We start from the raw sequence: 134,650 nt of genomic DNA on the forward strand, positions 1-134,650 counted from the left end.
AACCCAAACAAGTGTCACGTGGGCAAAGCAGAGGTTCAGTATTTAGGGCATTGGGTGGGAAGTGGGAAACAGCGACCAGAACCAGCCAAGATTGAGGCCATAGCCAAATGGCCCATCCCACGCACTAAAACCCAGGTCATGGCGTTTCTAGGGACAGCGGGGTATTACAGGAAATTCGTTCCCAATTACAGCAGCGTAACCAAGCCCCTCACTGATTTGACCCGTAAAAACCAACCCCGCCAGGTAACCTGGACCTCAGAGTGTGAGGAAGCCTTCCGCCAACTAAAGGACGCCCTCACCAATACCACTGTATTGGCCGCACCCGATCCAACTAAACGTTTCCTTGTTCACACAGACGCTTCTATGCTTGGATTGGGGGCAGTACTGAGCCAAGTCGGGCCAGACGGCCAAGAACACCCGGTAGCTTACCTGAGTCGGAAACTACTGCCCCGTGAAGTAAGCTATGAGGCCATCGAGAAGGAGTGCCTGGCGGTAGCATGGGCACTCAAGAAGTTGCAACCATATTTGTATGGACTTCAGTTTTCCCTCCTAAAGGACCATAATCCCCTAGTCTTCTGGCTTAATCGGGTCTCCGGAGACAACGCCAGATTGCTGCGGTGGAGTTTAGCCCTACAACCTCTGGACTTCACCATCCACCACAGACCCGGCAAACAAAATGGTAACGCCGATAGACTAAGTTGACAAGCGGAACTTGTACCAACCCCATAAACTTCGGTCTATGTGAGATGCATGTCCCTAATACATCAGTTCACAGGCTGCGCCCCTGGGCAGAGGGGACACGATATTTTCCTTTTGTCCGCCCTTCCCCCACCTTTGTAATTCCCACAGTAAACATCGGCAGGCTCCAGCCACCTACGGCTTTTGTAATGCATGTCTGGCCTACCGCTTTTCTATTGGCCTGCCCTCTGTATCTGTGTGATATATTCTGTGTCCTGTGAGTAAAGTGTTGTCAGACTGGAAATACGTGGAGAAGCAGTGATCTTTTATATGCGCCCATGTAACCAAGGAATTCCAGCCAGCGTCATTCATTCAGACTCCAGCCAACGCAGAGCGGACCTCCGAAAACACGGGGTGGTACTGAAAGAGGTACCCCAGCCTGGGTAGACCCCGTTACACCCTAGCCCTAGCCCTAGCCCTGGCCCTAACCCTAATGGGAAAATGGAAATAAAAACATTTTCTTTTAATTTTATAATTTTTCCCTAACTAAGGGGGTGATAACGGGGGGTTTGATTTACTATTTATGGTGGGTTTTTATGTTTGGCAGCTGTCACACGCTAAAAGACGCTTTTTATTGTAAAAATAGTTTTTGCATCACCACATATTGAGAGCTATAATTTTTCCGTATTTTGACCCACCAAGTCATGTGAGGTCTTATTTTTTGCGGGACGAGTTGACGTTTTTATTGTTACCATTTTCGGGCACGTGACTTTTTTGATCGCTTTTTATTCCGATTTTTGGGACGCAGAATTAACAAATACCAGCGTTTCATGAATTTCTTTTGGGGGGGGTGCGTTTACACCGTTCCGCGTGCGATAAAATTGAAAAAGCGGTTTTATTCTTCGGGTCGGTACGGTTACAGCGATACCTCATTTAGGTCGTTTTTTTTATGTTTTGTCGGTTTTATGCAATGAAAACTATTTTATATAAAAAATAATTATTTTTGCATCGCTTTATTCTGCGAGCTATAACTTTTTTATTTTTTCGTTTATGATGCTGTATGGCAGCTCGTTTTTTGTGGGACAAGATGACGTTTTCAGCGGTACCATGGATATTTATATGCGTCTTTTTGATCGCGCGGTATTGCACTTTTTGTTCGGCGGTATGATAAAAAATCATTATTTTTTGCTTCGTTTTTTATTTTTATTTTTTAAGGGGTTCGCTAAAGAGGTTAACTAATGGGACAGTTTTATAGGGCAGGTAGTTATGGACGCGGCGTTACCAAATATGTGTACTTTTATTGTTTGTTTTTTTTATTTAAAAAAAATGAATTTATTGGGGGAATATTTTTTTTTTTTTTCAAATTTATTTGGCGATTTGTAAAAAATTATTTTAATACTTTTTTTTTAACTTTACTACATTGTCCCTCACAGGCAGTGCAGCAGGCTTCCTCGTGCCTGCGCTTTGCAGGCCCCCGAAGGTCCCCGTCGCCATCTTGGATTCGGGGACCTGCAGGAAAGGAGCCCCCCGCAGCAGCGCTGCACATTGCGCTGCCATGGGGGGCTCAGGAAAGCACGGAGGGAGCCCCCTCCCTGCCGATGCTTCCCTTTAACCCCTGGTACACCCCGATCGTGTTTGATCGCGGTGTGCAAGGGGTTAACGTGTCGGGGGCGGTCTTTGACCGCCCCTGACACATTGTGCCAGGTGTCAGATGTGATAATCAGGAGAAGAGAAGAAAAAGAACCACTGCAAATAGCGCACACTGAACCAGTACAAAAACAATGTTTTATTGATGCAGCAATACAATTAAAAACATAATAAAAACATATGAAGCATCCCACAATATATAACAGTGAAGTATGGCATATCACACTTATAGATTATGCTGTAATAACCTGTATATCAACCATGTGGTCCAACCTCACTGCAATTAATCACAACAACCACCCCATAAACCTGCTCATGGAGACCAAGGGCCCTAATATTGCACAATCACTGCATGAAATAATTCCATGCATGTGTGCCTAAATATTCACTGGTTAGGGCACACAGGCCATAATAAGCGAACAGCAATATGGCCAATGCCCACAATCCAATATTCAATTGTACCACACAAAAATTACTCCAGAGCAACCAATAATAAGGTCGCAGTGAAAATACAGCTATAACCAAGTGGGTGCTACACCCAGGATCATACCCCACGCGTATCGCCGCAACCCATGCGGCTTCATCAGGGGAGGTACACTGATCATGATCCAACAGCCTTATATACCTTACTAAGACTCAAATGACTCGCACATGCACCACAGGTGAACTGCCCCCATCCAAAAGTTCCAATCACTACAAAAAGACCGGCGTCCCGGTCACTGAAGGAACATGGCTGCCACGCATGCGCAATGAGCTGTGTGAGGAGTGTTGATAAAACAGGGGAGAAAAAAAAATAAAAAAATCCCTCAAAAAAATTTTCTTTGAAAAAAATTTTCTTTCTTTTTTTCTTTTTCGCACCTGCGTCCAGTGAGACGCATGGAGTTCTCCCCTGGAACGCAAGCCTCACGCCCCCACATGCTGGCCAAAGAAGTCAATCAAGGTCAGCACCGAGCGGTAACCCACACCCGGGCGCGAGGCTGCAGCTCCAACGACACACAGTGCTCACAAGAGCATGCAACATGAAGAACAGACACAACAATGAGACAGACAGAAACACATAGGGAGGGGGTCACAACATGAAAAGGAGCCATAAGCTAATTAGGGTTAATGTGAAGCATGAACACCGGTACATGTCATAAAAGACATTAAAAATATAACAATGGCTACCTATCCCCAGGTCCAACCCAATAGTCCCCATGAGCTCAAACCTAGGGATCCACCATATAATTCCAAGGTCACAATATACAATAGAACTAGATAGAAAATCCATAAAGGGATTAATGTCCCAAGCAATATATAAGGTAAAACCTCACAGCCAAAAATGATAATATGATGATAAAACCCCCCTCACATCAGACTCCTACTATACAGAAAACAGAAGATAATGATAAGGAATATCTCAAAGAGACTACAGAGACATCGTGTAAACCTATTAATTAGAACCATATAAATCAATACAGTACAACTTTATTCAGATTTTAGTTACATATAAGAGAATGAAGACCTAACACAATATATCCAGACTGAGATTCCAATGAGGTAAGGGGTAACCATCTTCCCCATGAGAAGTGATGTCCAATAGGATAACTGCATGAGGGGAGAGAAGAGAACATCATAAATATTCATCCCAGAAATCCAGTAAATAAGAGCTCCTCATTTAGACCCCTTGGGCTCAGTGAGTCCAAATTAAAAATCCATCTGGACTCTGTTTGTAATAATAGCTTTCTGGGTGAACCCCCCCTATTGGATAATGATATTTTCTCCAATGCGACCACCATAGTACCAGCAATCTTACCAGCATGGTGGTTCAAGAAATGGGCTGCCACAGATGTCAACACCTTTCCCTTGGTTTGATCAATACATGCCAGGTTGATTGTTGAGAAATGCTTCTGGATCCTCTGGCGTAATTCCTGGGAAGTTTGACCAACGTAAACCTGATGACATGGACAGATTAATGCATAAACCACACAAGTAGTTTTGCAGTTCATATATGACCTTAACCTATGTCTAGTGCCGTCTCTTGGGTTCACAAAATAATCCCTGATGGAATGCATATGGGGGCATATGGTACAATTGCCACATGCAAATGAGCCCCTAAGCATTATTCCCCTTTCCAACCCAATTACTGGTCTCATATAGTGACTTTTTGTTAAAATATCCTTAAAGTTTGGAGCCCTTCTTGCTGTTATACAGGGCTGTTCCGGCACCAGAGCAGACGTCTGCAAGTCCGTCGTAAGTATACCCCAATGTCTCCCAATCACTTCTCTCACCTGTGACCACTGACTATTATATTGCGTAATGAACTGGGGCATCACACTCCGAATCTTGTCACGAGTAACCAGGAGAGAGTCCTGCGTAGTACCATTCGCTCGCTGATAAGCTCGTGAAATGCTACCCCGAGGATAGTTTCTCTTCCTGAAGCGCTTCGTTAATTGTGCAGCCTCCTCACGAAACACTACCTCCGATGTGCAATTTCTTCGTACTCTCAAAAATTGCCCTATGGGCACCCCATTTCTCGTATGGGCTGGATGAAAACTTGTATAGTCCAAAAGACTATTTGTATCAGTAGGTTTTCTAAACAGTCTTGTAGAGATCCCCCCATTGATATTAGAGACCGTAAGATCCAAGAAGTTAACTGAAACAGAGGACACAGTATAAGTGAGCACAGTGTTGTATGGATTGGAATTCAATAATCCCATATAGATATCACATTCCTCTACCGTACCAGTCCAAATAAAAAAAATATCGTCGATAAAGCGCGACCAAAGTCGCACTTTATCTCTGAACATTTGTGTCACATATACCTGAGTGGCCTCCCACCATCCGAGAAACAAATTAGCCAAAACCGGGGCACATCTGGCCCCCATAGCCACACCGGAGGTCTGGAGAAAATAAGACCTGTCAAAAAGGAAGAAATTATGCTTCATCACAAAACCTAACAGATCCACAATGAATGAATCGTGCATTCTATCCGAATGAACTATCTGATCAAAAAAATACAGTACTGCAGTGATGCCATCAGAATGGTCAATATTAGAGTAAAGCGATTCTACATCGCAAGTGACATGTACCGGTGTTCATGCTTCACATTAACCCTAATTAGCTTATGGCTCCTTTTCATGTTGTGACCCCCTCCCTATGAGTTTCTGTCTGTCTCATTGTTGTGTCTGTTCTTCATGTTGCATGCTCTTGTGAGCACTGTTTGTCGTTGGAGCTGCAGCCTCGCGCCCGGGTGTGGGTTACCGCTCGGTGCTGACCTTGATTGACTTCTTTGGCCAGAATGTGGGGGCGTGAGGCTTGCGTTCCAGGGGAGAACTCCATGCGTCTCACTGGACGCAGGTGCGAAAAAGAAAAAAAGAAAGAAAATTTTTTTCAAAGAAAAATTTTTTGAGGGATTTTTTTTTTTTTTTCTCCCCTGTTTTATTAACACTCCTCACACAGCTCATTGCGCATGCGCGGTGGCCATGTTCCTTCAGTGACCGGGACGCCGGTCTTTTTGTAGTGATTGGAACTTTTGGATTGGGCAGTTCACCTGTGGTGCATGTGCGAGTCATTTGAGTCTTAGTAAGGTATATAAGGCTGTTGGATCATGATCAGTGTACCTCCCCTGATGAAGCCGCATGGGTTGCGGCGATACGCGTGGGGTATGATCCTGGGTGTAGCACCCACTTGGTTATAGCTGTATTTTCACTGCGACCTTATTATTGGTTGCTCTGGAGTAATTTTTGTGTGGTACAATTGAATATTGGATTGTGGGCATTGGCCATATTGCTGTTCGCTTATTATGGCCTGTGTGCCCTAACCAGTGAATATTTAGGGACACATGCATGGAATTATTTCATGCTGTGATTGTGCAATATTAGGGCCCTTGGTCTCCATGAGCAGGTTTATGGGGTGGTTGTTGTGATTAATTGCAGTGAGGTTGGACCACATGGTTGATATACAGGTTATTACAGCTTAATCTATAAGTGTGATATGCCATACTTCACTGTTATATATTGTGGGATGCTTCATATGTTTTTATTATGTTTTTAATTGTATTGCTGCATCAATAAAACATTGTTTTTGTACTGGTTCAGTGTGCGCTATTTGCAGTGGTTCTTTTTCTTCTCTTCTCATGTTTATTATTCCACTGTTGCTGCACCTAAACCTTCATTTATTTATTTGTGATTGGTACAGTTGGTGCGCCCCATTTTTGTTATATATAGCTGTGATAATCAGCTGACACCCAGCTGCGATCAGCGGCGCTCACCACGTGGGTGCCGCTGATCGCTATAACATACTATCCCGTCCCTGGGAGTTGAGTCCCAGGGCACATGGACGGGATAGTACGTCATATGGGATTAAGGGGTTAAGGGTGATCTTATTACAATGTATAAATATATGCGGGGACAATACAAAGACCTTTCTAATGATCTTTTTACTCTTAGACCTGTGACGGGGACAAGAGAGCATCCTCTACGTCTGGAGGAACGAAGGTTTAAGCATACTCACAGACGCGGATTCTTTACTGTAAGAGCAGTGAGACTATGGAACTCTCTGCCATGTGATGTTGTAATGAGTGATTCCCTACTAAAATTTAAGAAGAGACTGGATGCCTTTCTTGAAATGTAAAATATTACAGGGTATACACATTATTTTCTGTCAGGCATCAGGTTCCTGCCACTGCACAGCAGGAATCCAGAGCCTTGCACCCAGCGGTCTCCCATTCTTCTTCGGCCGCAGTGGAGCCTGCTCAGCAAATTAATTGGTCCCAGCCCTCTGCCCAGGTCAACTCTGTGGGTTTGCTTGCTGCTGCCCCCTCTGACACAGCTATGACAATGCATGCTGCTCAACAGCGAGATTCTCCAGGGACTAAGCCCTCATATCTGGCCACTGAGCATGCCCGTGGAGTGATCTCCCATTGTAGATCGAGGGTCACGTGCTCAGGTCCTGCTCGTGTTCGGATTGGCCCATCCGAGAAGCCAGGAAGGTCCCAGACGCCCATGGCTATAAAAGGTTCGCATGGCCGCTCGCCCATGCGCTAGGATAGGCTGTATTTAAGGACTATAAGGTGTGAGAGATGTATGCACGTATGAATGTATCTGGTGACTGACTCATTATGAAACCCCTACCCTTGGTACGCATGTGTTGTGCAGCCTAGCCTGTTAGCGCCCAGGCGGAGGTGTAGGTAGGTCAGGGTTTGAGTCAGACATTGGTTCTCACCAGTGTTCCAGCATGCCTCAGTGCACGTGCTCCACACTCCACTAACAGCGTCCTTAGCGGCGCTCGTGTCAGCAACGCCGCGCGCTCAGTGGGCCTAGAGGGACTTTAACCCCGTGTCCTTGGGATAGCGTTCTGTGGCCGTACACTGTTCACTCTTTTAGCCGAGCTCTGTGAGCACAAACAGGCTCCGTCATTTATGTTTAGCGGTAGTGCGGCTCTGTGAAGCAACAGAGTCTGCCCCCCGTACACACCGGGTGACGATAACCTGCGTGTGTTTTTATAGTATACCGCCATATAGCATCCGCCATTACTGAGCAGCAGGTTACCACCCCTGCACGGTGGACCCCGGGCTGCGAACGCACCTTATTACCATCTTTATTATTTGGTGCGTTCCGCCAGCCCTAACAGTTTCCTTAATATTGCGTTGATCCAGGGAGCTAATCTGATTGCAGTATGTGGAGTCGGGAAGGAATTTTTTTCCCCAATTTGAAGCTTACTGTTTGCCACATGGGTTTTTTTTTTGCCTTCCTCTGGATCAACATGTTAGGGCAAGTTAGGATAGGATATGGGTTGAACTAGATGGACTTAAAGTCTTCCTTCAACCTTAATAACTATGTTACTATGTAAAAAGAAATGATGATTTTTTTACAAAAATTAAAACATTAGTACTTTACATTTTTTTTAATTGCTTAAATATTTTTTATGGCATCTTTCCTTTAACATTGTACTTGAATATTATGAAATCCACAGTGGAACACAGTAGCAGCAAAGTGGTGAGATTTGAATAAATGTACGGTAATTTTTTTTGTGCAGAACCTGACCTATGGTGCAGAATTTTCCGTTGAGAATCTCTGGTCTGGAAAGATCATCATTTTTTATTTCATTTTACTCTATTGAGTTTAATTGGAAAATCAGAATCAGCAACATACCCAGACTACCTGCAGATCCACAACAAAATCCAACAGCTCTAAAAAGCTTTTTTGCTTGAAACAAATATTTTTTTTTACTAGTTTTCCCTGGTGCTTCTTTGTCCTATGTCGATCTAGATAAAATAGGGCCTCTACCCAACCAAAGATTGAAATAATTACCGTATATACTTGTGTATAAGCTGACCCCCCTAATTTTGCCACAAAAAAACTGGGAAAACTTATTCACTCGCGTATAAGCCTAGGGTGGGAAATGCAACAGCTACTGGTAAATTTCAAAAATAAAAATAGATACCAATAAAAGTAAAATTAATTGAGACATCAGTAGGTTAAATGTTTTTGAATATTCATATTGAATCAGGAGCCCCATATAATGCTCCATACAGTTCATGATGGGCCCCATAAGATGCTCCATACAAAATACACCCCATATAATGCTGCACAAAGGTTAATAATGTCCCCATAAGATACTCCATAGAATAATATGCCCCACATAGTGTTCCGTAAAGGTTATGGCCCCATAAGATGCTCCATAGATTATGCCCCAATAAGATGCTCCATAGATTATGCCCCCATAAAATGCTCCATAGATTATGCCCCATATGATGCTCCATAGATTATGCCCTCATATGCTGCCCCCAAGAATATGCCTCCATATGCTGCTCCATAGAATATGCCTCCATATGCTGCCCCCATATGCTGCTCCATAGAATATGTCCTCATATGCTGCCCCATAGAATATGCCCCCATATGCTGCTCCATAAAATATGCCCCCATATGCTGCCCCCATATTTTCTGCTCCATAGAGTATGCCCCCATATGCTGCTCCATAGACTATGCCCCCATATGCTGCCCCATAGACTATGCCCCCATATGCTGCCCCATAGACTATGCCCCCATATGCTGCCCCATAGACTATGCCCCCATATGCTGCTCCATAAAATATGCCCCCATATGCTGCCCCATAGAATATGCCCCATATGTTGCTCCATAGAGTATGCCCCCATATGCTGCCCCATATACTATGCCCCCATATGTTGCTCCATAGAATATGCCCCCATATGTTGCCCCATAAACTATGCCCCCATATGTTGCTCCATAAACTATGCCCCCATATGTTGCTCCATAGACTATGCCCCCATATGCTGCTCCATAGACTATGTCCCCATATGCTGCTCCATAGAATATGCCCCCATTTGCTGCTCCATAGAATAGGCCCCCATATGCTGCCCCCATAAGATGCTCCATATATTATGCCCCCATATGCTGCAAAAAAATGCCATACTCACATCTCCTGCTCAGAACCCGGCACCTGAGATATTCACCTGTCCAGGGTCCATCGCTGCTCACCACTGTCTGCCACGTCGTCTGTCAGTGACGTTCAGGCAGCAGTGGACATGGCGCGCACTAACCACATCACCGCGCCCTCTGCTGGCTAAACATCACTGATACAGGACGCAGAAGACATCGGTGAGCAGCAATGGACCCCGGACAGGTGAATATTGGATATACTTACCCCCTCCTGGCGCGGTCTCTGCAGCCCTGCTTCTCCACGGTCTCCCTTCCTGCCTTCAGCGGTCACATGGTACCACTCATTACACTCATGAATATGCGCATATTCATGAGTTTAATGAGCGGTACCATGTGGCCGCTGAAGGCGGGAAGGGAGACCGTGGAGAGCGGGGGGTTGCAAAGACCGTGCCAGGGGGGTAAGTATGATCTCTGACACCCCCGCTCCCCCTCCCCCGCCGACCCCCCAGGTATATGACTCATGTATAAGCCAAGAGGGGGACTCTCAGTCCAAAAAAAAAGGGCTGAAAATCTCAGCTTGTTGATAACAAATGTGCAATCATATTGTAGCTATATTCCAATATTATAGTTATGTCCCAATATCCAGGTCCCCATATTGTAGTTATGTACCCATCCATGTCCTCATGTTGTAGTTATGTCTCCATTCAGGTCCCCACATTGTAGATATGCCTACATACAGGTCCCCATATTGTAGTTATATCCTCATTCAGGTTCTCATATTGTAGTCATTTCCCCTTATCCAGGTCCCCATATTGTGGTTATGTCCCCATCCAGGTCGCCATACTGTAGCTAGGTCCCCATCCAGTTTCTCATATCATAGTCATGTCCCCATATCCTGGTCCACATATTGTAGTTATGTCCCCATCCAGGTCCTAATATTGTAGTCATCTCCCCATATTGTAGTTATGACCCCATCCAGATCCCCATATTGTAGATATGTCCCCATCCAGGTCCTAATATTGTAGTCATGTCCCTAAGTTTTAGAGGAGGAAAAAGAAAAAAGTAGCAAAAAATGTGGTCAATTCTGTATTTATAGCCCCCATGCTGGTATATATGTGTCCCCAATCCTTGTATATATGGCCCCCTCATCCCTATCCTCATATGCATGGTCTCCTCATCCCTATCCTGATATGTATGGCACCCATACCCATCCCTATCCTGGTATACATTGCACACATCCCAATTCTGGTATGAATGGTCCCCTCATACTCATTCTGGTATGCATGGCCCCCTCATCCCTATCCTGGTATGCATGGCCCCCATCAGAAAATCATAAAAAAATAAAATTATTCTACTTACCTTCCCTGCGCTCCCTTGCAGCGTCCAGTTCTGATGCCAGCAGCTGATTTATAGTTGTAAGCAGCGCATGGCAGTGATATCATGCACTGCTTACAAGCAGAGGATAGTTGCCAGAATACTCACTGCTCCCCAAGCCCGGAATTTTAGTACTGGATCATTTATTGATCTTTAATAGCGGACACAGTAGCCAGTTTACTGCAGCTGAGCTCTGAATTGTGCCCACTATTTAAGGGAATGTATATGCTCTCCACTCCCATGGGATTTTTTTCTATTATCTATTTACAGCGCAGTAGCGACTGATGAATACTCCCATCCGTCGCTCCTGCTCTCACTGTAATTAGCGTCAGCAGGTGTCCGAAGATGGGATCAGTAGTCCCATCAGCTGACATCAGTGACCGGAGGTAAACTTTATATCTCCGATCACAGCTGAGCGTTCTCGCTGTCTTTTGACAGCGGCTCTCTGAACGACAGGGATGATTTCACCGCCGCTGGACATGTCAGCATGACAAACAGCAGAACCCGAACAGTAACATGGACTTCCTGGTGAAGTCCGTGTTTGGTGTCCGTGCCTGAACAGTAGGTGTTCGGTACGGACACAAAACTTTACTGTTCGGGTTTGCCCTCTCTAGTGGAGAGCAGTGAATATTCATTCCCTTAAGTAGCAGGCACACTACAGAGCCCAGCAGCTGCAGGAAGCTGGCTGCTGTGGCTAACAGCGTGTCCACTATTAAAGAGAAATGAATGTTTATTGCTCTCCACTCCCATGGGCATAGAGAGCAGTGAGTATTCATTTCTCTTTAGCAGCAGTCATGATGTTAGCTGTGGCAGCCGGCTCCCGCCTCCTGCAATCTGCAGCTCTACCGCTCATCCACCACACCATCCACAGCCACAGCAGTTACATCATTTCAATTGATGACACACATTCAGCTGAAATAAAATGCTGCCATCAGTGGCTCCCTAAATCGGGCAGAGATCACCTAGGGGTCTACAATGCATGTGGGCTGCATGAAGCAGTCTCAGGGGCTGCATGCAGCCTGCGTGTTTGAGACCCCTGGTCTATAGGGTCCATGCATATGCACAATGCTGTATTCTGGATATGTACAATTGAGAAATATTCTTTGAGAGACCCCTTTTATGTAATGCTTATGTCACTCACTGTGATTATACTGTGGCTCCAATTACAGACAGAAATACTCCATATTCACCAGACTGTAGTCAGTGTAAATAAAAACGATAATAAGATTTTTAATAAATTTACAAGCTGTAGCTTCATAACAGTTTGTAAATGAACTTCTAAATTTCTCAAATTTACACAAATTATATATTTTTAAGAACAATTATTTAGTATTTTCTTCATTGCACCAACAGAAGGGAAATATTCCACAGCATGGCTGCAGCCGGGGATCCCACAGGTTGTTGAATCTATACAGCTGCTGGGGCACCGCCTGTAGCGTGGCATTATGGTGGGCTACAGCCTTCTGTATGGTTTGCAGCACTTCATTGTATAGATCTGAATCAGTAGGCAGAGGATTCTTCTCTGAAGGATCATTTGAGAGATCATAAAGGAGTGGTGGAACATGGTAGATCGCCTTCTCACCACTACAGCCGCATAACTTGGAACCGTAGCATGCCCCAGCTCCTTCTGTACTGAACTTCGGAGACATATAATGAACCTTCCAAACAGTGTCACCTGAAAAAATTATATTTGATTAAAATAACTATTTGTAGCATTCTATTAATTATTGTTCATAAATAAGCCAGCATCAATAATAAAAAAAATTCTACAATATTCCATTGTACTTGCTTCATCAACTCTTCATGGTTTTCAAGATCAGTGCTTGCTATTATTCAATAGGAATGAGAGTTGCGTGGAATGATTTATGGGACTCCAGTCCAGGAGCCAGATCACTGCTCTATGACAACTGGATGGATGCTCTCTGAATCTCCCATCCAGTGATGACAGAGCACTGATCTGGTTTAATGGACAGGAGTCCTGTGAATAGATCTACCCAACCCTATTAGTAATCCTAATTGTTTACTTACAGTGAATATAAGTCTGTCTTAGTCCTGTAGGCTTGTTTTTTTTATAAAAACAGTTATGTATTGTCAAAGATAACAGCTGGGGGGGTCATGCAGAAACCACTGCTGTCACCAGTTTGCCAGGGGACTCCGGTTGTCAGGACAATTATGCATGGCAGGGGTACGGTTTACAGAGCTAAAGAAACAGAGCTATTACATTTTATATATTTATTCCAGAAAGGTGTAGGCAGTGTTCATAAAAAATATACTAAGGTGATAACAAATGGGAACAAAACTATATGGTATAGACAATTACATAGAATAAAAAGGAATAATGAAAGAAAATTACTAAACCTGATGACACGGAAATGGCTTAGAGATTAGCGAAGGAGTGTAATCCTTAGAAAAACAGACAGAACCCACAGCAAGCTGTACCTTCCAGGACTGACAAAGGACCAATCCCAATTCCTGCTTTTTGTTAGATCAAGGTAATGCCCTTATAACTTCCCTTGAGCAGCACATGTGGGGGCTGGTTGTGGCATGTGTTGCTCCTTTACAATTTTATGAGATCCCCTACTTTCAGGATATCTCTGCCCCTGGAGGTCCAAGATAATTGATATTGTTGCCATGTTTCTTTTACCTGTTATAGTAATGAAACATAACATGGATAGCACCATCCATTGGACTGATATTAAGTTAGAGTAGTTCTGCCAGCCTTAACATGATGTGAGTGAATGCGCTTTGTGCGTCCCTTCACTACGATGCCAAAAATATATCTCCCATAAATATTCGTTCACGCCAAACCCCAATATTCGTCACTGACTACTGGCAAAACATCTCAGAGCTGTGCTCTGATCAAAGGAAACTTATGCCTGAGAAGTGTACTTCCTCACCTCAGATTAAACAAATCCCAGTCTTGCTGTCTTTTCCTCAAAGCATTTATCTGCTGTAATTACCTGGTCACTGCAAGGGGCCACATTCCAATGAAAATGAAAGTTTCAGCTCTCTCTGTCACTTCCTCTGTTGTAATTAGTTTCTTTCTCCCTTAGTTATAAATAGTTTCTCTCTTCTCAGCTATAATTAATCCTATATGTTCAATGTAAGGATGATATGTCTTCTCTCAGGAGATGTTTTATGCATTTTGGTTTTTCTCTATGACATATAGAGTATGTATTGATACCATTTAGAGGTACATAGTGGGAGAGATTTACTATGCTAAATAGATCAATCAAAAATGGACTGTTGTTCACTCATATTTTTTTCTCCATTACATCTATTTTTTTCTCATCCTTATTTAAAAACTGAAGCAGGTTGACCAAACTTTTTTGTCCATGGACATTAAAAATGGATTCAACATTAATGGAAAACTGAAAAAAAATTCTGTCTTTCATGTTTCATCCATGTTTGATGACAAATGTAGGATACAAGTTATATTATGGCCATGTGTCATGATCCAGACCGGGGTTTGAGTCCTGTTTTTCCTTTTTCCTGGTCTGGTCATGTAGGGGTTAACCTTTCTCAGCCTTGGCCTGGGTTCAGGCTTGCTATTTATCGCCGCTGCTTCCTGCAGGCGAAGTCAGTTATAGTTTTTGCCTAGGGCTGCTGTAGCTGACTCTGATTGCTCTGATTGGTCCTGCTACGCTTTCTATCTGATCCCGTGTCTCTATTTTCCTCTGTTCCCATCCTGACTCAGTGTTTCCCTTTGGTGTGCTGACTCCCTGGTTTTGACTTGGCTTGCATCCTGACCTGCTTCTCTCTTTTGTCTTATCCACTTTCTACCATTGCTTGTCTTTGACCACAGTCTAGGATTTGACCCGGATTGTTTGACTATTCTACTGCCACCTGTGGTAGTCTTGCTGCTGCACTGCAGGCCAGCTCTGTTTAGGTGCAGTCCTGCTTTCACTCTACTGCCATCTTGTGGAGCCTGCACTTACGGCATGAAACCATGAATACTGTTATTCTTCACCAAAAGTTATGCTTTAACAATTTAGGGAATTTAAATAATTTGTAGTTATATGAGGAATGAAATGTAGAGATTTACCTGACCATACTCATATCAATTCCCCATTTGTTTCTTTGAATGACTATTAGTACAGAGACAGTCCAAAAGTTGGAATTAAGTGTCCCACTATGTGCCTTGACAATGTAAGCAGAAGGACTGGGTTAGGGATACCTTTCTTGCGCCGGGTCTGGAACTGTCAGGGCTGTCTCCTCTGTTGTCCAGGGGAAAGCTTAAAGAACCGGACCAACCTTTGCACTTGGCAGCAGGGAGCGTGTCTGAGGCTAAAAAGAAAAGGCGGGCGCAGAAACACTCAGACTTGGTGGGAACTGACAGCGGGCAGCAGAGGGAGGTGAGTGCTCCATCCCTCGAGCACCATAGCAGCGCAGACCTGCACTCCAGCATCCCCTCTGCCACCCATAGAGACTGTGAACAGAGATGCACGCTGCGAAATGCTCCAGGCTCGTGAGTACCGCGCTTGTGCCGCCTACGAAAGACTGGGTGCGTGACCATGAATTGAACTCTGACTCCCCGGTGCTTATATTTCAGGCCACATTGGGCTCCGACATCGCTGTGGCCTGTGCCTTACCCTCCACAGCACCCGCTGGACTCAGGATCCCACAGGAGGCATGAGAGGCTCATCGCTGCTGGGAGGAGTCAACTCAGCGCTGTCTTCAGGACTACACCGGATTAACTCCGTACTGACCGTTGTTAGCACCAACGTCTGTTTCTTGGACTCTGCAGTCTGGAAGTCGTCGGATTGGATAAGTTACACCTTAAGAACTGCTACGGTTATTGTTCCCTGTCTTTTCCCATACTGCATACCCTCATTACATATGCATTATCCCTGTATAACCCTCTATCTCCTTGCATGGAGTACATTGTTATGATTGGGTCACCATGGAGGAGGGCAAGCCCAAGCTAAGCCACAGAAAACCAGAGAGGTTGGTAACTAAGCGGATTGCAGACCCCTGATCCTATCCACACAACTAGCAGTAGCCGTAGAGCACACCTACGATGATCCTAGATGCCTCGGCACGGCCAGAGAGCTAACTAAGCCTAAAGCAAGAAAGGGGAAATCTAAACTGCCCCAGAGCATACCCCAAAGGAATAGATAGCCCCCAAACATATATTGTCAGTGAGACAAGATGAAAACACAAACGCAGGTAGAAAAATAGACTGAGCAAACGATGGGGCCCACACTGACTAGACAGGACAGGAAAGGAAAGACACTGTCTGCAATCACGCAAAAAACCCTGCAAAAAAGCCCAACACGTCTGATGCAAAAAATACTGAAGTCGCGCGACTTCGCCCACTATATCAGCACTCTGGTGTATTCTGAAAGCAGAGCAAAAAGAAGCCAATCTAATAAGGGACAAAAATAAACTGGCACAAGCAGTAACAAATGGATGGTGATTCAGAACAGCCCCAGCCGGAGCCGGCTGAACCACAAAAAATAAAATAGACAAAACCAGATAAAATGTGAACAGAATAGCAAAAGAACACTTAGCTGAGCATGCAGGGACTGAGCTGGAACCTAAGACCTCAGGAGGCAGGAAAAATCACAAGCAGGGATAAAGGGAGTCGGTTGTCTTAAATCCAGTCTGAAACTCCATATCTCCAATCGTCCTCCTCATTATCAGGTGGCAAGCCTCTGTTAATCAGATCAGCTCCATTACCTCCAGTAACCACCAGAGGGAGCCCAGAAAGAGAACTCGCAACCCCTTCTGTCAATGTCAAATGGCAAATGAGGTTTAACACAGATAAGTGTAAGGTTATGCACATAGGAAGGAGAAACAGATGCTACAATTACTTACTAAATGGGAAACTGCTGGGGAAATCAGACATGGAAGAAGACTTAGGCATCTTAGTCAATAAGAAGCTAAATTGGAGTGCCCAGTGTCAGGCAGCTGCCACCAAAGCAAATAGGGTCATGGGATGCATTAGAAGAGTTCTGGGGACACAAGATGAAAACATAATTCTCCCTCTGTACAAATCACTCGTCAGACCACACTTGGAGTTTTGTGTGCAATTTTGGACGCCGGTGCTCAAGAAAGACATTACTGAACTTGAAAGGGTTCAAAGGCGGGCTACTAAAATGATAAATGGAGTTGGTTCACTACAATACCCAGAAATGTTATCAAAATTAGGTCTATTTACTCTAGAAAAGAGAAGACTTAGGGGAGACCTAATATATATGTACAAGTATATCAGAGGGCAATACAGATATCTCTCCAATGAACTGTTTGTACCAAGGACTGTGACAAGAACAAGGGGGCATTCTCTTTGTTTGGAGGAAAGACAATTTCTGCGCCAGCATAGAAGAGGGTTCTTCATGGTAAGAGCAGTGAGGCTCTGGAATTCTCTTCCTGAGGAAGTGGTGATGGCCAACTCACTGAATGAATTAAAGAAAGGAATGGATGCTTTTCTTGTGAGTAACAGTATAGAAGGTTACGAATAACAATATTATAGCTAGATGGTTGACCCAGCTTAGGGGAAGGAATTTTTTTCCCTATGGACAAAATTGGCTTCTACTCTGTGGGTTTTTTGCCTTCCCCAGGATCAACAATGCAGAACAGCTGCACTAAAATAGGCTGAACTAGATGGACATAAGGTCTTCCTGAAGCCTTCAAAACTATGTTACTATGTTACTAATTTGACCAGCACCACTACCTTCAGTAGTAACCAGAGGTAGGCCAGAAAGCAAATTCACAACAGTACATACTTGCTTTGTCTTCTGTCTGTCACTGCATCCCGCAACCTACTCACACTTGGCGTAGTTGGCAGGATGCAGTCCACTGATGCAGAAGGGACAGTTAAAGCGGTTGGGGTGCCCCGAGGACCAGCATATCCCTGGGGGAGATGTTGAGCAACCTCCCCAAATTTACAGGGAACAACACCCTGCTGTGGGACTGGACTGATTGGATCAGGAGAATGTTGAGGATGCACTCCATGACTCAATGGAGGCAGAGGATGCCCTGGTGGCACTGGATGGGGAGGCGAGGATTTTCATCATGCTCCTGACCCCTCGTGAACAAGACACATTTGACCAGGTGCTGCAAATTCTGGAGGAAGAGCATGGAGACCCTACAGACAGAGATTTGCGCATGCGGTTGTTTGGCTGTGTTCAAAGGGAGGGGGAGACTGTGACCCACATGAACGCGCTGCAGAAGATCCACGCTGCGATTGCTAAGGGAGATGATGTAGGTGTAGGCCCTCCTGATATAGTGCTGCGAGACCAGTTAGTGGCAGGCCTTAGAGATGCAATGCTGAAACAGGCCTTGCACGAGAGCTTGCAGGTAAATCCATGCATGACTTTTCTAGAAGTTGGAGCCGAAGCACATACATGCGAGCAAGAACAGGGGTGAAAGTCCTGATGGGGAAGGTCCAGAGCGGGGAGGTATCTATGCCACTGAACATTGAACTACGTTGAGTGAGAGAGCTGTGGAAAGAGATCCAGGACATGCGAGAGGAATGGTCTGACTTGAGGAAGAAATCTTCAGCCCCACCGAACCCCTCTGGGGGGCAGAACTGGTCCTGAAACTCGTCGGAAGATGAAGATTAGAACGCCTCCCATGGAAGAAAAACTCACCTGCTACAACTGTGGGGAAATTTGACATTTTGCTAGGGAATGTGCCCAGCGGGGAAAATCCCTTCAACACTGTCTGTTAAACTAGGAGGCTCCGTGGCTGGGGGACACCACCCGGAGCCTGAGCAGTCAAGAAGGAGAGCAAGAAGTCCCACAAGTTTAGCTTCTCTGAGTCCTCTTGTTTGGGCCAAAATGGATGGTCGGGCCATTCACTGTTTAGTTGACACTGGCTCTCAAGTAACCACGATGCATGAGACATACTTCAGGCGTCACTTCCCCGAGACAATGCGGCCTGAATGGGGCCCGGTGATCAGGCTGACTGCTGCTAGTCAGTTAGCCAGCCTGGTTGTAGAGGTTTTCTGGATGCAAGTCACCGTATGTGGCAAAAATGTAGGTCGGAAGGGAGTGGTGCTGACCGCTGGTGACCCTGGCAAAGGCCCTGCTTTGACTCTGGGGATGAACGTATTGAAGGAACTCGGAGGTTTCCTGATCAATGAGTTGACAGATGTGTTTCTGAACCGGTGGAGCCCTCGCACCCCTCAAAAGAAAGCATTCCAACAGCTGATCTGGGTGGCTCAGGCCAAAGAGACCTCAAGCAAAGTCAAAACATTGGGAAAGTGATTGTCCCAGTTGTAACCAAACTTATTTTACCACCAGGGCAAAATATGCTTACCCTGCCCATCTGTACCTCGCTGGAAGGAGTTGAAATTCAGAAAGAACCGGCCTTTATGGAGCAGCTACCTCTAGGGCTCCTCATTGCGTGGATGTTAGCCACCATTCACGATGGTAATGTGCCAGTGCAAAGTGTCAATCTCGGGGAAGGCGATCTCACGCTTCTGCCAAAGAGTGAAGTAATGCAAATCCAGGGCATGCTGGAAGAGCTGAAACAAACGAAGGCTGTCCAGCTGACAGTGAAACAGGGAGATTCTTGAACAGTGGCCTTAAACGTGTCCTCTGAACTGGTGCTCCATCACCTGCAGTAGGGATGACAAATCCTGGAACAAATGCGGGCTGAACTAACAGAGCTCTTACCACAGCAAGTACAATAGGTGGAAGCCCTGATCGGGCGGTACCAAATCAGTTTTTGCCCGCCATGATGATGATTTCGGGTGTACCACAGCAATCACCCAGGAGATACCAACAGGAAATGCCGAACCCATTAGAGAATGATATTGACAGATCCCACCACAACTATACCAGGAGGTGAAGGGAATGCTGACACATTTGCTGCAGAATGGAGTTATTCGAGACAGTCAGAGCCTGTGGGCTGCCCCGATTGTACTTATGCGAAAGAAAGACGGGACTCTGCGTTTCTGCATAGATATCGGAAACTGAACGCCTGCACCATGCGAGACTCGTATCCATTGCCAAGGATTGAAGAATCATTGCTCTCGGGAATGCAAAATACTTCTCATCATTGGATTTGGCTAGTGGGTATTGGCAAGTGCCCATGTCCAAACATGACCGGGCAAAGACAGCATTCATACTGCCTATGGGGCTGTTCAAATTCAACCGGATGCCCTTCGGCCTTGCTAACGCCTCCGGGACCTTTCAGTGGCTGATGGAGAAGTGTGTGGGAGACCTAAACTTTGAAGCCACCCTCATGTACTTGGACGACATCATCGTCTACACAGCCACTTTTGAGGATCATCTGCAAGGGCTGAAACAAGTGATGAGTCACTTAGGCTACTTTCACACTTGCGTTTTTTTGCTGCGCGTTTTTTGTGCACACAAACGCATGAAAAAACGCATCATGCATTTTTTAAAAAGCGCATTTTTTTGTGCATACTTGCGCATTACAATGCGCACGTATGCGCACCAATAGACTTTAATGGGTGTTTTGCTGTAAAAAAACGCATTGCGTGCGCATGCGTTTTTTTGGGGCAAGTCGGACGCACAAAAAATGCAACCGGATGCATTTTGTGCGCCCGAGCGCAAACTACAAAAAAATGCATGCACATATAAACGCGTAAAAACGCATGTGTATGCGCACATGTGCGCACTCATGTTAAAGTATAGGGAAAAAAACGCATGCTTTTTTTGCGCTAAAACACAGTGCAAAAAAACACAAGTGTGAAACCAGCCTTACAAAGGCACGGTCTGAAAGTGAAGCCACAGAAGTGTCACCTTTTTCATACACAGATTGAGTACCTGTGACATGTCGTCTCCACTGAAGGAGCGAGACCATCACATGAGAAGGTAGCGGCAGTGCAAAACTGGCCCACCTCGAAGACGGTGAAAGATGTTTGGACCTTCCAGGGACTCACTGGGTACCTCCGACGGTTTGTTAAGAACTTCACCCACATTGTCAACCCATTGCTAGAACTACTGTAAAGGGAACCATCAGGCGCAAAGAATAGGACTATACAGTGGGGGGGGGACAGCCAAGAAGAATCATTCCACACCTCGAAAATGACTCTAACCAAAGCACCCATACTGGCTTATGTGGACTTCTCCCAACCATTCTTCCTTCACACCGATAGGAGTCTACATGCTGTGCTGTCGCAAATATAGGGTGGAAAAGAGGAGGACTACCCATGGACGGGGGTGTTCACTTGGGTTTGAGAACATCGTCATCATTTGCAGACACTACATCGGCTCGTGCAGACCAAGTTTCGGGAAATAGAAGGTCCTGAAGTGACTTCCCTACGAGGGACAGCTCTATTATTGTTTTGTTTTTAATGGATACAGTTTTGTTGTTTTTTTTTTTTTTTAAATACTGGATCTGTTACAATGGATGACAACTGTACATGTGAAGAAAGCCTTAGAAATATAGTTCAAGAATTGTGGACTATATTGTATTACTACGAGAGGAGCTGACTTGATCCTAAAGAATTTGACCCATTGGAGTTACATGATCCTGCTGATGGTTTCCGCTGATGGATGTCATATTCAGTTTGATACTTTTATATGTGCCCAATACCTTACTGTCTGTAGTAACAATAAGTAGCCCTCAACTGGCCGGCTGTTCTGTGGGCAGTGTAGCACGGCAGGCACTTGAGTGACCAGTGTGACATGGCATGCAATACAATATTAGAACATTTTTCGCATACTCATTGTTTTGTACTATGTATACATTATGCAAGTAATTTTTCTGTACTTACTACTGTTGTGCTGCCATCGAACCGCGTGCAAGTACATGTCACAGTAGTGAAACATAAATTCATGATCAGAGTGGGGTACCATTCCTTGCAGAAGAGGCATCAAATCTTTACCATCAATTATTCTGAAAGCAAAGAAATACATTTGTTATTTCATGATTCCTTGTAATATAAACTCACAGCAGACACTCAATACCTATAAGAGGCCAAAAAATAAATTGCGATACTTCCAATAATGCATAAAAACCCAAGAAAGAGAAAGTAATTACAACCCATAAATTAAAATAAGTGACATTTTATTAAGTACATTAGTAAAAATAATAAAACTATTAATATCAACAAAGGTAAATTGAATAGAGTAATGGCTGAACAACAACAAACACAATGAATACAAAAATGTAAACCACAGGAAAATCCTTTTTGGTGGCTGTGAGCCCTCAAGTTCTGAGTTCATCTGCATGTGATAGAATGGTGCAAATGTGGTGCTTTTGGCTACTACATGGTCAATACTGAGGGTAGGACAATATTTGGACAAGGCATTTTTCAACTAATTCCATTTCTCGTTGTAGGTTGAAATGAACCCTACTTCCAGTGATGGTGATGATGGAGCTTTTGGTTTGAGCAAATCTGTCCTGCTTAATTTTCATGCTCTGGACCAGCCTCGACGGATAGTGCAGTTAGAATATCCTGTCTGAGAGCATCATTCTGCCAGTTCTTGGGCCTGCATTTGGAAAGAAGATTCATCAGAACAAATGCTCCTTGTTCTGAGAAATAGGCCACATGGAATACTGTTTTTTACCCCTTTCTGACATCAGACATACTAATCTGTTCCTCTGCCCTGGGCCTATTTGACCAGGGATGGATTGTTACTTTTATGCGATCGCTCGCGCACACGGGGTGTGTGCGAGCGATCACCGCCGTGTGTCAGCTGATTCTGACAGCTGACACCAGGCACTAAGTGCCAGGATCGGTCACTTTAACCCCCAAAATGCTGCGATCAAACACGATTGCAGCATTTCGGAAGCCAGAAGAGGGCTAACAACCCCTCTGCCATTGGATCGGAGACCCAGCGGCATGACATGGGGTCCCAATCGTTGCCATGGAGACCCATTGTCGCCATGATGACATCCGGGTCACCAGACCTAGCAAACTTGCTGATCATGCCCAGTGCATGATGAGCAAGTTTTTCTGTTAGTGCAGAGCTGACAGTTTCTGCAGCATGGTGGTGCAGCTGCGTCTCCATTTTACAGAATTGATCAGCATATAAAAAATGATTGTCCCATAGTGGGACAAAGTAAAAAAGTTAGAAAAAAAAAATTCAAAAAATGTTTTAAATAATTGTAAAAATATTTAAAAAAATAAAAAGGTATTGCATCTCTAAATAACTTTTTCAATGAAAAAAGTATAAACAATAAAAGTACACATATTTGGTATTACTGCGTCCGCAACGACCCGACCTATAAAACTGTCCCACTAGTTAACTCCTTTAGTCAACACCATAAAAAAATAGATAAAGCATTGTTTTTGTCTTGATTTTCATCATCATACCGCCGAACAAAAAGTGGAATAAAACGCAATCAAAAAGACGAATATAAATAATCATGGTACCACTGAAAATGTCATCTTGTCAAGCTGCCATGCAGCGTCATCAGCGAAAAAATAAAAAAGTTATAGCTCTCAGAATAAAGTGATGCAAAAATAGTTATTTTTTCTATAAAATAGTTTTTATTGTATAAAAGCGCCAAAACATAAAAATATAAATGAGGTATCGCTGTAATCGTAGTGACCCGAAGAATAAAGCTGCATTATCAATTTTACCACACTCGGAATGGCATAAATTCCCCCCAAAAAATTCATGAATTGCTGGTTTTTGTTCATTCTGTGTCCCAAAAATCGGAATAAATGCGATCAATAAATGTCATGTGCCCAAAAATGGTACCAATAAAAATGTCAACTAGTCACGCAAAAAATAAGATCTCACATGACTCTGAGTCAAAATATGAAAAAATTATAGCTCTCAAAATGTGATGATGCAAAAACTATTTTTTGCAGTAAAAATTGTCTTTTAGCGTGTGACAACTGCCAAACATAAAAACCCGCCATAAATAGTAAATCAAACCCCCCTTTATCATCCCCTTAGTTAGGGAAAAATAATAAAATTAAGAAAAATGTATTTATTTCCATTTTCACATTAGGGTTAGGGTTAGGGCTAAGGTTAGGGTTGGGATTAGGGTTAGGGGTGTGTTGGGGTTAGGGTTGGAGTTAGAATTGGGGGGTTTCCACTGTTCAGGCACATCAGGGGCTCTCCAAACGTGACATGGCATCTGATCTCAATTCCAGCCAATTCTGCGCTGAAAAAGTAAAACGGTGCTCCTTCCCTTCCAAGCTCTGCCATGCACCCAAACAATGGTTTACCCCCACATATCAGGTATCAGCGTACTCAGGACAAGTTGCACAACAACTGTTAGGGTTCAATTTCTCCTGTTACCATTGGAAAAATAAAAAATTGGGGGCAAAATTGTCATTTTTATGAAAATAATATGATTTTTTTTAATTTTTATGGCTCTATGTTATAAACTTGATCACCATACAGAAGTTCATTGGAAGGGTCTAGTTTCCAAAATGGGGTCACTTGTGGGGTGTTTCCACTGTTTAGGCACATCAGGGGATCTCCAAACGTGACATGACACCCGCAGACCATTCCATCAAAGTCTACATTCCAAAACGTCACTACTTCCCTTCCAAGCCCTGTGTGCCCATACAGTAGTTTTCTCCCACATATGGGGTATCAGCGTACTCAGGACAAAACGGACAACAATTTTTGAGGGTCCAATTTCTCTTGTTACCCTTGGGAAAATAAAAAAATTGGGGAATAAAAGATCATGTTTGTGGAAAAATATGATTTTTTTTATTTTCTCTCCCGGGCGTTATAAACTTCTGTGAAGCACTTGGGGGTTCAAAGTGCTCACCACACATTTAGATAAGTTCCTTGGGGGGTCTAGTTTACAAAATGGGGTCACTTGTGGGGGGTTTCCATTGTTTAGGCACATCAGGGGCTCTCCAAACGCCACATGGCGTCCGACCTCAATTCCAGCCAATTTTGCATTGAAAAAGTCAAACAGCGCTCCTTCCCCTCCAAGCTCTGCCATGCGCCCAAACAGTGGTTTACCCCCACATATGGGGTATCAGAGTACTGAGAACAAATTGCACAATAACTTTTGGGGTCCTGTTTCCCTTGGGAAAATAAAAATTGGGGTGAAAAGGTCATTTTCTGGAAAAAATGATTTTTTAATTGTACAGTTGTACATTATAAACTTCTGTGAAGCCCTTGGGGGTTCAAAGTTCTCACCACACATCTAGATATGTTCCTTGGAGGGTCTAGTTTCCAAAATGGGGTCACTTGTGGGGGGTTTCCTCTGTTTAGGCACATCAAGGGCTCTTCAAACGCGACATGGCATCTATTCTCAATTCCAGCCAATTTTGTGTTGAAAAAGTCAAATGACGCGCCTTCCCTTCCGAGCTCTGCCATGCGCTGAAAAAGTGGTTCACCCCACATATCAGTTATCAACGTACTCAGTACAAACTGTATAATAACTTTTGGGGTCCAATTTCTCCTGTTACCCTTGGTAATATAAAAAAATTGGACCTGAAATTCTTTTTTTGTAAAAAAAAAAGTTAAATGTTCATTTTTTTTAAACATTCCAAAAATTCCTGTGTAGCACCTGAAGGGTTAATAAACTTCTTGGATGTGGTTTTGAGCACCTTGGGGGGTGAAGTTTTTAGAATGGTGTCACTTTTGAGTATTTTCTATCATATAGACCCCTCAAAGTGACTTCAAATGTGATGTGGTCCCTTAAAAAAAATGGTGTTGTAAAAATGAGAAATCGCTGATCAACTTTTAACCCTTATAACTTCCTAACAAAAAAATTTGGTTCCAAAATTGTGCTGATGTAAAGTAAACATGTGGGAAATGTTACTTTTTAAGTATTTTGTGTGACAGATCTGTGATTTAAGGGCATGAAAATAAAAAGTGGGAAAATTGCAAAATTTTCAAAATTTTCACCAAATTTGCTTTTTTTTCACAAATAAACACAAGTCATATCAAAGAAATGTTACCCCTATTATGAAGTACAATATGTGACAATTAAGTTGTAGATCCCACTTGATGTGAATCAGAGGCACACAGCTGAGTAGCTCAGCAAGGTTATGGAGGATGAGGAAGACAAGGAGGTTATGTTTTGTATTCCCGCACAGACGCAGAGTGATGCAAGCGCAACAAGCACTGCAAATTCAGCCACAACTCTGGCTGTGGCCAGCAGCAGTCGCGAGTCTGCAGTTTGCAGTTGTGGCAAGGGTTGCCTAGCCTGGGCATTTTTTGAGACCGCAAAGGATGACCTAACATTTTCTGCCAACTTAGCCAAAAAAATTCTCCATAAAGGCAAAAATTGCAATAATTTGACTACTAAATGCATGAACCGGCACATGTGCTCTCAACATGCGTTAGTCTGGGAATCTCACTGCGCAACATAGGGACGTTCACTGCACCAAACTGAACCTTAAAAGGTTTGCTCATCTCTAGTTTGAATCACTTGTAGAGCTTTGTAAACATGTCATACCGTAAACTCAATGACAGCATAATACAGACACTGTACCCTTATCCTAGTGATATGCAAGATGTGTAAAAATAATAGTTACTATTTTTCTACCTGTCTTGTGGTGGCTTGCCTCCTCCAAGCTTAACTACTGTACTGTAAATATCCATGAGACTTGTTGGTTTATCAATTACAGTATTTGCAGGAAGAACACCGGGCCAACGTAGGATTCCTGGCACTCGTATCCCACCTTCCAGTCCTCCCATAGCTTTACCACCTATGCCGTGCAGACCAGGGAACAATGCATGGTTAGATAGCAAATGGATATGTGGTGTATAAGCAAAAATTGCTTCATAGTGATTAAAAAAAATATACAAGGGGGTGCCCACTATTTTGGAAAAAGGACTATACAGTATATACAGTATTATCAGACAGGTAATAGATAAATTCTAAGATATTTATATATAATCATTACTATTTATAGAGAAAAGAAAGTGCCATATCAGAGATCAAAAGAACGTCCCATTTACAGTTCCCGGTTAGAAGGACATATTTGTTTCCTCTTCCATGCTATTTCCATGTCTCTTCAGTCAATTTCCAAGTCACTTTTTGCTTGCAATATAGTTCATCTAGAGTGTGGAGTCCAGGACAAGTACTCCAACCCAGTAGTAGAATGGGTAATGAATAAGGAATAAGAATAAGGAATGGGTAATGATCCCAAGAATAGATGTGGCTTCTTGTACATGCTTATAATCACACACACTGTTACTAATGCATGTATTGGGCATTAACAATAGGTTGGAATATTGCCAAGACTATCTGCTTCTCACAAAAAGTACACATTGCAAGACTCCAGTACACTTTGACACACATTATTTGTATGTACAGTAAGTAAGTAAAACAAGGCGCAAGAACAATTAAATCCTTCATTTTTATTATTGTAAAGGTTATTTCTATAAAAAATATATTACAGAGATAGAAATGATTTACTTTATCTGACGTGACACTAGTCACTACCCACAGACAAGCTGCAAGGCTAGGTAATTAAGAGGTCTTAGATCAAAAACTAGCAGGGGGGTAAGACAAAGGTGTAGTCAGGTCACTGTCCAGGAACATAATTCTGAGAAGGTAGAGGTTTACAACAAAAGGGGTAGGCAAATGTAAGATCCCAAGGTTGAGCAACAAATATCAGAATTCAAGACTAGGAGCACATAGCACACACACATACATCTTGAGTAAAGTTACTATTGGACAGCTAAACTGTCACTCAATGCATTGACAGCTCAGCTTGCCTCAGCATCCAATTGGATAGCTGAGCTGTCAATTACCATACTTGTCATTCCTTCACAGAAATGCATGTAACCAGTTTTACTTAAGCCTTTGTAACAATATTGAATTTAGTGTCCTGTGATAACTTAACCAACAACACCTTCTGTTGATGTTTTCTCATTGCGACCTGTTTATTTCTGCTTCATTTGTTATCAATGCAGTTTAACTGTTGCTCCTTAGGCTTCCGTAGTTTCCCATCAGTCTCTTCATTAGCCTCATCCCTTCCATTTCTGCAGCATCCATCTTGGCCCCATGGAAGCTGACATGCTGATTGTCTCTCTCTATATTTCAGTCCTTCTGGTTGCTTACCTCCACATAGCACAGTCGGTGAGTTATTATGTTCCCTTTTTAGTTTTCACTGTATTGTATGACACAGCTGCTCTGTTGTTCATGATGTTTTATTCTCTTCAGCTTTTATAGCGATCTCCGCCATTCGCCATGTTATATAATTTTGTTGTGTGTATCTTGTACCATATGTAGTGTTGAGCAATACCTTCCGATATCGGGAAATATCGGATCGGATTGGATCTGACCAATACCCCAAAAATATCGGGTATCGCCGATTCCGATAACGGAAACCCATGCAAGTCAATGGGGCACAAATATCGGAATGAAAATAAACCCTTTCTTTCCTTGCACATCCAGTTCGGGAGGGGAATAGTGTGGGCAGTGCGTGGGCGTAGACTATGCGGGGTCTGTGCGGGCCTGCCGGGGGTCTGTGCGGGCCTGCCGGGGGTCTGTTTTTTTTTTTTTACATTCAACACATTAGCCGGATGATGGGACTTCTACTGTCCCGTCATTGGCTAATGTGTCAATCACTGTCATTGTAGCAGGCATAGCCCGATGGGACTTGTAGTCCCATTGGACGATGGCTGCACACACACACAACCCCCGGTAGGCCAGCACAGACCCCCGGCAGGCCCGTACAGACCCCTGGCAGGCCCGCACAGACCCCTGGCAGCCCACACAGACCTCCGGCAGGCCTGCACAAACCCCCGGCAGCCCGCACAGACCCCCGGCAAGCCCGTACAGACCCCGGCAGCCCGCACAGACCCCCCGGCAGCCCGCACAGACCCCCGGCAGGCCCGCACAGACCCCCGGCAGGCCCGTACAGACCCCCAGCAGCCCGCACAGACCCCCAACAGGCCCGCACAGACCCCCGGCAGCCCGCACAGATCCCCGGCAGGCCCGCACAGACCCCCGGCAGGCCCGCACAGACCGCGCATCATGATGCCATCATTTCAGCAGCTAATCACAGCCAAGCCATTAGTTATCATGGCTAACACAACTGGCTCATTGCATTATGGGAACTTCCGATTCCGGTATTCGATATTCAAAAAATATCAGAACTCCGATACAGCGTATATCGGCCGATACCCGATATTTGCAGTATCGGAATGCTCAACACTAACCATATGTAATGCTATGTACCTCAGATATGCTGCATACTTTGCACTGAGTACTTTCATTTTTCTTGTAGTTGTACACTGATCAGATCAATAAACTTTGTAATGGACCCCCTGCGTCTATCTCAATACATGGATAAGAAAGAGTTTAGCTGTGTGTCAACTCATTCTCCCTGATCAGAGTAAGAGTGCCAGAACAGTACTAACTAGAGATCGGCGAACCCTAACAGTAAAGTTCGGCATCCGTGCCGAACACCAACAGTTCAGGCATGGACACTGAACATAGACTTCACCAGGAAGTCTGTGCTATTGTTTGGGTTCGGCCCCCCGAACACCATGCACATAACAGCACAACAACCACTGCTTCTGATCAGCGGTAAAATCATCACCGCTGGTCAGAGACCCATGCTTCCCACGCTGTCAAATGACAGAGAGAACCTGCAGCTGTGATCGGAGATATGAAGTTTGCTTTCGGTCATTGGTGTCGGATGATGGGACCACTGCTCCCATCAGCCTACGCCTGCTGTCGCTAATAGCTGTGAGAGCAGGAGCGACTGATGGGAGCGCTCATCAGCCGGTCACTGCGCTGTAAATAGATAATTTAAAATAAAACGACATGGGTTCCCATGTATTTTTGGTAGCCAGGCAAAACTCACAGCTGGGGGCTGCAACCCTCAGCTGTCAGCTTCAGAAAGGCTGGTTATCAAGAATAGAGGGGACACCATGCTGTTTTTTTTAAATTGTTTAAATAAATAATTTTAAAAAATGGCATGGGGTTCCTCCCCGTTTTTGAATACCAGCTCTGCTAAAGCAGACAGCTGGGGGCTGGTATTCTCAGGCTGTTAAGGGGCCTTGGATATTGGCTCCCCAGCATCAAAATAGCAGCCCGCAGCCAGCGAGAAAAGGCACATCTATTAGATGCGCCAATTCTGTTGCTTTGCCTGGCTCTTTCCACTTGCCCCGTAGCGGTGGCAAGTGGAGTTCATATTTGTGAGGTTTGTGTCACCTGTAAGACACCTATCCATTACTAATCCTATAGTTGTATTGTTACTAAAGACACAGGCAGAATAAAGTCCTTTATTTGAAATTAAACAAAACACACTTTTACTTTTTTATTTCAAAATAAAAACCACAGTTATACTCACCTAATGCCCATTCCATTGAATCCCTCGTCCCCTATAATAAAACAAAAATAAAAAAACAACAATATCCTTCACTTGTCTGTCGTTCTGTACTACGCTGTAATCCACGTCTGGGAAATGAACAGTTTTCAACCTGGACGGAGCCAAGATGGGATTGTCCATGTTGGAAGATGGACCAGGCTAGTGGCATCTCTCGTGTGTCTGGGCCATAACTGTCTGGGCTGTCACCATTGTTGCCAAGGGAAGGACTTTCTGACCGGAGTAGACCTTTGCACCTGACTGAAGGGGGCTGTCTGAGATAAAGGAGACTGTGCGCGGGAAAATGGGGCTTTTGGCGGGGATCCAGTGTGTGCTTCAGGAGAAGGTTGACTCCCTCTCTGCTGACCGACGCCAATCTGCAGACCTGTGACGCACCTTGCCATCCCCTGAGCAGTCAACCAGGGTACGTCCAGAGACTGTTTCATCATTGACCTCTATCTCAAACAGCACCAACCTGTCCATACGGCTGACAACTGCTGATCTGCTGCACAGTGTTATTCCTCCGGTGCGCATTGTCTATAACAGTGAGACTGTGGTCTGCTCTCTGGGATTTTGTACACCTATTGCGGAGCTTCAGCCCTCCTCTCGACCAGCAGCTTGTTCCAGGACCCCAAGACCACGCGTGCAGGAGTCAGGAAATTTTGTCGTTCCTCAGAAACTGTGTAACACTTTCCTCCTGGATTGATTCAAAGACTCCTCACGCCACCTACGGTGCCATTGTGGGATCTGGGATCTTCCAGCCTCTGCCGACCAGGAACCAGAGACTGATAAGTTAACTCGATATTTGACCCTCTGTTGTTTCATTGTCCCAGATTACCCTATGGGTTGCTAGATTCCTTCCACCCCTCACTCCCTGCTTGGATTATTCATTGCTGTTATCTTTCTGCATAAAATACCTGTTAACTCTTGCGCTGCCTCCTGCTAGTCACTGCATCCTGTGTTCCTCCTAGTACCTTACATTTGGCGTAATTGGCAGGATGCAGTCCAACAGCATGGAGGCAGCAGACCAAGCAGTTGGGGGTGGCCCTAAATCCAGCATTTCGCTGGGGGCAATGTTGAATAATTTGCTGAAGTTTACGGGAAATATTGCTATGTTGTGGAGCTGGACTGAGCATATCAGGGGCATGATGAGAATGCACCCTATGACCCCTGCATTAGAAGCTGAGGTGGCTATTATGGCATTAGATGGAGAAGCCAGAGACTCAGTTATGCTACAGACACCCCGAGAGTGAGACACCTTTAACAAGGTGCTTCAAATTTGGAAGAGACTCACGGAGATCCCACAGACGTAGGGGAACTGAGGACGCATATCTTTAGCCACATGCAGAAGGAGGGGGGAGACCATTACTCAGTATATGAATGCATTGAAGGAGTTGCATACTGCGATTGTTAGGAAAGTTGGCATTGGCATAGGCCCTACAGACATAATGCTGCGAGACCTTTTAGTGACAGGCTTGTAGGACGCACTGATGAAGCAGGCCCTACGGGAGCGCATGCAGGTGAACGCTCGCATGACCTTTTCTGAGATAGGAAGTGAAGCGTGCATGCGTGAATAGGAGCAGGGGGTGACAGTCCCGGTGGGGAAGGTTCGGAGCGGGGAGGTGTCTGTGAATGCAATCATCGTACCTCAATGGGTGGAAGAATTGAGTAGAGAGCTTTTGAATATTAAGGGAGAATTGGCAGATGTTAAAAACAAAACTAGGCTGCCATAGATTCGCCTGGGGGCAGGGAAGGCCCAGAACCTCGTCATGATAATAGAATGCTCCGTCGACAGAGACTCCTCACTTGCTTTAATTGTGACGAGACATATAGCGTGGGAGTCTACACGTAGGTGCAGAATACAACTCCGACGTCCATTAAACTAGTGGGCTCCGAGTCAGAGGGACGCTGCTCGGAGCCAGTACAGACGCAGAGGAGAAGCGGAAGTCCCACAAACCTAGTGTCAACATGCCTTCTAGTCTGGGCTGAATTTGATGGTCATAAAGTGCAGTGTCTGGTGGACACGGGCTCACAAGTGACAACAATGCCCCGGAGGACCATTTCCAACAAAATTTTCCGGAAGCAAGACAGCCTGAGTGGGGCCCAGTGATAAAGTTTATGGCTGCCAACCAACTGCCCATTCCGGTAGCAGGAGTGGCGTGGATGCAGATTTCCATCTGTGGAAAGGATTTGGGATGAAAGGGGGTGGTGCTAACCCAGGGAGAAGTTAGTAGCAGGCATGCAGTCACCCTGGGAATGAACATCTTAAAGGAATTCGGAAGCCTCCTTATCAACGAACCCTCTAAAGAGACTTTGAAGCAGTGGAGTTCACATACCCCCCCAGAGGAGAGTATTTCAGCAGTTAGTACGTGTAGCTCATGCTCAGGAGGCTTATCGTGATGGAGGAGTATTAGGAAAAGTGATCATTCCCACCTCTTCCAGACTCATTCTGCCACCCGGGCAAACAGTACTCCTTCTAGCCATCCATGCTCGTATCCCACTGGAGGGAGTTGAGATTCAAATTGAGCCTTCTTCTTCAGAACAACTTCCTTCAGGGTTCCTAGTAGCACGTACGCTAGCCATTGTGAGGGATGGGACAGTACTAGTACACTGTCAATCTAGAGGACCAGGACAACACAATCTCCCCCAGAAGCAAAGTGGCCCGGATTGTGGGCATGACTGAAGAGATAATACTGCCTCAGGCTGTGCAGCTGAAAGTACAACAAGGAGACCCCTAGACTGTAACAGTGAATTCCTCTTGGATGCCGGAACCTCAGCATATTCAAGAGGGGCGACTTATATTGGAACAAATGTGGGCTGATTTGAATGAACTCACCGAGGCACAGGTGCAGCAGATGGAGACTCTACTGGGACAATACAGGGATGTATTTGCTCATCATGACAACAATTTTGGCTGCACTATGGCCATAATCCACAAGATACCCACAGAAAATATCGCATTCATAAGAGAGCACTATCTGCAAATTCCACCACAGCTGTATCAAGAGGTGAAGAGTATGTTAGGACAGATGCTACAGAATGGTGCTATCAGAGAGAGTCAGAATCCTGTGCTGCTCCAATAGTTCTAGTGCAGAAGACAGTACTCTGGGTTTTTGTGTGGACTATCGAAAACTCAATGCTTGCACCGTGAGAGATTCATACCCGCTACCCAGAATTGAGGAGCCCCTGTCCGCGCTAGGAAAATCAAAATTTTTTCCTACATTGGATATCGCCAGCGGCTATTGGCAAGTGCCGATGTCAGAGCAGAATCGAGCCAAGACCGCCTTTATTCTACCCATGGGCCTATTTGAATTTAACCGAATGCTGATCCACTTGGCCAATGCCCCTGGAACTTTTCAGCATCTCATGGAGAAGTGTTTAGGTGATTTAAACTTTGAAGCCACCCTCATCTATTTAGATGACATCATAGTCTACGCGGCATCATTTGAGGAACATCTGCAATGACTGGAGCAAGTGTTGAGCTATCTTCAGAAACACGGACTAAAGGTGAAGCCTCAAAAATGTCATCTGCTCCACACTCAGACTGAGTACATGGGCCACATTGTTTCAGCTGAAGGAGTGAAGCCATCCTGAGAGAAAATCGCTGTGATCCTGGACTGGCCCACTCCAGAGACAGTGAAGGATGTCCGAGCATTGCTGGGACTGACCGAGTATTACCGCCGTTTTGTGATGAATTTTGCCTGCCGAGCCAGGCCACTACTGGAGCTGCTGAAAGAGGTGCTCTCAGGCACAAAGAGCTGGGCTATTCATTGGAAGGAACACCAAGAAGAAGCCTTTCAAGACCTGAAGTGGGTATTGACAGAAGCCCCTGTGTTGGCTTATGCGGACTTTTCTCAACCATTCATTCTCCACACCAACGGGAGTTTGCATGGACTTGGGGCTGTGTTGTCACAGATACAGGGTGGGAGAAAGAAGGTGATCGCTTATGCAAGTCGATCCCTTCACTTTTCCGAACGTAAACCAAACAATTACAGTTCCTTCAAGTTGGAGCTGCTGGCGTTGGTGTGGGCTATGACAGAGAGGTTCACAGAATACTTGTCCAGTTTGGAAGTACTAGTACGCATCGATTACAACCCATTGGCACATCTGGAGAATGCGAAGCTGAGAGCCTTGGAACAACGGTGGGTGGCCAGAATGGCGATGTTTCAGTACAAAATTGCCTAGAAAAGGGGAGCAGAGAACACTCATGCTGATGCTCTATCAAGGGTAAAACATACTGAACCTGGGCGAAATAGAGATGAAGAATTAGAAAATGAGGAGATTCCTGGGTTCCGCCAGGACGGCGGTGGCGACGTGGGACCAGGTACTAGTTCAGATCCAGGGGGCGCCTTGGGGCGGTCCTGAGTTGAGTGGGTCCGGTTACAACAAGAAGATGGAGAACTTGCCCAGTTGAGGCAGTGTGTGACATCAAAGAGACTTCCTAGTTCGAGAGAAAGAGTTACTCTGTCCTTGGAAACCCTGTGGATTCTTCGACATTGGGAACGTCTACAGATGAAGAATGGTTTGCTATATTGGAAAGCGCAGCTTCAGAGAAAGCTAGGTACTACCTGGCAGGTCTTATCTCTGGAAACAATGATGCTAGAGCTAGCCACCAAGGCACACAAAGAAGAAACTCACTTCGGTCAGGAAAAGAAGTTTCAGTGGTTACAGCAGTTTGTTTTTCATCCCCGCCTAAAGGCTGTAGTGGAGGAAAGTTGTAGGCTTTGCTGAACGTGTGAATTGACTAAACCAGCAGAGCAGAGATCCTCCACACAAACTATTGTGACATCTGCCCCCCTAGAACTGCTAATGATAGACTATCTGTCCATCGGGCCGGCCCATCAGGGGTATGAATATTGTTTAGTAATGGTGGATCACTTCACGAAGTTTGCCATCATGACTCCAACCCGAGATCAGACCGCGGAGTCGGCTGCACATGCCATCTGTAGCTATTTCCTTCAAGTCTGTGGCTGTCCGAAATGAATTCATTCTGACCAGGAAGCCTGTTTTTTTTAGGAAAGGTGACGGAAGAGTTTCATCGTATGTACAAAATTGAGAAGTCCTGCTCCACGCCGTATCATCCTCAGGGTAATGGTGAATGTGAACGATTCAATCGGACACTAATTTAAATCCTGAGAACCCTGGAGGAGGACTGGAAAGCCTGATGGCCTGAATATGTACCAGAAATAGTGTGGGTATACAGCAACCGAGTGCACCGAACCACTGGTTATACTCCCTATACCCTCTTATTTGGCCGTGCAGGGAAAGTGATCACTGAGCTGGAATTGGATCCAGAAGAGGACTACCCACGAACTGGGGTATCCTCCTGGGTTCGAGAACATCGCCATCGTCTGCAGGCAAGGCATCGCCTGGCACAGACCAGACTTCGGGAGTTGGAACATGCTGAGAAAACTCCACCATGGGGGGACAGCTCTCTAGGCTGGAAAACATGTTTTAGTGTGAGAAAGACATCCTCGGGATAAACTAGAAAAACGATGTGAAAAGGACCCGTATCGGGTAAAGTGTCGAGTCAGCTCCGAAGGACCTGTGTATGAGATTCAACTATTCAGATAGTTCACCGGAATATGCTTCGACCTTGTTTATCAAAAGATCCTGTCCAAGTGAGCGAGGAATGGGAAACTCTCGAAAAAGCTCCCACAGTAGTGGAAGAGGAGGAAGAGGAAGAAAGTTCTTAACGACTCCCCGAGGATGGACAAGTGGAACAAGGACTTGGGGTCCCTGAAGAATCTGCCTCAAAAGGAACTGATACACCATCGCTCTCCCCTATGCAAACTGACTTGACCACCCAGGGGGACTCCACTGCTCCTTCCAACTTACGGCGCTCCGAATGAGCAACAGCTGGCAAACCCCCCCAATCGTTACGATCAAGAGCAATTCATTTGGCAGCAAAAGGTACGAAAGGAAAAAAGAAGGCCACACAGTTTCCAAGAATCCTCGCCCGGAGAATGGCGAGCTAAAGGAGTGGAGGAATGTAGGAAGATGGACCGGGTTAGTGGCGTCTCTCTCGTGTCTGGGCCAGAACTGTCTGGGCTGTCACCATTGTTGCCAGGGGAAGAACTTTCTGACCAGAGCAGACTTTTGCACCTGACTGAAGGGGGTGGGTATGAGATAGTGCGCAGTGTTAATCCTCCGGTGCGCGTTGTCTGTAACAGTGAGACTGCGACCTGCACTCTGGGATGTTGTACACCTATTGAGGAGCTTCAGCCCTCCTCTCGACCAGCAGCTTGTTCTAGGACCCCAAGACTACGCATGCGGGAGCCAAGACACTTCGTCATTCCTCAAACTGTGCAACACTTTCCTCTGGGATCGTTTCAAAGACTCCTAGCGCCACCTACGGCACCATCGTGGGATCTTTCAGCCTCCGCCGACCAGGAACCAGAGACTGTTAAGTTAACTCGTTATTTGACCCTCTGTTGTTTCTCTGTCCCCGATTACCCTGTCGGTTGCTAGATTCCTTTCCCCCCTCACTCCCTGAATGGAGTTTTCACTGCTGTTATCTTTCTGCATAAAATACCTGTTAACGCTTGCTCTGCCTCCTGCTCGTCACTGCATCCCGCATTCCTGTTAGTACCTTACATCGAGGCTGAGAACCACTGGTGAATCTGGATTACGACATGGGACAGAACAATGGATAGGTGAGGGATATTGTTGTCTTTCTATTTTTGTTTTATCTCTATCCCAGTAGATGGATTCAATGGAATGGGCGTTAGGTGAGTATAACTGTGTTTGTAATTTTTAAATAAAAATGGAAAAGTGTGTTTTGTTTTTTTCCAATAAAAGACTTTATTCTGGCTGTGTCTTTATTTACCATACAACTGTAGATTACTAATGAAGAAGCATCTATAAGATACCAATCCATTACTAATCTGAGGGCTTGATTTCACCAGATAATCCAAAGGTAACATTAACCCCACAAATATAAACCCCACTTGCCACTTCTACATGGCAAATGGGAAGAGCTGGGCAAAATGCCAGAATTGGTACATCTAATAGATGAGCCTTTTCTGGCTGGCTATGGGCTGCTGTTTTAAAGCTGGGGGGACAATATCCATGGGCCCTTAACAGCCTTAGAATACCAGCCTCCACCTGTCTGCTTTAGCTTGATTGGTTGCCAATAATAGGGGGGACTGCCACGCTGTTTTTCAAATTACCGTATTTTTTGCATTGGCGGTGCTGCGCTGTGTCCCGGTGACGGTGCTGCACTGTGTTCCAGTGGTAGTGCTGCAGGGGGGCTCTGCCAACATTTTGTGAAAGGCAAGAGCCCCCAGCAGCTCCATGGTTTCCTGTGCGGACTCCAGGAACATGGCTGCTATAGGGCAGTGCATGCGCAGAGGAAATCTCAGCACCAAGATCTTGAGAGATTATATTTAAGTGCTGAGATCTCATTGTGGGGAGGTTGAGCTGAGTACGGCTCTGTCTGTAGTAGAAGACAGAGAGATAGGAAAAGAAAGTGTCATGTGGCAGTCTGTCCATTAGAGGTCACTGGAGAGCACCGATGACAGTGGTTATGTAACTGCCATGCGAGCGTTTCATAATTGTTAGAGGTCAAGGTGACTCTGATTGGGTAAAGGTGACTGTCAGGTGACAGTGGGTGGGGCTACCTGGACTGACTGAATAAATACTAAGGTAAGCTTCTAGAAGCTTCAGACAGCAAGGGGAGCTCACAAGGAAGGAGGGTCTGTTATACAGAGGAGACCCCGCAGAGAGTTTGGACAGCAGATACGGTTACGGGGGGTGACCCTTGAGGATGTTGGTTACAGGCAGAGACGGTCTGTGAGGACCTGTAATTTGGTGGACTTTGCAGGGTGAAACGCCGTGGTGGATTGGCCTAGGGCAGCCACGGTGGAAGAGCCACAAAGTACGCTTTGACGGTGAAAGTCAATAAGCGAAGGTACTCGGTCCTTTCTGCAAGAGAGAACAGTGTAAAATTCCTGTCATGCATTGTGCTGGTCGTCGTGAGAGCGGCCAATAAAAGCAGAACCTGTTGAATACATCTCCTGTCTCTGTCTCGTGCCTTTCGACGCCAAGAAGCAGGTCACCCCCTGGCGCCGCTGGAGTGGCAGCCTGTTACAGTAGCTCTTTATTCCTGTGAGTACAGCACACCTCCACCGCCTATCTGCACTAACGCCTGCAGCACCACCACCCAATTGTTATCCCTGCCTCGCCGCCACCCTTACATTTGGTGTAGTCAGCAGGATCCATTGCCGCCAATACAACATCTTCAGTGGCAGGCCTGCCACCAAGTAGTAAAGGCCCCAAGCTGTGTGGTTGAAGAATTGCTTGGCTTTTGTTCCCTGTGGATTACAATTTGAAAACTGGACTGTGGATTGCTGGCTGCTAAAAATGGCTGTGGTGATTTGGTGCCCAAAGGGAAAGGCACAGACACTGCTGATTATGCTGGATGACCCGGGGCTTTATTGCATCCACCCCTGGGGGTGGACCCTGGAAAATGGGTGGAGAGGCCCACCGCCGCACCCCCCAAGAATGGGAGTGGCCCGGGTGGAGAGACCTGCTGTGGCTGTTTGGTGCCATTCAGCTACTGGACCTTGGACGGCATGAGACGCTGTAGCTGTCGGGGTATCGGACGCCAGGAATGGCGGTGGCGCCAAGACTTGGAGACCTGCCCAGGGAGTTTCCCTGCGGAGCTGTTGGGCCTGGAGGCCGGCCCTGCCGGACGGCGGGGTGAAGACCAATGGCTAAGAATGGAGCGGTGGGAAAGTCTGCAGGGAGCAGCGGCGGCTGTGAAGGTGAGCGTGTCCACGGTCCCGTCAGCAGCACTCCAGCCAAACCTGATTTCTACGCTCCGAGCGTCGGACAGACCACGGGGTCCCGACACTAGTCCTCAGCATCCTCGCCCGACCCCTTGCACTGTGACGCATACAGGTCTGGATGACGGTGTGGCCCCTGCCAAGCCGACGGCCGCTGTATCGGCCACGCTCCCGGCCACTACTGAAATCGGGCCATTGGCTTCAGTGTCTGACTTACCGGAAAGTGCGGCTGCTGCTTCATCTGTGGCCCCACCTGTGGTTGTTTTGCCGGAGCCCGTGGAGGCCTTGGTCCCAGCTGCGGCCTCCCCTGTGGCCGCGCCAACGTCACTGACAAAGCAGGCTGCGGCCTATATCACATCGGAGCCTGTGGCCGCTTCTGCCTCGCCCCCGCTCTCGACCGCTACCCGCCCACTGGACTCTGCGGTCTATACCGGACCCTCTGCCTGTATCGCGGAGGTTATTGAAGAAAAGAAAGCCAGAGAGCGGGAGATCTGGGGACTCCTGCACGGGAAAGGAGAGGCTGGCATATCTGCACCCCGATCATACAGGCGGGTAGTTTATATGGACACTGGCAATGGCTACGGTTTCATAAGGGATAACACCGGTTACAAAGTGTATGTAAATGTGGCCTCCATCAGGCACGGCCAGGTCCTTCAACCGGGAGATCTGGTCTCGTACTATAAAGAGTACTACCCCCGCGGCAACTATGCAGTATCCGTCATCGCATACCCTGAGGGGTATGAGTCACCGTAAAAGGACAGGGACTCCTGGGTCTCGAACATCGGGAACGCTCGAGGCCCAGAGGTAATCTTGGCATCCCAGAAGACTCCACGGCTGTGGAGTCCTCCTTTGTTATGGTGAAACATCGGCCGCCAGGAGGTGGCCCGGAGTACCAGCTGTTTTGTACTGCCGGGACTGCAGTGCACTATTGCACTAATAGGGGGAGTGTTTTGCGTCCCCATGGGAAGTATTTCCTCCTGGTGTAGTAGGGATGCCTTTGGAAAAAATGTTTTAGGTGGTTTATTTAAAGGAGGGGGGAGCACCCCTGTCCTCCTTCGATTTAATGTTTTTGTGTGTTTAAAAAAAAAAAAAGTATTGCAACAAATGTGGAGAAGTGTGTGGTGCCTTTGAAATGTTAAAATGTTATTGCTATTTTTTAAAAAAAAAAAGTGTATTCAGCAGGTCCCGGGTACGTGGAGTATGCCGACTCTGACTTAGCTAAGTTGAAAGGACGACGGGACAAAGAGAAGACAGATGACCGGGTACCTACGCAGGGAGGTCTGTGTGACCAAGAGTTTGTGTGACACAGGGGTCTGAGTGACCAAAGGTCTGTGTGACCAGAAGGCTGTGTGACGCAGGGAGGTCTGTGTGACCAAGAGTTTGTGTGACACAGGGGTCTGAGTGACCAAAGGTCTGTGTGACAAGAAGGCTGTGTGACGCAGGGAGGTCTGTGTGACTAGGAGACTGTGTGACGCAGGGAGGTCTGTGTGACCAAGAGTTTGTGTGACACAGGGGTCTGTGTGACCGAGGGTCTGTGTGACCAGGAAAGTTTGTGTGACCAAGGGAACTGTGTGTCTCAGATGCCGGCCATGTCAGTGCCAGGTATTGACACCACTTTCTTCCCCGGGACACGATTGTCGAGGATGACAATGTTTAAAGGAAAGGAGAATGTGGGGAGGTTGAGCTGAGTACGGCTCTGTCTGTAGTACAAGACAGAGAGGTAGAAAAAGAAGGTGTCATGTGGCAGTCTGTCCATTAGAGGTCACTGGAGAGCACCGACGACAGTGGTTATGTAACTGCCATGCGAGCGTTACATAACTGTCAGAGGTCAAGGTGACTCTGATTGGGCAAAGGTAACTGTCAGGTGACAGTGGGCGGGGCTACCTGGACTGACTGAATAAATACTGAGGTAAGCTTCTAGAAGCTTCAATCAGCCAGGGGAGCTCACAAGGAAGGAGGGTCTTTTATACAGAGGAGACCCCGCAGAAAGTTTGGACAGCAGATAGGGTTACGGGGGGGGTGACCCTTGAGGACATTGGTTACAGGCAGAGACGGTCTATGAGGACCTGTAATTTGGTGGACTTTGCAGGGTGAAACGCCGTGGTGGACTGGCCTAGGGCAGCCATGGTGGAAGAGCCACAAAGTATGCTTCGACGGTGAAAGTCAATAAGCCAAGGTACTCGGCCCTTTCTGCAAGAGAGAACAGTGTAAAATTCCTGTCATGCATTGTGCTGGTCGTCGTGAGAGCGATCAATAAAAACAAAACCTGTTGAATACATCTCCTGTCTCTGTCTCGTGCCTGTTGACGCCAAGAAGTGGGTCACCCCCCCATTCCTGTGAGTACAGCACACCTCCACCACCTATCTGAACTAACACCAGCAGCACCACCACCCAATTGTTATCCCTGCCTCGCCGCCACCCCTACATCATCTCCCGAGATCTTGGTACCGAGATCTCCATCTGCCACATGCGCCACCCCCCGGCGACCATTTTCCCAGAATCCACCGCACAGGAAACCATGGAACTGCCGGGGACTCTGGCCGTTCACAAAATGTCGGCTGAGTCCCCCATGCACCGCCACCGGGACACAGCGCAGCACTACCACCAGGACACAGTGCAGCACCACCAAAAGTGCGTCTTGTAATCCAAAAAATATGGTATTAATTTAAATTGAGAAAAGAGCATGGGGACCCTTCTATTCTTGATAACCAGACTTGCAGAAGCTGACAGCTGAGGGTTGCAGCCCCCAGCTCTGATCTTTGCCTGGTTGGTTATCAAAAATACAGGGGTGTTTTTTTTAAATTATTTATTTACAGCGCAGGCGCCTGTTGATTAATACTCCATCTTGCTAATTAGCAGCAGAAGGCGTCAGCTCATGAGAGCAGTAGTCTCATCCCATCAACTGACACTGGGGACCCAAGGTAAATTTATATCTCTGAAAACAGCTGTGCACTAATGCTGTCTTTTGACAGCATGGGAACCGTGGCTGTCTGATTGGCGGGGTTGATCTTATCGATAATTAGAAGCGGCATTTGCTGCACTATTATGCACTGGATGTTCCGGCCCCTCATTTAAGTGAATAGGGTCTAGGTTCAAGTTCTGGTCCGGAGATTGTTCTGGAGGCCGAACAAGAACTTTTTGTAACTGTTCAGCTAAAGCCACCTGTGGAGACACGGGGAAGGCACGCTCTCCAGTTCGCTAGCCAAAACCACATGGATTAGGGATCATCCCACTGAATGCCAAATCTCTCTTTAACATGGGCATACTGCTACTCAGACAACACAGGGTGAGGGTAAAACAATGTGGCAATACTTTATTGAACTACAAAACAGGCAGATAAAATGTAGAACAGACCCAGCAAAATACCCCGAGATTGTGCACATTACAGAGTCTCAACCTTCTGATGACTCGCAGGGATAATAGCAGCCATTACTTCAGAGCTTCCAGGGTCGACCACCCCACCTGTGGCATGCACACAGAGAGGAGGTGTAGACAAGCGTAGGAAGATGACAGTCCATTCAGATACAAGGCCAATTGACCTGAGGATCGCAACCTGGCTTCATCTTCCAGGGTTGACTACCCCACCTGTGGTATGTACACAGAGAGGAGGTAATGACAAGCATCATAGGTGCCAGGTGATCGGATGGTCCCAACCTGGGTTTCCCAAATCTATCCATAGTTCAGCGATGGTCAACGGTGCAGATCTGTATTCTTCCAGCCGGGCCGAAGTCCCCTAAACTGGCCTCCTGTAGAATAATAAATCTGTGTCCTTCATGATGGACCCATCATGTCTTGGCTGTTGTGCTGTCTCTGGTCCTTTTGATGTCTGGATGTCTCTCTGGCTCTCTATCTCTCCGAGAGGCATATCACCTCTTTTTATATTTAACAAGTGTCCTTCAATCCAGCATCACAAATAAGGTATAGAATGGTGACAACCTAGATGCATTGTTTGATTATGTAATGTATCTGCATAAATTTTCCTCCTCTGTTTGGAATGCCAACAAACTATCTGGCCTACACAATGCATTATCAGCATATCAGCAAACATCACTAGTCATCAAGGATAAGAGCACAATGTTACATCAAATGTCAACTTACAAGTCAATATTACAGGCTTACACAAGCAAAAGTGTGTTTTCTTGGCCAACCAGAAATAAACACGAACATTCAAAAGTCAACATGTAGATAACCGTCTATTCTTTCTGGCTTGCTAAAAATAGTTGTCTGCTTAATTAAGATACAGTGCTGTGCCTCCACACCGCCAGACCCGAACATCCAGGTGTCTGTCCATCTCTAGTACTGACTGCTCAGCATGCCCCCATACTAGATTGGAACTGTCATTCACTGCATCCAGACACACTAAGGCTAGTTTCACACTAGCGCTTTGGAGCGCAGCGACGGCCTGCGCACGGCCGCCGCTAAGCCCCGCCCCCTGCTGCGCCTCCGCCGGTAGCTCCGCCTACCGGCGCATGACGCTGCATGCGTCCTGCGTCCCCTATCTTTATCACTGGGGGCGCAGGCCATGCGCAGTATGCGTTTGGCGGCGCATGCGCCTTTTTGACGGTGCGCCGACCTGCGCCAAACGCAACCTGCTGCAGTTTGGTTGCGCTGGCGCACCGTCAAAAAGGCACATGCGCCGCCAAACGCATACTACGCACGGCCTGCGCCCCCAGTGATAAAGATAGGGGACGCAGGACGCATGCAGCGTCATGCGCCGATAGGCGGAGCTACCGGTGGAGGCGCGGCAGGGGGCGGGGCTTAGCTGCGGCCGTGCGCAGGCCGTCGCTGCGCTCCAAAGCGCTAGTGTGAAACTAGCCTAATATGAGGAATCGTGACATCTGATTGCAACAATATTACCAAAAGATACCATCTGTCAGTTTGCATCATGTAATAAAACACAATAAAACAATACAAGACTAAATATGAATTTTTCGTTTTCACTCATACAAAGTATAAAAAAGATATTCATTTGGGTTGCATTTCTTACCTCTATAAATGCCATTACTGCCTGTAAGGTGAGGACTTCCCTCCATTCCTTCCAAGTAGGCACCATGATCAGAAGAAAAGTAAGTTAATGTGTTGTTTATTAATCCTCCTTGATCAATGGACTCAAGGATTTGCCCTATGTGGATGAATTAATGAAATATTAAGTTTTTTTCCTTGTCATATTTTACCCATTTACTGTATACTTTATGGCATAAAACACAAGAAAAATGAAAATCAAATACATACATTTACAATCAAAATAAAATCGCTCCAAAAGACCACCTCTTAAAAAAAGAAAAACCTCCTATACACATCAGAGTTCTTGTGTCATTTTCCAGTTTCACTAAATATTATGCATACAAGCCTCCTTCTTTGAAAAGACCAAACCACCAGGTTTTATTATACTGTATATATAATAATACACATGACTCAGGGCTGTCCTATTTTCAACATCATAGCTTTTTTTTACCAGCTATATATTTACACAGTGAAATGCAAGCAAATTCTGTGGTGTCTAATATAACTGTTACAAGTTAGCCTGGGTTCATTGCGTTTCTCCTCCCATATTCATGACTTTGTCAGAGACTACTGAATGAATACCTGAAAAATGGGATTCAGATCTGCACCTGGATCCATTGACTTCATTGAGTCAAATGGAGTCCAAAATATGAAACTTTGGACTCATTCTGACCTCCTTTCTCTTAGTAAGGCTACTTTCACACATCCGTCTTTTTGAACCCGGCACGATGCAGCGAAAAGTGTGAAAATCGGATCCGGAATCGGATCCAGTTTTGTCACATTGAACGTAATGATCGCCTCATCGTGCCGGATGGACATGCAGCGCTTCGTTTTTTTGCCGGATACGGCAAACATGAGCCGTCCGGCGTCAGCAAAAAACGTTCCATGCAACTTTTTTTGCAGCGCTGGAACGGCTTTTTACACAGCGCATGCCCGGACACTGTGAGTGTTAACCCCACAAGTGCCCAACGAGAGAGAGAGAGATCTCTCTCTCGCCCGGACACTGTGAGTGTTAACCCCACAAGTGTCTCTCTCCCCCCCCAAACCGGCCCGGCTTTTTGCCGCACGCCGCCGGACCCCACACACCGGATGTGTGAAAGTAGCATAAGGCAGTAAGAAATAAGGTATCATTTTCTTAAAAATAGATTGAGCAATGTCAGTAATACAAAAAAATCACAAAAGAAAAATTGCCATAAAGTAGAAAAATAAAAAACAGCGTCCATTCCTGTTTGAGTTTTTAATCGGGTCAAGTCATAGTATTATGCATGCCAGGAAATAAAGTATTTTATATACTTTTTTTTGCCACCCAGATGGACGAGGTCTCATTTTTTCCTTCATTTCGGTAGTGTCGGTCTTTTAAGTTGGGTAAAATAGCGTAGTTAAAATCAATATTGTGTTTTCCCAAAAAATTTACAAAATGCAGTTTAACCCTTTAAATTACTGTCATCTCCTATATGTGTTCACTGTCTATGTGGGCTCAGTAGTTGAAATCTACCTGTAACAGCAGCAAACATAGCAGTTAATACCTGAAATGCCCTTGTCAGTCTTTGACAGGAGCATTTAAAGTGTACAGTCCAGGGATTACACCATTTAATATGCCCATCTGTCTATTTTTTAATTGATTTGGGGGTGCCAATGGGTTACCAAGGCAATAACCCCATATCTGCCAAGACGGTCATCAGTCACCTACATGTTATTATGTACTTTTACATAATCCATGTGTTATAATTTAGTCATTTTTAAAAAAAATTATTCTTTAATTTTCAGGTAAATACAAGACTTCATCAACAGAATACAGAATTTTACAGCAACAAAGCTGTAAACACGATGAGAAATTCAATGTGCGCTGCCTTGGTCTGGCACTTAGTATAGCCTTATGTGGAGACTGATCTTCACAGGTGCACCCGGCATCCTGAGCCCTTCATCCTTTGCGCCTCTTGCATTAACTAAGCCCTGCAACATCATGACATCATGTGAGACCTAATCATTAGGCATTACATTAAGTCATGATGTGTGTTGTGCGTGATATGAGGACATTGCAGTGCCTAATAAGCACCAGTGGTGCTTAGGATGCCAAGCTGAGGATGCTAAATGCAGACATGAAGATTATCTATCACAGAGGACAAAATTTTAGACTAGAACAAGGCACGACAAATTGGATTGTTCATCTCTTTGGGATAACCATGAGGGAAAAGTATTGCCCTAAATTACAAATTTACAACAGTAACTTAGAGAGAAAAAGACCCAACAAAAGGAAGATTGGAACTGTAAAACAATATAGTTGTATGTCCTTTTGAGTCAAATGGCAGGAAAAAACATTTAAAGGAAAAACATTTTCATTAATAAAAAAAGCAAAGCAAAAATACAAACAAACCAAAAAAATGGAATGTGATCTAGTAGGACATTTGGTCTACATAATCATGCAATTTTAGCTGCTACACAGAGCTTATCCTTTCATTAAGCCTGAAAACAAAATAATATGCAAAATGTACAGTATACATAGAACTTACCAACCATCCAGTCCATTTCCTCTATGTTGTCTCCATACAAGTGGTGTTGGCTTCTCCCTCTGAACTCTTTTGTGGTGTAATAAGGAGTGTGGATATGAAGGAAAGATACAAAGAGAAGAAACGGCCTGTCTTTGTTCCTGAGACATAATAGAAACCAATGATTGGTGGTATGGTAGGTAAAAACATATTTCTATCAAATTATGTTGACACATTCCTACCCATGATGGGGTTTCCCCCCACTATTTCAGTTTCTGTCATTGAGCGATAGCACTGTAGCTTTGTATATTCCTTGGGTTCAAAAAAGTGAAAAAGAAGAAAAAAGCAAAGCAAGAAAGACTTAAATCTAATCCCGCCCCTCCAAAAAAGATAGAAATATATGTTTTCAATATTCAAAGAGAGCAGTTAACAGACCAGAAAGATTATGTAATGTTCTACCAGTTTTAGTTGTTAACCATTATACTGTGTTGCTAAATTGCAAAGTATGTTTTACCTGTTAATGAATGCCTTGGCCTCCTGTACTATTTTCCCAGCATTTTTTTCTAGGTTCATCGGTTGTTCAACCACTTCAAAATTTCTCATAACTATACAGTTCCAATATTGTAGGAATGCATAGGCTGTATACCAATACACAAAGTACAATGTGCCAGGCAGGGCAAAGATCACAATAATTTTCCAGGGAATGTTGATTAGTTTCCATTTCTTGCAGGCTATTAGTGTAAGCACTGTGATAATGAATACCTGGGCCAGCAACCATAACTTTTTTTTATAGTCGCTATGATATTCACTTGGCCTTGAGACGTCACAGTCATTAACAGCTGTCAAAGGATTACCATAAAAATAATCAAAGCCGTGGTTTAGTGGATGGTGGCAAAAATCATCCCTAGAGTTACAGTTTAGCCCAAGATGCCATTTACCTGCATGAGAAAAAGAGAAAAATTAATTGTACATTGAAATTTGATCCACAAATTAAATTATATGTGTAAAATTAAATGGAGGCTTTTAATAAATTATGGACAGGATCAAAATGGAACTGTGGTCGCTTTCTTCTGCATGAAAAATTGGAAATTAACCCAAAAATTCACATCTGGACAATTTATCCAGTGTTGCTTCGCTGGATTGGTGACTCTATAACATACAATCCCTTTAACGATATCAACTCTTTTATATCTAGAAGCTAATGCTCACCAATGATTCCTGTAGAATAACCTTGCTCCTGTAGGAGTTTGGCAAATGTAGTTTCATTTGTGGGAAGTCCTCCTGAAGCAGCATTCCAAGATAGCACCCTATAACCATTTTCATGGCCCCTCATACCTAAATAGATGAATAATTTAGCATTATCATTCAGTGCTACGGATCATAGGTTCGAAACATGTTGTAAAATTCCTAAAATGTAACTGTTAAAAAAAAAGCATATGAAGTGATTTATATTTACCCTTTCACCCCCAGCCTTTTTTCACCTTACTAAACTTGCCATTTTTTTCAATTCTGACCCCTGTCACCTTATGAGGTTATAACTCTGGAATGCTTCAACATATCCCAGTGATTCAAAGACTGTTTTTTTCTAGACATATTGTACATCATGCTAGTGGTATATTTTTGTTTACATGATTTGTAATGATTTATTTATGAAAATTTGGAAAATTTGATACAAAATATCAGAATTAAGCAATTTTAAACACTTAATTTTTGTGTCCTTTAACCAGATATGTATACCGCACAAAACAGTTAATAAATAACATTTACCACATGTCCACTTCACATCAGAATCATTTTTTAAACATTTTTTTTTTGTTAAGAATTTAGAAGGGTTGAAATTTTATCAGCAACTAGCTGAAGAGCCCGGCGTTGCCAGTGCATAGTAACCAACTGTCGTTAGTTATAACAAATTATAATGATTATATTGCACATAAAAACATTTCACATCATATAGTCAACCCTACAGATTTGCAACACAAATTAACTAAATGATTACCCAAGTACTGATAGTATTTTATTTTCAACTCATTCAAGAGCCTTTTGATAAACAACATTTTTGGTTGAACAGATGAACAGATTTTTGGCAGTTCCAACTCTTGAACAAACCACGTAAAGTTGACCATGAGAAAAGCATGGAGATTGCAAATCGATCCCTACTACTTTCAAGGACTGTCCCTGAGCATTGTTAATGGACATTGCAAATAGCAGTTGAACTGGAAACTGGAGGCATTTAAAATCAAAAAACAAATCAGATGGAATGAGTGGATTTCTTGGAATGAAAATGTTCGCTCCTTTGGCACATCCTGTTTCTGAGCTGTGTATCTAACCCTATCCTATGTGATAATGTCTGCTGAGCTGTGTACCTAATCCTCTCTTGTGTGATACTTTCTGCTGAGCTGTGTATCTAATCCTATCATGTGTTACTGACTGCTCAGCCGTGTATCTAATCCTATCCTGTGTGATACTGACTGCTGAGCAGTGCATCTAATCCTATCCTGTGTGATACCGTCTGCTGAGCCGTGTATCTAACCCTATCCTGTGTGATACTGACTGCTGAGCCATGTACCTAATCCTATCATGTGTGTTACTGACTGCTCAGCCGTGTATCTAATCCTATGCTGTGTGATACTGACTGCTGAGCCGTGTATCTAATCATATCCTGTGTGATACGGACTGCAGAGCCGTGTATCTAATCCTATTCTGTGTGATACTGTCTGCTGAGCCGTGTATCTAATACTATTCTGTGTGATACTGTGTGCTGAGTTGTGTATCAAATCCTATCCTGTGTGATACTGTCTGCTGAGCTGTGTATCTATTCCTATCCTGTGTGATACTGACTGCTGAGCTGTGTATCTAATCCTATCCTGTGTAATACTGACTGCTGAGCTGTGTATCTAATCCTATCCTGTGTGATACTGCCTGCTGAGCCATGTGTCTAATCCTCTCCTGTGTGATGCTGACTGCTGAGCTCTGTATCTAATCCTATCCTGTGTGATACTGACTGCTGAGCTGTGTATCTAATGCTATCCTGTGTGATACTGACTTCTGAGCCGTGTATCTAATCCTATTCTGTGTGATACTGTCTTCTGAGCCGTGTATCTAATACTATTCTGTGTGATACTGACTGCTGAGCTGTGTATCTAATCCTATCCTGTGTGATACTGACTGCTGAGCTGTGTATCTAATCCTCTCCTGTGTGATTTTGCCTGCTGAGCCGTGTATCTAATCCAGTCCTGTATGATTTTGCCTGCTGAGCCATGTGTCTAATCCTCTCCTGTGTGATACTGACTGCTGAGCTGTGTATCTAATCCTATCCTGTGTGATACTGACTGCTGAGCCGTGTATCTAATCCTATCCTGTGTGATACTGGGCTCCCCCTGCAGTCTGTGTCAGAGGGTGGTCTGAGTTGGCACAGTAATAAATTGTGTTATTTCCAGCTTTACAGAAAGACTATAACACCATAGAAATGATGAGAATAATAGGCCTCAGTTACCACAACTGTCTACAAAGAAAACTGTTGCTGATAGCAACCAATCACAGCTCATTTTTCATCTTTTAAACAGATCTGGGACAGCGTGGTGAGTTTTGAGTGGCAACTTTTGTGTTTCGACTTTTATGTGGCGAGGTTGGTGTATGTGTGGTGAAATGTGTGCTGAGGGTGGTATATGTGTTGAAGCACGTGGTAGTGTGTGGTGCATTTTGTGTGTGTGTTCATATCCCCGTGTGAGATGAGTATCCCATGTCAGGGCCACACCATAGCAACTGTATGGTATATACTCTTTGGCGCCATCGCTGTCATTCTTTAAGTCCCCCTTGTTCACATCTGGCAGCTGTCAATTTGCCTCCAACACTTTTCCTTTCACTTTTTCCCCATTATGTAGATAGGAGCAAAATAGTTCGGTGAATTGGAACGCATGGGGTTAAAATTTTGCCTCACAACATTGCCTATGACGCTCTCGGGGTCGAGACGTGTGACTGTGCAAAATTTTGAGGCTGTAGCTATGACGGTGCAGATGCCAATACATACATACACTTTTTCCCCATTATGTAGATAGGGGTAAAATTGTTTGGTGAATTGGAACGCGCGGGGTTAAAATTTCGCCTCACAACATAGCCTATGACGCTCTCGGGGTCTAGACGTGTGACTGGGCAAAATTTTGTGGATGCAGCTGCGACGGTGCGGATGCCAATCCCGGACATACACACATACATACACACACACTTTGAGCTTTAAATATTAGATTTGTAATTTTTTCAACAAAATTTACAAAACCAATTTCTTTTTAGAGGCCACATCAAATTTGAAGTGACTTTGAAGGGTCTATGTCACAGAAAATACCCCCAAAAGACACAATTTTATAAACTATACCACTCTAGGTACTTAAAACCATATTCAGGAAGTTTATTAACACTTTAGGGGCTTCACTGGAATCAAAGCAATGTGGAAGGTTAAAATAAATATTTTACATTTTCTAACAAAAATATTGCCCCAAACTTTGAATTTTCAAGAGAATAACAGGGGAAAATGGATCTTAAAATTTGTTGTGCAGCTTTACACCGATACTCCATATGTGATGGAAAATTTTTGTCGCATTTGCAAAGCCCCTGATGTACCTAAACTGTAGAAGCCCCCAACATGTGACACCATTTTGGAAACTACACCCCTGAAGGAACTTATCTAGAGTACTGGTGAGTAGTGATGAGCAAGCACTAAAATGCTCGTTGCTCGGGGTGAGCATATTGGAATACTCAGGTGCTCGACTTGAGCAACGAGCCCAGGGACGGACTGGGGTGTCTGGGGCCCACCAGGGGAATGGACTCTAGGGGCCCACCCTACAGCTATATACAAATATCTGTCAGTCGTTATCCCCATTATAGTGGAGCATCGGCTGTAAAATACAGGCGACTCCTGTACATCTACTGTGCACCACCACAAATGGGATGTATAATTACAGTAGTTTACATTAATGGGGTTCTTTGGTTAGAACAAGTTATCACCGATCCATGGGCTCCACAGGATAGGTGATCGCTTTAGTCCGACCATTAGAAACTGCATCGATTGGAAGAATGAAAAAGTTTTATAGTTGATAGGACACTTATCCTCATTTTAAAATGGAGCGGCAGGTGGGATATCTGACCGCAGCTCATTCATTCTCTTTGGAGCATCTACAAAAAAACAAGTGGAGCCACAGAGGGAAAGAATGGATCAGTGGTCAAGTCGGACATGCCAATCCAGTCTAATGGGGATAAAAAGTTCCACATTTTGCTGAATGGGTCCAAGTAGTCAGACCCCCACCAATCAATACGTTATCATTTATCCTGTGGAGAGATGATTACTTTTTTCCACAGGAAACCCCCTGTAAGTGCATCTCTGCCGCTGTGTACACAGTATTTAATCTAGTTGAAATAAAGAATCTTCTCCTAAATAATATCAGCGAGAACAAATGACCGCCATACACAACACAATCCACTATACCAAGACCAATACCACCACATACAGGAAGAAATACCAAAACACCATGATCACAGCACATGGAGACCGAATAATACTTCATACAAGGGACAAATACCGCCACACCATGACCAGACCACATATTACCACCACATAGTGACTGAATAATATGACATATTACCAGCATATAGGGACCAAATAATACCACATACAAGGAGAAATACTGCCACACCGTGACCAGACCACAAATTACCACCAAATAGTGACCGAATACAACAATACTGATTATGAATACAAACCACAATACTAGCAACACTTATTACCACCAGTGACATTATACACAGTACCTCTGTATAAAGTGTCAGCGTACAGGTAATGCAGTAATCACTGCTGACATTATACACAGGAACTCTCTATATAGTGTCAGTGTACAGGTAATACCAGTGACGTTATACACAGGATATCTGTATATAGTGTCAGTGTACAGGTAATACAGTGATCACCAGTGACATTATACACAGGACCTCTGTATATAGCATATAGTGTACAGATAATACAGTGATCACCAGTGACATTATACACAGGAGCTCTCTATATAGTGTCAGTGAACAGGTGATGCAGTAATCACTGCTGACATTATACACAGGAACTCTCTATATAGTGTCAGTGTACAGGTAATACCAGTCACATTACACACAGGAGCTCTGTATATAGAGTCAGTGTACAGGTAATACAGTGATCACCAGTGACATTATACACAGGACCTCTGTATATAGCATATAGTGTACAGGTAATACAGTGATCAGCAGTGACATTATACACAGAAGCTCTGTATATAGTGTCAGTGTACAGGTAATACAGTAATCACTGGTGACATTATACACAGGAACTCTCTATATATAGTGTCAGTGTACAGGTAATACAGGGATCGCCAGTGACATTATACACAGGACCTCTGTATATAGCATATAGTGTGCAGGTAATACAGTGATCACCAGTAACATTATACAAAGGAGCTCTGTACACAGTATATAGTGTATAGTGTGTGTGTGGGCATGTAATACACTGACTCACCAGTGACGTCTGTAGTTGAAGTCCTTCATCTTTGCTTTTCTTCAACCAGCACAGACTGCCGTCACTTCTTCCAGCCAGGACTCGTCTCTGCAAAAAATAACACAGTCATTAATAGCTGATCGCTTCCAGAGCATTTTCCTTACTTTTTCCCTGACTTCTACACTATGTCAGATGAAGAAGAAAAGTAACGTAGTACCGCCCTGCACAGTAAAAAGATCCCCTTTTGTTCCCTCCATGGAAAACCATTTCCTAAAAAGTAAATTATATTACAGTAGTAATAATGTCCCTAATTGGACCCTAAAGAAATTATGTTCCCCACTTGTCACCATAAACTAATATAGCATGTTCCTCATTCTGGTTCCCAAACAGTAATAAAGTCCCTCATCCTGGCCCCCTTTAATTAATAATCTCACCCAGCCTGAACCTCTATGTCCCTTGTCCAGACTGGCCTCCAGATATCCATCCCGCTTCCCCAGAAATACATACTGGCCCTCATATGTCTCTTGTCCTGCCTCACCATATATCTCTCCTGGACCAGCATATATCCTTCCTGGTCCCTTGTCCTGCCCCCCCATATAGCCATCCTGGCCCCACATAAATGCAAACCTGCCCCCCCCATATATATGCATCTTGGTCCCTTGCCCTGCCCCCCTCACCCATAAATCTATCTTGGGCCCCCATATATCTGCATCCTGGTCCCTTCCCCCCATATATGAATTCTTGCCCACTCATATATATCCATCCTGCCCCCCTCCATATATTCATCCTGGCCACCACCTCCCCCCATATATCCATCCTGGCTGCCCTATAAATGAATCCTGGCCTGCCATTTATATGCATCCGGGCACCCGTGTGTATATATATACTAGCTGAAGAGCCCGGCGCTGCCCGGGCATAGTAACTAACTGTGCTGTGGTTAGTTATAGCAAATTATAATTATCCTCCATCCCATAGTCCTGTGCCCATATACCCATCATACATATCCACGATCCAATAGGCCTGTGCCCATATACCCATCATACATATCCTCCATCCCATAGTCCAGTGCCCATATACCCATCACACATCCTTCATCCCATAGTCCCATGCCCATATACCCATCACATCCTCCATCCCATAGTCCCATGCCCATATACCCATCATACATATTCGCCATCCCATAGTCGAGTGCCCATTTACCCATCATACATATTCGCCATCCCATAGTCCCGTGCTCATATACCCGTCATATATATCCTCCATCCCATAGTCCAGTGCCCATATACCCATCACACATCCTCCACCCCATTGTCCCGTGCCCATATACCCGTCATACATATCCTCCATCCCATAGTCCAGTGCCCATATACCCATCACACATCCTCCATCCCATAGTCCCGTGCCCATATACCCATCATACATATCCACCATCCCATAGGCCCGTGCCCATATACCCATCATACATATCCTCCATCCAATAGTGGAGTGTCCATATACCCATCACACATCCTCCATCCCATGGTCCCATGCCCATATACCCATCACACATCCTCCATCCCATAGTCCCATGACAATATACCCATCATACATATTCCCCATCCCATAGTCGAGTGCCCATATACCCATCATACATATTCGCCATCCCATAGTCCCGTGCTCATATACCCGTCATACATATCCTCCATCCCATAGTCCAGTGCCCATATACCCATCACACATCCTCCACCCCATTGTCCCGTGCCCATATACCCATCATACATATCCTCCATCCCATAGTCCAGTGCCCATATACCCATCACACATCCTCCATCCCATAGTCCCGTGCCCATATACTCATCATACATATCCTCCATCCCATAGTCGAATGTCCATATACCCATCACACATCCTCTATCCCATGGTCCCATGCCCATATACCCATCACACATCCTCCATCCCATAGTCCCATGACAATATACCCATCATACATATTCCCCATCCCATAGTCGAGTGCCCATATACCCATCACAATCCTTCATCTCATAGTCCCATGCCCATATACCCATCAGAAAGTTAATTGGCTCTTGAGGAAGCAGCTGCTATTCTCATATGTGTCAGCCTTGTTTCCCGGTCTTCACATTTTTCATTGGCCCGTAATGCACCTTTTCTTTTTGCATCAGCTGACCTTCGTGCCACGGACTTCCTTTTCTGATGAGGCATTATTGTTTTAAAAATAATCTATTATACCCACAGCCCATATACCCTTCACACATCCTCCATTCCATAGTCAACAATTATGACATCATAATGAGCGGCGGGGCTTGCAACCTATGATGACATCAGCGTCGCCATGGCAACCATTGTGACATCATAATGAGGGGAGGGGCTTGATACGCACACACTGTTTCCCCAGTATGCAAATAGGGGCATTATGACATCATAATGAGGGGCGGGGCTTGACGCACACACACTTTTTCCCCAGTATGTAGATGGAGCAAAATTGTTTGGTGAATTGGAACGCGCGGGGTTAAAATTTCGCCTCACAACATAGCTTAGGACGCTCTCGGGGTCCAGACGTGTGACTGTACCAAATTTTGTGGCTGTAGCTGCGACGGTGCGGATGCCTTTCCCGGACATACACACATACACACATACATACATACACACTTTGAGCTTTATATATTAGATATTGTGGTGTAATGACCACTGTGTCCACTAGGGGGCGCTGTGTGGATGTCCCAAGAGAGAGGATGAGTGGCCGAATACGGAGTGGCCGTGGTGTGTCTCAAAGTGGGTGGCTTTGAGATGAAGGCTTGGTTATGTGCTGATCATCACAGCTGATCTGTCATGCCTATGTGTTAGGGAGAAGCCTTCAGGCAGCTGGAGAGATGGGTGGGTTCTAGCTGCCCACAAACCCACCCAGGGGTGTGTGTGATAACACCTATAGTAAAAGGCTATGTGAGTAGGTGAAGGACCTGTGATGAGGTCATAGCCATGTGACCCAGTGGGCGTGGCTACGGACCATATAACGTAGCCAGGATAGGTCACAAGGGGTGAATGCTGGGACCTGATTGGTCCAGTTTGGAAGGTCCCGTGAGGAGAAGGTTCTCCTCACTAACAGCCTGTGGAGCGGCTGTGTGGGTAATGGCGGCCAGTGTCTGAGAGTCCCTGAGGAGTGAGTGGATGTCTGCAGCCTGGAGAAACAGCCATATGGGAACCCTGACGTGGGTGAGATAACCCTGGGGCTAAATAGCCTGTATAATGGACGCTATGCTGTCATGTGAAGCTATACAATGGAAGCTGCGCTGTTGTATATTGCTGCTGTGGTTTATGATGGCAAATAAACCTCATGGACTGTTATGGCTTATGAAAACCCGAGCTGGATCTGATTGTGTGGCTGCCAAGCGAGTGTCCCCCAACCTTGAATAACAGCGCTACCTCACAATTGGTGGAGAAGCTATGGGCAATAGTGTAGCCTTGTTGCTGGGAGCAACGGATAAGGACTGCAAAATTCGGTGGCAAAGAGCAACGCTGAGCCAGGAGGGCTGACGGTTCTGGATGCCGTGTGATGTGCTGCTGACTGGCCACTATCCGTCTGTGGTTTTGGAAACCGTGGGGCGGCCTAGTGAGTAAGGCACTGTCCGAATCGGTGAGCTCAGTGCGGCCGCTTCCCTAGGAGAAAGAAACTGGTAATTGCTAGTGTGCCTCTGCGGAGAAGAGGTACCCGAGGACCTGTGTAGGCAACATAGGAGAAACGGACTGGTGTTCGTGCGGTACTGACCTGGGTCCATGAGTAAATCGGTGACACGTGTGGCCGACACAGGTATCGGACTGGTGTTCATGTGGTACTGACCTGGGTCAGTGAGGAAGACAGTGTACCTGGAGGGTTCAGTGAGGAAAGGTCCTGGAGGGTCAGCCCTGGGAGCAGAGTCGGATCCCAGGAGCACGTGGTGTGACCTTGGACCTGGTGAGGCGCGAGTGTTGGGCAGTCTCAGGTGGAGACAGATGTCCTGAAGAGCACCCGCCGAGCCCCTGGACCTGGTGAGGCCGGTGTGTGGGGAGACCCTGGGAGGAGGGTCGCTCCCTGAATCGCACCCGGTGCGCCCTGTGTGTTGGACGGTCTCAGGTGGAGACAGGAGCGTCCTGAATAGCACACAGTCAGGACACGTGAGTTTTGAGTTTTTTGTGGTGTGTTTTTTCTTCTTTTTTCTCGATTCAGCCTGCGGTGGCTCAGTGGGAGTCAAGAAGGTGACAAGCGGCTTGATGTGGCTCAGTGGGGCCACGAAGGTGACAAGCGGCTTCCGGTGGATCGGCGGGTCCACGAAGACGGTGCAGCAGGAGCTGCAGTGACTCCAGCCGCTGTGTGTGTGAACAGTAGCCGGTGGTGACGGTGATCGGTGACAGCAGGAGCTGTGGTGGTGCCAACAAAGACTTGTGTGGTATCGTAAGAGACATAAACTGTGTGGTGTGAACTGTGGTCTGAGAAGACCGGTACAACAGACATGGGGAGATCCCGAAAGGGGGTGGAGTCCCAAAAGGGGGCGGTACCCAAATCGGGGTGGTAGCCCAAAAGGGGGTGGAGTCCCAAATTGGGGTGGTAACCAAAAAAGAAATGGAGTCCCAAAAGGGGGTTGAGTCCCAAATTGGGGTGGTAACCCAAAAAGGGGTGGAGTCTCAGAGGGAGGCGGTAACCCAAATTGGGGTGGTGGTCCAGAAAGGGGCCGAGTTTGATGATATGGCAGCACTGGTTGGCTCAGTGGGTATGTCTGGGAAACTGCAGTGTTCATGTATGTCATTTCCAGAATGTGGGATATTCTTTCCGAGTGATGACTGGCCGCAAGTGTGTTCCGTGATGCTACACCGGGAAGGGATCTCGGGACAGTTGGACTCAAAGAGTCAGGTGACGCTGGTAGGAACTCCTCTCACTTTCTGTCTGACCGAGAAAATGGTCCAGGTTCGCTGTGCACATGGGGTCACAGTGAACTATGCGGTAGACAGAATAATGTTTGAGGGTCTCGAAGGCAGTGAGTGCCAAGGGGGCAGTATACCATCAGACTTAGTGTATGCCTTGGAGTGGGGCCGGGACTTTGTCAGGTTTGATGATATATGCCAGGAGGGTGGAGACGTTCCTACTGTTGGGCTAACCAATACGAAGACGGTGACGGCTCCTGACGTGGAAAGGTCAGAGGTGGAAGTGACCGGGAAAAGGGGTATGTCAGCCCAACGGACGGACCAGACATCTCGTGACAAAACTGTCGCTGACCTGGTGGATAAGACGGCTGAAGTAGTCACACGGTTAGTGAGTAACTGGAGGGATGACTCAGACTCTGGGGGTGACTGTGGCTCTGAGAGAGACAGGGAGCACAGACTAAAGGAGCTAGAGAAAGAAGTCTCTGAGCTCAAAGGTCACATGATAACGTGGCAAGGACTGAATAAGGCCCTCAGAGAAGAGGTGGATGAACATGGTAAGCGAGAAAGAATCCTGAGACAAACGGCCGAGCACAGGGTCGAGGAGCTCAAGGAAGAGATCTTGGAGCTCAGAGGTCACCTGTCCACCTGGCAAAGTGTGAACAAGAACCTCAAGGAAGAGATGGAGGACCTCAGAGGAGTAGTAAAAAGTCTTCTGCGGGAGAAATTGGACGAAGACTTACCGCGGGTGAGCGTGAGTGATAAGACAGAACTGCCAGTGGACATAGTCGCCAAGGGTCATGAAGTGATCCAATCATGTGAAGTTGATGAGTTAAGAACTGAAGAAGACAGTCACCCGGTCGGGTCAACTGTAGTGAGGGAAGTGTCCGTGGTAAGGCCAGAGCCTCCTGGCCTGGAAGAGAGCAAGACCACGTCCTTCAAGACTGTTATTGACATTCCAGAAGACATGCAAGATGCCTGTGCGGAGGAAGGAGTACATGAGGCTTTCAAAGAGGCGGTCAAGGCGTGTGAGGTGCACTGGGAACCTGAGACTCAGCAGTTAGTGATAATATCCACCAGAGAAGATACAGCAAACCGGGTATCTGTCCTGAAAGAGATGCATTTGCAGTGTCTCCACGTCACACAGTTGGTCAGGCAGAGTAATGTGAAAGCTGCTCGACGCCTGGAGTTAGCCAGGGAGGCTATGGATCGGAGCGGTTTGCGGAAAGATGTGGTTCCGGTACCCAAAGCTCTGATTGGGAGAATCATTGGAAGATCCGGGAAGGTAATGCAAGACCTTGTGAATATCTCCGGAGTGGTGAGAGTGAGGATCCCTCATGATGATGAAGACCAGATATCCAGTGAAGTGGGTAGGATTCCCATCATGGTGGTTGGCTCCATGGAGAGCCTGAGAGACTTTCGGATGCTCATAGAGTATCGAGTGGGGTACCTGCAAGAGATTGAGCAGTTGAGGCAGGACCGCTGGCGAATTAATAAAGAAGTACGGAATACCAGGTGGCAGCCGCCTGCAACTCAACAAGATGTAAGGACCCGAAGAGTTCCGACAAGAAGTGACAGGGCAGATGGCCGAAGAATGTCAGCAAGTGGTAGTTCGACTGGCAGGATGACGGTGAGAGACCGTAGTTCCTGTGAGATGCTGAATGAGTCAGACTCAGGCCAGACAGTAGGGCCGATTATGACTGGTGACAGTACCAACCGGGAGAGCCGGTCAGCGGGAGAATGGTCAGGTGACGAAGCGCACTCTAGGAGGGTGGTGACTAAACAGTGTCTGACGCAGACAGACTGCAAATGGAGGGTCAAAGACAATGACCGATATTCTGACCGCTTGGGGCGGGGGAGGCCTAATGTAGAGATGAGGCCATATGACAGATGGAGACAGTTCTCTCGACCTGTGGGGCAAGGTGTAATGTGTGCCCGGTCTCGAGATCCTGGTGTAAGATTGTGTGTTCAACCCCACAAGTTTGAACAGAGGGGTGGGGTATGTGGTGTAATGACCACTGTGTCCACTAGGGGGCGCTGTGTGGATGTCCCAAGAGAGAGGATGAGTGGCCGAATACGGAGTGGCCGTGGTGTGTCTCAAAGTGGGTGGCTTTGAGATGAAGGCTTGGTTATGTGCTGATCATCACAGCTGATCTGTCATGCCTATGTGTTAGGGAGAAGCCTTCAGGCAGCTGGAGAGATGGGTGGGTTCTAGCTGCCCACAAACCCACCCAGGGGTGTGTGTGATAACACCTATAGTAAAAGGCTATGTGAGTAGGTGAAGGACCTGTGATGAGGTCATAGCCATGTGACCCAGTGGGCGTGGCTACGGACCATATAACGTAGCCAGGATAGGTCACAAGGGGTGAATGCTGGGACCTGATTGGTCCAGTTTGGAAGGTCCCGTGAGGAGAAGGATCTCCTCACTAACAGCCTGTGGAGCGGCTGTGTGGGTAATGGCGGCCAGTGTCTGAGAGTCCCTGAGGAGTGAGTGGATGTCTGCAGCCTGGAGAAACAGCCATATGGGAACCCTGTCGTGGGTGAGATAACCCTGGGGCTAAATAGCCTGTATAATGGACGCTATGCTGTCATGTGAAGCTATATAATGGAAGCTGCGCTGTTGTATATTGCTGCTGTGGTTTATGATGGCAAATAAACCTCATGGACTGTTATGGCTTATGAAAACCCGAGCTGGATCTGATTGTGTGGCTGCCAAGCGAGTGTCCCCCAACCTTGAATAACAGCGCTAACTCACAATATATACTGGTCCCTTGTCCTGCCCCTCCCCCATATATCCATCCTGGCTCCCTCCCCCATAAATGCATCCTGGCCACCCCCCCATATATATGCATCCTGGTCCCTTGTCCCGCCCCTCCCCTCCATATATCCATCAGGGCCCCCTCCCCATATTTGAATCCTAGCTGCTCCATACAGTATATGCATCCTGACCCACCATATATATGCATCCTGGTTCCTTGTCCTGTCCCCCATAAATCCATCCTGGCCCCCCACATATATGCATCCTGGCTCCCTCATATATTCATCCTCGTCTCTTATCCTGCCCCCCATATACTGATTCTATCCTGGCCCCCCATATGTATCCATCTGGGCCCCCCACATGTATCCATCCTGCCCCCCCGAATGGGTATCCATCCAGGCCCCTTGTCCTGCCCCTCCCCCCTGTGTGTGTATTCATCCTGGCCCCTTGTCCTACCCCTGGCCCCCATGTGTATCCATCCTAGCTCCCTCCCGTACGTGTGTCCATCCTGGCCTCCCCTGTACATTCAAACATTCTGGCCCCCCTGTATGTGCATCCATCTAGGGCTCCCCCCTTCCCTGTATGTGCCTGCATCCAGGCCTCCCTCCCCTGTATGAGCATCCATCCAGACCCCCCTCCCATGTATGTGCATCCTTCCAGCCCCCCTCCATCCCCTGTATGTGCATCCTTCCAGCCCCCCTCCCCTGTATGTGCATCCTTCAAGCCCCCCTCCATCCTCTGTAAGTGCATCCTTCCAGACGCCCCTCCACTGTATGTGTATCCTTCCAGACCCCCCTCCCCTGTATGTGCATCCTTCCAGCCCCCCTCCATCCCCTGTATGTGCATCCTTCCAGCCGCTCTCCATTCCCTGTATGTGCATCCTTCCAGCCGCTCTCCATTCCCTGTATGTGCATCCTTCCAGCCGCTCTCCATTCCCTGTATGTGCATCCTTCCAGCCGCTCTCCATTCCCTGTATGTGCATCCTTCCGGCTGCCCCCCATTCCCTGTATGTGCATCCTTCCAGGGCCCTCCATCCCCTGTATGTGCATCCTTTCAGGGCCTCTCCATCCCCTGTATGTGCATCTTTCCAGCCACCCCCATCCCCTGTATGTGCATCCTTCCAGGGCCCCCCATCCCCTGTATGTGCATCCTTCCAGACGCTCTCCATCCCCTGTATGTGTATCCTTCCAGCCGCTCTCCATCCCCTGTATGTGTATCCTTCCAGCCGCTCTCCATCCCCTGTATGTGCATCCTTCCAGCCGCTCTCCATCCCCTGTATGTGCATCCTTCCAGGGCCCCCCATTCCCTGTATGTACATCCTTCCAGGGCCTCTCCATCCCCTGTATGTGCATCCTTCCAGCCGCCCCCCATCCCCTGTATGTGCATCCCTCCAGGGCCCCCCATCCCCTGTATGTGCATCCCTCCAGGGCCCCCATCCCCTGTATGTGCATCTGTAACGGGGTCTACCCAAGCTGGGGTACCTCTTTCAGTACCACCCCGTGTTTTCGGAGGTCCACTCTGCGTTGGCTGGAGTCTGAATGAATGACGCTGGCTAGAATTCCTTGGTTACATGGGCGCATATAAAAGATCACTGCTTCTCCACGTATTTCCAGTCTGACAACACTTTACTCACAGGACACAGAATATATCACACAGATACAGAGGGCAGGCCAATAGAAAAGCGACAGGCCAGACATGCATTACAAAAGCCGCAGGTGGCCGGAGCCTGCCGATGTTTACTGTGGGAATTACAAAGGTGGGGGGAGGGCGCACAAAAGGAGAATATCGTGTCCCCTCTGCCCAGGGGCGCAGCCTGTGGGCTGATGCATTAGGGACATGCATCTCACATAGAACCTATTATACATACATATAACTGCACAACATATTCTGGGTGCTGAGTGGTTCTGTAACACGTAACATGGCTCCCCTTTTCAGCGACGCGATCGGCATACACAGTCTGATCCTCAACGGATCGGTTTGGGGATGACCGAAGTTTATGGGGTTGGTAAAAGTTCCGTTTGTCGACTTAGTCCATTGACGTTACCATTTTGTTTGCCGGGTCTGTGGTTGATGGTGAAGTCCAGAGGTTGTAGGGCTAAACTCAACCGCAGCAATCTGGCGTTGTCTCCGGAGACCCGATTAAGCCAGACTAGGGGATTATGGTCCGTTAGGAGGGAAAACTGTCATCCATACAAATATGGTTGCAACTTCTTGAGTGCCCATACTATCGCCAGGCACTCCTTCTCGATGGCCGCATAGCTTACTTCACGGGGCAGTAGTTTCCGACTCAGGTAAGCTACCGGGTGTTCTTGGCCGTCCGGCCCGACTTGGCTCAGTACTGCCCCAATCCAAACATAGAAGCGTCTGTGTGAACAAGGAAATGTTTAGTTGGATCGGGTGCGGCCAATACAGGGGTATTGGTGAGGGCGTCCTTTAGTTGGCGGAAGGTTTCCTCACACTCTGAGGTCCAGGTTACCTGGCGGGGTTGGTTCTTACGGGTCAAATCAGTGAGGGGCTTGGCTACGCTGCTGTAATTGGGAACGAATTTCCTGTAATACCCCGCTGTCCATAGAATCACCATGACCTGGGTTTTAGTGCGTAGGATGGGCCATTTGGCTATGGCCTCAATCTTGGCTGGTTCTGGTCGCTGTTTCCCACTTCCCACCCAATGCCCTAAATACTGAACCTCTGCTTTGCCCACGTGACACTTGTTTGGGTTCAGGGTGATTCCGGCCTGGTGGATCCTGTCCAATACTGTCTCTAGGTGATTTAGATGCTCTTCCCATGTCACACTGTAGATGGTGATGTCGTCTAGGTAGGCACAAGCATAGTCCTGGAGACCATCCAGAAGCCGGTCAGCCAGCCTTTGGAAGGTCGCCGGGGCATTCTTCATCCCGAATGGCATAACTCGAAACTGGAATAAGCCGAACGGGGTGACAAATGCCGACTTAGGAATAGTGTCAGGACTAAGGGGAATCTGCCAGTAGCCTTTGCATAGATCGATGGTGGTCAAATACTTTGCCCCCACCAGCCAGTCTAACAACTCATCCACACGCAGCAAGGGGTATGCATCCGTCACTGTTTTCTCATTGAGCTTACGATAGTCTACACAAAACCGTGTAGTCCCATCCTTCTTGGGCACTATCACTACGGGGGATGCCCAGGGACTATCTGACTCTTCAATGACCCCTAAACGCAACATCTCTTGTATCTCTTGTCGCATCCCCTCTCGTACAGACTCAGGGATGCGGAAGGGGTTTTGTTGCAGGGGGGTCTGATCCTGGGTCTCAACCTTGTGTTGTGCCAGGCGAGTGTACCCCGGTCTCTCTGAAAACATTCTCTGTCACAGCCTCAACAATGCCTCCGCCTGCTGTCTCTCCCGGGGGCCTAGGTCTTCACCCAAGTGTACGTGGTCCAAGATGATCTCCCGGGGAAATCCAACCCATGAGAAAACCTGGAGCAGGGCGGCCGCCACCGTCTCTGCCAGTATGTTAGGTAATGCAACCGCCTCTGGATACCATGTGGCATAATCTACCACTGTCAATATATACTTTTTCCCGGACGGACTGGGTTTGGCTAACGGCCCTATCAGATCAACCGCTACTCAGCTAAATGGTTCCTCCACAATTGGGAGGGGGAGTAATTTGGCCTTGCATCGATCCCCCTCTTGCCAATGCGCTGACAACTGTCACAGGTCTGGCAGTACTGACGAACATCATAGGTTACCCCGGCCAAAAGAAGTTTTGTGTCAGACGATGCCTGGTGCGACTGACGCTGATGTGCCCGGCCAAGGGTATATCATGAGAGATTCGCAGTAACTCCTGCCTATACTTCTTTGGCACTACCAGCTGTTGTTTTATAGTGGGGCTCGTCCCTGTGTGGTGCTGCTCTGTGATCCGGTAGAGGAGTCCCTGCTTCCATACAAACTGTTCCCCTTCCAGTACTCCTCTCCCCTCCTGTGCCTTCCCATGATATCCCTCTAATGAAGGATCCTCAAGTAACTCCCTCTTAAATTCATCTGGGGTGGCCCAAGAAATGTGTCTGGCTATGGGAATACGTGCAGGGCTGGGATGTCTTACCTGGGCCTCCTCTGAGTGTGATTCCACCTCCGCAGCTCGAGCTTGTCTCCGGGTGGTCACAGGATAGGTCTCAGCCAGAGGGGCAACCGAGAATGCAGACAACATGGGCCCCAAGTCATTTCCCAGCAAGACGTCTGCAGGCAAATCCTCCATCAAGCCGACCTCAACAAGGCCATCCCCGACTCTCCAGTTCAGGTGAATCCTGGCAGTGGGTAGTCGATGTATAGCTCCCCCTGCTACACGGACTGCCACTGTCCGGTCCGTCTTCTCTTGATCCCGGATGAGATGAGGCTTCACAAGGGTCAAAGTTGCCCCGGAATCTCTTAGTCCCTGCATACGTTTCCCATTAACCCACATAACCTGTCGATGCTGTTGTCGATTATCTACCCGGGCTGCCTGCACGGGGTCTACTTCATGCAGCACTTCCTCCATCTCTTCCACCCCTTGGTTAATCGTAGCCCCCAATGCCGGGTCTGCTTCGCCTTGGTAGCAGTGTACAGCAGCCCGGCTGAAGGTAGCTGTTCCCGCCGTTGGCCACTGGGTATGCTGAGTCCGGTTGGGGCATTGTCTTTGCAGGTGACCCAGCTGACAACAGGTGTGGCATCGTGCCCCATGGGGACTGTGGTAGGCCGGGTTTCTAGCTGGTCCCCCTACAATCTTCGGTGGTTTGGGGCCCTCCAGGTCCATGGGCGTGCCCCTAGTGACCACCTTTGATCCGGACAACTGCGGCCTCCTGGCATCATGATGTTCTTCGGCCAGACGAGCAGCTTCCTCAAGAGTCGTTGGCCGCCTGTCCCGAAGCCATTCCTGTGTCTCGGGGTTTAGTCCATTAAAGAATCGTTCTAACAGGAAGAGCTGGAGGACGTCCTCCTTAATGGTTGCTTGGCTCCCTTGTACGCACTGTAGCAGTGACCGCCGTAATTTACAGGCCCATTCAGCGTGGGTATCGTTTACGCGTTTTATAAGTCCGCGGAACTTTTGGTCGGTAGGCCTCTGGTGTCAGCGCATACCGGGCGACGATCACTTCTTTGATCCGCTCATAGTCCATACAGTCCTCATCAGGTACCGGGCGATAGGCATCCGCTGCCCGGCCTGTCAGCTTGCTGGTCAGAATCTGAACCCGTTCCTCTGGCTTCACTTGATGAAGGGCACACTGCCACTCAAAGTCCTGCAGAAAGCCATCAATGTCTTCCTCTGCCTCCCCCAACTGTCGGAAGGCATTATACTGGATCTTTTTGTGGCTTACTGTTGAAGGTACCTGGTCGAAGGCCAGAGCTCCCCCTGCTCGCTGACTCTCCTCTCTCCGCTCTGCCATCTCCATCTTGGCCAGCTCCACTTTGGTCCGCTCTGCCATCTCCATCTTGGCTAACTCTATCCTGGTCCACTCGGCCATCTTTTCCTTCAGATCAGTATGCACATCAGCCATCACCTCTCGTATGATCTCTACTGCAGGGTTTAGGCCATAGAATGCCAGTCTGTTCTTTACCTCCCTCTGGAATTCGGTCTCCTCTACATTCACATTGGGGGGCGCTGCACTGTCGTGTTCCATGATGGCTGCTATCAAATCCGCTTTTGTTTTGTTGCTGGCGATCAACCCTCGGGCTTCCACCAGATCTTTTAATGTAGTCCACTTTAACTTCTGGTAGTTATTTTCCATTCATTCCTTTCCTCCTGTAGAAGGGGTATCAAATCCCACTGTTGTCACCAGTGTAACGGGGTCTACCCAAGCTGGGGTACCTCTTTCAGTACCACCCCGTGTTTTCGGAGGTCCGCTCTGCGTTGGCTGGAGTCTGAATGAATGACGCTGGCTGGAATTCCTTGGTTACATGGGCGCATATAAAAGATCACTGCTTCTCCACGCATTTCCAGTCTGACAACACTTTACTCACAGGACATAGAACATATCACGCAGATACAGAGGGCAGGCCAATAGAAAAGCGGCAGGCCAGACATGCATTACAAAAGCCGCAGGTGGCCGGAGCCTGCCGATGTTTACTGTGGGAATTACAAAGGTGGAGGGAGGGCGGACAAAAGGAGAATATCGTGTCCCCTCTGCCCAGGGGCGCAGCCTGTGGGCTGATGCATTAGGGACATGCATCTCACATAGAACCTATTATACATACATATAACTGCACAACATATTCTGGGTGCTGAGTGGTTCTGTAACACGTAACAGCATCCTTCCAGCCCCCCTCCATCCCCTGTATGTGCATCCTTCCAGCCGCCCCCCATCCCCTGTATGTGCATCCCTCCAGGGCCCCCCATCCCCTGTATGTGCATCCTTCCGGGGCCCCCCATCCCCTGTATGTGCATCTATCCAGGCCCCCCATCCTCTGTATGTGCATCCCTCCAGGGCCCCCCATCCCCTGTATGTGCATCCTTCCAGGTTCCCCCCGGTATGGGCATCCATCCAGCCCCCCCATCCCCTGTATGGGCATCCAACCAGGCCCCCCCTGTATGTGCATCCATCACCTCCCCATCCCCTGTATGGGCATCCATCCAGGCCCTCCCGTTATGTGCATCCATCCAGGCCCTCCCGTTATGTGCACCCATCCAGGCCCCCCATTATGTGCATCCTTCCAGGCCCCCCCCATTATGTGCATCCTTCCAGGCCCCCCCGTTATTTGCATCCTTCCAGGGCCCCCCCTTATGTGCATCCTTCCAGCCCCCCTGTTATGTGCATCCTTCCAGGCCCCCGCTGTTATGTGCATCCTTCCAGGCCCCCCCCCCGTTATTTGCATCCATGCAGGCCTCCCCCTTATGTGCATCCTTCCAGGCCCCCCTGCCATTATGTGCATCCTTCCAGGGCCCCCTCGTTATTTGCATTCATGCAGGACCCCCCCTGTTATGTGCATCCTTCCAGGGCCCCCCCTTATGTGCATCCTTCCAGGGCCCCCTCCCCCCGTTATGTGCATCCTTCCAGCTCCCCCCTGTTATGTGCATCCTTCCAGGGCCCCTCCCCGTTATTAGCATCCATGAGAGAGAGAGAAGAAAAAAAAAAATCTTTCACTCTTACCTGCCTGCGCTCCCAGCGGTGGCAATGCCGTCCTCCTCCTCCTCTGCAGGTCGGCGGCTGACGTGCTCATTGCAAATAGGCCGCCGACATAGCAGAGGCCAGCGGTGGATGTGTGCGCCCCTCGTATGAAACTGACGTCATACGCCGGGTGCACACATGCCATTATGAATCGGGACGCGCGCCGCAGTGGTTCAGGTAATGAACGCTGTGCATGCGCCTCCCTGCTCTTTTAAAGGGCCCACGCCCGTTTTTTTTTTTTCTCCTCCTCCTCTGGCTGGCTCTTTCCCACAGCCAAGGGGAGGGCCTATCGGGGGATTTCCCGGTACCCTGCCAGGCCAGACCGAGCCTGAACGAGCCCAATGTACATCTATGGGAGACCCGAGCATTTTTACCACGACCCCCCCGGGGGTCCTTTTAAGGCCTAAAAACATCAGAAAAAGATGGAAACACTGCTCAAATGACATGGATTTTGCGGGGCTGTGCGGGGGTATGCGGGTCTGTGCAGGGCTGTGCAGGAGTCTATGCGGGGGTATGCGGGGTTGTGCTGGTGTATGTGGGGCTATGCGGGAGTCTGTGTGAGGCTGTGCGGGGTTGTGCGGGAGTCTGTGCAGGGGTATGCGGGGCTGTGCGGTAGTCTGTGCGGGTGCATGTAGGGCTGTGCAGGGGTATATAGGTCTGTGCGAGAGTCTGTGCGGAAGTCTGTGCGGGGTATGCAGGGGTCTGTGCGGGGGTATGTGGTGCTGTGTGGGAGTCTGTGCGGGGGTATGCGAGACTGTGGGAGTCTGTGCGGGGCTGTGCGGGAGACTGAGCAGGGCTGGGCAGGAGTCTGTGCGGGGGTATGCGGGGCTGTGCAGGAGTCTGTGTAGGGCTGTGCATGGGTATGTGGGGCTGTGCAGGGATATGTGGGGATGTGTGGGGGTATGCAGAGCTGTGCGGAGGTCTGTGCGGGGGTGTGCGGGAGTCTGTGCCGGGGTATGCGGGGATGTGCGGGGGTCTGTGCGGGGCTGTGCAGGGGTAAGCGGGGCTGTGTGGGGGTCTGTGTGGGGGTATGCGGGGCTGTGCCTGAGTCTGTGCGGGGCTTTGTGAGAGTCTTTGCGGTGCTGTGCGGTAGTCTGTGCGGGGGTATACAGGACTGTGTGTGGGTCTATGCGGGGGTATGCAGGGCTGTGCAGGGGTATGCGAGACTGTGGGAGTCTGTGCGGGGGTATGCGGGGCTGTGCGGGGCTGTGCAGGGTTCTGTGCAGGAGTGTGCGGGGGTCTATGCGGGCATCGTCCGATGGGAATGCTTGTCTCATCCGGCTATGCCCGCTACAGTGACAGCATTAGCGGATGGTAGGAAAGTAGTATTCCCATCATCCAGCTAATGTGGTGAATGTAAAAAAGAAAAGACATACAGAACATGCAGCATATAAAATACACATAACATACAACACATAATATAGAGTACATACTCACCGCACACACCTAATTCCCCGAAGCCATCGATCACCTGCAAATAATATTAAAATAATAAACCAACCTATACTCACCTTTCCTCCGTATTCCATTAATAACGAGGGTCCCATGACGATTTCCCATGAAGAGCTGCCACATCAGCTGATGCAACCGCTCTCCAGGGGCTCCAGTGATACAATGAGGGAGACAATCCTCCGCATTGTATCACTCCGCCGCCGACAAGTCACCTGAGTTCACCTGTCACTTTGCGGCACTACAGCATGAGAATTTTCTCACACTGTAGTGCTGTAAAGCGAGAGGCTTATCTCCAATGACACACTGCTGGAGGGTTATCTTCAGTCACTGTGTCATTGGAGGCTTATAGAGCGGTCACATCTGGTGATGTGACCGCTCTATAGGGCAGATCGTCGTGGAACAATCGTTATTAATGGGATTACGTCAGACAGGGAGTATATTGTTGGTTTGTTTTTTTATTTTTTTTGCAGGTGATTGATGGCTTCGCTAGGATCTGGGCTTAATGCAACATTCCAATAGCAAGGTGATATTAACCCCTAATTACCCCATATGCCACCGCTAATCGGCAGTGGGAATAGAGGAGATAAGTGCCAGAATTGACGCATCTTAGAGATGCGCCATTTCTGGGGCGGCTGCGGGCTGGTAATTGTAGCCAGGGGTGCCAATATCCATGGCCCCTTCCCAGGCTATGAATATTAGCGAGCAGCTGTCTGTGTAACCTTTCTGGCTAAAACATATAGGGGGACCCCACGTCATTTTTTGGGGGGGTCCCCCTATTTTAATAGCCAGTAAAGGCTATGCAGACAGCTGCAGGATGATATTCATAGCCTGGGAAGGGGCTATGGGTCTTACCCCCTTACCAGGCTACAAATATTGAACCCTGGCAGTCGGCTTTCCCCCTCTGGCGCAGAAAATTGCCCGTGAGCCCACGCCATTTTTTTTCCGTTTTTTTAAATATATATGGCTATATATCTATACAATGGGCCCCATATATGATGCTTCAGTTTATAATAGACTCCATATATAATGCTCCATATATGGTGGACCCATATATGATGCTCCAATGTATGATGGTTTGCATATATATTGCTAAAAACCTAAAAAAAGAAATACCTCTCGTCACTGGCCGCTGCTCTGCTCCGTACTTCTCAGTGCCGCCGTCTTCCAGCTCTCTGCACTGTGACTGTTCAGGCAGAGGGCACATAGATGTAATGTCATCGCAGAAGACGTTGCAGCGATGGAGTGGGGAGAGGTAAATATCGCAATTGCCGGGGCGTGGAGCAAGCAGGGAGGCCCACTCATGGGTACCGGCACTGGCACAGACACGAGACCCCCATAGCCTGACGGTGTCCTCAACGGCGAGAGGGCCTCATGCCTGCTCAGTCACAACATTTTTGAAATCCGATTTTTGTGAGGCAGAATAAATCAAAAACCAGCAATTCAGAAATTGTTATATAAATTTTTTTATGTCTTTCACAAGTATAAAAGTGATAAGACAGTTTCTCTGGGTCAGTATGATTACAGAGATACCACATTTTTATATTTTTTTTATGTTTTGTCTTTTTTACTCTATAACAACTATTTTATCGAAAAAAGAACTGCTTGTGAGAACCCTATAGTTTTTATTTTTCCACTAACGGAGCTGTAAATGGCTTATTTTGCAGGACAAGATGATGTTTTTATTTTATTTTTATTTCCATTCAACTTATTGATCATGTTTTATTCCACTTTTGTTCAGCAGTATGAAGAAAAAGCATAGTTTTTTGCCACTTACTTTTTTTTGGTGTTCACTGAATTGGTTAACTACTGCAACAGTGTTTTTTAGGCCTGGTCAGTCTGGACGTGGTGATACTAAATATGTAAAGATTTTTGCTTATTTTTATTTTTTGATAAATATACCTTTTTCTTAATAAAATATTTTTTCATTTTTTAATTTAATTTTTTGATGTTTTTAAAAGTATTTTTACAATTTTTTTAAACTTTTTTTTTTTTATTTTTACTTAGTAACTCTATGGAACGTTAATGGGGTTTTCCGCTACTAGAACAACACCTTCTCAATCTAACTGTTTGGCCACTATAAAATAAAAGAGCTTATACTCACCTTCCTTGCCCATGCTGGCCCAGCGGTGTCGACACTCGTGGTTCTGGGGCTCTCATGTGGTTGCATTACGTGGTGCCTGGGTCCAATCAGTTTTTGCGTCACTGTCCCCACCTTCATACGAATTGAATATGAAGAAGAAGTCAAAGATCAGCTGCATCCCAGATTTCCTTTTCAGGTTGAATTTGTACAAAAGTGGAGACATTGACGCCAGCGCTGATTGGGTGCTGTGCACCATGTGTCAAGTAACCACACGAGAGCCCCAGAACTGTGAGTGCTGACATTGCTGAAAAGGAGCCAACAGAAGACGTGAGTATAAGCTTTTTTATTTTATAAGGCCGGTTTCACATTGCGTGGCCTTGCGTTCAACGGGATCCGTTACATAGCGTCACTAACGCTATGTAACGGATGCGTTTACGCACCCATTGGCCGCAATGATACTAACGCATCCAAATGCATGCCAAAATCGGCATGATGCGTTACCTCATGACAGACCCTTAAACGCGGTCTGCATGATTTTTGAACACAAAAATGTCTAGGATAGAGGCGTGAGCTATGTCATCCAATTTTGGAATCTATTCCCTTCAATGATTTTATCCAGGGGTATAGTGAGCATTTTGAACCCACAGGTACTACACACAGTTTGATAACATTAGATCGTCATATTGAACATTTTCATTTTTTTCCACAAAGTTGTTTTAGCCCCAAATTTGTAATTTCTACAATGCATAATAGCAGAAAAACTGATCACATAATCTGTATACGTAGCCTTTATTGGCTATTACAGGGGAGATGACATACAAGTATATACTATACACAGGGAGAGATTACATACAAGTATATACAGGGGGAGATGAAATACAGGTATATACTACATACAGGTGAGATTATATACAGGTATACATTATATACAGGAGGAGATGACATAAAGGTATATACTATATACAGGGGAGATGACATAAAGGTATATACTATATACAGGAGGAGATGACATATAGGTATATACTATATACAGGAGGAGATGACATACAAGTATATACTATTACAGGAGGAGATGACATACAGGTATATACTACAGTATATACAGGAGGAGATGACACACAGGTATACACTATATACAGGGGAGATGACACAGAGGTATACACTATATACAGGAGGAGATGACATGCAAGTATATACTATATAGAGGATGAGATGACATACAGGTATATACTGTATACAGGGAGATGACATACAGGTATATACTACATACAGGAGGAGATGACATACAGATATACTGTGTACTATATGCAGGAGGAGATGACATACAGGGATAAGCTATATACAGCGGAGATGACACTCAGGTATATACTGTATACAGGAGAAATGATATACAGGTATATACTGTATACATGGAGATGACATACAAGTATATACTATATACAGGGGAGATGACATAGAGGTATATACTATATACAGGGGAGATGACATGCAGGTATATACTATACAAAGGAGATGACATACAGGTATATACTATATACAGGAGGAGATGGCATACAGGTATATACTATATACAGGGGAGATGACATACACAAGTATATACTATATGCAGGAGGAGATGATATACAGGTATATGCTTTACACAAGGGAGATGACTAACAGGTATATGCTACATCGGGGGTTAATGTCAGTTTTTGCCCCCGGTGGCCGCTGGTGTTGCTGCATGTTTTCATAGTCTGTGGATGCAGGTAATGACCACTCCCACCTTCCTATATAAAGTCACCTGGTACACCAGCTGACTGTTGGTAATAGCAGGTCCTTTGTAAATCAACCTTTGAGAAGAGAGGAGTTATCTGGAGCAGTGCTTTTGGCAGCTTATCTGGAACAGTGGTGTATCTGCTGAAAGCGGAGTTCGGGTGCCTTACTCTGCTGCCTCGTAGCGTTGGCAGCAGAGAAAGCTAAGTTGTTTGTTTTTCCCTGTCCGTTATTTTCCCTTGTGTTGTATTAGTGCAGCGGTGGGACCAGTGTCCGCACTTACCAATTCCCTACTGAGGGATAGGTGCAGGATAAGTGAGGGACCCAGGTATCCTGGTCGGCGACAGGTTGAAAGAACCTGTATAGGGAACGTGAGGAGAGTTCAGGGCTCTTCCTTAGGAGAGTACAGGAGGTGTCCACTTCCCCATTCCCTATTGAAGGGTCCACCATTATAATTGTGTCCCCGGTGTCCCCTTGTTTTATGTTGTTGTTTGGTGACCGACCGATCGTCGGATCGTGTCACACAGGGCCAAGTCACATCGTGACATTATTACCAACCAACATTTTTTTTTTTCTGGTGAGCCATGGCCCAAATGCAGGCCTTTGCCACACTGCTTCAGTCCCTCACTGATGAGCTTAAGGTACTGTGGGGTAAGGTGGTGCAGCAGCTGCAGCAGTTAGTGGGGTTCTGGGCCTCGGCTCAGGTGCAGGCTCAACCAGAACCCAAGATATCTCTCCCTGACAGGTTTGCTGGAGGGAGAGAAAAATTTCTTGTGTTTCAGAAGGCCTTTAAATTATATTTCAGGCTCCACCCCATTCATCAGGGAGTGAGGAACAGTGTGTGGGGATTATTGTCTCCCTTCTTAAGGGTGATCCCCAATCCTGGGCCTTCTCCCTGTCGACCGATTCACCATTGTTACGGTTGGTGGATGGGTTTTTTGTGGCTCTGGCGCTGGTGTATGGAGATCCTGATGGCGTCTCTCTGGCGGAATCCCAACTCCATAAAATCAAGCAGGGGGGCCGGCTAGCTGAGGAGTACTGCTCAGAGTTCAGAAGGTGGGCCACTGACACACAGTGGAACGACCCTGCCCTTAGGAGTCATTTTGTGCAGGGTCTATCCCCAAAGTTGCAAGATATTCTGGTGCAGTACGCCGCCCCCAGGTCGTTGGAGGCCATCATGTCCCTTGCCATCTGGGTGTATAGACGCCTCAGGGAGAGACATACACCAAATGTGCCCCCTGTAATCCTTGCTAGGGAGGAGGACACACCAGAGTTGATGGATGAACCTATGCAAGTGGGAGGAGATGGTTCCCAAACGGTGTCGCCTGCAGTTCGTCGTGGTGTGGGGGCATGTTTTCACTATGGGCAGACTGGTCTTTTCATCGGGGTCTGCCCAGCGCGTGCCAAATCATCTGTACCAGCTAAGAAGCCGCGTCCCCGTGGTTGTGTGGAGGGAGGCAACCAGGGAGTGTATATTTCCTCCATTTTGTCCCTTCAGTGTACCTGGTCAGCAAAGGTGGTGGTTAGTGGGGTAGCTGAGGGCATATCGGTGATTGCAGACTGTGGAGCAGGAGTCAATTTGGTGGATGCCCACTTTGTCCAGACTCATATCCTGAGGTGTAGGATGCTAGCCAATCCCCTAAGCATCCAGGCCATTGACTCTGTCCCACTGAGCCAGGGGATGTTGACCCAAGTCGTGGATAACATACATCTGCGTATAGGGGCTCATCATGAAGAGTCCCTGTCATGCTACATCTTGGGGGGGAATACCATCACGTATCATTTTAGGCCTCCCTTGGTTGAAAAGACATAATCTGGTAATAGATTGACGGTCTAGGGAAGTAGTCGGCTGGGGTCAGTCATGTGAGGGCTGCTGCCTGAGGGCTACTGTCTCTTCTGTCATTCTACAACCGTCCCCTTCTTCTCCAGTGGGGGCAGCAGAGGTGCTGCCAGGGAGTAGGGGCAAGTCTCAATCCCTTGCCATTAGCCAACCCTGAGAGACAGAGTCCTCGTAGGAGAAGGGGTCGGAGGAGGGTGGTGGTTCCCTCTGTGAATGGTGGGGGTGTGAGTGTGTGGACACAGGGGGACGTCTCTGTTGTCAGTTCCTTGAAGAGTTCACCGTCTTGTGGCAAACGAGTGTGTGGCAATAAACGTTCAGGTCCGGACCTGTGTGTGAATGAGTACGTATGGGTGTCCACCAAAAACATCCAGTGGAAGTGTGCTGCTGGGATCTGGAGTTCCCGAGTTATCGGTCCGTATCGGGTGTTGGCCATTCTCAGCCCGGGGACTTACCAGCTGGAGTTACCCCCAGTAATGCCCATGCTCAACTCGTTCCCCAGGTCGATACTCTGGAGATTTGTGGTGCCTCCGCAGCCTACATTGTAATCTCCATCTACCCATGTTTGCCATAAACCTGAGAGTCAGGTGGTTGCTGAGGTGAACCCTGGTGGATCTAGGCATCCTCACTGTAGGTGGTTTTCCGGTGAGGTGCGGTGTTGAGGGTCCAGAGGCCCCTCATTGTAAGGGGGGTACGGTCACGATCCATTTCTGGATCTGTGTCAGTTTGGGCTGCTCCAATTTAAACTTTTTTCCTTTCGGGCCATCAGGGGTTAATGTCAGTTTTTGCCCCCGGTGGCCGCTGGTGTTGCTGCATGTTTTCATAGTCTGTGGATGCAGGTAATGACCACTCCCACCTTCCTATATAAAGTCACCTGGTACACCAGCTGACTGTTGGTAATAGCAGGTCCTTTGTAAACCAACCTTTGAGAAGAGAGGAGTTATCTGGAGCAGTGCTTTTGGCAGCTTATCTGGAACAGTGGTGTATCTGCTGAAAGCGGAGTTTGGGTGCCTTACTCTGCTGCCTCGTAGCGTTGGCAGCAGAGAAAGCTAAGTTGTTTGTTTTTCCCTGTCCGTTATTTTCCATTGTGTTGTATTAGTGCAGCGGTGGGACCAGTGTCCGCACTTACCAAATCCCTACTGAGGGATAGGTGCAGGATAAGTGATGGACCTAGGTATCCTGGTCGGCGACAGGTTGAAAGAACCTGTTTAGGGAACGTGAGGAGAGTTCAGGGCTCTTCCTTAGGAGAGTGCAAGAGGTGTCTACTTCCCCATTCCCTATTGAAGGGCACACCATTGTAATTGTGTCCCCCGATGTCCCCTTGTTTTGTCTTGTTGTTTGGTGACCGTCCGATCGTCGGGTCGCATCACACAGGGCCAAGTCACATCGTGACATTTGACATATGACATTTATCTCTTATTTTCCCTGAGGAAGCCTCGCTTTTTTGGTGATACGCTAGGGGTTCCTAAAGCCACACATCATGTTGTGACCGGGTGATCTTTACTTACCTTATCCACCAACAGGTTGTCACGATCCATTTTTGGATCTGTGGCACATCTGGATTCTCACATATTAACTTTTTTCCTTTCAGGCCATCGGGGGTTAATCACCATCGGTAGATGAGTTTTTTTTGCGGCTTTGGTGCTGGTTTATGGGGATCCTGATGGCATCTCCCTGGCGGAATCCCGACTCCGTAACATCAAGCAGGGGGGCTAGCCGGCAGAGAAGTACTGCTCAGAGTTCAGGAGGTGAGCCACTGACATGCAGTGGAATGGCCCTGCCTTTAGGAATCATTTTGAGCAGTGTCAGTCTCCAAGGTTGCAGGATACTCTGGTGCAGTACGCCACCCCCCAGGTCGTTGGAGGCTGCCATGTCCCCTGCCATCCGGGTGGATTGTGGCTTGAGGGAGGGACATACACCAAATGTGCCCCCTGTGGTCCTTGCTAAGGAGAAGGACACACCGATGCTGACGGACGAACCAATGCAGGTGGCAGAAGGTAGTTCCCAAATGGTGTTGCCTGCGGTTCATCGTGGTGTGGGGGCATGTTTTTACTGTGGGCAGACTGATCATTTCATCGGTGTATGCCCAGCTCATGCCAAAATATCTGTAACATCTAAGAAGCCGTGTCCCCCTGGTCATGTGGAGGGAGGCAACCAGGGAGTATATATTTCCTCCATTTTTTCCCCTCAGTGTACCTTACCTTCTGAAGTGGTGGTTGGCAGGGTAACAGAGTATACCGGTGCTTGTGGACAGTGGAGCAGGTGTCAATCTGGTGGATCCTCACTTTGTCCAGACCCATGGCCTGAGGTGTAGGATGCTAGCAAAGCCCTTAAGCATCCAGGCCATTGACTCTGTCCCACTTAGCCAGGGGAGGTTGACCGAAGTCATGGATAATATACATCTGCATTTAGGGACTCATCAAGAGGAGTCCCTGTCGTGCTACGTCTTGGGGGGAATGCCATCACCCATCATTTTAGGCCTCCCTTGGTTGAAAAGTCACAAACCGGTCATAGATTGGCGGTCCAGGGAAGTAGTCATGTGAGGGCTGCTGCCCGAGGGCTACTGTCTCTTCCATCATTCTACAACCGTCCCCTTCTTCTCCAGTGGGGCAAGTCTCAATCCCTTGCCATTAGCCAACCCTGAGAGACAGAGTCTCAACAATCATCACAAGCTAACCCTGAGTGTCGGAGTCCTCTTAGGAGGAGAGGTCAGAGGAAGGTGGTGGTTCCTTCTGAGCATTTTGGGGGTGTGAGTGTGACGACAAGGGGAACACCTCTGTTGTCGGTTCTGTGAAGAGTTCACCATCTTGTGGCAAACGTGTGCATGGCAATAAACGTTCACGTCCTGTGTGTGAATGAGTACGTATGGGTGTCCACCAAAAACATCCGGTGGAAGTGTGCTGCTGGGGGCCTGGAGATCTCGGGTGATCGGGCCGTATCGGGTGTCAGCCATTCTCGGCCCTGGGACTTACCAGCTGGAGTTACCCCCAGTAATGCCCGTACACAACTCAATCCCCAGGTCGGCACTCTGGAGATTTGTGGCACCTCCAGAGCATATGTTATTGTCACTTCCATCATTCCGTGTTTGCCAGAAACCTGAGGGTCAGGTGATTGCTGAGGTGAACTCTGGTGGATCGAGGCATCCTCACCGTAGGTTGCTTTCAGGTGAGGTCTAGTGTTGAGGGTCCAGAGGCCCCTCATTGAGGGAGGGGTATTGTCACAATCCGTTTTGGGATCTGTGGCAGATCTGGATTCTCACATATAAACTTTCAGGCTATCGGGGGTTAATATAAGTTTTTTCCCCCGGTGGCCGCTGGTGTAATTACATTGCTGGTGAGTTTGCTGATGCAGGTGGTGACCAATCACACCATCCTTTAAAAGGTCACCTTATGCATTAGCTGACTGTTGGTTATGCAGGTTCTTTTCGATACCAACCGTGCTGAAGACAGGAGGTTGCTGATGCAGTAGTCCTTCAGCTGAATCCTGTTATCTGGTGCCTTACTCTGCTGTGCGGTGCATTGCAGCAGAGAAAGCTGTGTGGTTTTTGTTACCCTGTTCCTTTTGCTGTCTGTCTATCCTTACCTTGTGTTGTATTAGTGCAGTGGTGAGACCAGTGTCTTCCCTTGTCAGTTGCCTACTTAGGGATAGGTGCAGGGCAAGTGAGGGCTAAGGTATCCTGCTCGGCTACAGGTTGAAAGAACCTGTAGAAGGATGCTAGTAAGAGCAGGGCACATCCTCAGGAGAGTGCAGGTGGTGTTCATTTCCCCGTTCTCTATCGCATGGCCCATCATTTTATTTGTGTCCCCGGTGTTCCCTTGTTTTACCGTTTCGTGACTGACCAATTGTTGGGTCGTGCCACACAGGGCCAGTCACTTCGTGACACAGGTCTTATCTATAGCCTTTTCCTGGGATTCCTTTTTTGACCTTCCTTAGCAAGTGTTATTTCCTTTATTTTTAGGATACCACTTTATTTGCCTCTTTTCCCATTTAATTATTCTTTGGTTTCATCTTTTTGATCTGTTTAAGGGGCTCATTTACTTAGGACTACTCTCTACTTGCTTAAGTTCATTTATATACAGTATCTATATACTGTAGCTCATCACTATGTATTGGATTGACTGCTATGCTACTTGAACATTTCTTTTCCCAGTAGTCTCTTGGTGTGTAATATTTATAGTACAGTATATCTCAGGTGCACACAGCGGAGGAGTCTGGTTTGTCTTTATTTGGTCCTCCAGCTTTTTCTCACATTCGCTTTAATAGCTTTTTAATTGTTTTTAAACATGTGATTTTTGTCGTGTACATATTTGTTTTACAATAAAATTACTGATTTCATTTATAACGGTGATCCTAGCCTTGTATAAACACCTCATTTTTTCTTATTTCTTCTTCACACCCAGAATAGTTATGCTCCTAAATAAGTGTATATGAAATTATGACTTGTGGGGTCAGGAGAATTTTCTATCATTAGGCATGGAAAATTTTTATTTCATATGTTAACTAAAAATTATCAAGTAGGTATTCATTACCTGTTCTGATGGGATATCGGCCAGTCAAAAATGCTGATCTACTTGGGGTACATAGAGCAGCTGCAGCAATGTGTTGAGTAAGTTTTACGCCTTCACTGGTCAGTCTATCAATATTAGGAGTCCTGAAGTTATATGAAAACTATAATTAACACAAGAAAATTAATAATAATGATCTTTATTTTTATATAGCGCTAACATATTCCGCAGCGCTTTACAGTTTGCACACATTATCATCACTGTCCCCGATGGGGCTCACAATCTAAATTCCCTATTAGTAAGTCTTTGGAAAGTGGGAGGAAATCGGAGTACCCGGAGGAAACGCCCTTAAAAACACATTTTATTCCGATAATCACTAAAAAACACATTCCCAGTGAAAAAAATGCCAAAAAAATAGAGACCTGGTCTAAAGTGCTGCACAGCCCTATACTAAGACCTAGCTGATACCTTCCTGGCCGTGGAGGTTGGCACCCTAATAGTACGATATTGGCGCCCCCACTCAACCGTGGCGGTTCATCAAGAGGTATAACCGATGCTCTGAATGATATTATTGCTGCTTCATGCCTGATACCACGATCATGATGGCCATCATCATCGTGGTATCAGGCATGAAGCAGCAATAATATCATTCAGAGCATCGGTATACCTCCTGATGAACCGCCACGGCGGGGAAACGCGTTGAGGGTTCTCCCTAGACATGATAAGTGACCATCTATTATCTATTCAATGTATCTGACCATCTCTATTACCCCAAGTGGGGTTAGCTGTTTATTATGCCTCTTGAGGGCATGTTAGGTCACATGACATCATGATATGGTAATATGCATTTTTATCGCTATAGCTTGATATTTGTGTCTGGTCTGCACTAGTCCTAGGGCACTTTGATTTTTTTCATTTCTGCACTATCTAAGAATTGTTTTCCCCTCTGTGATACTAGAGATCACTAGGGAAGCGAGGGATAGTCCTCGTTGAGTGGGGGCACTAATATCGTACTATTAGGGTGCCAACCTCCACGGCCAGGAAGGTATCCAGCTAGGCCTTACTATAGGGCTGAGCAGCACTTTAGACCAGGTCTCTATTTTTTGGCATTCTTGCCATTTTTCACTGGGATGGTGTTTTTTTTTTTTTAGTGATTATCGGAATAAAATGTGTTTTTAAGGGAATTTGCATGTTTACATATATATTTTTTCAAATTTACTTGAATTAGTTGATATTCTCTTTTACCCGGAGGAAACCCACGCAAACACTGGGAGAACATACAAACTCCTTGCAGATGTTGTCCTTGGTGGGATTCAAAACCAGGACTCCAGTGCTGCAAGGCTGCAATGCTATCCACTGAGCCACCATGCTGCCCATAAAATTAACCTAACATTTAAATAAATCCAAAATAATGGACCTGGTTGTTATCTTTTTCATTTTACTGTCTGATTTGGTTGGTTCTTATCATGTTTATTTGAGACCATACTATTCGATTAACACATAGTACTGCGATTTTAAAACTCAGATTGTCCAATTACCCTCTTGCTCTTTGGATACCACAGTGAAACTTTTAATTTTACTCTCAATTCTCAATTAGTGACCCTGCTTAGCAGAGACTACACTTATGCGTTGTCCTCTGGAATTAATTGCTGAGATGTTCTTACCAGGCAACTCCTAATCACTATTTCTTGAACTTCCACTTCATAATTTTCTTCTGATGATCTTTGAGCTGTACCTGATCCCCACATAAGTTTAATCTGCTTGGCCATTGCCAGTTGATGACTATTCTGGTGATCATGACCTGGGAGTTCCTCAGTAGAAAAGTCCAACCTTCCGTTAGGTGCTGGGTGAAGACCAAGTCCCTTAAACTCCTTATCCCAGTCTACCCAGTACCAAGTCATCTAGCATCCATAATACAGATAAACATTGTTACAGTTACCTTATAGTGGTGTTCCCATAGCAACCAATATCCCCAATTCCAAGGTCATCAGCCAAAAACAATAATATGTTTGGCTTTTGGACAGCTGCTTCATTTTCTAGATATAAGCTGAGAACCAAAAGTAGAAATGATAAAATGGCCATCTAACACCTGAAAATAGAAAAAAAAAAGCAATATCTGTTAAATCAATATCCCATCCTGCTGATGCCAGGTTAAAGAAATGCAAGTGTGTGTATTTTTTAGAGCAACTAGCACTAGATGAAAGATGAATGTTTGTGGAGTAGTGTTGAGCATTCCGATACTGCAAATATCGAATATCGGCCGATATCTGCTGTATCGGAATTTCGATACCGACTACCGATAATTTTACAATGTCAAATACCGGAATCGGAAGTTCCCATAATGCAATGAGCCAGTGTTGTGGCTGTGATTGGCTGCTGAAATGATGTCATCATGATGCACGGTCTGTGCGCATCATGATGCGCGGTCTGTGTGGGCCTGCCGGGGGTCTGTGCGGGCTGCCGGGGGTCTGTTTGGGCCTGCCGGGGGTCTGTATGGGCCTGCCGGGGGTCTGTATGGGCCTGCCGGGGGTCTGTGCGGGCCTGCCGGTGGTTGTGTGTGAGTGCAGGCATCGTCCGATGGGACTAAAAGTCCCATCGGGCGATGCCTGCTACAATGACAGTGATAGACACATTAGCCAATGATGGGACCGTAGTAGTCCCATCATCCGGCTATTGTGTTGAATTTAAAAAAAACAACAAAAAACATACATACTACATATATACAACATTCATACAACATACATACTACATATATACCACATTCATACAACATACATACATATATATACTACATTCATACAACATACATACTACATACATACTGCATATATACCACATTCATACAACATACATACATACATACTACATATATACTACATTCATATAACATACATACACACTACATACTACATACATACTACATTCATACAACATACATACTACATACATACTACATTCATACAACATACATACTACATACATACTACATATATACTATATTCATACATACACATATACTACATTCATACATACATACTACATACATACTACATATATACTACATTCATACAACATACATGCATACTACATTCATATAGACATACAGTACATATAGCATAGAGTACATACTCACCATCACTTGTCACTTTGATCCCCGAAGCCAGTGTCATCTCACTGTAAAAAATATTAAAATAACAAGCAACCGATATTCTCCCTGATCCGCAGAAATCCATGAGTGTCCCATGACGATCTCTTGCAGTGCATCACTGAGAGGTTACTATAATTCACTGGTCTAACTTTATGGCAAAGCTGCGTGGGAACTTTCTCACACAGCAATGCCAAAAGTGAGACTAGGGACTATTTTTTTTACAGTGGCGGAGGAATACAGTGCGGAAGGATACCTACCTCCCGTCATTGTATTCCTGGGGCCCCTAGAGAGCGGTGGCATCAGCTGATGCTGCTGTTCTCCACAGGAGATCGTCATGGGACACTCATGGATTTCTGCAGATCAGGGAGTATATCGGTTGTTTGTTAGTTTAATATTTTTTACAGATGACACTGGCTTCGGGGATCAAAGTGACAAGTGATGGTGAGTATGTACTCTATGTTATATGTACTGTATGTCTATATGTATGTATTGTATGAATGTATGAATGTATTGTATGTAGTATGTATGTTGTATGTCTGTAGCATGTTTTATGTATGTAGTATGTATGTAGTATGTACTATGTATGTATGTTGTATGAATGTAGTATACAGTATATGTAGTATGTATGTAGTTTGTATGTAGCATGTTTTATGCATGTTGTATGTATGTAGTATATACTATGTATGTATGTTGTATGTATGTAGTATATACAGTCATATGTTAAAGTTTAGGCACCCCTATTAATGTTAACCTTTTTTCTTTATAACAATTTTGGTTTTTGCAACAGCTATTTCAGTTTCATATATCTAATAACTGATGGACTCAGTTATATTTCTGGATTCAAATGAGGTTTATTGTACTAACAGAAAATGTGCAATCTGCATTTAAACAAAATTTGACCGGTGCAAAAGTATGGGCACCTCAACATAAAAGTGACATTAATATTTCATAGATCCTCCTTTTGCAAAAATAACAGCCTCTAGTCGCTTCCTGTAGCTATTAATGAGTTCCTGGATCCTGGATGAAGGTATTTGTGACCATTCCTGTTTACAAAACAATTCCAGTTCAGTTAAGTTTGATGGTCGCCGAGCATGGACAGCCCGCTTCAAATCATCCCACAGATGTTCAATGATATTCAGGTCTGGGGACTGGGAAGGCCATTCCAGAACATTGTAATTGTTCCTCTGCATGAATGCCTGAGTAGATTTGGAGCGGTGTTTTGGATAATTGTCTTGCTGAAATATTCATCTCCTGCGTAACTTCAACTTCGTCACTGATTCTTGCACATTATTGTCAAGAATTTGCTGATACTGAGTTGAATCCATGTGACCCTCAACTTTAACAAGATTCCCGGTGCCAGCATTGGCCACACAGCCCCAAAGCATGATGGAACCTCCACCAATTTTTACTGTGGGTAGCAAGTGTTTTTCTTGGAATGTTGTGTTTTTTAGCCTCCATGCATAACGCTTTTTTGTATGACCAAACAACTCAATCTTTGTTTCATCAGTCCACAGGACCTTCTTCCAAAATGTAACTGGCTTGTCCAAATGTGCTTTTGCATACCTCAGGCGACTCTGTTCGTGGCGTGCTTGCAGAAATGGCTTCTTTCGCATCACTCTCCCATACAGCTTCTCCTTGTGCTAAGTGCGCTGTATTGTTGACCGATGCACAGTGACACCATCTGCAGCAAGATGATGCTGCAGGTCTTTGGAGGTGGTCTGTGGATTGTCCTTGACTGTTCTCACCATTCTTCTTCTCTGCCTTTCTGATATTTTTCTTGGCCTGCCACTTCTGGGCTTAACAAGAACTGTACCTGTGTTCTTCCATTTCCTTACTATGTTCCTCACAGTGGAAACTGACAGGTTAAATCTCTGAGACAACTTTTTGTTTCCTTCCCCTGAAAAGCTATGTTGAATAATCTTTGTTTTCAGATCATTTGAGAGTTGTTTTGAGGAGCCCATGATGCCACTCTTCATAGGAGAATCAAATAGGAGAACTACTTGCAAGTGGCCACCTTAAATACCTTTTCTCATGATTTGATACACCTGGCTATGAAGTTCAAAGCTCAATGAGGTTACAAAACCAATTTAGTGCTTCAGGAAGTCAGTAAAAAGTAGTTAGGAGTGTTCAAGTCAAGAAAATGATAAGGGTGCCCATAGTTTTGCACCTGTCAAATTTTGTTTAAATGCAGATTACACATTTTCTGTTAGTACAATAAACCTCATTTGAATCCAGAAATATAACTGAGTCCATCAGTTATTAGATATGTGAAACTGAAATAGCTGTTGCAAAAACCAAAATTGTTATAAAGAAAAAAGGTTAACATTAATAGGGGTGCCCAAACTTTAACATATGACTGTATGTAGTATGTATAAATGTAGTATATATGTAGTATGTATGTATGTTGTATGAATGTAGTATATATGTAGTATGTATGTAGTATGTACAGTTGTGGCCAAAAGTATTGACACCCCTGCAATTCTTTCAGATAATACTCAGTTTCTTCCTGAAAATGATTGCAAACACAAATTCTTTGGTATTATTATTTTCATTTAATTTGTCTCAAATGAAAAAACACAAAAGAGAATGAAGCAAAAAGCAAAACATTGATCATTTCACACAAAACTCCAAAAATGGGCCAGACAAAAGTATTGGCACCCTCAGCCTAATACTTGGTTGCACAACCTTTAGCCAAAATAACTGCGACCAACCGCTTCCGGTAACCATCAATGCGTTTCTTACAATGCTCTGCTGGAATTTTAGACCAATCTTCTTTGGCAAACTGCTCCAGGTCCCTGATATTTAAAGGGTGCCTTCTCCAAACTGCCATTTTTAGATCTCTCCACAGGTGTTCTATGGGATTCAGGTCTGGACTCATTGCTGGCCACCTTAGAAGTCTCCAGTGCTCTCTCTCAAACCATTTTCTAGTGCTTTTTGAAGTGTGTTTTGGGTCATTGTCCTGATGGAAGACCCATGACCTCTGAGGGAGATGGATGTTAGTCGAGGTTCTTTATCCAACGTCCGCACAATCTAGCGTTGAAATCTCTTGTCAATTTTTCTTTTACGTCCACATCTAGGGAGGTTAGCCACAGTGCAATGGGCTTTAAACTTCTTGATGACACTGAGCACGGTAGACACAGGAACAATCTGGTCTTTGGAGATGGACTTGTAGCCTTGAGATTGCTCATGCTTCATCACAATTTGGTTTCTCAAGTCCTCAGACAGTTCTTTGATCTTCTTTCTTTTCTCCATGCTCAATGTGGTACACACAAGGACACAGGACAGAGGTTGAGTCAACTTTAATCCATGTCAACTGGCTGCAAGTGTGATTTAGTTATTGCCAACACCTGTTAGGTGCCACAGGTAAGTTACAGGTGCTGTTAATTACACAAATTAGAGAAGCATCACATGATTTTTCGAACAGTGCCAATACTTTTGGCCACCCTCTTTGTTATGTTTGGTGTGGAATTATATCCAATTTGGCTTTAGGACAATTCTTTTTGTGTTTTTTCATTTATGACAAATTTAATGAAGATAATAATACCAAAGAATTTGTGTTTGCAATCATTTTCAGGAAGAAACTGAGTATTATCTGACAGAATTGCAGGGGTGTCAATACTTTTGGCCACAACTGTATGTATGTTGTATAAATGTAGTGTATATGAAGTATGTATTTATGTTGTATGAATGTAGTAAATATGAAGTATGTATGTAGTATGTAGTATGTATGTATGTTGTATGAATGTAGCATATATGAAGTATGTATGTAGTATATATGTAGTATATATGAAGTATGTATGTAGTATGTATGTTGTATGTATGTAGTATGTATGTTGTATGAATGTAGTATATATGAAGTATGTATGTAGTATGTATGTTGTATGAATGTAGTATATATATAAAGTATGTATGTATGTTGTATGAATGTAGTATGTATGTTGTATGAATGTAGTATATATGAAGTATGTATGTAGTATGTAGTATGTATGTTGTATGAATGTAGTATGTATGTATGTTGTATGAATGTAGTATGTATGTAGTATGTATGTTTTTTTTTTTTTGCTTTTTTTACATTCAACACATTAACTGGATGATGGGACTACTACTGTCCCATCATTGGCTAATGTGTTAATCACTGTCACTGTAGCAGGCATAGCCCAGGGAAACAGGGAAATAACAAAGAAGACAAAAATGCTGTACACAGTACACATACATTTGCTGGGAGCTGCCCACTGCAGCACCACCTGTTCAGTCTTTCCTCCTCAGGACACAAACCACTGGAGAATCCTCTCTCCAATCCTACTGAACCAAGACTGAGGTGGAGATAATGTGGATGTCCTCCCACCCACTCTATGGATGTCCAAATAAAAGCTAGCCTATTGTATAAATTAGCTTAACCCCTCATGGTATTTAGTGTGCTGGAGGATAAAACTCTGCTTTTTTTTATAATTGACGCCATTAAGTATAGTGAAACATATCTCCCATCCAGCACTTTACCACAACAAGCATACATGTGTCTTTGTATGTATAATATATATATATATATGCAGTTTGGAAAATAAGTATTCAATACACTGCCAATTTTGCGAGTTTTCCCACCTCCAAAGAATGGAGAGGTCTGTAATTTTTCTTGTAGGTACACTTGAACTGTGAGAGACAGAATCTAAAAATAAAAAAACAGAAAATCACATTGTATGATTTTCAAATAATTAAATTGCATTTTATTGCATGAAATAAGTATTTACCATATTTTTTGGACTATAAGAGGCACTTTTTTCCAACAAAAATGTTGAGGAAAAAAGGGTGTGCGTCTTATAGTCCGGGTGTACCGGCTCTGGCTGTGGTGGGGAGGCGGGGGAATGGCATTGGCGGAGCAGCAGGTCATCATCATACGTACCTGGAGCCGGTGGATGTGGCTAAATGAATATTCATTTCTCTTGATTAGCGGCACACATGACCACTGGCAGCAGCAGGAAGCGGGTGGCTGACACTGCGTGCTACTGAAGAGGCATGAATACTCACTGCTCTCTCAGCACACAGTCCCGGCAAATATTCTGGCAGCTGTGCTCTGCTTGTGAGCAGCGCATGACATCTCTGCCATGCACTGCTCACATGCATAAAGCAGTTGCTGGCACCGGAGCAGGACGCATCGAGGGAGCGCCGGATAGGTAAGTGTAATGGTTTGTTTTTTTAATATTTTCTGATGGGGCCATGCATACCAGGATGGGGATGGGGGTGGGGGCCAATTATAAAGATGGGGCCATGAATACCAGGACCGGGATAGGGGCCAATCATACCAGAATAGGGATGGGGCCATGCATACTAGGACAAGATGGGGGCCCTGCATACCAGGATAAGGATGGGGCCATGCATATTAGGATGAGATGGGGGCCCTGCATACCAGGATAGGGATGGGACCATGTATACTAGTATAGGGATGAAGGCGATCATTTCTGCCATGATAGTGATGAGGAATCCTTGCATACCAGAAGAAGGATGAGGGATCCATGCATACCAGGATAGGGATGAGTGGGCGAACATACCAGGGTAGGGATGAGGGGGCCATGTGTATCAGGATAGGGATGAGTGGACCATATATACCAGGATAGAGGATATTAAGTACAGAATTGACCACCTTTTTTGTTTAAATTTTTTCCCCTAATTTCCTATTCTAAAACCTAGGTGCAGCTTATGGTCCGGTGCGTCTTACAGCCCAAAAAATACGGTAATCACCTACCAACCAGCAAGGATTCTGGCTCTCAGACCTGTTAGTTTTTCTTTAAGAAGCCCTCCATCTCTACAATCATTACATGTATTAATTGCACCTGTTTGAACTCATTACCTGTAGAAAAGACTCCTTTCCACATACTCAATCACACTTCAACTTTTCGACCATGGCCAAGATCAAAGAGCTGTCTAAGGAGACCAGGAACAAAATTGTAGACATGCACAAGTCTGGGATGGGCTACAGTACTATAGGCAAACAGCTTGGTGAGAAGGCAACAACTGCTGGCACAATTATTAGAAAATGGAAGAAACACAAGATGAATGTCAATCTTCCTCAGCCTGGGGCAAGATCCAGCCTCGTGGGGTAAGGATGATTCTGAGAAAGGTCAGGAATCAACCCAGAATTACATGGGAGGACCTGATAAATGAGCTGAAGAGAACTTGGACCACAGTTTGAAATATTACTGTAAGTAACACACTAGGCCATCATGTGCTAAAATCCTGCAGGGCTCGTAAGGTCCCCTGCTCGTGCTAACACATGTTCAGGCCCATTTGAAATTTGCCAATTACCAGCTGGATGATCCAGAGGAGGCATGGGAGAAGGTCAGGTGGTCAGATGAGAATAAAATAGACCTTTTTTGTTAACAACTCCACTTGCCATGTTTGGAGGTAGAATTAGGATGTACAACCCCGATAACACCGTCTCAATGGTGAAACATGGTGGGGGTGCTTCTCTGCAAAGGGGACAGTGTGACTCCACTGTATTGAAGAGAGGAGGGATGGGGTCATGTATTGCGAGATATTGGACAAAATCCTCCTTCTCTCAGTAAGAACATTGAAAATGGGTCGTGGCTGAGTCTTCCAGCATGACAATGACCAGAAACACACAGCCAGGGTAACTAAGGAGACGCTCAATAAGAAGCATTTCAAGGTCCGGGAGTGGCCTAGCTAGTCTCCAGACCTGAACGCAATAGAAAATCTTAAGAGGGAGCTGAAACTCAATGTTGCCCAGCAACGAAACTTGAAAAATCTGTATGGCAGAGTGGGCTAAAATCCTTACTGCGGTTTGTGCAAACTTGGTCAAGATCTACAGGAAACGTCTGACCTCTGCAACTGCAAGCAAAGGTTTCTGTACGAATATTAAGTTCTGTTTTTCCATTGTATTGAATACTTATTTCATTCAATAAAACACCAATTAATTATGTAAAAATCTTACTAAGTGATTTTTCTGATTTTTGCTAAGATTATGTCTCTCACAGTTGAAGTGTACCTGTGATAAAAATTACAGACCTCTCCATTCTTTGTAGGTGGGAAAACTTGTGTGTGTGTGTGTGTGTATATATATATATATATATATATATATATATATACACTCACTGGCCACTTTATTAGGTACACCTGTCCAACTGTGTGTTAAGACTTAATTTCTAATCAGCCAATCACATGGCGGCAACTCAGAGCATTTAGGCATGTAGACATGGTCAAGACAATCTCCTGCAGTTCAAACCGAGCATCAGTATGGGGAAGAAAGGTGATTTGAGTGCCTTTGAACGTGGCATGATTGTTGGTGCCAGAAGGGCTGGTCTGAGTATTTCAGAAACTGCTGATCTACTGGGATTTTCACGCACAACCATCTCTAGGGTTTACAGAGAATGGTCCGAAAAAGAAAAAAAATCCAGTGAGCGGCAGTTCTGTGGCCGGAAATGCCTTGTTGATGCCAGAGGTCAGAGGAGAATGGGCAGACTGGTTCGAGCTGATAGAAAGGCAACAGTGACTCAAATTGCCACCCGTTACAACCAAGGTAGGCAGAAGAGCATCTCTGAACGCAGCACAGTGCGTCGAACTTTGAGGCAGATGGGCTACAGCAGCAGAAGACCACACTGGGTACCACTCCTCTCAGCTAAGAACAGGAAACTGAGGCTACAATTTGCACAAGCTCATCGAAATTGGACAGTAGAAGATTGGAAAAACGTTGCCTGGTCTGATGAGTCTCGATTTCTGCTGCGACATTCGGATGGTAGGGTCAGAATTTGGCGTAAACAACATGAAAGCATGGATCCATCCTGCCTTGTATCAACGGTTCAGGCTGGTGGTGGTGGTGTCATGGTGTGGGGAATTTTTTCTTGGCACTCTTTGGGCCCCTTGGTACCAATTGAGCATCGTTGCAACGCCACAGCCTACCTGAGTATTGTTGCTGACCATGTCCATCCCTTTATGACCACAATGTACCCAACATCTGATGGCTACTTTCAGCAGGATAATGCGCCATGTCATAAAGCTCGAATCATCTCAGATTGGTTTCTTGAACATGACAATGAGTTCACTGTACTCAAATGGCCTCCTCAGTCACCAGATCTCAATCCAATAGAGCATCTTTGGGATGTGGTGGAACGGGAGATTCGCATCAGGGATGTGCAGCCGACAAATCTGCGCCAACTGTGTGATGCCATCATGTCAATATGGTCCAAAATCTCTGAGGAATGCTTCCAGCACCTTGTTGAATCTCTGCCACGAAGAATTGAGGCAGTTCTGAAGGCAAAAGGGGGTCCAACCCCTTACTAGCATGGTGTACCTAATAAAGTGGCCAGTGAGTGTATATATATGGGTCGCCCTCCCAGGGCTTTGGGGTACTCGGTACCGGGCTGGTATCAGTGGGATGTGTCACAGCAGCTGTGACCCGGACCGTGGCCCTGGGCGCCCAAGCAATAGGGAGATGTGAATGGTGGAATGTAGTTAAATGGATAGTTTGTGACGCCACCTGTGGTGTTCGGCAAGGGAGGTGTTAAGCCGACGCTGCAGACAGATCCTCCGGGACAGATGGTGTGGTGCAGCAATGATGGTATAGCCCTCCACAGGCAGGGCTGTTGTCCTAGAGCAAAAAATGACTAAGTATGGAATGGACAAGGCAACTGTTAGGTGGATTCATAACTGGCTTAGTGATCGGACTCAAAGAGTGGTCGTAAATGGCTGCACATCCAGTTGGAAGAATGTCTCAAGTGGGGTACCACAGGGCTCTGTCCTGGGCCCTGTATTGTTCAACATCTTTATCAACGATTTAGATGAAGGAATTGAGGGTAAACTGATTAAATTTGCTGATGACACAAAGCTAGGAGGGATAGCTAATACTAGAGAAGAGAGAGGGAGGATTCAAAAAGATTTAAATAAACTGGAGAAGTGGGCTGCAACTAACAGAATGGTTTTTAACAGGGAGAAATGCAAAGTACTACATCTGGGCAATAAAAATGAAAAAAGCATACATAGAATGGGAGGAATAGGGCTAAGTGACAGCACATGTGAAAAAGACTTGGGTATACTAATAGATCACAGAGTGAATATGAGTCAACAGTGTGATGCAGCAGCAAAAAAGGCAAATGCAATTCTAGGATGTATTAACAGAAGCATACAGTCTAGATCACGTGAAGTCATTATTTCCCTCTACTCCTCTTTGGTCAGACCTCATCTGGAATATTGTGTCCAGTTTTGGGCACCACATTTTAAAAAAGACATCAACAAACTGGAGCAAGTTCAGAAAAGAGCGACCAGAATGGTGACTGGTCTGCAAACCCTGTCTTATGAGGAAAGGTTGCAGGATTTGGGAATGTTTAGTTTGCAAAAGAGAAGACTGAGAGGAGACTTAATAGCTGTCTACAAATATCTAAAGGGCTGTCACATTGTAGAAGGATCAACTTTATTCTCATTTGCACAAGGAAAGACTAGAAGCAATGGGATGAAACTGAATGGGAGGAGACACAGATTAGATATTAGAAAAAACTTTTTGACAGTTAGAGTGATCAATGAGTGGAACAGGCTGCCACGAGAAGTGGTGAGTTCTCCTTCAATGGAAGTCTTCAAACAGAGGCTGGACAGACATCTGACTGGGATGATTTAGCGAATCCTGCTTTGAGCAGGGGGTTGGACCAGATGGCCCAGGAGGTCCCTTCCAACTCTACGATTCTATGATTCTATGTGTAGATGCACAGGGGATGTAGCAGTGCTAGGCAGACGGGCGCAGGAAGGAATGGAGGACACCAGAGCATGTAGTTCCAAAGCTTTACTCACAGCCTGTAGTGCCTGCTTCTGTGCCGTGTCCTCCGGGTCAGGGACTCAGTCAACCTCCAGGCAAGATGGAATGCTCCCTTCCACACTTCGCCAACTCATGTGCCTTTTCTGAACGTCTCCTCTCTAGCGCCTTTAAGTGTGAAGATCTCCTAGATCCTAGTACTAAGTTACACTGGAGTTCCTCCTGACAAATGTCCCCAAGAGCTCTACTTGCACGGCAGACAGCTGTAGCCTGCTTCGGGGACTCTCTACTCCTAAGTCCCGGCTCTCTATCTGTGTTGCTGCTGTGCCCTCAAGTCTTAGATGGGAGTAGTGCATTTACAGCCCACTACTCCACTGGTGTCTGCTGCAGAACCATTAGTGTTCGTACAACCTCAGGGACCGGGCCCCGGCCTTGCGCTTAGAACTTTAAGGAAGGGGTCTTCCGCTAACCCACGTCCTCTATGTTCCCTTTACTCCTACGTTCCATACTTGTCCTTTCCCTTCTATGGAAGCTCAGGCTTCAGTTCAATGTCCTTCTCCTTCTTTCCTTTCCCATGCCAGCTGGCTCAGATCACAGAGGCAGCTTCAGCACTCCTTCCTCCATCCCTCTTCCAGGGATCCCCACTCCTCCCGAGTGGCTTCCTCTCTCACTGACCTCCTGTCAGACTGAACCCACTGAACCTCAATCCTGGAACCGCCCCACTCTTTTATATGTATCCTAAACTCCACCCACCTTCCAGCACGTCTAGTGTTCCAAGCAGTGAACCACCAAAGCAATGATGGTATAGCCCTCCACAGGCAGGGCTGTTGTCCCAGAGCAGTGAAGATGTGGAGACACTTAGGTGGTGTAGCGTCTGGCGCAGGGGATGTAGCAGTGCTAGGCGGATGGGCGCAGGAAGGAATGGAGGACACCAGGGCATGTAGTTCCAAAGCTTTACTCAGAGTCTGTAGTGCCCGCTTCTGTGCCGTGTCCTCCGGGTCAGGGACTCAGTCAACCTCCAGGCAAGATGGAAAGCTCCCTTCCACACTCCGCCAACTTATGTGCCTTTTCTGAACATCTCCTCTCTAGCGCCTTTAAGTGTGAAGATCTCCTAGTAGTAAGTTACACTGGAGTTCCTCCTGACAGATGTTCCCAAGAACTCTACTTGCGCGGCAGACAGCTGTAGCCTGCTTCGGGGACTCTCTACTCCTAAGTCCCGGCTCTCTAACCGTGTTGCTGTTGTGCCCTCAAGTCTTAGATGGGAGTAGTGCATTTACAGCCCACTACTCCACCGGTGTCTGCTGCAGAACCATTTTTGTTCATACATCCTCAGGGACCGGGCCCCGGCCTTGCGCTTAGAACTTCGAGGCAGGGTTCTTCCGCTAACCCACATCCTCTATGTTCCCTTTACTCCTGCGTTCTGTACTTGTCCTTTCCCTTCTATGGAAGCTCAGGCTTCAGTTCAATGTCCTTCTCCTACTTTCCTTTCCCGTGCCAGCTGGGTCAGATCACTGAGGCAGCTGCAGCACTCCTTCCTCCATCCCTCTTCCAGGGATCCCCACTCCTCCTGAGTTGCTTCCTCTCTCACTGACCTCCTGTCAGACTGAACCCACTGAACCTCAATCCTGGAACCGTCCCACTCTTTTATATGTATCCTAAACTCCACCCACCTCCCAGCACGTCTAGTGTTCCAAGCAGGGAACCACCAAAGGTGCTCTGCTTCTCTCTAAGCAAGGAGCCGCAATGTGGCTACGCTGAACTACCCTATTGTGTGGGGTGCGAGTGTTGGAGCGTGGTCAGGAGCCCCCAACTTACCTGGATGGTGGGCACCACACCTTAGGAGAAGGTGCAGTACCTCTGTGGCGACTGAGCCTCAGGGGTGCCATATATATATATATCTATCTTGTGGTACAGTAAAGGGTGTTTTACTGGATGGGAGATATGTTTCTCCCAGCAGATTAATGTTTGGCCGGGTTTTTCCCTAAAGAAAGGACCTGCGATGATGTCAGGGTCACGTGATCAGCCCATGTGATGTCTATCTCACTGGTGGGAGGGGTTGGGCCCTATGTAATGGAGGGTGGTAATTGCCACAAGGAGACTGTGTTTCTGGAAGCTACAGGAACTTGGCTGACTCAGCCTGAAACTTGTACACAGGATCCCCATGCTGCAGGACTATGGCAGCAAGACTCGGAAGAACCCCAAGAATGGCACCTGGTGGATGCCGCAGGACCTGGCAGCCGCTTAGTTAAGCCCGTCCCGTGCAAGGGATGAGTCTGGGACCAGTGGTTCTCCAAGCTGGAGTATGTGTATGGTTTTTTCCTTATGTTCTGTTAACCGGCTGGTTACTAAGTGACATTAAAACCACTGAAACTGGACTTTATGCCTGTGTGTTGCCTCGTTACTGCTGCCCTGCCATTGCCTACCAGAGCGAATCCCTACAATATATATATATATATATATATAGTCATATGTTAAAGTTTGGGCACCCCTATTAATGTCAACCTTTTTTTCTTTCTAACAATTTTGGTTTTTGCAACAGCTATTTCAGTTTCATATATCTAATAACTGATGGACTCAGTTATATTTCTGGATTCAAATGAGGTTTATTGTACTAACAGAAAATGTGCAATCTGCATTTTAACAAAATTTGACCGGTGCAAAAGTATGGGCACCTCAACATAAAAGTGACATTAATATTTCATAGATCCTCCTTTTGCAAAAATAACAGCCTCTAGTCGCTTCCTGTAACTATTAATGAGTTCCTGGATCCTGGATGAAGGTATTTGTGACCATTCCTGTTTACAAAACAATTCCAGTTCAGTTAAGTATGATGGTCGCCGAGCATGGACAGCCCGCTTCAAATCATCCCACAGTTGTTCAATGATATTCAGGTCTGGGGACTGGGATGGCCATTCCAGAACATTGTAATTGTTCCTCTGCATGAATGCCTGAGTAGATTTGGAGCGGTGTTTTGGATCATTGTCTTGCTGAAATATCCATCCCCTGCTTAACTTCAACTTCATCACTGATTCTTGCACATTATTGTCAAGAATCTGCTGATACTGAGTTGAATCCATGCGACCCTCAACTTTAACAAGATTCCCGGTGCCGGCATTGGCCACACAGCCCCAAAGTATGATGGAACCTCCACCAAATTTTACTGTGGGTAGCAAGTGTTTTTCTTGGAATGCTGTGTTTTTTAGCCTACATGCATAACGCCTTTTTGTATGACCAAACAACTCAATCTTTGTTTCATCAGTCCACAGGACCTTCTTCCAAAATGTAACTGGCTTGTCCAAATGTGCTTTTGCATACCTCAGGCGACTCTGTTTGTGGCGTGCTTGCAGAAACGGATTCTTTCGCATCACTCTCCCATACAGCTTCTCCTTGTGCAAACTGCACTGTATTGTTGACCGATGTACAGTGACACCATCTGCAGCAAGATGATGCTGCAGGTCTTTGGAGGTGGTCTGTGGATTGTCCTTGACTGTTCTCACCATTCTTCTTCTCTGCCTTTCTGATATTTTTCTTGGCCTGCCACTTTTGGGCTTAACAAGAACTGTACCTGCGTTCTTCCATTTCCTTACTATGTTCCTCACAGTAGAAACTGAGAGGTTAAATCTCTGAGACAACTTTTGTATCCTTCCACTGAAAAGCTATGTTGAATAATCTTTGTTTTCAGATCATTTGAGAGTAGTTTTGAGGAGCCCATGATGCCACTCTTCATAGGAGAATCAAATAGGAGAACTACTTGCAAGTGGCCACCTTAAATACCTTTTCTCATGATTTGATACACCTGGCTATGAAGTTCAAAGCTCAATGAGGTTGCAAAACCAATTTAGTGCTTCAGGAAGTCAGTAAAAAGTAGTTAGGAGTGTTCAAATCAAGAAAATGATAAGGGTGCCCATACTTTTGCATTGGTCAAATTTTGTTTAAATGCAGATTGCACATTTTCTGCTAGTACAATAAACCTCATTTGAATCCAGAAATATAACTGAGTCCATCAGTTATTAGATATATGAAACTGAAATAGCTGTTGCAAAAACCAAAATTGTTATAAAGAAAAAAGGTTAACATTAATAGGGGCGCCCAAACTTTAACATATGACTATATATATAAATATATATATATATATATATATATATATACAGGGTGGTCCAAAAGTAGGTGGACAGAAAGTAGTAACATTTATTTTGATTTATATATGAAATTATATTTACTAACACAAGCCTAACATTAACACTTAAATTTTATTCTGAACAATAATACAAAAGCCCTTAAATTTTATCAACGCTGGTGCCAAAACTGTTATCCATCACAATTTGCACAGCTTTAAAGTCTGCCTCTTACGCTTCGACAAACATTTTTGCACAAGTCTCTTTGGGTATTAACCCCTTTCCTACATTGAACGTAATATTCCATCCATGTGACCTGGGACCTAAGTCCCAAGGAAGGAATATTACGTCACAGGCGATCAGCAGCGCTCACTGGGGGTGCGCAGCTGATCACGGCAGGCTGTCAGCTGATTATCACAGCTGACACCTGGCCCTATGTGTCAGGGGCGGTCACGGACCGCCCCCGACACATTAACCCCTGGCACACTGCGATCAAACATGATCGCAGTGTACCGGGAGCATAAAAGAGTAGCGCGCAGGGAGGGAACTCCCTCCGTGCTTCCCTGCGACCCCCGGAGCAGCGCGATGTGCTGCATTGCTCCGAGAGTCCTCCCTGCAGGCCCCCCGGATTCAATATGGCTGCGGAGGCCTTTGGGGTCCGGCAGGGAGGCATCTTCCTCACTGCCTGCTGAGAGCAGGCAGGAGGAAGCCTGCAGCAGCGCCTGTCAGATCGCTGATCTGACACAGCGCTGTTCTAAGTGTCAGATCGTCGATCTGACAAAAGACAGTGATGTCCCCCCCGGACAAAATCACAAAATAAATAAAAAAAAAAATTACCTAATAAATTCTTTTTTTCTAAATAAAGAAAACAATAAAAGTACACATATTTAGTATCGCCGCGTCCATAACGACCCGCCCTATAAAACTATCCCACTAGTTAACCCCTTTAGTGAACCCCTTAAAAAAAAAACAAAGCAAAAAACAATGCTTTAGTATCATACTGCCAAACAAAAAGTGCAATAACGCGCAATCAAAAAGACAGATATGAATAAACATGGTACCGCTGAAAACATCATATTGTCCCGCAAAAAACAAGCCACCATACAGCATCATCAGCGAAAAAATCTAAAAGTTATAGCTCGCAGAATAAAGCGATGCAAAAATAATTATTTTTTTATATAAAATAGTTTTTATTGCATAAAAGCAACAAAACGCAAAAAAAGACATAAATGAGGTATCGCTGTAATCGTACTGACCCAAAGAATAAAACTGCTTTATCAATTTTACTGCACGCGGAACAGTGTACAGGCACCCCCCAAAAGAAATTCATGAAATGCTGGTTTTTGCTCATTCTGTGTCCCAAAAGTCGGAATAAAAAGTGATCAAAAAATGTCACATGCCCGAAAATAGTACCAATAAAAACGTCAACTCGTCCTGCAAAAAATAAGACCTCATATGACTCTGTGGTTCAAAATATAGAAAAATTATTGCTCTCAAAATGTGGTCACGCAAAAGCTATTTTTACAATAGAAAGCGTCTTTTAGCGTGTGACAGCTACCAAACATAAAAACCCGCCATAAATAGTAAATCAAACCCCCCTTTATCACCCCCCTAGTTAGGGAAAAATAATAAAATTAAAAAAATGTATTTATTCCCATTTTCCCTTTAGGGTTAGGGCTAGGACTAGGGTTAGGGTTAGGGCTAGGGTTAGGTCTAGGGCTGAGATTATGGTTAGGGGTGTGTTGGGGTTAGGGTTGGAGTTAGAATTGGGGGTTTCCACTGTTTGGGAACATCAGGGGCTCTCCAAACGCAACATGGCGTTTGATCTCAATTCCAGCCAAAAAAGTCAAATGGCGCTGCTTCCCTTCCAAGCTCTACCATGCACCCAAATAGTGGTTTACCCCCACATATGGGATATCAGCGTACTTAAGACAAATTGGACAATAATTTTTGGGGTCCTGTTTCCCTTGGGAAAATAAAAATTGGGAGTGAAAAAATCATTTTTATGGAAAAAATATGATTTTTTAATTGTACGGCTGTACGTTATAAACTTCTGTGAAGCCCCTGGGAGTTCAAAGTTCTCACCATACATCTAGATAAGTTCCTTGGGGGGTCTAGTTTCCAAAATGGGGCCATTTGTGTGGGGTTTCCACTGTTTAGGCACATCAGGGGCTCTCCAAACGTGACATGGCACCCGATCTCAATTCCAGTCAATTTTGTGTTGAAAAAGTCAAATGGTGCTCCTTCCCTTCTGAGCTCTGCCATGCGCTTAAACAGTGGTTCCCCCCCATATATCAGGTATCAGCATACTCAGGACAAATTGCACAATAACTTTTGCAGTCCAATTTCTCCTGTTACCCTTGGTAAAATAAAAAAAAATAGGACCTGAAGTAAATTTTTTTGTGGAAAAAAAGTTAAATGTTCATTTTTTTAAACATTAAAAAAATTCCTGTGAAGCACCTGAAGGGTTAATAAACTTCTTGAATGTAGTTTTGAGCCCCTTGAGGGGTGCAGTTTTTAAAATGGTGTCACTATTTTCTATCATATAGACCCCTCAAATTGACTTCAAATGTGATGTGGTCCCTAAAAATAAAATGGTGTTGTGAAAAGGAGAAATCGCTGGTCAACTTTTAACCTTTATAACTTCCTAACAAAAAAAATTTGGGTTCCAAAATTGTGCTGATGTAAAGTAAACATGTGGAAAATTTGTGTGCCATATCTCTGTGATTTTATGGCATAAAAATTCAAAGTTGGAAAATTGCAAAATTTTCAACATTTTCGCCAAATTTCCGTTTTTTTTAAAAATAAACGCAAGTTATATGAATGAAATTTTACCACTGACATGAAGTACAATATGTCATGAGAAAACAATGGCAGAATCACCGGGATCCATGGAAGCATTCCAGAGTTATTACCTCATAAAGGGACAGTCGTCAGAATTGGCCTGGGCATTAACGTGCAAACCACCCTTGGGAGTAAAGGGGTTAATTTCTTGAAATGCATCTCTTATGTAATTTTTCAAATCACTGACACTTTTTGGTTTTCGACTATAAACTTTGTCCTTGAGCACTCCCCAAAAGAAAAAATCCATTGGGGTCATGTCTGGTGAATGTGCCGGCCAATCAAGTGGGCCCCTTCGGCCAATCCATTTATTAGGAAATGTTTCATCAAGATACTCGCAGACTACTCTTGAATAATGTGGAGGGGCCCCATCTTGTTGGAAATACAGGACATTTGAATTAGGCTGTTGCTGTAACTGGGGAACAACTTGATTCATTAGAATTTCGAGATACTTACTGTATCTCCTGTGACTGTTCCATCCACGAAAAAATGGTCCAAAAACACCAAAACTTGAAATACCACCCCAAAACATTGACACTAGGCTCATTTAGTTGTTGCTCTAATGCTAAATGCATGTTCTCATTATACCAGTAAATACAATTATGTCTGTTAATATGGCCAGATAATTTGAAAGAAGCTTCATCACTCCACATTTTCTTCAATCTCGCTAAATTGCAGCCACCTGTCTGGATCATCCTCCAATAAACCATGAAATAGACTTGGACGATAAGCTTTCCACCCAATAGATTTCAGGATTATCATGTTGCATGCTCGTGAAATTCCCATATCTAAAGAGACTCTTCTGGTGGACTTTTTTGGACTATGAACAAATGTTTCAGCAACAAGTTGTTTATTATTTTCTGTACAGGCTGTTTTGGGTCGACCAGTTTTAGTAGCATTAAGGATTGAGCAAGTGGCATCGAATTTGTCACGAATGCGGTAAATGGTTTGACTCTTTGGGGCTTAGGTACCAAATGTTTCAACCCAATTTGCTCTAACTGTTTTAGCATTTTGAGATTTCCAATACTCTTTTAAAATCCATTTTCTTTGATCTATATTTAAATTATTTGCCATTATGGGTTATCTGAATTATCTGAAAAGAAAACAGATTTGGGGGAGATATATCTGTGAAAACTGGATCTGCAAAACTGACTCAGTTGCCCTTATCAGCCAATCAGATTCCACCTTTCATTTTCCAAAGAGTCTGTGAATAATGAAAAGTTGAATCTGATTGGCTGCTAAGGGCAACTGAGTCAGTTTCACTTTACACCATGTTTGATAAATCTCCCCCTTCATAACTCTATTACACATACTGTCCACTTACTTTTGGACCACCCTGTATATATGCCATACTATGCTATAAATATATCTTACTATATATATATATATATATATATATATATATACACTCACTGGCCACTTTATTAGGTACACCATGCTAGTAACGGGTTGGACCCCCTTTTGCCTTCAGAACTGCCTCAATTCTTCATGGCAGAGATTCAACAAGGTGCTGGAAGCATTCCTCAGAGATTTTGGACCATATTGACATGATGGCATCACACAGTTGGCGCAGATTTGTCGGCTGCACATCCCTGATGCGAATCTCCCGTTCCACCACATCCCAAAGATGCTCTATTGGATTGAGATCTGGTGACTGAGGAGGCCATTTGAGTACAGTGAACTCATTGTCATGTTCAAGAAACCAATCTGAGATGATTCGAGCTTTATGACATGGCGCATTATCCTGCTGAAAGTAGCCATCAGATGTTGGGTACATTGTGGTCATAAAGGGATGGACATGGTCAGCAACAATACTCAGGTAGGCTGTGGCGTTGCAACGATGCTCAATTGGTACCAAGGGGCCCAAAGAGTGCCAAGAAAAAATTCCCCACACCATGACACCACCACCACCAGCCTGAACCGTTGATACAAGGCAGGATGGATCCATGCTTTCATGTTGTTTACGCCAAATTCTGACCCTACCATCCGAATGTCGCAGCAGAAATCGAGACTCATCAGACCAGGCAACGTTTTTCCAATCTTCTACTGTCCAATTTCGATGAGCTTGTGCAAATTGTAGCCTCAGTTTCCTGTTCTTAGCTGAGAGGAGTGGTACCCAGTGTGGTCTTCTGCTGCTGTAGCCCATCTGCCTCAAAGTTCGACGCACTGTGCGTTCAGAGATGCTCTTCTGCCTACCTTGGTTGTAACGGGTGGCAATTTGAGTCACTGTTGCCTTTCTATCAGCTCGAACCAGTCTGCCCATTCTCCTCTGACCTCTGGCATCAACAAGGCATTTCCGGCCACAGAACTGCCGCTCACTGGATTTTTTTTCTTTTTCGGACCATTCTCTGTAAACCCTAGAGATGGTTGTGCGTGAAAATCCCAGTAGATCAGCAGTTTCTGAAATACTCAGACCAGCCCTTCTGGCACCAACAATCATGCCACGTTCAAAGGCACTCAAATCACCTTTCTTCCCCATACTGATGCTCGGTTTGAACTGCAGGAGATTGTCTTGACCATGTCTACATGCCTAAATGCACTGAGTTGCCGCCATGTGATTGGCTGATTAGAAATTAAGTCTTAACACACAGTTGGACAGGTGTACCTAATAAAGTGGCCAGTGAGTGTATATATATATATATATATATATATACTATGCTTACTATATATAAATATATCTTACTATATATAGATATATCTTACTTACTGTGATAGACTTCTCATCTGCTATTCTTGGTTGCCTGACTGGCCTGTGATGATTTGCAGATTTAGCTTTGTGATTCTGTTTGTTCACTCTGAACATCCATTCGGGAAATCTTTAACAAAGGACAAAGTAAAGCAGAGCTCAAAGGGCAAGTATTACACACTTGGCCCAAAAACAAATGACCTGAGTGGAAAAGCACAGTTTTCCTTTTTTAAGACAGCAAATTCAATGTGGGTCGCCCTCCCAGGGCTGTGGGGTACTTGGTACCGGGCCGGTCTCTCAGAGGGGATTGTCACTGCAGCGGTGACCCGGTCCGTGGCCCTGGGCGCCCATGTAAAAGGTGTTGAGTTGGGAATAAAGTTTATAAGTGATTCGTGACGCCTCCTGTGGTGTTCGGCAATGAAGATGTAAGCCGACGCTGCAGACAGATCCTCTGGGACAGATGGTACAAAAGGACCACATAACGACCATAAGTCCCTGATGATTACAATATTTATTAATACAACAAGATCATATATTAAAATCACATATCAATAGGAGGTCAAAACAAGTTTATAAAGCATATGCTGACAGATGTAATATTTAAGGGCAAACTACCCAGACATAGAATATACCGTTTACATATAATAGTGCAAAAATTGTGATAAATACACACCAATATTAAATTGCAAAATTATGTTGGTTATAATTCTATATATAATTTACAAATTGTTTCATAGAAATAAAGTGCTGTGCAATAAAATAAATAATAAACATAACTATGTCTGTGCAAGTTACATAAATAAAGTGCAATTGCAATTCAACAATACACCAGTAGGTGTCAGTGTGCCTATGTAGATCATACATGTAATACTAAGAGACACACATGGTGTCACAAATCAATCAGTATGTCTGCAGACCAATGAAACAGTCAAAGTGAAGAAAACAATAAAAAATTATTTACAATAGTGACTTACAAGGCAATTATGTGTTACTGCTCCAGGTCATCTGGGATAGCCGCCCAGCCCCAACGCGCGTTTCGGCGCTATGCCTTCATCAGGGGCTTGGTGGCATGACGCGCCCCCTCCCTGTGCGTCCGCCTTCTTCTGTTATATGTGCGTCGCTTTTCTGCTCAGATTTGATGTGTGCATGGCTTGTCATTTAGTAATCTTACAATGTGGTTTCCGAGTGTACATATAAGTACTTTTGACCCACCCATTGTGTGATGTCACTCAGTAACACAGACGCTGTTGGTATATATTGGCGGCCATCTTCATCCGGTCATGTGCCGGATGTTTCTTAGAAACTATGATACTTAGTAACACAGACGCTGTTGGTATATATTGGCGGCCATCTTCTTCCAGTCATGTGCCGGCTGTTTCTTAGCAACTATGATGCTTTTTTTACTGGCGGCCATTTTCTTCCGGTTATATACTGGTTTACTTCCGGTCTCTATGGACGCCGGGCCTGCCTTGGCAACGGCGCTGCTGTGGAACAATACAAATAGTTTCATTGACCTCCAGTCATGCGCAATAAACTATGACGTCTGGACACAACTTTGGATACGCCCCTTTTTGTTCATTGGTCACTTTACACACACCCTCTTTTATCATTGTAAAAAAAAAAAAAAAGAAAAAATAATCCAGCTCACCGTACTGCCTTGCTGGTACAATCCAAATCCTGCGCACGGATTTGACTAGGCAGTCAATCAATAGTGGAAAGGAAAAAAAGAAAAGAAATTCCAGCGCCAGAAATGGAAAATTAAAAATCCATTTTATTGTGCCAATGCATACTAAAATTCCAGCAAGTACAGCATATCAGTCGGATGACTGCAGAACAACGCGTTTCGACACCTCAGGTCTTAATCATGTTCTCATGAATTTCTCTTCTTTTTTTCCTCTTTTATCATTGGTCTTTCTTTATATAAATACTCCCCTGTCTCTGATAGGCGCCACCCCCTGATGAAGGCATAGCGCCGAAACGCGCGTTGGGGCTGGGCGGCTATCCCAGATGACCTGGAGCAGTAACACATAATTGCCTTGTAAGTCACTATTATAACCAACATAATTTTGCACATTTAATATTGGTGTGTATTTATCACAATTTTTGCACTATTATATGTAAACGGTATATTCTATGTCTGGGTAGTTTGCCCTTAAATATTACATCTGTCAGCATATGCTTTATAAACTTGTTTTGACCTCCTATTGATATTTGATTTTAATATATGATCTTGTTGCATTAATAAATATTGTAATCATCAGGGACTTATGGTCGTTATGTGGTCCTTTTGTGTTGTCTTTGGTAAATCACGACTGTCCTGATTATTTTAAGTCCATTTATTAGCTAGCAAACAATTACAAAAAATTATATATAATTACCAATAACACATATTAATTTTTGATTGCTTGCTTTCCTTACCTCCTTCTTTGTGTTGGACAGATGGTGTAGTGCAGCTATGATGTTGTAGCCCTCCACAGGCAGGGCTGTAGTCCCAGGGCAGTGTAGATAAAGGGTTAGGAAGAAGGTGCAGTGTTTGGCACAGAGATGTAGTATTGCTGAGGATGTTGCAGGAAGGAGGCAAGGACACAACAGGGAGCAGTTTCTTTACCTTTACTTGGCAAACGCAGTCCAGGGTCCTGATTACAGATGACACAGCAGCAGGCTAGCCTGGAAGCAACCCAGGGATCTCTCTATCAGATGGGTTGTGTAGTCACCTTCCTAGCGCTGGCTTGAGGTACATGCAGTACAGTGTTACACTGAAGTTCCTCCTTCTTATCGTTTCTTAGAACTACCTCGTATGGCAGACAGCTATATCCCTCTATCTCTCTTGGCTCACCCGTCGCTGTTGTGCCTCCGAGTCTTAGTTGGGAATAGAGCATTTTCAGCTTCCTATTCCTCTGGTTTCTGTTGCAGGACCTTCAGTATCCATACAACCGTGGAGACCAGGCTCCAGATCGTGCGCTCTCACTGGGAGGGAGCTCTCTATCCTCAGCTCAACCTCCAGCTTCTCTCCACACGTCTACACTCGTTGTCCTCCTCACACTAACTCCCCATTTCCCTTCCTGGCCCTCAGAGAGCACTCCTCCCCCAATTCTGGTTCAGAGCTCCTTCTGCTGGCCTGGAGTGGGAACTGTGTTGCATGACATGGTTAACTGTTAGAGAGACCCTTCATTGCCTCCAAGCCTGATTTCACCCTCCCTGGAGGAAGGCAATGCCACTGTGGTGACCATACTCCTGGGGGTGCCACATTCCCCCCTAGTGCAAGTCAGCACTCCTGGGCTGATGAAAGAAAACATGAATAACATATAACAAATGACAAACAATTATGGAGGTTACAAGATTTTGAAAAATGAAAAATGTACAAAAACCAAAAGCTCCAAAAATAGTACTATGATGATAAGTCCAAGCATCAATGTCCATGGTCCATTCCTGGACAAATTGTGAACTATTTACAAGGGTAGTGACCACACACAGTCCTGTGGCCACAATGTCCATAAAACAAAACGAGAAAAATTCAAAGGAAACTCTAACAGATTACCTGTAGGCACAAACTTGAAAACAGTTACATATATACATGTACAGGTTAACATTACTTTAACTTATTTATATGCGGAATCTGATGGGTGGTATACCTTGTGTAGTACGGGTAGACCTGCGTAACACTGGTGTGATTGGGAATCTTACTGGTTGTCTGGTGCTAATTACTGGTGGAGTGTGTGATGTACTGGATACGCTACTGGTGGTTCTGCATAGCACAGGGATACTAGATTTCCTAGGACCTGTTCTACTCACTGTGGGCATGACAGATTCACCACTGGCAGGGCGAGGGTTCTCTGGCTCCACTGCTGGTGTGGCATCTGCTGCCTGATTTTCCTGATTTTCAGGATTTTCTTGAGTCACTTCTTGTACTACCAGTTGGGGAAATGTCAACACTGGCACCACTATAGCATCTTTTACTTTAGTCCAATTTGCAGGGAATTCTCCAAGTATGGTGCTGACCTTTTCTTCTTCTATGGGTTGGACGTTACTTTGTTCTTCCATTCTTTCCTTTAGCTGGTTAGGGCAAAATTTCAAATGATCCCTTGATACTGCTGCTGAGGTTTCTCCTCCATCTTTACTAATAAGGCACACCTTGGTATTGTCAAAGTTTGAGGGTAGAATGGTGTAGGGTTTAGCTTCCCATTCGTCATCCAACTTATGCATCCTTCTTTTCCTCTTGAGGACAAGGGAACTGCAGGTGCATGCCGATTGTAGTTCCTCTCTTGTTTTTGTCTTGCCTGAGCTAGACTCTTTTCCACACACTCTTGTACTCTTCTGTACTGTTGCTGCCTCTCTGTATCCCAGTCAGCATCTGGTGACGTCACTTCAGGTGTAAGGACTCCCATATCCAAATCAATAGGCAGTTTACCAGGCCTCGCTCTCATTAGGTAGGCTGGAGTGTAGTTGGTGGAAATCACAGGAATGTGGTTGTAGAGGTCTACCAGATCTGGCAACTTTTCTGGCCACAGATTCCTCTCCTCCAAAGGCAAGGTCTTCAGTAGGTCAATCACTACCTGGTTCTTCTTTTCACACATGCCATTGGTCTGTGGATGGTATGGTGTTGTCCGGATCTTCTTACAACCATACAAGTTACAGAATTCCTGCAACACTTCTGCCTCAAAGGCGGGACCTTGATCTGTAAGCACTTGCTCAGGATATCCATATGGTCTACAGAAGTGCTGTTGGAATGCTCTGGCTGCTGTCCTGGTTGTTTGATCTTTGACAGGCACAACTACCAGGAATCTTGAGTAGTGGTCCACGATGGTAAGAGCATAGATGTAGCCTGAGCGGCTTGGGACCAGCTTCACATGGTCTAGGGCGACCAACTCATGTGGCTGTTTGGTTATTATTGGCTGTAGAGGAGCTCTCTGACTGTTTCGTTCCTTTCTGCGCAGGTTACATTGTCCACACTCCCGGCACCACTTTTCAATGGCTTTCCTCATACCCGCCCAGTAGAATCTCTCCCGGAGCAAGGCTTCCAACTTCTTCCATCCGAAATGTCCAGCTCCATTGTGGTATGCTTCCAAGACCATTGATGCCTCTCTCTTTGGGACTACTACCTGCCAGACCAGCTCATGAGTACGGGCATTGATACTCCTCTGACACAGCTTTCCTTCATAAATGAACAGCCGACCTCTTTCCTTCCACAACTGCTGGGTCTCTTCAGGAGCATTCGACTCTGGGCGTGAGTCAGCTTGTGACAGTAGCTCCTTCACCAAGTGGACTGCGGGGTCACTATCCTGCGTTTCTGCCCAATCATGATGAGGTGATGGATTTAAGGTGGTCTCTCTCAAGCCAGACCGCCTGTTTCTCACTCCTTGGGCACGTTGGGCTGCAATTGGCCGGTGGAAGGGAGGTAACTCTATTTCTTCAAGAGCCTCAGGGTGTTCTCCTGCATCTGGCAGATTAGGCATTCTGGACAGCGCATCAGCATTGGCATTCTTGTGCCCTACTCGGTACATGATGGTAAACTCATAGTTAGACAGCCGAGCCATCCATCGCTGCTCCAGTTCACCTAGTTTTGCAGTTTCCAAGTGAGTCAACGGGTTGTTGTCTGTGAAGATGGTAAATTTAGCTGAAGCTAGGTAATGCTTGAATCTTTCAGTCACAGCCCAGACTATGGCGAGGAACTCCAGCTTGAAGGAACTGTAGTTGTCAGGGTTCCTTTCAGTGGGACGAAGCTTCCTGCTGGCGTAGGAGATCACTCTTTCTTTGCCATTCTGTACCTGTGACAGTACTGCTCCCAGTCCCACGTTGCTGGCATCAGTATACAACACAAAGGGCTGGTCATAATCTGGGTAGGCCAGAACTTCATCTCCTGTGAGAGTCATCTTCAGTCGGGTGAAGGACCTCTCCAACTGCTCAGTCCATTCAAATGTGGAATTCTTCTGTTTGGCTTTCTTGGACTGCCCCACCAGAAGATTTTGCATAGGAGTGGCTATTTCAGTGAAGCCTTTGATGAACCTTCGGTAGTAGCCTACCAACCCAAGGAATTGGCGTACTTCATGGAGGTTGCTGGGCTTCGGCCAGTCCCGGATGACTGTGACTTTGTCAGGATCTGGTGCCACACCTTCTGCACTCACTACATGACCGAGGTACTGTACCTTGGGCTTCAGGAGGTGACATTTGGAAGGCTTCACCTTCAGGCCAAAGTTGGACAAGACTTCAAACACATCAGCCAGGTGCTCCAGATGGTCTTCATAAGTCTTGGAGAAAACAATGACATCATCAAGGTACAACAGGACTGTCTCAAAGTTCATGTGTCCCAGGCAGCACTCCATCAGCCGTTGAAATGTTCCTGGGGCGGTGCAGAGCCCGAATGGCATATAGTTGAACTCACAGAGACCCATTGTGGTGGTAAATGCTGTTTTCTCCTTGTCTGCCTCTGCCACGGGAACCTGCCAATACCCACTAGTGAGATCCAAGGTGGAAAAGTAGTTAGCAGTTTTAAGTGCAGCTAATGACTCTTCAATTCTGGGTAATGGGTAGGCATCTTTATGTGTAATGCTGTTAATTTTCCTGTAATCAACACACATTCTCATGGTACCATCCTTTTTCTTTACAAAAACGATTGGAGCTGCCCAGGGGCTACAACTGTCTCTGATGACCCCAGCTTCCTTCATCTCTCTCAACATACCTTTAGCACATTGGTATTGTGTGGGGGGTATAGGCCGGTACCTTTCTTTAATGGGTGGATGATCTCCAGTGGGGATATGGTGCTGAACCCCTTTTGCCTTCCCAAAATCTAGATGGTCTTTACTAAATACTCGCTGGTATTACTGGGTCACCCTGTAAACGCCATTTTTCTGGTATGAAGGTGTAGAGTCAGTTCCCACCTGCAGTTGCTGGCACCACTCCTCCAGCTGCTTTACAGAGCCATTGTCCTCCACCTGGTCGGATGAGACCAAGGGCTCTGCTGCCTGCATTGCATTATTACTGACAGTGAGCAGCTTGGCAACTGTGGCATACCGAGGTATTGTGGCCTCCTCCCCACAATTCAAAAGGCGTACAGGTACGCTCCCCTTTTGTACATCAACTACCCCTCTGTCTGTCAGGACAGTGGGCCTGCTATCAGAGTATACTGACTCTACCAATGCCTGGTAATCCTTTCCTCTGAGACCTATAGCTGCCTGACACCAAATCAACATTTCACATCTGGGGGGGTATTGCAATGGGGAAAGCATCACTCACTCTGACGCTGCCAATTTCTCCGGCAAAGAGTTCTACCTGCTGTCTTTGCATCAGGGCCTTGATCTCCTTCTGCAGGACTCGTTGTTCACTGGAACCAGCAGTCTCAGCCACCTGTTGCAACAAGACAATAACCTTGGAAAGACAATTTTCAATTACATTTGTACCAAGAGTCATCATGGGATTATATTCTCGTCGTTCAATATCCACAACTCCACCCTCCCCACTTTAACAGTAATTTCTTTACATCCCACTTGTGGTAAAGACTGACCATTACTGGCAACTACTGTTAGTTCATCACTTGGGCCACAGGTGAGTTCAGAGTCAGCCCAATACCGCTTATAGAGGATATAGGGCATAGTGGTCACCTGGGAGCCAGTGTCCAGCAAAGAGTTCATGGGGATGCCGTCAATCACCACAGGAAGGATCGGTCTCCCTCCAACATACTTGGCTCGCCAGTTCCTTGGGCCTTGTGGTCCTACTCCTGGGGGTTGGCCCTCTTCCCCAGGGGTTACTCGTTTAAAGGACAGAATCTTGCAAGATGGCCTGCCTTGTGGCAGCGACGACAGATGGGACATCCGTTCTGGTGATTCCGGTCGTTGTTCCTCCCTCGGAGTGGCGGGGTTCTCCTCTTCCGGAGCCACGGAACATCCTCTGGACTGGAAGCAAGCTGGATCTTCTCCTTGGAGGACACCTGCAGGGATTGCACCGTTTTAGTAAGTGCAGCCATACCTTTGGTCAACTCCTGGACTTGAAGACGCAACTCTTCTGTTGGATCTTTATCCAGAGTCTGTGCATCAGCCTCCACAGGGATGGAAGGGAAAGATGTGCTTCCTGGTGGTAGGTGATCGCTGGGTGCCTAGGGGGCGCTGGACGGCTGACAGTTGGTTCCTGCAGTGCCCGAATAGCCCTGTCCTTGAAATCAGCAAAGTCCAGGTCAGGGTTTTGTAGGGTTATGGTGCGCAGCTGCGCTCTGTGGGTACTGGATAGGAGTCCTTCAATGAACTGCTCTTTTAACAGTTTGTCTTCCTCTTTCACACTGTCAGGATCAATTTGTTTGACGACTCGCAGCGCCTCCTGCAGGTTAAGAGCATAGTCCCTGGTACTGTCCTGTACTTTCTGTTTACATCCAAAGAACCTCATCTTGATTTCAGCGGCAGTGCGGGTGTCAAAGGTGCTCCTTAGCTTAGCCAGGATCTTTTTAACAGTTTCTTTATCTGTGTCCTGCCAGGCTTTTACTTCTCTCTGTGCTGCACCTATTAGCTGCCCAATCAGGATGTTCACCTTCTGACTTTCAGATAGAGGATATACCTCAAACAAACTGCACAGACTCTCTTTAAATTCACTCAGGGTATGGGACTCACCTGAGTATTGCGGTATCGAGGCCGCTCCCGGTATGTAGGGCATAGACAGCGGCATTATGGGGACCGCTGTGGTGGGTGCTACCGGAGCCGCAGCCGCGTTGGGCACTGCATCTTGCGACATTGAGGGGCTGGTGGGGGCGTCCGCCGCTACATCGACTCTTGCCTCAGACATTCTCCCTCCCCCTAGTTAACGGGTGCCAGGCCCCGGGGTTGAGCGGCTTACCAGCTGTAGGCCTCAGCTCCTCCCCTTCTCACGCGGTGTCCTCTCTTCCCGCGTGGCACTTCACTTCTTCGCACTCTGCGGCAGGCTCCGCCCACGAAGGCCTGCCCCTTTTTCTTCCCGCGCGCGCCAATCAGCGGGATAATGGCGGCAATGGCGCCAATTTCGCACACAGTCTATAGCACACAACAGTCTCTGGCACACAGGACCCGGGGATACCAGGCTCCGTAATCCTGTTTGTGATGCAAAATGTATCGCCCTCCCAGGGCTGTGGGGTATTCAGTACCGGGCCGGTCTCTCAGAGGGGATTGTCACTGCAGTGGTGACCCGGTCCGTGGCCCTGGGCGCCCATGTAAAAGGTGTTGAGTTGGGAATAAAGTTTATAAGTGATTCGTGACTCCACAGTGGTTACACTGAAGTTCCTCCTTCTTATCGTCTCTTAGAACTACCTCGCATGGCAGACAGCTGTAGCCCTCTATCTCTCTTGGCTCACCCGTCGCTGTTGTGCCTCCGAATCTTAGTTGGGAATAGAGCATTTACAGCTTCCTATTCCTCTGGTTTCTGTTGCAGGACCTTCAGTATCCATACAACCGTGGAGACCAGGCTCCAGATCATGTGTTCTCACTGGGAGGGAGCTCTCTATTCTCAGCTCAACCTCCAGCTTCTCTTCACACGTCTACACTCGTTGCCCTCCTCACACTAACTCCCCATTTCCCTTCCTGGCCCTCAGAGAGCACTCCTCCCCCAATTCTGGTTCAGAGCTCCTTCTGCTGGCCTGGAGTGGGAACTGTGTTGCATGACATGGTTAACTGTTAGAGAGACCCTTCATTGCCTCCAAGCCTGACATCACCCTCCCTGGAGGAAGGCAATGCCACTGTGGCGACCATACTCCTGGGGGCGCCACAAGTGCATAAAAGGAAAAATAGATACCAAGGGATATCATTTTCATATCAACATTTGAGATGAGCGAACTTGTTTGGAAAACGTTAGCCAATCTCAAATTCAGCATGAATATAGCACATTCGGATTCGTATTCAGTTTCACGAGTATTTTTACTCAAAGTCGGCAAAATGTGGTCACAGTTCGATAAATCATCGTCAGTTCCGGATTGCTAATCTGCCCTTCCGGGCATTTGCCTGGTGGGCCGCGATGTGCCATCTCTTGGGGGGCCGCCAACCCATTTCCCGGCTGCCGGCCCCTTTAATTTTTCAGGCACCTTGTGGTGCAGCAAGCACAGTGTGCACATGTAGCTGGAGCCATCTTCAGTAATGTGCACACAGCGGTGAGAGAGGGCAGCTCTTGGCACACAACTAAGAAGAGGAGGGTGTGTTTCTTACATAGTGATCACATGCAGCATCCTCCTCTTCCCTGTGTGCAGATCTGTCTCTGATGTCCGATCAGCCAAGAGGAGGAGGAGCAGCACCGTGCAGAGCAGCAGCCCAGGACATGGTGAGATAACTGCCCTGCACACTCTAGGTAACCTCTCCAGCAGCCCATCTCAGCTTCCCCTGTGCTGAGATAAGTAGTGGGGGATTGGGGGGGGAATTTTACAAATGATAAATTTAACATGGCAGGTTTCCTGGGTATATATACACTCACTGGCCACTTTATTAGGTACACCTGTCCAACTGTGTGTTAAGACTTAATTTCTAATCAGCCAATCACATGGCGGCAACTCAGTGCATTTAGGCATGTAGACATGGTCAAGACAATCTCCTGCAGTTCAAACCGAGCATCAGTATGGGGAAGAAAGGTGATTTGAGTGCCTTTGAACGTGGCATGATTGTTGGTGCCAGAAGGGCTGGTCTGAGTATTTCAGAAACTGCTGATCTACTGGGATTTTCACGCACAACCATCTCTAGGGTTTACAGAGAATGGTCCGAAAAAGAAAAAAAATCCAGTGAGCGGCAGTTCTGTGGCCGGAAATGCCTTGTTGATGCCAGAGGTCAGAGGAGAATGGGCAGACTGGTTCGAGCTGATAGAAAGGCAACAGTGACTCAAATTGCCACCCGTTACAACCAAGGTAGGCAGAAGAGCATCTCTGAACGCACAGTGCGTCGAACTTTGAGGCAGATGGGCTACAGCAGCAGAAGACCACACCGGGTACCACTCCTCTCAGCTAAGAACAGGAAACTGAGGCTACAATTTGCACAAGCTCATCGAAATTGGACAGTAGAAGATTGGAAAAACGTTGCCTGGTCTGATGAGTCTCGATTTCTGCTGCGACATTCGGATGGTAGGGTCAGAATTTGGCGTAAACAACATGAAAGCATGGATCCATCCTGCCTTGTATCAACGGTTCAGGCTGGTGGTGGTGGTGTCATGGTGTGGGGAATTTTTTCTTGGCACTCTTTGGGCCCCTTGGTACCAATTGAGCATCGTTGCAACGCCACAGCCTACCTGAGTATTGTTGCTGACCATGTCCATCCCTTTATGACCACAATGTACCCAACATCTGATGGCTACTTTCAGCAGGATAATGCGCCATGTCATAAAGCTCGAATCATCTCAGATTGGTTTCTTGAACATGACAATGAGTTCACTGTACTCAAATGGCCTCCTCAGTCACCAGATCTCAATCCAATAGAGCATCTTTGGGATGTGGTGGAACGGGAGATTCGCATCAGGGATGTGCAGCCGACAAATCTGCGCCAACTGTGTGATGCCATCATGTCAATATGGTCCAAAATCTCTGAGGAATGCTTCCAGCACCTTGTTGAATCTCTGCCACGAAGAATTGAGGCAGTTCTGAAGGCAAAAGGGGGTCCAACCCGTTACTAGCATGGTGTACCTAATAAAGTGGCCAGTGAGTGTATATCACTGTGTATATAGATATGTGTGTGTGTGGGCAGCCCATAATTTCACTTTCAAATATCACATATGTAAAGTATTTATTTCAGTCCCAGCATACCACATGTGGTGGATTCTGGTCAGCCCTGTGCGGTGGCTACACATTGGCTCCGACACGTCCGGTGTGGTGGCTACTCGTCAGCCCTGGCGCATCCCGTGCGGTGGTTACACATTGACCCTGGCATAATTAAAGGGAACCTGTCAGCAGGATGGTGCACAGTAACTACAGCCAGTGTCAGGTTGGTGCCGTTATACTGAATAAAATGATGCCTTCGTTTATGAAATCCATCGTGTGATTGTGTAATCTGTATTTTCAGTTTTGAATTAATGATATGCTAGTGCCCCTGGGCAGCCTGTGGGGGGTCTTCATGTGGTGCTTAGGTATTAATCAGTATGGCTTCAGTATGGGCTTCTGACAGGTCACTGATCCCTCACTGACCCATCTCCTATTTTACATGCAATATATATGAGGGCGGCATGTGGTTGAGTAGATAGCACTGCGCAGTTTTGACCCAGAGTGACGCATCCCCCCCAGGAGATCGCGATATGCATAAGCACTAAACGCACACCGCGAGCTCCGCAACACCTTCCCGAACCCGGTGTTGCTGTTGCCAGCAGGGTCTTGCATCTTCAGGTGATGTCTGGAGTGGGCGTGTTGTAGCAGTGTGTCTTCAAGAACATGGCGGCGGAAAGCGAGGACTGCGCAGGCACCGAGTCCTGCACCACAACACGCCCACTCCAGACATGAATCGGCGCCTGTGCAGTCCGTGCTTACCGCCACCATTTTCTTGAAGATACACTGCAGTGTGTCTTCAAGAACATGGCGGTGGAAAGCGAGGACTGCGCAGGCGTCGAGTCCGGCACCACAACACGCCCAGAACAGGACAGCGCTGGACACAGGGAAGAAAGGTGAGTATAATTTTTTTTTTTTTTAATGTGTGCAGTTTAATAGGGGTGAGGGGGACCATTCATATCAGGATTGGGGGGTGATGGGACCATGCATACCACAAAAGGGGGGTGAGAGGACCATGCATATTTGGATAGAGGAGAGAGAGGACCATGCATACCAGGATTGGGGGGTGAGGGGACCATGCATACCAGGATTGGGGGGTGATGGGACTATGCATACCAGGATTGGGGGGTGATGGGACTATGCATACCAGGATTGGGGGGTGAGGGGACAATGCATACCAGGATTGGGCGGTGATGGGACCATGCATACCAGGATTGGGGGGTGAGGGGGCCATGCATACCAGGATAGGGGGTGAGAGGGCCATACATACCAGGATGGGGAGTGAGAGAACCATGCATATCAGGATTGGGGGGGTGAGAGGACCATGCATACCAGGACTGGGGGTGAGGGGACCATGCATACCAGGATTGGGGGGTGAGAGGACCATGCATACCAGGATAGGGGGGTGAGGGGACCATGCATACCAGGATTGGGGGGTGAGGGGACCATGCATACCAGGGTTGGGGGGTGAGGTGACCATGCATACCAGGATAGGTGGGTGAGGGCACCATGCATACCAGGATTGGGGGGTGAGAGGACCATGCATACCAGGATAGGGGGGTGAGGGGACCAGGCATACCAGGATTGGGGGTGAAGGAACCATGAATACCAGTATATGGATAAGGGGATACCATGCATACCAGGATTTGGGGGTGAGGGTACCATACATACCAGGATAGGGATGAGGGGTTCAGCACATACCAGGATGGGAGACCATATACCAATAAAAATGCCCGCCACCCGGGCGTAGAATGGGTTCATAGCTAGTGTGTATATAATTCATTTGTTTAAGGTTATCCTGAAATTCATAAAAAAAAATTAAAAATCAGTTTGAAAATGGCGCCCTCCGCTTCTGAGCAGTAGCAGCTATTGGTGTATATAACTGTGATTCGACAGCTGCTACTGTGCAGGTGGTGCCATCTTTGCAGAGAAAAAAAAATCCTCCTCCTAGATGGTGTCGCCTGCGCATTAGCAGCCATCGGATCACCTTTAGAATATGTGCACACGCTGCGGATTCTGCTGTGGATTTTTCCAAATGAACTGCGTTTTACCAGCGGATTTAGTGCAGATTTACTACGGATTTTCTGCAGTTTTTATGCGGATTTCACCTGCATTTTTACATCTGTGGATTCCTATAATGGAAGAGGTGTAAAAACGCTGCGGAATCCGCACAAAGAATTGACATGCTGTGGATTCAAAACCGCAGCAAATCTGCGCAGAAAAATCCGCAGCATGTGCACAGCGTTTTTTATTTTGCATTTAATATAATGGTACTGTACACCGCAGGAGAATCTGCTGCGGATCCACAGGGCCAAATCTACTGCGGATCCGCAGCAGAATCTGCAACGTGTGCACATACCCTTATATACACTGATAGTTGCTGCTGCTCATCCGCCGCCATTTTCAAACTGATTTTTTATTTTTGTTTATGAATTTCAGGATAACCTTAAATGAATTATATACACATTACACATGCGGTCATGCTGCAGCGCAAGGGCCACCGCTGACGTCTGCCAGCAGAAGGGGATTTTTTTCCCCCAAAAGAGACATATATACAGCTCTGACAAAAATTAAGAGACTACGCCACAGTTTTATAAAAATCAACTTCTCTACATGTCGGACAGCCATTCCATTCCAGTGTCAGTTGAATTTGAACCAGATTACACCTCATTCTACTTAATGTGTTTGTGATTTAGGTGATCACCTGAACCAAATCTTATTTAACAAAGGAAAGCATAAAAAAACTCTGCTGTGGTGTTCACAATCCTCTTGCAATAGGACAAGCTGGATGGCAAAACAAGTGCTAGTAATATCACAAAAGTAATAGGAATCAAAAAATAAGTTTTAACCATGCCAAAGACTTGAAAAGTCTTGAGTGAGGAAAGGAAGGGCTCAATTCTGGCTTTACTAGCAGAGAGATACAGTGAGCATCATGTTGCCTCCATCCTTAAAATTTTTAAGACGGTACTCCATTACAACAGGGTCAAGCAGCAGGCATTGGGGACAACAAAGCTACAGACCGGCAGAGGGAGAAAACGACTCTCCACTTTTCGCGATGACTGTCATTTTATTCGAATGTCACTCAGCAACCGCAGGATGACATCAAGTGACCTACAAAAGAAATGGAAAATGGCATCTGGGTTGAAGTGCATGGCAAGAACAGTTCATAACAGGCTCCTAGAGGCAGGGCTCAAATCACGTAAAGCTAGAAAAAAGCCTTTCATCAATGAGAAGCAAAGGAGAATCAGGCTGAAGTTTGCCAAAGACCATAAGGATTGAACCATAGAGGACTGGAGTAAAGTAATCTTCTCTGATGAGGCTAATTTTCAGTTTTGCACAACACCTGGTCATTTATTGGTTAGACCGAGACTTGGAGAGGCGTATAAGCCACAGCGTCTTGCACCCACTGTGAAATTTGGTGGATGATCAGTGATGATCTGGGGGTGCTTCAGCAAGGCTGGAATTGGGCATGTTAATCTTTGCGAAGGACGTATGAATCAAGCCTCATAGAAGGTTATCCTGGAAAACAGTTGATTCCTACTGCTCAGGCAATGTTCCCCAACTCTGAGGACTGTTTTTTGCAGCAGGACAATGCGCCATGCCACACAGCTAGGTCATTCAATGTGTGGATGAAGGACCACCACATCAAATCCCTGTCATGGCCAGCCCAATCTCCAGACCTGAACCCCACTGAAAACCTCTGGAATGTAATCAAGAGGAAGATGGATAGTTACAAGCCATCAAACAAAGAAGAGCTGCTTAAATTTTTGTACCAGGAGTGGCATAAGGTGACCCAAAAGCAGTGTGAAAGACTTGAGGAAAGCATGCCAAGACGCATGAAAGCTGTGATTCAAAAGAATGGTTATTCCACAAAATATTGATTTCTGAACTCTTCCTGAGTTAAAACATTAGTATTGTTGTTTATAAATGATTATGAACTTGTTTTCTTAGCATTATTTGAGGTCTGAAAGCACTGCATTTTTAGTTATTTTGACCATTTCTAATTTTCTGAAAATAAATACAAAATCTAGAGCTTGTAAATTCGAAGACATGTTGTCAGTAGTTCATAGAATAAAAGAGCAATTTACATTTTACTCAAAAATATACATATAAAGAGAAAAATCAGACAAAATGAAAATTTTACAGTGGTCTCTTAATTTTTGCCAGAGCTGTAAATATACAGTGTATATATATATATATATATATATATATATATATATATATATATGTAAAATAGGGGCGGCTCAGTCAGGGATCACATGAAGACCCCCCACAGGCCACCCTGGGGCACAAGAATATCATTAACTTTAAACAGATAATAAAGATTACACAGCAACCACAAGACGGATTTCATCACCAGGTATCAGTGTAATCCGTATAACGGCGCCGACCTGACATTGTCTGTTGGTTACTGTGCATAATCCTGCTGACAGGGGCACTTTAAGTAGAAGTTGTGTGTATAGCATATAGTAAGGTGCTGTCTATATTTATAGTTTAGATATGTGTACTGTATATAATATGGTGCTGTGTATATTAGATGGTGTGGACTCTATACTATATACACAGGCATATCTCTACATTGTATAATATACACACTGCTCCATACCAGTCTCTATAACACAGAATATAGCTCTGTATATGGTGTGGACTCCCGACTACAAATTACAGTATATACACAGGCGCAGCGCCCACTAAATAACAATATCACAGTTCCACAGGACATGCTACAACATTTTTCACGTATTGGTACAGTGCACACTTAGGCTATGTGCACACGTGTGCAGAAAATTCCTTACTGAAGACCGGACTCCTTCTCAGAAAACGCAGGTTTTTTTCTGTGCGTTTTCTGTGCATTTTTTTCACAAAAAACGCTCGTTTTTTACGCGTTTTTTCCAGAGCCGCCCCAGTCTCATAGAAAATAGCTAGAAATGCGGAATTTTCTGCGAAATTAATGAGTAAGCTGCATTTTATTCCGCAATGCATTTTTTTCCGTGGGAAAAACGCATCAATATGCACAAAAAGTGCGGAATTCATTAAAATGAATGGGGTGATTCTTTTAAGCGTTTTTTAAGCGTTTTATTTGGTAAAAACACAAAAAAAGTGAAAAAAACGCTTACGTGTGCACATACCCTTAGGCTAAGTGCACACGTACCGGAACTCTCGTGGAAATTACCGCGAGAATTCCGGAATTCCAGTCCGCGGGAAAATCGCATTTTAAATTCCCGCGATTTTCCCGCAGAAAAACTAGCATTTTGCAAGCGTAATTAGCTTGCAAAATGATAGCGTTTTCCAAGCGATCTGTAGCATCGCTTGGAGAACTGATTGACAGGTTGGTCACACTCGTCAAACATAGTGTTTGACGAGTGTGACCAACTTTTTACTACTGAGGCCGCCTATGCGGCATCAATAGTAAAAGATAGAATGTAAAAAAAAAAATAAAAAACGGTGTTATTCTCACCCTCCGACGTCCCGCGCATCCGTTCCCAGTAATCCTTTGCGAAAATGCCCGCGATGACGTCAGTTCTCGCGGGATCGCGATGTCTCGCGGTAATTCGCGATGACGTCGCGCGAATGACCCTGAGACTTTGCGATCCCGCGAGAAGGGACATCATCGCGAGCATTTTCGCAAAGGACTACTGGGAACGGGAGTGTGAAGAGAAGCGGGAAGACTGCGCGGGACGTCGGAGGGTGAGAATAACAATATTTTTTATTTTAAATTCTATTTTTTACAGGGATATGGCACCCAAAGCCCGGAGGACAGTCTCCTCTCCTCCGGACCGTGGGTACCATCCGCAAATGTTCTGCTTACTTTCCGCATGGTGTGCACAGCCACATGCGGGAAGTAAGCGGAACAATGCATTCCTATGGGTGCGGGATCGCCGCGGTTCCGCAAATTAATGAGCATGCTGCGGTTTTTACCGCGAAGCGATTCCGCTGCGGTAAAAACCGCAGCATTAGCACAGCATTGCGGAACCCCATAGGAATGCATGGGATGCTTATTTTTCGCTTTTTCGCGGCAAAATCGCACGGTTAAAACCGCCGCGGAAACGTGAAAAAAACGCCACGTGTGAACTCAGCCTTATAGTAAATTGTGTGGAGCCACACAAACACACACACACACACACACACACTTCTGCTGTCCTGTATACTGGGTGTAATTCTCAGTATTTGTATTAAGGCCACATTCGGTATTTGGTCAGCATTTTACATTAGTAAATGTAAGCCAAACCTAGAAGAAGAGCAATCAGAGGAAAAGTATGAGGCCACGGTCACACAACCAGTGTTTAGTCAGTATTTTACCTCAGTATTTGTAAGCCAAAACCAGGAGTGGAACAATCAGAGAAAAAGTATAATAGAACGTCACCATTTCTGTATTTTCCACTCACTCCTTATTTTGGCTTACAAATACTGAGGTAAAATACTGACCAAATACTGAACGTGTGAACGTGGCCTAAGGCTACAACCACACTTTCAGTATTTAGTCAGTATTTCACATCAGTATTTGTAATTGTAAGCCAAAAGCGGGAGTGGGACAAACATGCAGAATTGGTGCACTTGTTTATACCTTGTCCTCTGATTGTTCCTCACCTGGTTTTGGCTTACAAATGCTGAGAAAAAATACTGAACAGATACTGATAGTGTGGCCGTAGCCTAATAGAAACACGTCACCGCTTCTGTATTTATCACCCACTGCTGAATGTGGTTTACAAATACTGATGCAAAATACTGAATATGTGAACATGGCCTTAGGCCGGAGTCACACTGGCGAGGAATATGGGAGAGTGAGAGGCGCAAAAAGCACGCATTAGACACGGACCAATGATTCTCTATGGGGTCCCTCGCACCAGGCGTATATTTCTCCTCAGTATCCTACGCTCCGTGCCACTCGCAGCATGCTGCGATTGTCAGCGTACTACGGCCGTAATACGCCAATGCAAGTCTATGGGTGCGCAAAAAATACGGATTACACACGGACCACACATGTGACTTGCGAGAAATACGCACCAGGTGTCTTTAGAAACCCTGTCATAGGGCTCCATTATATGTCCATTTTGCAAGCCTGCGAGAAAATCTCGCCATACGGATGCCATACGGATTGCATACGGATGCTGACATGCGCAAAATACGCGACCACACCTTGATTACGGATGACATACGGAGCACTGTTTAGGGGTCTGTCATCCGTATTACGCATGTAAAATACGGAGCATATTTTGCGCAGGTTAGTGTGACTCCAGCCTTATTCTGTATATACACTGTATAGTAACACTTCTCCAGTCTTGTTATCAGACAGGCTGCATTGCATTTCTGGATTGTCATTATTGTTTTGTTTTTTTACATTTCTATGGCCAAACAAAAATAAATCTTGGAAAATGTGTTTAAATGGGTTGCCCCAAGTAATCCCCTCTCCTCGGGATATGGGATACGGTAACTTGCCAATTGCTAACCCCCATAAACCCGAAAACCGGAGCTTTGTAGAGCACCATGTAAATAGAGCTATGGTAAATAGAGCTGTGGTCGATCCTGTGCACTGCTGAACTATTAACATGTGGCTCCTTTAAAGCACCACTCCAGCATTTTTTTATTGTACGGCTGGATTGGTACTTTGAATGGAAGTCTGTTGCCCCCTCTGTCACACTCACCTTTCGCTGCCTTCATTGGTCTCCAGCATTGCTCCAGTTTGTCTTCTGTGAAAAGTGATTTGTTTGCAGCTCTAGTGTTCCATGGACCAGCGCAGAGGTCACTTTTCAGTACAAGTCTATGAAAGCCTCATCCTGGCCTCGTTCTGGTTCTCATAACCTTGTATTGAGATCTTATGATGTAACTTCTGACTGTCAGAAGCTGCGCTTACAAAATGATGCCGAGTTACCGGAGCGGAGCTAAAAATGGGAAAAATGCACTGGGGTTAGGGGGCTTACACTTGAAGCGCCACTCCTGTGCTGAAAAAAGCACAAACCACAGGAATAAGTAAATAAAGATCCACTGATCAGGGGTGAGACATGCTATAGTATGTGGGCTGGTGGGATTTGCATGGCAGGGCTGCTTTTTTATCCCAGTCCGGCTCTGTCTGGCCCGGATTGATAATCTGCCTAACCGGAACCGGGCATTTTCCCGCTGGGCTGCTGTCATATGGGCCGTGGGCTGGCAGCGCCTGCTCATCTGGCTGCTTGCCAGCTGATGTGGCCACTGGCCTGGCTGTTCTTCCTGCCGCCGACCCTCTGCAGGCCCGGCGGTTATAGCTCCCAACCCTCCCGGGATTTTTCCTTCCCGCACTGCAGGGAGATAAGTCACCATGCCCCCCCACGCACCCCATCCTCGCCCTCCCAGAGTTCCCCCCCAGCAGCCCCTCACAGCGTCGCTTGGCTGCTATCTTCTCTGCGCACAGGGCCTGTGATGAGGTCACTGGATGGGAGGAGTCAGGGGTCACATGATCAGGGGCCTCTGTCTGAGACCCCTGATAATGTGACCCCTGACTCCTCCTCAACTGTGACCTCATCACAGGTCCTGTGCACATACCCCTGCCTCTTGGTGTCTGCAGGAGTCTGCTGTGCTGGTTGTCATGGTGCTAGATGAGGGAAGTTACTGTGTGGGGTCAGGAGGGGTTTACAGGGTGGATGTAGCAGAGCTGTGTGTGTACAAGGTGTACGGAACAGAGCTGTGTGTGTACGAGGTGTATGGAGCGGAGCTGTCATGATCCAGGTTGGATATGACAGAGAAAATGCACAAGTAACCTTTTTTTTCTGTGAGCTGTTTGCTCAGGGTTGGTTTTGCCCCCCGGTGGCCATTAAGGGTTATTACACAGCGGTGTCTTTTTCTTAGGTTCCCCCCGGTGGCCATTAGGGTCATTGCACTTTGGTTACTTTAGTTTTGTGCACGTAATTATAAAACAGGTGTGATTGCTCTATAAAAGAGTGTCAGGTGTGGTAATCACTGTGGGTGATAGTCCTCAGTTACAAGCAAGCCTGGGTGAAGGATGGAGCTGAAGGAGAGTCCCGGACAGCTCAGTGACAGTCCTGGAGTGGCAACTATGGTGTCTGCGAGGAGGGCTGGCATGGCTTGGTGGAGTTGCAGCTATGGTGTCAGCAAGGAGTTCTTGCATGGCTTGGTGGAGTGGCAGATATGGTGTAGAGCTGCACTCATGATGCTGGACTCGGTTGCTGGAAAGCTGGACTCAAGATGCTGGACTCTTTTGCTGGAAAGCTGGACTCATATGCTGGACTCTGTTTCTGGACAGCTGCACGCAGGTGGTGGACTCTGTTTGCACCAAGGCTGCACTATGGTGTTGGATCCGGTCAGAGGAAAAGACACACGCAGGTGGTGGGCTCTGTTGCTGGGAGCGTAAGCAACAGAGCAAAGCTAAGTGGTGTTTCCCTGTTTTGTCTCTTTTCCTTATGTGTGTTTTAGTGCAGTGGTGGGATTAGTTTCCGCACTGGCCATTACACTAGAAAGGGGTAGGTGGAGGGCGAGCTAGGGTTTAAAGGTATCCTGAGCGGCACCCGGTGCAGAACCGGCCTAGGGAACATTAGGAGTGTAGAGACACTGACTCAGGGGAGAGCAGGAGGTCTCCACTTCCCCGTTCCCTATCGCAGGGCCACCATTGTTATTGTTACCCAGGTTCTCCCTTTTATTGTTTAAATTCGCCTTACTGGAGGCGGGGTTTCCAGACATACATGTATTTCCGAAATTCGCCTGTTCTTTCGCTCTATTCTTTCTTTCTCTGTCTAATCTTTCTTTCTTTCTCTCTCTGTTCTTTCTTTCTCTCTCTATTCTTCCTTTCTTTCTCTCTGTTCTTTCTTTCTTTCTCTTTTCTCTTTCTTTCCCTCTTTCTTTCTCTCTCTCTCTGTTCTTTCCTTCTCTTAATTTTTTCTCTCTCTGTTCTTTCCCATCTTTCTTTCTCTTTCTCTCTGTTCTATCTTTCTTCCCCTCTTTCTTTCTTTTTTCTCTCTATGTTCTTTCTTTCCCCTCTTTCTTTTTTTCTCTCTCTCTGTTCTTTATTTCTGCCCCCTCTTTCTTTCTCTCTGTTCTTTCTTTATTTGTTTCCCCTCTTTCTTTCTCTCTCCCTCTCTATTCTTTTTCCCCCTCTTTTTTTCTCTCTGTTCTTTTTCTTTCTTTTTTCTTTCTTTCTCTTTGTTCTTTCTTTCCCCTCTTTCTTTCTCTCTGTTCTTTCTTCCCCTCTTTCTTTCTCTCTCTTTTCTTTCTTTCTTTTTCCTCTTTCTCTCTGTTTTTTCTTTCTCTCTCTTTTCTTTCTTTCTTTCCCCTCTTTCTCTGTTCTTTCCCCTCTTGCTTTCACTCTATTATTTCTTTCTCTGTCTAATCTTTCTTTCTCTCTCTGTTCTTTCTCTATTCTTCCTTTCTTTCTCTCTGTTCTTTCTTTTTCTCTCTTTTCTCTTTCTTTCCCTCTTTCTCTCTCTCTGTTCTTTCCTTCTCTTTCTTTCTCTCTCTCTGTTCTTTCTTTCCCATCTTTCTTTCTCTCTTTCTGTTCTATCTTTCTTCCCCTCTTTCTTCCCCTCTTTCTTCCCCTCTTTCTTCCCCTCTTTCTTCCCCTCTTTCTTCCCCTCTTTCTTCCCCTCTTTCTTCCCCTCTTTCTTCCCCTCTTTCTTTCTTTCTTTCTCTCTATGTTCTTTCTTTCTCTATGTTCTTTCTTTCCCCTCTTTCTTTTTTTCTCACTCTCTTCTTTTCTTCTGCCCCTCTTTCTTTCTCTCTCTGTTCTTTCTCTCTCTGTTTTCTTTTTTCTCTCTGTTTTCTTTCTTTCTTTTCCTCAGTACCAGCCAGTGTGCCCATAATGCCAGCCACTGTGCCCATAGTAGCATCCACTGTGCCCTCAGTTCCAGTCAGTGTGATCAGCAGTGCTAAATGGGTGTGGCTGGGGCGTGGACATGGGTGTGAATAGTTCTGAAATAGGTGTGGTCAGGGCGTGGCCTAAAATTGGCCGTGACACACGCCGCACCCTTTGTCCCTCTTTCCCTTCTTCAAAAGTTGGGAGCTATGCCCGGTTATACAGGTGCGCGCAAGCAGCAGTCATTGCTTGCAGCACATGTAGCAGGACCCCTGCTGCAGGGGTCAAGAACATGCTGACTTTGACATCAGGACGTTCTATGTGAGCGGATAGAGCGCGCTCTGCTCTGCCGCCCCTGGCTGCAGCCTGAAGTATCAAGTACTAGGACACACAGCACAGGAATTGCGGAGCTCCTACCCGCATCTGTAATCTTCTGCCTTTATTCAGCCTGGGTCTGGGTGAGTGTAATCCCAACCCAAACACATTTAAATTAAAATATATCAGCCCCGCCAGCACCTGTATATACACCAGCCCCAGCACCAGTATGATACACAGGTGCTGGAGCTGATGTATATACAGATGCTGGGGCTTGCGTATAGATAGGTGCTGACTCGAGGCTGATTTATATACACTGTACACTATATACATCAGCCTCGAGTCAGCACCTATCTATATGTAAGCCTCAGCAACAGTATATATGTAAGCCTCAGCACCAGTATATACACCAGCACCTGTATAATACACAGGTGCTGGCGGGGCTGATGTATATACTGGTGCTGACTTGAGGCTGATGTATATATGGGCTGTATGTATATACATCACTGATCAGCCTCTAGTCAGCCACCTATATATACACCAGCTCCAGCACCCATATATACATCAGCCCCAGCACCTGTATATACATCAGCCCTAGCACCCGTATATACATCAGCCCCCCGGACCATATATACTTTAGACCCCAAAAGTTGTCCAGTTTGTCCTGTGTATGCTGGTGTATACATCAGCCCCAGCACCTGTATATACATCAGCCCCAGCACCTGTATATACATCAGCCCCAGCACCTGTATATACATCAGCCCTAGCACCTGTATATACATCATCCCCCTGGACCATATATACTTTAGACCCCAAAAGTTGTCCAGTTTGTCCTGAGTATGCTGGTACCCCCCATATGTGGGGGGGAACCACTGTTTGGGCACACGTCGGGGCTCGGAAGGTAGTAGTGACGTTTTGAAATGCCGACTTGATGGAATGGATTGCGGTCGTCATGTTACGTTTTCAGAGCTCCTGATGTACCTAAACAGTGGAAACCCCACACAAGTGACCCCATTTTGGAAATTAGACCACCCAAGGAACTAAATCTAGATGTGTGGTGAGCACTTTGAACCCCCAAGTGCTTCACAGAGGTTTATAATGCAGAGCCGTGAAAATAAAAAATATTTTTTTTCCACAAAAATAATTCTTTTAGCCCCCAATTTTTTATTTTCCCAAGGATAACAGGAGAAATTAGACACCCAAATTTGTTGTGCAATTTTTCCTGAGTACGCTGATACCCCATATGTGGGGGTAAACCACTGTTTGGGCACACGTCGGGGCTTGGAAGGGAGGGAGCGCCGTTTGACTTTTTGAACGCAAAATTGGCTGGAATAAATGGTGGTGCCATGTCGCATTTGGAGACCCCCTGATGTGCCTAAACAGTGGAAACCGATCAATTCTATCTCCAACCCTAACCTCAACACACCCTTAACCCTAATCCCAACCCTAATCATAACCCTAACCACAACCCTAACCCCAACACACCCCTAACCCTAATCCCAACTCTACCCCTAACCACAAGCCTAACCCTAATCCCATCCAAAAACTACCCCTAACCCTAATCTTAACCCTAATTCCAACCCTAACCCTAATTACAACCCTAACCCTAATTACAACCTTAACCCTAATCCCAACCGTAACCCTAATTCCAACCGTAACCCTAATTCCAACCCTAACCCTAATTCTAACCTTAACCCTAATTCCAACCCTAACCCTAATTCCAACCCTAACCCTATTTCTAACCCTAACCCTATTTCTAACACTAATCCTAATTCCAACCCTAACCCTAATTCTAACTCTAACCCTAGCCCTAACCCTAATTGAAAAATAAAAATATTTTCTTTATTTTATTATTTGTCCCTACATATGGGGGTGATAAGGGGGGCGGTGATTTACTTTTTTAAAATTTTGATCACTGTGAGAGTTTATCACAGTGATCAAAATAAATGAATGAATCTGCAGCATTGCAGATTCGAGTGGGTGCACTGCGCATGCAACCACCATTTTCCAAGATGGCGGCACCCATAATCCGAGACAGCGGGACACTGGGGCGGCCAGAGGGATGTCGGAGGCACCATGGAGGGTGAGGTGGGGGATCGGAAGGCGGGGGGAGTGGAGGGAAGGGGAGGGGGGAGGCAGATTATGACGGCGGCTGCCGATCGGTGCCGTCAGTCGGTGGCAGCAGCCAATCGGCACCGTCAGTCGTGGGGGGAGTCTGATCTGTGTCTCCAGCCATGGCAGATGCTATTGCAGCATCAGCCATGGCTGGAATGTAATATTTCACCAAATTTCATTGGTGAAATATTACAATCGCTCTGATTGGCTGTTTCAGCCAATCAGAGCGATCGTAGGCACGTTGAGGCTAAGCCATGCCCCCTGGGGTTAACTATGAAGGGTCCTCTGTGTGCAGGTCGGGTGACCTTTCAGTGCCCCGGTCACCCAACCCGCAGGGGGGCAATCAATTCATGACACAACATAGGCATCATCGGTCATATTGACTCGACTTTTCATGACGCCTATGTGGCGTCAAAGGTCGGGAAGAGGTTAAAGTTACTGCAATGTAGCACAAGACATGTGTTTAGTCAAACAATGTGTTTCTATTGCCAAAATATTCAGACATTACAATGTGGCGTAATACTTTGCAAGTGTTAACTGTAAAGAAGGCCACATATTTGGACTACAATGTACCATAGGAAGAGTTTTACTGTTATTTTGCTGACACAGTAGAAAATTTAACTTTACACATTTTAGCATTATTGTACTTACTAATTTGCTCTTGGGCCTCATGAGATCTTTCCTCATAATCTGGGAACATCTGGGTTCAGATTCGTCTCCACGCTGCCTCCTTGCATGCCCGGTCTGCATAGTGGGCGTCCCTCTGATCCCATAGTTCTGGTCTCTCTTGGACCAGAACTATGAGCATCTCTACATTGATAAGCGTGGACATGATTGAGGAATCCGTGGAGGCGTTCTTCCTGTTTTTTTTTTTTTTGTACTGGTTGCCAGTGAAATTTGCATGCCAAAGCTTCCTGACAATGCCTGATGCAATTTCCTGTCACCTGGAGAAGTCTTGCATTTTTCTCGCAAGTCACGCTTGTGGTCCGTGTGTAATCCAATTTTTTCTCACACCTATAGACTTGCATTGGCGAGTCTCGGCTGAGAATTGCAGCATGCTTCGATTTTCTCAGCCTGTTTAAAACGGGCGAGAAAAAAATCGGATGATGGGAGGTGCCCCATAGATTAACATTGGGACGAGTGCAATGAGATTTTTTATCGCATAGCACTTGTCCGTTTTTCTCGCTAGTGTGACTCGGGCCTATTGCAATTCGATAAAAAATTGGATTGAGTTCGCACCAGTTTAATTCTATGCTTGTGTTCTCAGCGGTGTTTTTTTTTTCCTGCTCTGATTAGGATTGCATGCATTCATATAAGTCTATGGGTTCATGTGAAACAACAAACTGCACTCGGATATCACCACAATGTAGTGTGGTTCCCTCGGACGCTGACAATGCAGGACATGGAGAAATTAGTTTCTCCATCTCCTTCGCACCTGTGCTGTGATCCTCTCTTGTAAGTGGATCGGAGCACATCACACTGACCCTCGGCTCTTGCTCACAGTAGAGCAGGAGTCACGTGTTATTAGCAATATCGCATCTGATGCTCTCGCATTGAATATGATACACCAATGTGACTCGAGCCTTAGTTTTATATTTTGATTGACTGGACATTTACTGATGCAATAATACCACATATGATTATTTTTTGTCTTCGTTTATTTTTAAATTGGAAAAAGGAGGGTCATTTGAACTTTTACATTTTTTCATTTTTTCTACATTTTTAACCCCTTAAGCCCCAAGGGTGGTTTGCATGTTAATGACCAGGCCAATTTTTACAATTCTGACCACTGTCCCTTTATGAGGTAATAACTCTGAAACGCTTCAATGGATCCCGGTGATTCTGACATTGTTTTCTCGTGACATATTGTACTTCATGTTAGTGGTAAAATTTCATTAAAATAACTTGCGTTTATTTAAAAAAAAACGGAAATTTGGCGAAAATTTTGAAAATTTCGCAATTTTCCAACTTTGAATTTTTATGCCCTTAAATCACAGAGATACGGCACACAGAAAACTTGATAAGTAACATTTCCCACATGTTTACTTTACATCAGCACAATTTTGGAACCAAAATTTTTTTTTTGTTAGGAAGTTATAAGGGTTAAAAATTGACCAGCGATTTCTCATTTTTGCAACACCATTTTATTTTTACGGACCACATCACATTTGAAGCCACTTTTAGGGGTCTATATGATAGAAAATACCCAAAAGTGACACCATTCAAAAAACTGCACCCCTTAAGGTGCTCAAAATCACATTCAAGAAGTTTATTAACCCTTTAGGTGCGTCACAGGAATTTTTTGAATATTTAAAAAAAAATGAACATTTAACTTTTTTTCACTAAAAAAATACTTCAGGTTCAATTTTTTTTATTTTACCAAGGGTAACAGGAGAAATTGGACTGCAAAAGTTATTGTGCAATTTGTCCTGAGTATGCTGATACCTGACATGTGGGGGGGAGCCACTGTTTTGGCGCATGGCAGACCTCAGCAGGGAAGGAGCGCCGTTTGACTTTTTCAATGCAAAATTGTCTGGAATTCAGATCGGACGCCATGTCGCGTTTGGAGAGCCCCTGATGTACCTAAACAGTGGAAACCCCCCAAGTGACCCCATTTTGGAAACTAGAGCCCCCAAGGAACTTATCTAGATATGTGGTGAGAACTTTGAACCTACAAGGGCTTCACAGAAGTTTATAACGTACAGCGGTACAATTAAAAAATCATATTTTTTCCACAAAAATGATCTTTTCACCCCCAATTTTTATTTTTCCAAGGGTAACAGGACCCTAAAAGTTATTGAGCAATTTGTCCTGAGTACGCTGATACCCCATATGTGGGTGTAAATGACTATTTGGGTGCATGGCAGAGCTCGGAAGGGAAGCAGCGCCATTTGCCGTTTTTGGCTGGAATTGAGATCGGACACCATGTCGCGATTGGAAAACCCCTGATGTACCAAAACAGTGGAAACCCCCCACAAATGACACCATTTTGGAAACTAGACCCCCCAAGGAACTTATTTAGATGTGTGGTGAGAACTTTGAACCCCCAAGGGCTTCACAGAAGTTTATAACATACAGCCGTACAATTAAAAATCATATTTTTTCCACAAAAATGATCTTTTCAACCTCAATTCTTATTTTTCCAAAGGTAACAGGACCCTAAAAGATATTGTGCAATTTGTACTGAGTGCACAGACCCCCCAAGGGACTTATCTAGATGTGTGGTGAGCACTTTGAACCCCCCAGTGCTTCACAGAAGTTTATAACGCCCGGGCGTGAAAATAAAAAAATTGTATTTTTTCCACAAACATGATCTTTTAGTCACCAACTTTTTCATTTTCCCAAGGGTACAAGGAGAAATTGGACCACAAAAGTTATTGTCCAATTTGTCCTGAGTACGCTGATACCTCATATGTGGGAGAAAACTACTGTATGGGCACACGTCGGGGCTCGGAAGGGAAGTAGTGACGTTTTGGAATGCAGACTTTGATGGAATGCTCTGCGGGTGTCATGTTGCTTTTGGAGAGCCCCTGATGTACCTAAACAGTGGAAACCCCCCACAAGTGACCCCATTTTGGAAATTAGACCCCCTAAGGAACTTATCTAGATGTGTGGTGAGCACTTTGAACCCCCCAGTGCTTCACAGAAGTTTATAACGACCGGGTGTGAAAATAAAAAAAATCGTATTTTTCCCACAAACATGTTCTTTTAGTCACCATTTTTTTTATTTTCCCAAGGGTAACAGAAGAAATTGGACCCCAAAAGTTGTTGTCCAATTTGTCCTGAGTACGCTGATACCTCATATGTGGGAGAAAACTACTGTATGGGCGCACGTCGGGGCTCGGAAGGGAAGTAGTGACGTTTCGGAATGCAGACTTTGATAGATTGGTCTGCGGGTGTCATGTGCGTTTGGAGAGCCCCTGATGTACCTAAACTATTGAAACTCCCCACAAGTGACCCCATTTTGGAAACTAGACCCCCCACGGAAGTTATCTAGATGTGTGGTGAGCACTTTGAACCCCCAAGTGCTTCACAGAAGTTTATAACGCCTGGGCGTGAAAATAAAAAAATCATTTTTTGCCACAAAATGATATTTTTGACCCCAATTTTTTATTTTCCTAAGGGTAACCGGAGAAATTGGAACCAAAAAGTTGTTTTTCAATTTGTCCTGAGTATGATGATACCCTATATGTGGGGGGTAAAACACTGTTTGGGCGCATGGCAGAGCTTGGAAGTGAAGGAGCACCATTTGACTTTTTCAACTCAGAATTGGCTGGAATTGAGATCAGACGCCATGTTGCATTTGGAGAACCCCTGATGTGCCCAAACAGTGGAAACCCCTCAATTATAACCCCAACCCTAACCCCAACACACCCCTAGCCCTAACCCTAGCCCTAACCCTAACCCTAATGGGAAAATGGAAATAAATACATTTTCTTTTAGTTTTATTAATTTTCCCTAACTAAGGGGGTGATAACGGGGGGTTTGATTTACTATTTATGGCGTTTTTTATGTTTGGCGGCTGTCGCACGCTAAAAGACGCTTTTTATTGTAAAAATAGTTTTTGCATCACCACATATTGAGAGCTATAATTTTTCCGTATTTTGACCCATCGAGTCATGTGAGGTCTTATTCTTTGCGGGACGAGTTGACGTTTTTATTGATACCATTTTCAGGCACATGACATTTTTTGATCGCTTTTTATTCCGATTTTTGGGACGCAGAATGAACAAAAACCAGCATTTCATGAATTTCTTTTTGGGGGGTGCGTTTACCTCATTTAGGTCTTTTTTTATGTTTTGTCGGTTTTTTGCAATGAAAACAATTTTATATAAAAAAATAATGATTTTTGCATCGCTTTATTCTGCGAGCTATAACTTTTTTTATTTTTTTGCGGATGATGCTGTATGGCAGCTCGTTTTTTGCGGGACAAGATGATGTTTTCAGCGGTACCATGGATATTTACATGTGTCTTTTTGATCGCGCGTTATTGCACTTTTTGTTCGGTGGTATTATAATAAATCATTATTTTTTGCTTCGTTTTTTATTTTTATTTTTTAAGGGGTTTGCTAAAGGGGTTAACTAATGGGACAGTTTTATAGGGCGGGTCGCTGCGGACACGGCGATACCAAATATGTGCACTGTTATTGTTTTTTTTTTATTTTCAAAAAATGAATTTATTGGGGAACATATTTTTTTTTTTACTAATTTATTTAGCGATTTTTTTTAAAATTATTTTTACACTTTTTTTTTTTTTACTTTATTACATAGTCCCAGGTGGGACATCACTGTCCTGTGACAGATCGCTGATCTGTCACATCATAGATCACTGTGACAGATCAGCAATCTGTCACAGGCAGTTCTGCAGACTTCCTCATGCCTGCGCTTTGCAGGCAGTGAGGAAGTCAGCTCCCTACAGGCCCCCGAAGCCCCCCGTCGCCATCTTGGATCCGGGGGCCTGTAGGGAAGGAGCCCCCCGCAGCAGCGCTGCACATTGCGCTGCCGTGGGGGGCTCAGGGAAGCACGGAGGGAGCCCCCTCCCTGCCGATCTTCCCTTTAACCCCCGGTACACCGCAATCGTGTTTGATCGCGGTGTACAAGGGGTTAACGTGTCGGGGATGGTCTGTGACTGCCCCTGACACATTGTGCCAGGTGTCAGCTGTGATAATTAGCTGACACCCGGCCACGATCAGCGGCGCTGACCACGTGGGCGCCGCTGATCGCATTAGACGTACTATCCCGTCCTTGGGAATTAAGTCCCAGGGCACATGGACGGGATAGTACGTCTAATGGCAGAAAGGGGTTAAACTGTATTTGTTAGATCCCTTTGGGGACTCGTGCTATTATTTTATATATCAAGCAATATGAGAACAATAGTTTTGTGACAAGAACGTAATACTTTTATGTAGAAAAAAAAAAAATAGAATTTGAAAATGGGTGGTTAAAAATATGAGCAAAAGATGACAGAAGAAAATACACAGATGTCATGGTGGAGCACAATTAGTAGTGCAATCAATATGATGGTACTATTTAAATCTACCAAGACAGGAATATTTGGCAAGTATTATATTGTTTTTTTATTTTTTTTTTTTTACAGAACAAGGGCTTTTGTTGGATTGGCAGCATAATAAATTGTCAAAAACCTGGTGTCATTATTTCATTAAAAGAATTTTTAATTAATGTATGTGTCTTTTTTAACTCTTTACTACTGTAGAATTAATAATGGAGAGGTGTCTTATTGACACCTCTCCATTATTAACCCGGCTTAATTTCACCTTTCATTAACCCATTATTAACCCATGAGCCACCGCTAAAGGCAATGGGAATAGAGAGGCTAAGTGCCAGAAAAGGCGCATCTTATAGATGCGCCTTTTCTGGGGTGGCTGGGGGCACATGTCCCTGTCTAGGCTATTAATATCTGTCCTCACTCACTGGCCTTCCCTCTCTGACAGTGAAAGTACTGTGGGAGCAAACGCAATTTTTTTCATCGAATTTACCAGTTAATTTAACAACTACATGTCCCAAATTTTACACACATACACTAATCTAATTAGTCAAAGGCACATAAAAAACTAAATGAAATGAAATGGTTTACTGTATGTAAACCATGTGTCATTTCATGTCGGGTTTTGTAATGATTTTACAGAAGCCGGCAATTGATTTAGCGGCTATTATGCTATGCAGAACTCTGTGAACTATAAATATATATATATATATATATATATATATGTGTGTGTATTCTATGTGTCTATATCTATTCTTTATATTCTTTATTAAACATGTCAGTGTGATTTTACTGTATCGTAAACTGAAATGCCGGATTTTGTTTAAGGACACACGTGCGTATTTCGCGCAAGTCACACGTCTGGTCCGTGTGTAATCCGTATTTTTCTCGCCCCCATAGACTTGCATTGGCATTTTATGGGCGTAATACGGTAACAATCGCAGCATGCTGCTATTTTCTCAGCACGTATAATACGGCCGAGAAAAAAATCGGCTGATGGAAGCTGCCCCATAGATAAACATTGGGACGAGAGCAATGCGTTTTTTTTTTGCGCATAGCACTTGTCTGTATTTCTTCCTAGTGTAACTCCAGCCTAAGAGTGCAATTAACTAATCTACCTCCTTACCGTGTACAAGCACTTTATTTGACACTGTCTGAGTTACATGGTGGACTCATGGATATGGCAGCCCTTTGGGCAATTTTAGCACAAGTACTACTATAGAAATAAATCTGTCTGCCCTTGGTAGATTTAATTCTGGGGTGGCTGCAGGCTTGTATATTTAGGCCATGGAAGGGTCCAATTACTAGGGACCTTCCCAGCCTGATAATATAAGCCCACAGCTGTCTGCTTTACCTTTGCTGGTTATCAAAAAATAGGGGGGACGCAACATCATTTTTTATTATTATTTATTCATTTAAAGGTTAAACAAGACTAAACACCATATAATGTTAGATGAAAGAAACTAAAGAGTACTCACTTATCATATGTCGGGGGATTGTGACATTATATATCTATACGACATCTAGCTATTCTAGCTATTCTATCTATCTATTCTAAAGGTACTGGCTGTTGGCTGTGAATTTACCGTACTTGCCTGATGAAATATTGGCTTTCATATGAGATGTGTGTAAAAATCAGGCGGCATACGCATGGTCCTACAGTCCTATTTTTTCTCGTACCCATTGGTGAGTCTCGCTCAATATATGTGGCCACTCCCAGCATGCTGCAATTTTTCCCTCAGTCCAATTACAGCTGAGGAAAAACTCACAGATGAGCATTGCCTCATTGAATAACATT

At 45.6% G+C, this 134,650-nt stretch overlaps 1 protein-coding gene across 3 annotated transcripts; it reads right to left on the reverse strand.

The window, feature by feature from the left end:
* Positions 1-12,287: 12,287 nt before the first annotated feature.
* On the reverse strand, positions 12,288-102,092 carry LOC141080611 (arylsulfatase H-like). 3 transcript variants are annotated; one of them, XM_073565954.1, is made up of 11 exons: positions 101,989-102,092; positions 87,177-87,240; positions 81,369-81,518; positions 79,454-79,575; positions 47,750-47,875; positions 47,055-47,478; positions 46,565-46,701; positions 44,038-44,172; positions 26,481-26,643; positions 21,778-21,899; positions 12,288-12,756 (listed from the first exon to the last, which is right to left on the reverse strand). In XM_073565954.1, exons 3-11 carry the CDS (start codon positions 81,509-81,511, stop codon positions 12,404-12,406), a joined length of 1,725 nt encoding a protein of 574 aa, XP_073422055.1. In that variant the 5' UTR covers positions 81,512-81,518; positions 87,177-87,240; positions 101,989-102,092; the 3' UTR covers positions 12,288-12,403. The 3 variants fall into 3 exon arrangements, with proteins under 3 accessions (XP_073422055.1, XP_073422056.1, XP_073422057.1); XM_073565955.1 differs by lacking the exon at positions 87,177-87,240 and having other exon boundaries at positions 101,989-102,064; XM_073565956.1 differs by lacking the exons at positions 79,454-79,575; positions 81,369-81,518; positions 87,177-87,240; positions 101,989-102,092 and adding an exon at positions 53,067-53,156.
* Between the last annotated feature and the right edge of the window lie 32,558 nt (positions 102,093-134,650).

This window comes from Dendrobates tinctorius, unplaced genomic scaffold (assembly GCF_039654945.1).
Source record: "Dendrobates tinctorius isolate UK_male_01 unplaced genomic scaffold, ASM3965494v1 ptg000016l, whole genome shotgun sequence".
NCBI classification, from domain to species: Eukaryota; Metazoa; Chordata; class Amphibia; order Anura; family Dendrobatidae; genus Dendrobates; species Dendrobates tinctorius.

Coding starts and splice junctions, on each gene's coding strand:
- LOC141080611 (XM_073565954.1), bottom strand. CDS start 81,511: ATGGCCATTTTATCATTTCTACTTTTGGTTCTCAGCTTATATCTAGAA. Junction 79,576..81,368: donor TATGGGAACACCACTATAAG/GTAACTGTAACA, acceptor ATATAACTTCAG/GACTCCTAATATTGATAGAC. Junction 44,173..46,564: donor GGAAATGGACTGGATGGTTG/GTAAGTTCTATG, acceptor TCATCCACATAG/GGCAAATCCTTGAGTCCATT.